General features: G+C 41.9%; 4 protein-coding genes and 2 long non-coding RNA genes across 7 annotated transcripts in view; 5 read left to right on the top strand and 1 right to left on the bottom strand.

The window, feature by feature from the left end:
* LOC137630457 (BCL2/adenovirus E1B 19 kDa protein-interacting protein 3-like) overlaps positions 1 to 602 on the top strand; it is a 6,796-nt gene extending 6,194 nt beyond the window's left edge. For both annotated transcript variants that reach the window (XM_068361936.1, XM_068361937.1), the window contains one exon: positions 1 to 602. This exon is cut by the window's left edge and continues 1,676 nt beyond it. The gene's annotated coding sequence lies outside the window, so the exon portion shown is untranslated.
* A 15,300-nt stretch (positions 603 to 15,902) lies between these two features.
* On the top strand, positions 15,903 to 29,831 carry LOC137630459 (uncharacterized). The gene is made up of 6 exons (XM_068361938.1): positions 15,903 to 16,185; positions 18,311 to 18,472; positions 19,336 to 19,512; positions 21,759 to 21,980; positions 24,016 to 24,171; positions 25,922 to 29,831. Exons 1-6 carry the CDS (start codon positions 16,155 to 16,157, stop codon positions 26,347 to 26,349), a joined length of 1,176 nt encoding a protein of 391 aa, XP_068218039.1. The 5' UTR covers positions 15,903 to 16,154; the 3' UTR covers positions 26,350 to 29,831.
* A 49-nt stretch (positions 29,832 to 29,880) lies between these two features.
* LOC137630460 (uncharacterized) lies at positions 29,881 to 30,539 on the bottom strand. Its single transcript, XR_011041718.1, has 2 exons — positions 30,422 to 30,539; positions 29,881 to 30,071 (listed from the first exon to the last, which is right to left on the bottom strand). It is a non-coding gene; the product is annotated as an uncharacterized lncRNA (long non-coding RNA).
* A 122-nt stretch (positions 30,540 to 30,661) lies between these two features.
* LOC137630461 (uncharacterized) lies at positions 30,662 to 32,824 on the top strand. The gene is made up of 4 exons (XR_011041719.1): positions 30,662 to 31,151; positions 31,337 to 31,408; positions 31,812 to 31,899; positions 32,475 to 32,824. It is a non-coding gene; the product is annotated as an uncharacterized lncRNA (long non-coding RNA).
* A 2,147-nt stretch (positions 32,825 to 34,971) lies between these two features.
* LOC137630462 (large ribosomal subunit protein P2-like) lies at positions 34,972 to 42,161 on the top strand. Its single transcript, XM_068361939.1, has 3 exons — positions 34,972 to 35,114; positions 40,628 to 40,797; positions 41,965 to 42,161. Exons 2-3 carry the CDS (start codon positions 40,629 to 40,631, stop codon positions 42,138 to 42,140), a joined length of 345 nt encoding a protein of 114 aa, XP_068218040.1. The 5' UTR covers positions 34,972 to 35,114; position 40,628; the 3' UTR covers positions 42,141 to 42,161.
* A 17,150-nt stretch (positions 42,162 to 59,311) lies between these two features.
* On the top strand, positions 59,312 to 119,389 carry LOC137630463 (succinate dehydrogenase assembly factor 3, mitochondrial-like). Its single transcript, XM_068361940.1, has 3 exons — positions 59,312 to 59,447; positions 78,818 to 78,941; positions 118,710 to 119,389. Exons 2-3 carry the CDS (start codon positions 78,827 to 78,829, stop codon positions 118,979 to 118,981), a joined length of 387 nt encoding a protein of 128 aa, XP_068218041.1. The 5' UTR covers positions 59,312 to 59,447; positions 78,818 to 78,826; the 3' UTR covers positions 118,982 to 119,389.
* The last annotated feature ends 18,123 nt before the right edge of the window (positions 119,390 to 137,512 follow it).

Consider the following 137,512-nt stretch of genomic DNA (forward strand, 5'->3'; position numbering starts at 1 on the left):
TTAAACTATTATGTTACTGTACAGTACGGCGGGGCAATGTTACGTAGACACACTTTATCTACATTGACAGCGCCTTCAGTCGCAAAAGAAGCGTAAGAAATTTAATATTTACTGAGTGTCAAGTTGTTGTTTACATTGTTAGAGATTAATATGTACAGTAATAGCTAGTATTTTATTTACTCTGATGCAGTTGAGCTTTTTGCTGAAACAGAAAGTCCAACTTGCTCATCTTGATTAGCTCTTTTTCCAAAAAGCGTTTTCTAAAGATTTTCCTGTGATAAGCATACAATAAAAGCTTATAAAATAAAAAAAATTACACAGTATAGCGTTCTTTAACACAATATTCTTATCCCCTTTTTCTGTACTCTCCTTTTGTGTCTGTACAATTGAGTGTTCCACACTATATGGGTTCTTCTCCTCCACTGCTGTATTGTCCACAATTAGTTTTCTTAAGCTTACAATGCAAGAGAAGTCCTTGCATGCAAAATTTCTTCGGCAAATTAATATTCTTCTGGATGACCAGCATTGTTGGGGTATCAGTATCCAGCTTTCTAGTTTTGTATTGCTGTCATAAAAAAGGCCAAATATACAAAGGTAATATACTTTGGGTATCATTATCCTTATTAAAAAAAAAAATGTCAAAATATTTTATATTCTATACCAAAAGTAACAAACAATTCCCCATCCTGATTTTAACCTTATTTAAATACTACAGTATAAGTTTTATAGATTAGATGATTTTGAATTTCAATTCTAGACCACAGGTAAATAAGTATCCCATTAATATTATTATTATTATTATTATTAATTGCTAAGCCACAACCCTAAATAAAGCCAAAAATGGATGAACGCTAACCCATACATCTTTACGTTTGCAAAGAGATGGGACCTCGGAAGGATTTAGTACGTCTTGACTTGTCACGACTACAAAATCTCATGATTCATAACTGCAGTCAACTGTCAAGATCAATCAAGTAGTCAGGAAATTGCCGAGAGAGGTTACGAGATTTGAAGAGGAGCTGTATCTCGGTAACGGCATCATACAGTACTGTATATGATTGACGGAAGACAATGCAGTACCCATTACAAACACATAAACCACATGAGTTTCCGGCTTATTGTGATCAGACCTGAAGAAAGTAAAAATTTGTTATAACTAACCCAACAAAGGGAAGTCTAACAAAAATAAATAGTTTCAAACAAGAATTATTGCAATTATTAATGGATTCACAAGATTGAATATGCAAACTATCTAAACTTATGAAATGGTATGTAAAACTAGTCAAATAAGTCGCCACAAAGTTCAAGTAATTACAAAGATTGATGCATACGACTTAGAGAGTCCAGGAAAATTGTGAAAATTATTTATTACTGTGGAGATACCAAGCGCAAAGGTATCATTTACTTATTCTTAGTTCATTGGGTCATAAAGTTCTTTGAAGACTAATATTTTGTTATAGTTATAATAAATGATATAATAGTTTCTCTGTTAGCTCTTGAAAATGACTGAATTGTTTTCCTGTGACCATTGTGTTAACCAAAGTACCATACATCACTGTACATATATCTCAGGACAATATAGTGTACATGTACTGTATTTGGAAGATCACCCACTCCTGCTGGGTTGCCATATGTCAGTTATTACTACATTGATCATCCTTGAATATTAGATGCAAAAATCAAATCCATGCTTCGCCGTTTTTATGTAATCCTACGACTGTCTCAATGTCAATCCAGTACGATAAAAACAGCTGTGGCACCCTAGCAGTACCAGCTGAACTCGGTTGAGTCCTTTGTTATGCTGGAGGAACGTAGAGTAGAGGTCCCCTTTTTTGTTTTGTTTCATTTGTTGATGTCAGCTACCCCCCAAAATTGGGGGCAGTGCCTTGGTATATGTATGTATGTATGTATAAAATGCCTATAGATAATGAAAGTAATTGATTATGGTATACATAGCATTGAACAGAAAATATGATTATCCTGTTAGTACAGTATGAAGGAAAACATATGCTACTTGTGACAACCTTGTTTTGATTCTCTTGAAGGAGTACAATGTCATACAGGCTCTAGTTTGTAACTTTATCGTAACCAAAGCTCTGTTGGCTTTGTTACTTTTTGATATCAAACAATTATTTGTTTCAATACGTATACAACCGTCGTCCTTTTAAATAGGAATACTTCAGGTTCTGCTGACAAGGCTCGAAGAAAATGCATTTTGTGTGGTGGAGAAGAGGGATTAGGCAGTTCTCTAATTGGGTCGACTACATTTCAAGTCCAAGCCGTGGCCCTGACCAGACAGCCACTTACCATGGCCCGAGCTGACTTTTATTTAGTGTTTTCTGTGCTTTCTCTTTCACTTACGCATTTTGGTATTGTGTTGTATTGTTTCCTTATGTGTGTTTCGTGGAGCAATCCCACGCGATGGGTAAATGCCTTGGCCGTAATGATCATCATTACGCCACCTTCATGATTCGACAAGGTCAATCCTCACTCAACTTACACTCCTTGCAAGGGACAATGGTGTTCCCACTTGTCCACATGCCTGGAGTGTAAGGACTGGCCAAAAGATAAATGTGCGTGCTACAACAAGAGGAGGAAGAAGAAAACAGAATATTTACCCTACAAGACAGCTGTGGGTTCAGTCACCCCAATCCCTTCTTCAGGATCAGGGTCCACTTGTGTGTCCCCCCCATACTCTGTTGGTGATAGTAGGTGTGGTTGCTGTTTCCCATATGTGATGCTTAAGGTGAGGTAACTCAAAGGTCCCTGGCTGCGGTGTGTCCCTTTTTCTTATCCCAGATCTGTCCTCCTTTGGCTTCCAAGGTTCTCCTACACCCAAATCCTTTCTAGATCTCGTCAGGGCTAACTTTTCAAAAAGGGTTACTTTTTCTTAAGAGATGCCCAATGGCATGGTTAGGCGAAGTGCTTGAACAAGTTCTAAAAGAAACGGTTTTTCCTGGGTTATTTACGCTGAGTATGTGCATACCGGGCCATTTCCCTCTCCAGGGAGACAAGGGCATCTTTGAACTTTGTTGCTAGGGTGACACCGAGTGGCTCCAACCACTTCTTCAGTCCCCATGGATATAGCAACCAATAGCAACTTGCTATTGGGAAAGCGAGTAGTACAATACACTATCCCTATCATTCCACACGCTCAACCAAGAAGTCCAACAGAAAGGACGTGTTACCACTTCACTGTCAGTTGCGCACACGAGCTTAATTATTCCTTCACCCTTCTCAATCCCCGAGTAGTAGGAAAGATTGAGTGTTGGGTAGGCATATGAGGCGCAGGGAGGGAGATGTGAGGGAGACCCAACTCCGGCATGAGGACCCAAACTAAAGCACCCCAGCGCAAGCATGAGAGGCACTCTAAGAACCGCCCCAGTCCTTCCTCCAGACATCACTTCAGGAGGGGCCTAAGCACCGATTCATAGGAGACAATGCCATGCGCCAGGAGAGAGAGCAATTACTGTCCTCGGAGAGGGAAGGTAAGAACCTTCCTCTCCTGCAGTTGACGGCAGTGCAGATCACCCTTTTCATCAAGGTTATCCTGTTGGGGGATTTCTTCATCTCGGTAAGGTCAGAGAGGAAAGCCTTGTGGTTTCTTGCCAAGTCCGCGTCCTCTGAGAGGAAAGACCAGTTGCTCACACCAGCACAGGTTCCTCCCCAAGTAGGTGGATCACCTTTCACTTGCCAGTTCATATGCAGAGGATCAAGAATGAAGCACTAATATTTTGTTCAGTGTGAATAGAAGGTACAGGAATCCCCATGGATTTGGGCCCCTCATCCACACACATTGAATGGGAAGTAGAGTCCACTTTCCAGAGCGTCGTAGCAGACATCAAGAACTTCAACAAGTTGAGCACGCCCTCTTGGACCACCGTGAAGCAGCCAGTCACAACCATTGACTAGTCATTTAGAAGGGTTTGTGAGGTCAGGAAGGCGAACACCCTACCCCTCTCTAACAACACTACTGTATCTTGTTACTGTAAGGAGTTAGACGAGATGGTGGCAAGGATAATTTGAAGAACAACTGGTCGTCCTAGCTTCTAGCATCCTTGAGAGTGCACCAAAGAAAATTTTTATTACTGGAGAGATCAATTCCCTCATTCCATCTAGTAGAGGGGCCTGTCGCAATCTTGGCTCCAGATTGGACAGTACAGCATCTTGATCAAGAGTCCACCAATTTCTCGGCAACGGAGACACCGCTATCACCGCGATTCAGGTGATCTCCTGGCTCGACCACTGGTCTGACAGTTTCTTGCTTCGCCATTAGGAAAGACTTAAGGAAGCCTGAGGTACTTGAAACTCATCTTCTCAGGCAGTAAGGCCATCAACTTGCTTATGCACTGTAATCTCTAGTTTTAGAGAACTGGACCCATAGACAGAGACGCCGTAGTTTCAAGTTACACAAACATCTAGGGAGTAGGGAGACCTTAGACCTCAGGAACTTCACTTTCATGTCGACCCTACTCATTTTTCTTTAGGAAGAGATAGACAAGGCGGTAGAAAGGTGGAGGCCTTTCTCAGCCGACAGGAAGCAACAGGCTTGTACCAGGATCATCCTTCAATCGCGACCCAGTCTTCGCAACCACTCCCACGGTGGAGAACAATACGGGCTTCCTGCAGATCATCTGCCTGTAGAGGTGCTTCGTCTAGAGAAGGCTTCACCAGAAAGGTTGACCGCCAGTTCCCCTCATAATGTTTCTACTCTGGGCTGCTCCAAAGAGGGAAAGGTTGTACAGGGGCTCACCAGTGGTAGGAGTGGCAACCACCAACATAAGTCTCCACATGTGAGGGATTGCCTAGTCACCCACCCGGAGAAAGGCTAGGAAGACAGGTCCGACAAGTGGACAGTTCAAGTACTCCGGGACGGGTATCACATTCCGTTCACGAACTCTCCTGATTGAAAAAGATGTATCTGTCTTAACTCATGGGTTGCTCATGGCCCTTGCTCTCCATTATGACATCCAGAGCATGTGGGGAAAAGGAACCTTTCGGGAGGTCTCTTACCAGTCTCCAGGTTTTTACAGTCACCTGTTCCTGATGGAGAGGACACCGAATGATGAGAGACTAGTTATCGATCTGATTCCATTGAACAGGTTTATCCTGCAGGCGCGCTTTAAAATGAAAACAGCGAACATCCTATCAGCAATCAGGAAGGGGGACTCAGTGCTGCCACTGAACTTAAAGGATGCATATTTCAAGATACAAACTCCTGCAGTTCTATGATGAACTGGGAGAAATTGCAGTTGATCTCCACTCAGGAAATGTTGTATCTGGGAATGAGGCTGGATTCAAGGGTGGTAAATAAGTTTCCCTCGGATGACAAACTATCTTGGCTTCGGCAGATATTGGCTCCTTTCCTTGAATACAGTATTTAGCCCTAATAGCCAAGCAGTGGCAGAGGTTTCTGGGGCACTTTGTTGGAGAAACTAGTCCCTCAGGGAAGGTGGCGTTAGAGGTCAGTGCAATGGTGCCTAAAGACCCAATGTTTGGGAATGGGTCCCCCTCAAAGGATGATCATGTTCAACCAAGAGAGCAGGTTGGCCCTCATTAGGTAGTTACAGAAGGAGAATTCCGAGAGAGGAACTTTTCTGAAATGGCACTGCCAGAGGTACTTCTTTTAATGGATGCATCCAAGGAAGGATGGGGCATCCATCCGAAAGGGGACACCGTCCTTGGTAATTAGATCCCAGTGGAGCAAAGGCAGCACATCAGCGAACTGAAGTTATTGGCAGCACTGTAGCTGTAAAGGCATTCATGAAACAGATTCAAGACCGCTCGGTCTGGTTGATTAGCAACTATACCAAGGTTGTAGCTTACACTGACAAAGAAGGGGAAATAGAGTAACCCCTTGTGTGCCTGGGTGATGGAGGCTTACTCATGGACAATATTAGGGAGTTCCTTGCAAGGTTTTGAAGGAAACAACATCTTAAGGTAATGTTGGTTCTGTTAGTCTATACAATATTAAAACGCAGCCAATGCATATGCCTCGTGACGACGCAGATATCAGGAATGCCCCGAGATGGAAAATCGCAATGTTGAAACGTCCTTTGGCATTGGTACACTTGATAATGCAATATACAAATATGCATAAGTACATGCAGTAGTAGGTGTATGAAACGTTCATAGAAAAATAGGATTGTCTTTTACATCATTAGTGCAGACATGAATGATAAATGACATGCTAGCTGATGTAACGATCTCATGTTTAATATAGGTATTTACAGGAGATATTAAATGGAGTAAGTGTTAAGACTGAGGTTCTTTTCGAGGAAACAAAATGTCATAACAGACAAACTTGGGCACTGAGGTCAAGTGGTCGGGTCAGAGTGGTCCCTTTTATCCTTAAGTTTTGAGAACTCTTTTGACTTGACGGAGGTTCCCCGACCATATAACTGTTTCCGACCAGCTTAAACCACAAGCTGCTTGTTTATTGCTCACCAGTTCTGGACCCGATAGCATTCATCAAGGACGCATTCCAGCATCCCTGCAACGTGATTGATGTGTACGTATTTCCCACTTGCCTAATCAGACGAGTACTGAACAAAGTCCTGATCATCCACCACCCTTTGGTTAACCTTAGTGACACCATAATGGCCTCACATTGGAGTGTTACCTGGTTCAAGTCTCCCTTCTCATGGATAATAGTAGCTTTTGAGACCATTCCTACTATGCCAACCCCACGTGAAAAGTTATCTGCTGCTCTCACCCCTATATCCTTATGGGTGCAGACTATCCAGTTCTTCCTAGTAAAGAACAAGTTTTCAATGGGAACCACAAGAGGGATGTCAGACTACCCGAGAAAATCCTTCACAGCAGTTTACCAAGCCAAGTGGGCAGTCTTCTGTGCCTATTGTTCATTATTTCTCCTATCGTTCATTTATTTCCTTATTTCCTTTCCTCACTGGGCTATTTTTCCCTGTTGGATCTTGTGGGCGTATAGCATCTTGCTTTTCCAACTGGGGTGGTAGCTTAGCTAGTAATAATGATAATGATAATAAGAGTGTTGCTCTGGTTTCAGGCTCTGTGTGACAGACTTCCTCGTGTTTCTTTGTAGGCACAAGAGATTATTGGTACTAGCTATCAAGGTCTATTAAGGTGCCCTAGGTCAGGTTTTCTGGCTTGACGGTCTTACCTGGGACCCTGCAGAGACATTTCCATGGTCATGAGGATTTTTGAGCAGTCTTGCTCTTCCACACAGGTGTGAGCATTAGAAAGGGACATCAGGAGGGTCCTATCATTTCTCAGGAGACCCCCTTTCAGGCCCTTAAGGGAAGTATCGGACAGACCTAACCCTCTAGGTAGTTTTCCTACTAGCATTGACCAAGTAGGTAAGTGAACTACACAGAAGTTCCTTCTTGGTCTTGTATTTCGAAAGTTAAAAAGAGTTGACCTTCAAGTTCATCTTGATATTTGTGCCCAAAACACAGAACTCACAGTGAGCGATAAACGATTTGACTTGTTTGCAGTCTCTCCCTCAGTACTATTTCAGTGCCAAAACAAACGACATACTGCAGACCATCCATGCAGAGCCTTTTCATAGCCACAGAGAGGAAAAAATGAAATTTACAGTGGTTTCAGATAGCTCTGAATTCATAACTGTTGGATGGGGATGTTTTGTGGAATGAGTGTTTCTCCTCCTCTTCTTTACTCTTTCTTCCCTTCCTCCTGTTCCTCCAGTATGTGTCCACCATTCAGAGAAGACAAATCTACCAGGTGAATTCCAGGAAGTGGAGTTCGTTCCATACTCGGCCTATTCATCATGGGTGAGGAGTGTAGATTCGACAATGTTAATTATACAGAACTTCAGGATAACGTATTCTGTCTAGTTTCCCCCCGGAGGGGTAGTAGATATGTCTCTTGCTTCCATCCCATGGACTGAAAACAGATCCTAGTTGAATACCTGTAGGCTAAATCTTTGGCCTCCTGTGGTTGCATTGATAGTAGGGTTTCCAACCTCCTAACTGTGAGTCTCCTATCTAAAAGATGAGAGTTTGTATTTGCATAGGAACAAATCCCAGAGTTTGGTACTGTAATTTGTATTTTTCCTAACTATATAAAACCAGAGCCCTTTTTAAGGTTTACTGCCCACCTCATCCTCCGCGGTAGGAATCCCAACTTCGCCCAAGTGCCCTAACTGCAAAAAGGGCCACACTGCCATGGCTAGGGGATGCCCTGAAAGGGTAGCAAGAGTGATTGCTGCCCTCCCCAAGGAGAAGAGAGAAGGGCCTAGAGGAAGACAGCTCCCAAACCTCTGCCAAGAAGGAGGTACTACACTCAAGAGGAGCTCAGAAAAAGCTCCAGAGCTAGATCCTCCTCGAGAGCACCAACCACCACACCTCAGACTCCAAAACCTCTCCCCAGAACAATTTTCATCAAAACCACTGTTCTGATGGAAAGGTTTACTGACCTGGTCACACAGGCTGTGACTGGAAGAATAAGTGCTGATACAATAGCAGCCAGCATTAAAAAGGTCCTCATGTGTTTCCTCTCCAAACCCTAGTCGCCCCCCCCCCCCCTCTCACGCTGTCAAGAAGATCACATCATCCACACCTCCCACTCCATCTCCACAATCACCCACTCCTTCCACATCCGCCACACCAGACACCATCCCCATCATCCCACTCACCCCATCCACCATCACCTCATCCACTCTCACGTCATCCACCCCATCCACTGACGTCAAGATAATTGTCTTCACCGCCAGGGACCCTAGACAGTTTAGTTCAACATACACTTAGGAATAAGAGTCCTGAATTGGAACTCGGCCGGAGTGAGACCAAAAATATCCTCCCTAATTGTGGTATGCAAAACGGAGGAGATAGATGTCATCCTGTTACAAGAGACATTCCTGACAACGGGTAAAAAACTCGGAATTGCAGGTTACAACGCCTACACCACACCACAGATAGGCACAGACAAAGGCTTAGCATACCAACAACAAGATTACACAATGCAATTCCTTGTGGTACCAATGTAGAAACACTAGCAGTAACAATAACACTGCTGAATTAAAAGATAGACATATATAACATATACAGGAAAATAAACAGGGAAGACAGAGGAGAGCTGCAACTGATACAACTATTTGCCCATGCAGAAAGAACACCAACACTTATGTGTGGGGATTTTAATGCACATCATCCCATATTATCATTCCCATCAATGACAATCAGGGTAACACATAGCCTTCGCCCTGGAGGAATTTGAAGGAGTCACCCTACTAAACATAGGACAACCCACACACATACGAGGAGGCAGACTAGATCTGACTTTTGTCACAACAGCAATAAGACACCTAATCAGATGGCGAGTGCACTCAAACCTGATTAGTGACCCCTTTGCCACAGTAACAGAATTGGAGATATAACAGCTACTTCCAATTCCACCACCTCCACCAAGATGGAATCAATACCTAGCAGACTGGATCTGCTTTAAACAAGCCATAGAGGAATGGGCAGTAAGCTACAATCCTCCAGAGGACATAGATCAACTAGAGAAAGATCTAGTTGATGCGTTTCACAATGCAGCTGATAAAGCAATGCCTCTAAAGGCAGCATGAAGAAACCATACATACAAAGACTCCTGGTACTACTGCCCAGAAGTCAGGAGACTAAATAGGGTCACAAAATTCTATAGAGGAAGATCCACAGTGAAAACAGAGAACTACTGGAAACAGTTAAAAATTAAACGCAACAAAGAATCCATGGATGGAATGGTGTACAAACTTGTCACAGTACACAACACTCACAGAGCTATGGAAATGGTTACACAGAGTAGCCGGAAGAAAGAGAACACCAGTTGCAACATACCCACACCCGCAAGAATAGGCAGAAAGAATTCCAACAGCCTTTGCAAACAGAACACTATCAGCTAATCTCTCCCCTGAAACCAGAATGTTGCAAGAGCAACTGGTGCCAGCCAGGTGGGAAGAGATCAACACAGCCTGCCAGCTACAGGATGACACAGACACCCCATACACAGTCGAGGAACTGAGAGCAGTACACAAGACAGGGAAAGACACTGCGCCAGGAGCAGACAGAATCACCTACACAATGATCAAGCACATGGGTCCAGCAGGAGAAACTGCATTCCTGAGGTTGATAAGCAAAACACACCTTGAGCACACAAGGCCTCAAACCTGGAGGCAGCAAGATACACAGCCGATCCCCAAGCCAAAGGATCCAGGAAATCCCAGACCAATAGCATTAATATCCTGTATGGAAAAGACAGGAGAAAAAATGGTCCTAAACAGAATGAAATACAAAATTGGCCCCCTACACAAGCAGCTGTATGCATGTCAGGAGAGAATCGGCCCTTCTGAATGCATTACTGATGTTCTAAGCTGCATCAATCAAAAGAAGGCAACACTAGTTTTCATAGACTTTAAAAAAGACTTTGAACTTGCAATCCTAGTAGCAATGCTGCAATCAGTGGCCAGAAAAGGAGTTAAAGGTAACCTACTAGTATGGACGAAAAATTACGTGCTAAGATGGCAAGCTAGAGTCAAATTCCAAGGAGTGATTTCGAATTTGCATTTCTTGGAAAATGGCACACCACAAGGAGGGATTCTCAGCCCCATCCTTTTCAACATCTTCATGGAAAATATAGCCTCACTCCAACTCCCTGAAGGAGTAGAGATATTTATCTATGCGGATGATGTATGTGTAATTGCTCGAGGACCAGTCAGGATGGTCAGAATGCAAAGAGCACTGAATGCCATCAGTCACAAGTCCAATGAACTGGGACTGAAAATAAACATTGGCAAAACCAAGGCTATGACAATCAAAGCACCAAACCCTCTGCACCCACTCATAATAGGAATGGAACCCCTAGAATGGATGGACAGTTACGCGCACCTGGGAGTCATAATAGACAAGCAACTCTCCTTCAAGAACGAAATCAAGTATCTCAAAGAAAAGGCAGATGCCGGACTGGCAGCCATGAGATACATGACTAAACTCAATGACAGCACAAATGAACATGTTCAAAAGAATTATTATCTAGCCAGTTCCAGAACGCTAGTGGAATATGCCGCTCTAACCCTTACAAACTTTACAGACGCCCTCAAAAGCCTCATTAAAGGTTATCCTAAATAATGCCATAAGGCTCATGCTAGGAGCCCCAATATGGACAAGACTGCAACCTAAGGATGGAGACTGGACTACCATCCCTTGAAGACAGAATTGCACCAAGAAATGCATCCACAATCACAAAGATGTTCCTCTCAGACAGAGACTCTATAACCTAAAAGAGGGTGAGAGAGAAACTATCAAAGCACCCTGAGGTCCGAACCCCAAGCTCCTATGACAAAGACCATAGCGACAACATAAAAGCTTGGGCCTAACTGAAGAAATCATGCAGCTAAACCCAGACTCAGCACAGGGTCCATTGCACATAACACCTTGGAAGAAACAAGTAGCAACTTTCAGCTATACTAAGCTTGTTGTAATAAAACAAGCACTACAATACTCTATTGATAATGTGGAAGGACCAGTAGTCATACATACCGATTCACGATCCTCAATGCAAGCCTAGCAATAGGAAAAGAATAAAGACAACAAGGCCCTCCTAGCTGATATCTAGGCACTTTTGTATCAGCATAATGAAAGAGACAGACAATTCACTCTAAACTGGATCCCCAGTCACGTCGGGATACCAGGGAATGAGAAGGCTGATGAACTACCCAAAAGCACCAGACACATACAAAATGTACGGGTGCACATACAGATTGCACTACAACAAAATAAAAACACAACTCAAAGACAATTTGATCAAGGAGCTACACAATTGGATAGGGAATGGCTCTCCATCCGCTACATGGTACAAATGAGCCACGGAGCTGGAGCCTCTACCCATAGACAGATACACCCCAAGAGAGCAGGCTGTGTACATAAGCAGGCTCAGACTGGGATACAAGCCTAACTGAGAAATCATAGACAACACTCAAAGACGTGTGATCACTGTGATATCTTACCACAACAAGCCCTCCTGCACTACCTACTAGAGTGTAGGGAAACAAGTCAGCTGAGAGGTGATCTACAAATAGACAGCAACTCACCACAGGCCTGGCTTGTTGCAGCCACACTGGAAAAGGCAATTGTTGAAAACATAGAGACATACAATTACTTCCATGACTACCTCCACCAAGGTAATGACCTCAGAATACTCATTTAACCATCTCATCCCCTCACCGCAAGGCCCTATTCACATCATCATCTGTATTTTCTGAACTTGATTTACTACTAAAAACTTTCTGCAGGGACCCTAGGGAGTAAAGGGTTGGACAACCCCACCTGTAACCTTTACTTACTATTCAAAGGCCTTACATCCCACTTCTCTAACTACCACTATCCGTGACATGATGGCCCTCTCTTAGTACCACCATCATCCTTACCCTGTTCACAACTATCTCTAGTACTAAAACCTTTTCTAATTTCCTTTTAAATGATCAACTTATCTTACAATTTGCAGGTTATTTACGGGCCGACCAAGGGAAAGGTCCGTGCCAACAAGATGTGTTGGCTTTAATACACAACCAACCAACCAAACTCATCCTCCCTGCAAACGTTAAGCTGTGACCTTGAGAATGGAGAATCAACCCTAGCGGGAAAAAGGCCTAATCCCCCTATCCTTCATACTCCCTCTTCTCTACAACATATACACTGGATGCACATTCTTCTTCTAGCTTGGTCAGAATAAGGTAAATGACTCCTATTTAAAAGGGCTCAGATTTGTAGTTAGGAAAAATACAAATTACTCAAATTTGGGATTTCTTTAGGGTTGTTAACCCCAAGGATCTGATGACACTTTGGAGTCATCCGTTCATATAACCAAAGTGCTATCAAGAAAATCTATTCAGCTCTCTAATTCAATTTTAAGCTTCTTTTGATCACAAGTCATTGCTCACTGGGCAAAAGTCTCGAGCTTAACAGTGATTGTGTCACAGCTGGGATCACTAGAAGGTTAATAGTATGATGTACATGATGCTTATTTAACACTTAAAGGAAAAATAAAAGTTAACTAAAATGTCTCCATAATTGATAGAAAATTATTACAATATTAAAAAAGAAATTGAATAGCGTCGAGTTGTTTTAGCCGAATGCAAAGAACAATTTAAGACAAATCGGACATGATAAAGATATGAAAGGGGGTGACAAGGTGATAAAGATTGTGTGTGCTTCAGACTTGTCTTGGCCAACGTTGTCCGCCATTCTTCGCAATAAAGATCATACTATTCAATATGCGACTGAAATGGTTTCGTCATAGAAAGCTTCAACTGTTAACGTGAACAGGGGTATAGTTTACTTTGAAAATGAACACTTATTATCCTTTTGGGTAGAACGACAGATGCATGGATAAACTCCTACGATCCAAATATTTATTACTGGCTAAGCTACAACCCTAGTTGGAAAAGCAGGATGCTAAAGGAAAATAGGCCAGTGAGGAAAGAAAATAAGGAAACAGGTTGTAGTATGCCTGGGTGTACCCTCAAGCAAGAGAACTCTAATCTTAGACAGTAGAAGACTATGGTACAGAGGCTATGGCATTACCCAGGACTAGAGAACAATGGTTTGATTTTGGACTGATTTTCCACTAGACAAGCTGTTTACCATTGCTAAAAAGTCGCTTTTACCCATACCAAAAATAAAGTAGCCACTGGACAATTACAGTGCAGTAGGCTACTTAACCCTGAGTGAAGTAGTTTTTCGTTATCCTACTGTTGTCAGGTGTATGAGGAAAGATGAGAATAGACAAGATTATTCTGTGTATGTGTAAGCAAAGGAAAATGAACCGTAATCAGAGGGGGATTCAATGTAAAGTAGCTGGCCACTTTCTGGCCATTAAAGCATCCAATAACTCGCTGTAATATCTCATAGGGTGGCTGGTGCCGTTGCCAACCTACTACCTATAATTTATTAAGTAATTTCACAATTGTGTAAAAGTTAAATAGTTTGACAGCAAGATGGAATCCGGAAAGGTTCAATACAAGACTAAAAATGGTTGCAGATTCCACATTTGATAGTCCCTCAATACAGATAGGAGTTGGGGACAAACGGATTGAAGTACTGGAGATTGATATGTTGCTAACAGAAGACCCCGTTGGCATGTAGTGACATCAGTGCACCTCACGTGATGCACTGTAGGCATCACTAATAGGTCTTTAAGAGTGTTAATTCAGCCTGTGACTGCACCCGCTTTTAAGCCCGTTATCATACCTCTTGCTCCCATTTCCTTGCTGTCCAACCCCATATGAATCCAGATTCATAGTTAAACTGTAAGGTTTCCCCAGCTGCACCTCAGCGCTAAATGGCCTCACAAGCCCCAGCTCTGTGCCTTATGGCCCATACATCCATTCAGCTAAGGCCCTGACAGGCCTACATAAGGGAAAGAGGGTTAAAGGAAGCAAAAATTAAAAGGTGTTATATAGTATACATAGGCCTAGTATGTATTGTGTGCAATAACTTTCATTTGATACCCTGAAGAAGACGCTAAATGAGAGTCAAAGATCCCAATGTTGTTCTGCCTAGATAGTTAAGGTTGTAATATTCTGTATTTATGCATTAATGTAGATCGTTTTATTCCAACCAGAGACCAGATGTATATATATATATATATATATATATATATATATATATATATATATATATATATATATATATATATATACATACATACATATATATATATATATTATATATATATAATATATATATATATATATATATATATATATATATATATATATATAATATATATATATATATATATATATATATATATATATATATATATTTATATATATATAATATATATATTATATATATACACATACATACATACATATATATATATATATATATATATATATATATATATATATATATATATATATATATATATATATATATATATATACTGTATATAGGAAAACTGCAAATATTTTTTCATGCTAATTATTATTACTATGATGAATAAATAAAGTATAATTAAGTTGAATATCGGAAACAAAATACTTTTGAATTGTTAAAATGGAGATTATTCGATCGAGTCAAGTATGCTTTTAGGATTTTGATAAAAAGCAAAATTTATCTAAGATAAATCATGTTGAATGGACAAACAGTTCTCTTAAGAAATATTAATAATCTATACAAAAAAAAAAAAATCATGATAAATTTATCAGGGATGATAATAGTAAAGAAGTACTTCCTCGTATATGTGTTGATGAGAAGATTTATTCATACACTGAGAAGAAAATGTCCTTTCTCAAAATTGGGGCATTATCTGTCTTTAAAAATACTAATTGATGTCATCCCATATTTTCCAATGAAATAATATTTATTATTGTTTAGACACAATAACATCATTAAGATTTAATAAACCCTCAATTCAAGTCCTGTTCCCCACTAGCTTCCCATAGTGTTCTGCCAGATGTACGATGTGTGTGAACAGGGTCATTGGCCACACTGTATACATTTGGACCTCAACTAATGTAATCGGTCATATCATTGCCGCAATAAGAGATGACAATGACTAATTTTCAATATATATATTTGCAGTTGTATTATAACTATCTTACATTTATTTATGGAACAATATTATATTTCACAATTAGCTACTCTGGCTAATGGGATACATTTTGAATGCGTTTGTTTGGCATCGAGACTAAAATTATCTGATTTAAGTTTAAGAACTCAATCTTTGTGTTATATGTTTAAATTAACATTACATATTTGTAAATTCATTTTTAAAATGGTTACAGTCAACATCAAATGCTTATGAACTGCGTAAGAGCATAGTCTTGTCAAGGGCAACTCGGTGTGTACCCTGTTAAGTGCCATTCCGTTTGTGTACCGACAGAACACTGAGAACAGTGCCACTGTGCCCCTCTGTTAACGGATAAAAAACTAACGAGGTTGAGTGAGAACGACAGATACGTGTTATCTACAGATCATCTCACTCTGTTAGGGTGAAAGCACTGCTATCTTATCACTTAAAGTAGAAACTAACTTTTAACGAGAATCTTAAGTTCATCCATATTTAGTGCGTGTCAAGAAAAAGAAGACGTTTGTGAAGTCACCATTGTTGGAGGCTGCTCTTAAGCAGAAAGACGTTGCTAAACCTAGATCTTCGGTATACTGACTGCGATGGCTCTAGATATCAATGTCGTTGTTATAGGTAAGGCCTGATGTACAGTTAAGAATATTAGCATCACATATTACTTGAAGTGAACATCGATTTAAGTGTTTGCTTTGGACATACCCTGGCCCAATGGGGACCAAGGTCATTCTGTTATTGTAACAACAAAGATTTTATTGACTTTAGTTGAAACATTAAGAATCTCAGAGAACAGTATTATGATGTGACGTTTTAGTTTTATCTCACTGAAGAGGGTGAAATTTGCAACGTGATTTTAATACTTTATGTTATACATTTAGTCCTTTTACTTCTACTTGTAAGATTTAAACCGATCATACATATCAATTTAATCCGTGCCTCACTTTTCAAAAAAAGAAAAAAAAAAAAGATCTGGCCAATCATAGATTATAATAATATGCGGAAGCAGCAACGAAATCTTATCTTAATTTTCTTAGATATACTTGAAGTCACATTATCTGCTTTTCTGACTCCGTGACCACAGCCTCAACCAGTCATAGGACGGTAAGCAAGTGGATCCAATACAATTTCATGAAACTATAAAATCAATTAAACTTGGATTCGTGTTCTGTTCAAGTTAAAAAAAAGTGCTGTTAAGAGGCTTTAAAATGAGTGAACATTATGATAATATAAAAATGTCTATCAGGAGAGGTTCTAGTAACTACTCGTTTAAAGCATCTTTTGATGTGAAAGACGGAGAATTATAAAAAAAAAAAATCAGATTTTCTTTCTGGCAAATAATGAGTAAAATGCACATTTAGATTTTCAACACTCACAAAATTGCCTAATTTTTGTTTACGTCACCGAAGCAAAACACAAGACCAGATCAACTGGATTTATACGTTTCTGGAATGTTGGCTATTTGGACCAGCACTGGGGCCTGGAAGATCTTTCAGTGCCTATGCGCAACTTGGAATGATCCCACAGTTGCTGTATGAAGTTAAAAGTCCAAGAAGTTGGACAGGAAGAAGTTATGAAGGAATAATAGATGGCTAAACAGGGACTGCCGCTAATGAACCTCAAGTAATGCTTACAGTGAATAACTTGGGGTACACTGACAGCACTATTTCCCTATGATACTATAGAATTTGCATCCTAAGGATCAGATCTGGAACCGGGAGGTCATTGAGCTGCAATAGGGAAAACCTTTCAATTGCACTACGAAGTAAAGTTAAAGAGGATGGACAGCAAGAAAGAAAGAAAGAAAGAATGTGCGATCGGAAGTAAAATATAAACCTAAAATAAGGGGTCACAAGGGACAATGCAAAGACGCGTTTTACAACGCCTACGGTGCACCGCGCAAGGTACACCAGATTAGTTGTATACTAATGTTTCCTTCACCGTCGCGTCCACAATTACCCTACACCAAAAGGATTTATTAATCCCTTATCTATGTCTGCAAATCAAATAAGACCTTTAATCTAATACACTCGTCACTCTCAAAAAAAAAAAAAAAAAAAAACTTTTTTCCTATGACCTTCGACCTCTCTTCATCCCCATCCAAGTCGTTATCTCTCGAATGTCTCAGATATGAAACTTGTCTCACTGTAATGATTTATATCTGTATTCACTATCTGGGTGGATACAGTGAAGAATTATACATGTATTGATACCATCATTATTTTGCTTCTTTTCATTATCAATTTATCATTATCATCATCACTGAGATTTTTCGAAATTCTGATCATCAGATGTTCCCGGGCAGTTCCATCCTGTTCGTAATACTAGGCATGCAGTTAATTCTAATTGTCAGGCCTTCTCCATCATGAGGCTCAATACTACACAGTATTCTAGAGGTTTTATTCCAGCCATGACCAAAGTTGTGGAATGATCACCCTAATCGGGTAGTTGAATCGGTAGAACTCCAAAAGTTCAAACTTACAGCAAATATCTTTATGTTGAACAGGATGACATAAGTCTTTTTATAGTTTATGTATGCATTATCTGTTTTAGTGTTGTTACTGTTTTTAAAATATTTTATTAATTGTTAATTATTTCTCATATCGTTCATTTATTTCCTTATTTCCTTTCCTCGCTTGGCTATTTTTCCCTGTTGGACTCCTTACGCTATTAGCATCCTGCTTTTCCAACTAGGGTTGTAGCTTAGCAAGTAATAATAATAATAATAATATCCTCTCTCTTCCAGGTGGCTGCGGCTTCCTAGGACAACACATTGTAGCCGAGCTATTGAACGAGAAGGAAAATCCGGCAAAGGGAACCGGAAATGAGCCAGATGTAAACAAACAAATGATATTCAAGGATATCAAAGTCCTAGATGTGAAGTCCTTCAACAAAGACCTCCTGACAGGTAAAGGAAACCTGAAATTCTCAGCAATTACATTTGTGAAATTATCAAAGTATTTGAAAGTTCAAATTTGCAGCGAAATGTCTTTATGTTGAACATGCTGACATGTCTCTTTTTATAGATTATATATGAAAGATCCATTTTGATGCTGTTCTTTAAAATTCTTATTTCAATTGTTCATTACTTCCTGTAGTTTATTTCCTTATTTCCTTTCCTCATTAGGCTATTTTTCCCTGTCAGAGCCCTTGGGTGTATAACATCCTGCTTTTCCAACTAGGGTTGTAGCTTAACTATACGTAATTCAGACCCAGTGTAAAATAATGGGGGCCATTGCATACAGAGTTTAAGCCAAGCTGTAACTTCAGGTGGATTTTAACTGAAGTTAATGGAATCTTCAGGCATTTGAGAGTAACAATGGAAATAGAAAGAAAATATTCCAAGTAACACACCCACGGTTGCTTAGAACCTCAATGGATTTGTCCCAAAGGTTGCTTTCTTTTGCCATTTTGTTTTCAAGTCCAACCAGTTTCCCATTAATTTCCAAATCTCTAAATTATTTAAATTATTGTTATTGAAATTATTCAAGTTATTAAAACAATCTTTTTATCTTGAGGATATCTGCAAAACATTATATAACCAGTACTATAAACTAGAGGAAATAAAAAAATGAATTATCAATACAAATCAGCACTGTGATATCTATAATAGCCATTTTTGTAATGCGATAACAATTTTAGATACCGAAATTCTTCTCAGTGGCTCTTTACAAAATCCTGAACATCACATTCCTCCCAGAAATACCAAATTAACTAAAGAGTAACAACGACAACAATAACAACAACAACCCATTCATTTCTCTACCCAAGGGCAAAGGCAGGATGCGGAGACCGTGACCTACGAAGTCTGTGACGTCATGGATTTCAGTGACCTCAAGGAGCATCTGAAAGGACATTCCGTTGTGATCAACTGTGCCGTCGTTTCTCCGGACTTTCTCAAGGAAGACCTCGGCTGCGGGGAACATATGCACCTTGTCAACGTTGAGGGTAAGATTGCGAAAGTAGTAGCCTACACACACACACACACACACACACACACACACACACACACACACACTTCTTTGTCTACATCTTTTCCCACTTCTATGTGGGGGTCGATGTTTCAGGTTAGCTGTCTCCATCTACCTCTGTCTCACACGTCATCACCGGTTAATCCCTTTGATCGAAGGTCATCCTTGATACAGTCCACCCACCTTCGCTTTGGTCTCCCTCTCCTTTTCGTTCCCTGTACCTCCATTTCCAGCACTCTCTTCCCAATATACTGTTCATGTCTTCTGATGACATGACCATACCACCTCAGTCTACTTTCTTGTATCTTATCTGATAGTTTTTCAACTCCTATGGTACCCCTAATTACCTCATTCCGTATCTTATCTCTTCTTGTCACCCCACACATCCATCTCAACATTCTCATCTCTGCCACATCCATCTTCTTCTTTTCTATCTTCTTTATTGCCCACGTCTCCGCTCCTTACATCATTGCCGGTCTCACAACTGTCCTGTGTACTTTACCTTTCAACTTGACCCCCATTTTCCTGTCGCATAGTACTCCACGCACTTTTTTCCAAGTCTTCCATCTTGCTTGTATTCTGTGGTTTATTTCTGCCCCCAGTTCACCATCCCCTGCAACTGTTGATCCTAAATACCTGAAATTTTCAACTTTTTTCAGTCTCTCCTTGTAAACTAACTTCCCCATTCTCGTCATTTTTCAATCTCAAATACTCTGTCTTTTTCCTGCTGATCTTCAATCATCTATTTTCCATTTCTCTTCTCCACTCTTCCAGTTTCTCTTCTACTACCTCTCACCTCGTGCTACACAGTATAACATCTTCAGCAAAAAGCATACACCAAGGAGACTGATCTCTGATACCTTGTGTTACTACATCCATGACCAGTTCAAATAGGTAAGGGCTCAATGCAGACCCCTGATGTAGTCCCACATTTACTGGGAAACTGTCTGTTAGGCCTATACTGCTCTTAACATTTGCTTCTGTCCTTTCATACATATCTTGGGTGATTCTTACGTATTTCCCAAGGACTACCTTTTCTCTCATACATCTCCACAACTCCTGACGTGGTACCAGATCGTATGCCTTCTCCATGTCAATAAAGACCATATGTAAATGTATATATATATATATATATATATATATATATATATATATATATATATATATATATATATATATATATATATATATATATATATATATATATATATATAGATAGATATATAGATATATATATATATATATATATATATAGATATATATATATATATATATATATATATATATAGATATATATATATATATATATATATATATATATATATATATATATATAGATATATAGATATATATATATATATATATATATATATATATATATATATATATATATATATATCTGTATATATACATATGAATATATATAAACATATATATACATGTGTATATATAAACAGATATATATATATATATATATATATATATATATATATATATAATATAATATATATATATATATATATAATATATATATATATATATATATATATATATATATATATATATATATACATATATATATATATATATATATATATATATATATATATATATATATACATATATATCTGTATATATATATATATATATATATATATATATATATATATATATATATATACATATATATATATATATATATATATATATATATATATATATATATATATATACATGTATATATATATACATACAGTATGTATATGTATATATATACATACAGTATGTATATGTATATATAAACATATGTATATATATATATATACATGTATATATATATATACATACAGTATGTATATGTATATATAAACATATGTATATATATATATATATATATATATATATATATATATATATATATATACATGTATATATATACATACAGTATGTATATGTATATATAAACATATGTATATATATATATATATATATATATATATATATATATATATATATATATATATATATATATATACATACATACACTTATCAGTTCAGCTATTTGAGAAAAAACGTGTTTCCTTCGAGCTTACATTACTATCAAATTTAGACTCAAATGAAGCAACTATAATAAATTTCAGTCCATTCCAACAAGTTAAACCCATATAAACTAACTTTTTCAACATCAGGTTCCCTATTAAACTCTATTGTGTCTTCAACTAGGTACAAGGAACATAATCAAAGCCTGCCAGGAGACCGGAGTCACAGCCCTGGTCCACATCAGCTCCCTCTGCGTCAATATGGGCGGGAAGCGTCTCATTGAACATACAGAAAGTCTCTCCCCAGAGGTCTCTGAGGACGATCTTGTCCTTGGGGATTACGCCCGCGGACGCCTCAAGGCCGAGAGGATGGTCCTTGAAGCGAGTGAGACAGCGTCTGCTAATGGTGAGGAACTTCACTTTTTTTGTCACTGACATGATATACACAGAGATATCAACAGGCGTACACACACATTTATATACGTGAGAGAGAGAGAGAGAGAGAGAGAGAGAGAGAGAGAGAGAGAGAGAGAGAGAGAGAGAGAGAGAGAGAGAGAGAGAGAGAGTGTGTATAAATTAAACCATTTTGTCTTAAGCCCTCGTACTTACTCGACGCTCAGTAAAATTTACATGACGTATAAACTCAAACCTCTGCTTTGTTCACTTGAGTAAATTAAACCATTGTGTCTAACGCTCCGTTATAGAGAGAGAGAGAGAGAGAGAGAGAGAGAGAGAGAGAGAGAGAGAGAGAGAGAGAGAGAGAGAGAGAGAGAGAGAGAGAGAGAGTACAAATTTAAGCAATTGAGCTTGAATATAGAATAGTTGGACACACGAGTTCCTGGCACACCCCGCAACGAAGACGTGTACCATGCCACACCCTTACTTCGCTGGGAATAACCAATCGGATTATGTAGGACAGATAGCAGAGGTGATGGGCGGTGCTAAACATAGGAGCTCTTAGCGCAGTAAGTACTGGGTACACTTCCTCGGAGAGAGGTTTACCAGGAATTTCTTTGCCAAACTGTACAATCTAGGTTGAGATAAATCTGTGATGAAGATATACGAAACGTTAAGTGTTAGGTTCTAGATGGAATTACAACAATATTGTGAAATGAGAATTGCTTGCCATAACGACTGACGTTCAAGTAACTAATTCAACACTGAAGTCAACTGAGGCACAATAAAATTCATTATGATTTCTAATGGATGGGACTAGTGAATTTCAGTTTGTATGGCCATTATTATGATCAGGGATACCGCTCGGGTAAGATATATAGCTAGAATTAAAGTAGAAAGTTGAAAAGTAGGTGTTGGTAAGGGAAGGGATAAAGTGAAAAACTATTGTTCAAAGGTTTTTTTTTATGAATGACAGAGGCAAGGGACAGTGACAATGGCCTAGCTAGCAGCACATTGCCTTAGACCTAGAGACTGACTATACCAAGGTCTATCAGGTCAACCCACGCGCAGGTAAATTGGGGGTTAGCGGGGATTAGAGGGGTAAACATTAAGTGGGGGTAAGTTTCGTGACGTCACAGAGCTCCATTGGCCCGCGAAAGAGTACCATTCAGCATTAGCTTGCTTTGCAAAAGTTCAGTTTTCTTCATTATCCCGTTGAAAATAACATTTCTATTTCAGAAAAAAAATTAATATTATAAGCTATTTAAATGACTACATTTCGTTACAAAATACTTCCTGTGAGAAATTTTTTAAGGAAAATGGTTTAAAAAGTCGCATATCAGAAAAGAACAAATATTATCCAAATCCTTTATGGAAATATTGTTTCACCAAATGTACAATTAAGCAATGTGCATGCATATTTAGATACATTTCTAAACTAATCATTTACTAATGACTCAAAACTAAATCTTAAAAATATCTATTAAAATAAAGTTGTACAAACACACAATAGAAATAAGTGATCATGATTATTACATTTTACAATCTTCTAACTTTAATAGTTATTTTCCTTGCAGAAGTTATTTCTTTTAGTTAATATTAATATTCTAAAAATATTTCGTCAACGAACAAAATAAGTGACTAAAAGTGGCAATCCCATTTTATTAGGAATATATAATGCTATTTTTTACTACTCTGTGATAACTTTTATTTATTTTTTTTTTTTTTAATATTCTTTATCGGATCAGTAAATTCTTTTGATGCCTTCACCAATTCCTTATTTGCTGAGCTAATTATACCTGCCCACGAATCGTCCCCCTTTATTTGTGCAATAGGATCGGGGAGGGCCAGACAATGGCTGCTGATGACTCAGCAGGTAGTGCCAAATGCTCCCCCAAACCCCCCCCCTCCTTAGTTCACAAGGATGGTGAGGTTGCAGGCACTACAAGAAATTAATTATTATTATTATTATTATTATTATTATTATTATTATTATTATTATTATTATTATTATTATTATTATTATTATTATTATTATTATTCAGGTACGAAACTGAAGACTGTCGCTCTAAGGCCACCGGTCCTCTACGGAGAAGGAGACTCCAGCTTTGTCCCACTGATACACAAACTGGCAAAAGCAGCTGGTTCCAAGATGCCTTCTATTGGCAACCCTGCTGCTTTCACTCAAGCAGCCTACGCTGGTAAGTCCCAGAAATCTAGGCTATGAAATTTGCCCGAAGATGATTTTAAAAGCAGTGCTTGATTATATTATTTACCATGCATAAAAGTATTGTAGTACAAATATAGAAAAATTAAATAAATTGCGTGAACAACAATTTCAATTCTTAAAGAATTGATTGCATTTGAAATCGTACGCGTAATCATAATCTATAAATGTAGGTTTGCAAGCACAAAGTTAGGATTATTATTATTATTATTATTATTATTATTATTATTATTATTATTATTATTATTATTATTATTATTACTTGCTAAGCTACAACCCTAGCTGGAAAAGCAGATTGCTATAAGCCTAGGAGCCCCAACAAGGAAAACAGCACAGTGAGGAAAGAAAACAAGTAAAAAGGAAATATTTTAAGAACAGTAACAACATTAAAATAAATATTTCCTATATAAACTGTAAAAACTTTAACAAAACAATAACAAGATAATCCTCTCCTGAAATTAGTTTACAAATAAGCAGGAATAGTGCTGACAGAAGGAGCCATATGGGACTGTCCAGTGTGAAACAACTGTCTGACCTACTAGATCTAGCATATGAGACGGTCCAGTGTGAAACAGTACTGTCTGACCTGCCAGATCTAGCATATGGGACGGTCCAGTGGGAAACAGTACTGTCTGACCTGCCAGATCTAGCATATGGGACGGTCCAGTGGGAAACAGCACTGTCTGACCTGCCAGATCTAGCATATGGGACGGTCCAGTGGGAAACAGCACTGTCTGACCTGCCAGATCTAGCATATGGGACGGTCCAGTGGGAAACAGCACTGTCTGACCTGCCAGATCTAGCATATGGGACGGTCCAGTGGGAAACAGCACTGTCTGACCTGCCAGATCTAGCATATGGGACGGTCCAGTGGGAAACAGCACTGTCTGACCTGCCAGATCTAGCATATGGGACGGTCCAGTGGGAAACAGCACTGTCTGACCTGCCAGATCTAGCATATGGGACGGTCCAGTGGGAAACAGTACTGTGTGACCTTTTAATGTTGGGTACAGAAGAAGCAAGAGTAACCCTGTTGGCTCTGATCATATTGGATGGCACAACATCAAACGTTATCAAGTCAAAACACAAAGGCAAGATAAAGAATCTAAGTTCAAAATGATAATCTAATTTTACCCTCGCATTCTGATAAAATCACGTCTTACTGAGCTGAAAGGATATCATGTTCACCTAATGGAATGCAGAAGCGGTTTGCCAATAAGAAATTAGAATAACAAATTGAAGCAAAGGTACTTGGCAACGTTAAAGAATGGCTGTTTATTGTTTATCCGGGAAGAATATTTATATAATATTCGTTAACTGTTAGTAAAAATCTATCTGGTGTATATATGTCGATTATTTACGCTATGCATATTCCAAAAGTGTTTTTGTTATTTCAGTGCACAAAATTTAGCTTAATAAGACCTCGGGTTATTGATAAATTAGTCCCACCTAAGAATTTTGTAGCGACCTTAGAAAATCTTTGATCCCAACTATTGAATATATTTAAGAATATGTTAAATTATAAATGTTTCCAAACGTTATACCTTCCTTTACCTTAAGAGTCTGATCCTTTATCATTAATATCAGACATCGCAGCTCTGGTTTAGACCTTTTGACAAACAAGAATCGAGACTATTAAAGCTATAATTCCATTACCTGATTTAGGTAACAAGTAAGCTCTTACGATCTCTTATATCAAAACACTCTACCGTTGTCGATTCCAGGTAACGTAGCCACGGCCTGCATCTGCGCCATAAAACACCTGTTAACCGACGAAGGTAGATCAAACTTGCATACCTGCAATGGCCTGCCAGTTTACGTGACGGATGACACGCCCCCAAACAACCTCGTCGACCTGGCCAGTCCCTTCTTGGGTCACACCAACATCGAACCCTCGGCCAAGGACCACTACTGGACGGTCACCCTCTCTCTCTACTGGAATGATTTGATGAACAGTATCAAGGCGAAGATTGGATTAAGTGGAGAGGGAGAGGAGCATGCATTGCCCACCTGGGCGCTGCACCAATTCGCCGGGACAATTACAGTCGTCAGTCGCATGCGGGCCGAATTGTGTCTTGGGTACGCCCCTCCTTACTCGTGGGAACAAGCTCTAAAAAGGTCAAATTTGTATTACAGTCGATGTCTTAATTAGGGACAAAATATTAGTTTTTAATTCTGCATTTCATATGTTAAATCTTCTTAGTTGGTAGAAATGTAGTCGATCAAACGTTAACTTTATGGAAAGTGGTTATTTTTAACATCAAGTTTGATAAGTTAAATAACTGAATTTAAGACATTATGATCGGCTATCAAATACGAACTGTATTCGACGTTACCTTATCTAATTCTTTCTAAGAATCTGTGAGGAGATTGATTTTAAACATTATAGGATTTTTATTAACTATCACATCAGTACTTAAGCCGGTTGTTACTTTAACTAGATCGAAAAAGATTCATGTTAAATGACTGTTTTATAGATTAGAGAAATTCGGACTGGCCTATATATACAGTCCCTGGGGCCTGGGAGTTATTTAACAGGGCTAAGTAACATTATTCTATATTAGAAATTAAATTCAACGATTAAATCTCTCCTATAATCGCTGTTACCTTAACTCGACAAAGTTTTTATTATTAAGATACATTTACAAATACCAATACCCTATATTTGTAATTATGTCAAATAAACTAATATTCACAAGCATGTTGTTACAAAGCTAAATAGTGAACGATAAGTCGTGCAAAAGGAAATTCTAAAATAGCCAAAAATAATGACGTGTAGTAATTATACAATTGTCTGATTGTCACAATTGCAATGAATGGCAGATGGACTAAAATTATATATTCCCGGATCAAATAACTCTGCTAATTGTACTCCAAAGGAGTTTTGTTATTAATGAGGGCCTTATAGTCTTGGGCTGGGACCGGGATGGCTATACAGTACCCTCGCATTTGCACATTGAAGTAAAGTTTAAAAAATACGGAAGCAGGGTGGAAGAACGAATGCAGGAACACAGAAACAGACTAAAAATGGTTTCGATAATTAGAAATAAAGGCCTATTATAAATAAAGCCTTCTGGTTTAATTTATCCAATAAACAATGTTCACATAATAAAATAAAACACCAAAATCTTTTCTTATTAAACCGATTCCGATTCCAAACTTTGTTGCTACGAAAATCCAATAAAATTTCTGACTGTTGGCTATAGACATTTGCTTATCTCCCTTCAGTATTATCCGTAGAGAAGTATGGAGCCTGGACCATAAAGCACGTCGGTGCCCGGGGTAAGAAATTTACTTTAAGGGCTGTTTTTCTGGTCCTATTTAGCAAGGGAACCCTACTCTGTACAGGACATCCACAGCCATTATATCGTGTTCGTTCGAAAGCATTCAACGTTTCACACCTCATATTACTAGTTTACCGTGAAATCGTCACTGTCGAACCACCCACACTAGTATTTTTTCTCGGAGGTTTGTAAACTTTTTTTCCCCTAAAATTTTAGTGCCCAGAGCTTTCAAATATCCGGCTCCAAGATTGTATGAATAAATTCCACTCTACATCCGAGTGACTGATGGTATGAAAAGGCTTCCAGTTAGTAGTTGAAGACTTTCTTGGTTAAGAAATGCTACGATGCCGAGAATTTCACAACTAACGAGGACTACAGTAGATGGTACTCCAAAGTAAGAAAGAATGTATTCTACAAACAAGGCTTGAGAGTTTTCTACGTTAGCTTAGAGGGCTTCTCCGTGAGTGACTGGGCCAGGAAAACAGCTTTTAGATTGTCATTATTCAAGACGAACTTTGTTTCCCAAAACTTCATCCCACATTATTTCCAAGTATGTTACGGATTTTCTGAAGCATGATGATAATAGATATTAAAGTAACTAAAAAGTAAATATGTCATGTTTGCGTTTTGCTTCATAGCTGCCACATCCAAAATGCAATTTATTTTTTTACTTAATCATGGAAAGACCTTAACATTTCCAGAGTAGTAACTAATATTAACTGAATTTATGTCGGATTAGATTACCAATGTGCAAGAGAAAAGCACTGATTAACACTCTGCATAGAATAGCAATGAAGCTACTGACAATATAATTTATTAAGTTTTGATAACCGTAGCAGGGGAACAGTAAGAAACTTCCACACTACCATTTTGATTAGGAGCCACAGCGTAATTAGTCTCGTTAACACAAAAATTCATGAGTTTTAATACCATGATAGAAGAGGAGATATTGGATTTTACAACGCCTCATCTATAATCTGCAGCACATTGTCATCGCCGGAGCACCAGTTCTGAAAGATCCCAGCTAGTCATTCCGGAACCAAGCATAACCAATCTTTGAGCCTTCGATTACAGCTCCACTCTCGATTTCACTTATCAGCCCAGTGCCTGCCCAACCTCGAATGGCCTCCCATGCTCCAGCGCCAGACGATTTAAGAGCATCGTTGATAAAGTTGACTTGACCCATGTGGCCCTAAACCGACTTTACCGTTAGAAAACCTCGTCAAGTCAAAAGGCATAGAATACTCAGTACTTCGTAAAGGGTATTCTATATACCTTGCAGTAGACTACAGGCCAAGTAATGTCTCCATCTCTAAAAGTTATCCAGTTATCTTATAAGTCATTGCTGATAACTTTCCTTTAACAATCTCTCAGATTGAAGTTTCCAGTCTGTACTTCAGTAGTTGACCTCTTCTGGTAAATTTCGCGAGGTTATATACACCAAGTCGAGTGTCAATGCTAAATCAAAATATTTAGACTAAAAAAATTTTCAAGATTTATATCTTTTTATTAAAAGGTGGCAGTTCTATTTACTCACAAGGGTTTCTCGTGATCGAAATCCTACCAAGAAATTTTTTAAAAATCATTATACAAAACTATACTAAGAACTTTCAGACTGCTTAATATCAAAGCTTCCACAGCTGAGGAAAAGCTTAAACAATTTACATTAAATTGGAAAATTGTAAAATTGTCAATAATTTAAACAAGGTACTAAAGATTTCATAAAATTATAGAGTTCAAGACTTCAATTTACATTCCATTAATATTTCGAGTATCATTCAACTGTGGATTCAGGAGGAAGAAAAAGTATGTTTTTATTAAAAGTTTACTTTTTTATGACATACAAAATCCTTTACCCATAATAAATCAAGAATTATTCTCTAGTTATATTTCCAAGACATCTTCAGATTAAAATAGCCTCAAAGCCTTGTTTACTAAAATCTCAAACTATGAAGAAGTTTGATAGGTACAAGAGAGGTAAACTACCAAATACTATGAGCTAACTGAAAATAGACCAAAGCACAAAGTAAAATCAAAGTCTAACCTATATCTGGAATATAATCTACCTATATCTGGAATATAATCTACCCCTACTCATTTCAACTTTCAGGTTTTTTTTTTAATAGGCTAAAACTCATATCAACTTCAATGTTTCGGCATCTTCAGCAAGATTGTTAGCCAATTATTTTATTTAAAAGGACATCCATTCTTATTAGACCTTTAAGCCAAGTTACATTCTATAAAATTTTGTTATAATGCAAAAACTGAGGTATTTAAGTGGACCTACCTACTCACTGAAACTTTCATAGAACCACCTAACCGAAATGTATACTTCGGTAGTCTTCTTTTAAAGTTTTGTATCTAAAATTAATTAAACCTATGTAAATTTAATAAAAAAAAAAAAAAAAAAAAAGCTTTCATTTCAGGCACGTAAAAAAAATTAGAACATTCTTCGTAGCGAGTCCGTTGACAGGTAAGACGCAGTAGTCTCATTCGTCATAGTTATCAAAATCCGATTCCATCCAGAGACTATAGGGGCAATTCTCTGCAAGATCCAAATTCCAGACGAAGGCCCGTTACAAACATAGACCTGCAAGATAGAGATAAAATTTTAAAATCCTTAGGCTCGACCAAACAGCCCTACAGATTTATATAACAAGTGATATAAATAAGTTTTAATATTTTTGGGAAGAAAAAAAAAGGATCCAGGTCAGTAGTACACTCTGACATTTTGTTTCGATTAAACAAGAGGAGAAACGAACTTCTTACGTAGCATACCCTAAAAAAACACACACACAATCAAGCTCACCGTCAGCACCGCCACTATATAAACCGTGCCAGCCTCCAACGACATTTACAATAATGTTTAAGCACTCACATACAATTATAATATTCACTCAACAATTACCACAAAATACATAAAGATTTTGAGCTACCCACCTAACTAGTCCGTAGAACACGTCCATTGTGTGTAACTAATTCGAAGTTCCTAAGTTCTCCACAAAGAAAGCAAATGTTTAATAAGAACTTATTATCAAGGAAGCAGTGTAGTGGGTGCAATGATGTTAAAAACACTAAATAACATTTACCAACAGGTGTCGCAACAGTCGCTGAAGAGTACTGCTAGTATTGAGGTATAAAGAATAGCTTTAACCTATTGGTGGTAGTCATCTTCGGTCTTCCTCACATTTGAAATATACTGTACGTAACAAATTTTGTGATCAATGTAGACAAAGACGAGGTATGTACCAAGTTACTGCCATTGCCATGGTAGCAGGATGGGTGGATAAAAAATAGTTCATTTGGAAAAAAAGGATTAATCGATGAAAACCTTCAATGAATATCCGCGTTGTGAGTCGTTTGGCGATTGGGAATGAACACCTGCTGCTTAAGCTATTTTCAGAAACATGTGGCAGTAAAATCAGGTGTAAGTAGTTAAACGTGACATGTCACACCGGAATATCCGGGTGAGAATTAATGGGCCTTATTCTTTACCTTCGCCCTAAACTCGAATACAGGTGTGCACAAATTTAGAAAGAGCTCGACACGTGTGTGATACCTGCCCTGGTGTATATAGACTTAATCTTTATTTCAAGTTGCTGTATTTGCTGGTTTACATCCACAAAGGAGAGACAGCACCTCAACGGACCTTCGAGTTCAATTGCTATTGGTTAGTACTGTGTTTAGTCAATCTACAGCTGATAAAATTAGCCCATTTTTTTTTTTTTATTCTAGAACAACCTTATCTAAACCAAAGTGCAATCTCAATGACCTGAAATTTATTAAAAAAAAAAAAGTTTAAGATAACATTTTCGGATGTTTAGATTGGAAACACGTTTTTTTCCTTTCCTCCAGAATATGCCGATGCATAAGAATATTTTCGCCGTTCTCGCCATTGGAGTCCTGATGCCAATAATCATTACGAAGGCCAGTATAATTCATATTTTTTATTTTATTTTAGCAGTAGGAAGGGCAAGATCAGAATAAGATCATTTTTCTGACTAGATCTATTCCATTTAGAGCCGGTGGTTACAGCCGAGTATGTGAGCCCTCTCATTTTCGGGAAGCCTTGCATGATGTGTTTAATTGCTAATTTCATGTACAACAATCTAATATAATTCCAACCAATAAGATTTGAATAACCACTAGGTACTTAAATTTACAAATTATTCTATCACAGGCTCAATGGAATTTATAACAGCTATTTCATAGGTCAATTTTGCTCGCTTAGGAATTGAATCTTGGCCTTCTCAAGTGTCTAAATGAAAAGTTAATTGCTTAAAGGAATTTCCATGCTCATTCAATTAATACTTTCTTCACTGTGTTACAGGTTCTTGGAGAGGACGTAAGTGGTGTTGGCAGAGGAAGTGGCAGCATATTTTCAGCAGTGCACTTTCCTTCTATAGACGGAAATTACGGTAAAGATTTTCTCTACGTTTTTTCACTGCCATATTCTTTATCTCATTTCTTTTCTTCGAAACACATCTTTTGCAAATTTGTTTCTGCAACTTATGAGACCATTATCATACGCTATTGTGACACAATGAAAATTATCAAGACTGAATGTGTTGTTAAATTTCACGTGTCTTGAGATTCCATTGACATTGTGGTGTTATCTTTTACGTCGTTAACCTAAAATTTAATCTATTTCTTCTGGATATCTCCCTTGGAATATGCTATTATAAATATTGATAAAGAGTTGATTTATCTCTGTTTGATTGCAAGATTTATAGAACATTCAAATTCTTGAGTAACATTCGGCGGACTTTGGTTAATTGTTAGATATTCCAAAATTCGTAATTCCTTTTTTAAAAAATGTGGCTCCATGATAGCTTGATTATATTAATTTGTGCAGACTGGTGCCACACTACATATACAATAGCAATAGTACCATTATTATTATCTTGATAATTATGCCCCTATTGAATAATGGACAACATCTATATAATTCTACAAGAATTAATAGAATAAACCTTTCCCCTTCTTTTCACAGCCAGTGAAACCTACGGAATAATCAACTTCGCAGAGAAATGTGAGAGAGAAAGAAGGGTTGTTAAAAATGAAGAACGCATTACGATGAATAATCTAATGGAAAAATTACCTCCTCAGGTGAGGACTGTAGGCTAAAAATATACTGCAAACTTCACATCTAAGCCTGTGCAAAAGTTTCTATGTAACTATCATACTTTGGACGTATTACACGGTTGGTATGTGCGTGAGTTTTATAGCATGTTTTTGAGACATCTAGGAGGTATAATAAAGATGCAATAGGGAAAATAACTTTGCTCCTTGATTTATTAAATATTCCTGCATAAATAATTTATGTTTTTGACACCCGAAGTTGAAAAACCCGATATGATTATAGATTTGATCATTAAAAAAAATACAGAAAGTTTTCGAATTGTATTATTTTGTTGGTATACTCATTCATTTTTACAACGGTGAATTACTATATTCAGACGTTAATCAACATTAAAAATATCTATGTTAAGATATGAACAATGCGTTTTACATGCCTTGATGCAACAGGACAGTTTGCTATACAAAATATAATACGACTCAAGCTTGAGATACTGACTTTACAATCTAGTCTCGACTAGTCACCCATGAAATAATCAAGTGCGTTTTCTGTAAATGCATAAAACGCAGGGCTGTCTAATGTAAATTCAAGATTAAGCCAAGCTCCGGATACAAAGAACTGCAAATTAGTAAATATTAGTATTCAATTACCTAATGATTGAAGAAAAGCTATTATATTTTGTCTCTTGATACAACTCATAGCCTAACCTAAAATATTATGTTATGTCATCATATCAAAGAAAGTTTTGTGTTTCTTACTATTCAGGGGAACAGTGAGCCTCTTACGGAAGAAAAAGACTGGTGTTGTTCTAACCTAGAACAAAGGCACCGGGTATCTATTTGTAAGAATTAGCCAAAACAAAACAACAAAATTCTATCTATTGACCTATTACTGTTCAGTTCAGTCCAGTTTAGTTGCTGGGCGGAGGGGATTCGCCTTTACATTGCACATCCTTAGCTTTCTTCTGTATTCTAATTCTTTTATTTTCTCCTCTCTTTTTTTCCACATCTGATATATATTGCCATTTTTTTCTCTATTCCTTCTTTCTTAAACAGAACGTTTCATATTATCTTCTTTTATTCTTCTTCGTATGGCTGCTGTAGTTCTATTATTTTCCTTCTTTCGTTGCTGAGGCTTGGGAGGTAAAGAATGAAATGGGCGATGTCTTCAGTCTCTGCCCCGCATAGCTTATATTCTACCCTTCCTCCTAATTCATATCTTTTCCTATCATTTAATCTTAAACAGTTGCCCCCTAGTTCCATGCATAATGAGTGAATCAGGTTTGTTGCCATAGAACATTTCCTCTCTTACATGATCCTTCTCTTATATGTATATTTCTAAACTACTTTTTTTTTCTTTTATCTCACCCTTCCACTTTTTACTATCTACTTCTCTAATCTTGGCCTTAATTAAGCTCTTCCTTTCCCATTCTCCTAAATGTTCTCTCGTTCACATCCAGATCTTTCATCCATTTCCTAGTCTCTTTCATCCATCTGTTGTTTTAATTGCCTTTCATTTCTTCAATTTCATATAAAGATTATGGTGGTAGCTATATGACAGTTAACATTACATAAAACTAACATGCGAAATTGCCTATTTACACCACTCACTATGGATCAGTAGAATATGTCAGAATATATTTAATTGCAATAAGATCAGTGTAATAAGTTTATCTTTATATATAATCATATGTTGACAAATACAGAAAATGGTCATGTACGGAGAAAAGATTGTTGTGAAACTAATACATTTTTCTTTATCATTTTGTTATCGATCGAGTATTTGGCGAAGAACAATCTGAACATTCACTAAAGTTTCCAGTTAAAGTTTTTATGATTGAATGCACCAGACGGCTGTGCATCCTTTATAGAGAGTAGTAGAGATAGAGCAAGCAGTTGAAACAAGAGGAAATAGAACAGAGATAAAATGCCTCCAATGAGGTAAAAATTCGTGCATGTAGATATTTTTTTAGTTCCAATAATGTAGCTATATATGTGAATCCAAGCGATATTCTATTGGTCAGTGGAAGATATAATTTTCAGGCAATCATACTTTGGAAAACTTATCTTTATTGAAACATGTTTTTAAAAACTATGGTTTTGCAAGATTTCAGTCTCAGTTGGTGATATCCAAGTGACAACCAATGAAACAAAATTAAAAACTTTTGGCGTAAATGATAAAATGGCTCTGTTACGGCTCTTAACTTCTTAGTGTAGAACAGTAGAAAACAAGAAGAGGCGATAGATTCAAGAAGACAGGGTTGCCATTCGTACGATAATTATCGTACATGTACGATTATTTTGGGTCCGGTACGATATACGATACATACCTTAGGTATATACAAATGTGTGTATGTTTGATAAAATAATTTTTGCTAAAATACCTTGAAATAAGTTATATATGTTACTTAATCATGTTGAAAGTGTGTAGATAATTTTTGGTTGAAAAACGACAATTTTAAGGCTCATGTACGATAATCCAGTGGAAATAATCTTCCTTTCTACAAGAAAATAGCTAAACGTCCCTCCACGTGTGAACGTCGAACTATTTCACGTAAATATAATTATGTTGTTAGCCATTTACATCGTTGATATTTTGCATACATGTTAAGCAAATGTATTTTGATGTATCCTAGTTGTAATTAAGCAGAAATGTCTTATACTTTGATTTGTAGAAGTGCAAAAGCGTAGGTAGGCACTGTCCAAGCCTGTGTTGTTAACCTTTTAGTGCAATATGTTGATATTGGAGGATAAAGAATTATCGCATAATTTTTGATCTCGGTTATCAGTTGTAAGCTTCATCCCTTGTAGGCCGAATTACAAATTAGTTTCCTAAGACCAGGGAGCTCAAGGTAACTGAAATGGCTATCGTCCATCTTTTTGTGCGTTTCTAATCGAATCGACGCAATCTTACGAGTAAAACGCAATTGTTTCTCATGTATAGAAATTTCCAATAATGTTATTTGATTCGCTTTAAAATTGTTGTAGCCTCCCGAAACTCAGTTTATACTAAAAGTAGGTTGTTTTACTGTTTTAGTGGTAGAGGTACGACAATGCTCAAGGAAGGCCATGCCCTTTTATAGGTAATGATTACGGTGTTGATGAAAACCATTAAGGACTGTAAAGGGGCATAGAAAGTTAAAGGAACGTTAAGTAGGTCAGCATATCTCCAATATAGGGTTTGCGAGTGCAGTTGAACTTGTACCGCATACCAAGTGCAAGTGCAGCGATTCATGGCGTAGTTGAAAATAGATATTGGAGTGTATGTATGATAGCGGCCACCTGTATGTATGATTACGACTAACTTAGAATACGGCAGTGTAAGGGGGGGCTGCTGGGGGCTAACGCCCCACACTTAGGTAAGTAGGTAAGGACACAGCTTATAGGTTAGGTTAGGGGGGGGAGAGTTTAGGTTAGTTGATGTTCATTTTCAATCGCCACGGGATGAACTGGCCGCTGATAGACAAAGGCTTCTATATATTTTTGCTCATGCCAAAGTTGAAAACATCCAAGAAATATTGACCCACGGGGTTTGCGAACGCAGCTTATATACTGCTTGCTAGAACATTGAAGCAATGGTGTAATATTAAATTTGCAGCACAGCAAACCTCGCCAGAGCTAGAACCTTTAGAATTGTATCTGAGATCGAGACCCAGTAAAATTTGGTATTGTCAACTCAACTTATCACCCACACTGGAAATCACCATGGTCATCGCAGGTGTATTACCAACCCTTTCTGATGTTTATTGACTAGTAATATCGTTTTTTTTTTTTTATATCCTTACTTTCCTTTACGCCATTTATTTCCTTTACATTCCTTCACACTTCAGTCACACCTTAATTTTTACATTGGTACAACAACCCCAAGAAAAATGGGTTTTTGGTGTAATTATAGGTAATATGAATAATTCTTAGGATATTTAGTGGTTAATATGTGATGTATTAATTTCTTGCAAAACTGGAAAACCCTAGAAATATATGGATGGGTACTGGCTCCTTTTACACTTTTCTCAGTTAATGGAGGCTGGGACGTAATAACTTTGGTATCGATCGACTAAAATGTTAAGTGAATATATGATGTACTTTAGTATCAAGCCAAATATATGAACAATATATGTTTAATTATCGCTATCTTGTGTTTTGTCCATTTCTTGGGTTATATTACGTAAACACAATTATCCCCAAAATGATTTTGATCAAATTTCAATAAAACATTGCTAGTACTTTCTATTTAAACCCATAACCATGAATTGCTGGATAATAATAACCAAGTTAATCCAATTTGAAGTTTGTATACTTGATAATTAACACAAATACTAGCCTACGGTGCTGATGTGTGTAGCAAAACAGGTTCTGCTTGGCAGAACATTGTAACAGTGGGAAAATGTTTTATCGCGAGCAAAGCGAACTTATGGCAGAATCAAAACCAATAAAACACTTGCTCAGTTAAGTTAAAGCCTTTGACACAGTGTCTCATGATGTGCTGCTTAAAAAGCTCGAACATTATGGAATACGTGGAAATGCATTACTCTTACTAAAATCCTACTTAACGAGTCGTAAACAATTTGTGACCCTCGATGGCCATCTCTCAGAGGTTATGGATGTCAAAATAGGTGTTCCCCAGGGATCAGTCCTAGGACCGTTATTTTTCCTCGCCTATATCAATGATCTACCTCGATCAGTAGGTAGGTTAAGCTCCATACTCTTTGCCGATGACACTACGCTTCACTTTAGACATAAAAATATCTACTCCCTCTGTGATACACTAACCAATGATTTAACTCATGTAAAAAACTGGCTACTAGCAAATAAGTTAACCTTAAATGAAAGAAAGACATACTTCATAATCTTTTCTCTACGAAGAGTTCCTGATAACATAAGGGTTTCTATAGGAAATCACACTCTGGATCAGAAGTCCAGTGGTAAATTTTTAGGGATAATTCTTGATAATAAACTAACTTTCTGTGAGCATGTAAATATGACAGTTAATAAAATTGCCAAAGTAATGGGTATCATATATAGATTAAAAGAGTATTTCCCCTTATATATTATAAAACAATTGTATCACTCGTTAGTATCTCCTTACCTAAATTACTGCAATACGGCGTGGGGGAGTAGTAGTAGAAATGTCTTGCAACCATTAATTGTAATTCAAAAAAGACTGGTAAGAATCATAAGCTCCAGTGATTACTTAGCTCATACATCGCCACTTTTCCGGTCTCTCTCGATATTGAAGCTGGAAGACAATTATAAGCTCTCCTTAATGAATATGATGTTCCAAACACTTATTTTGAACAAATTTCCAGATTTAAGACGAAAAATAATTCAGGAACAATCAGTTCATCCATATGGAACAAGAAATTCAAACTTAACTCTCCCTTTCATACGTATTAATAGATGCGAGCAATCGTATCTATACCAAGGTATTAAACTTTGGAATACTCTGCCCGCTTATCTAAAGGCACTGCTTAGCGTTCGGTCCTTTAAGAAATCATATACAAATCTCCTGTTATCTGGGTATTAAGTTTTATTAATAAATATTTATACTTGCCTACCTAACCACAACGCAAGTATGTTTCATTGTTTAGAATATTTTTTTATTTGTAAAACTAGTTCTTTTACTGAGTTTTTTGCTTAATATCTACAATTTTTTCAATGTATATACCATTAGCTTTCATATACCATCTTTCCTTATCATATAAATATGCATTTCCATTTGTTTTTAGGCTAAGATTCTCATTTATATGTATCTATTTGTATACATATGATTATGTATATGTATGCGTACATTTTGTATATCTATATCCATATTTACTTTATTTTTTATTTTTACTTAATTGATGATATTATTTTGTTGTATTATTGCCCGAAGAGCTCTGCTCCACATGGGCTTGGACTGAGTCTTTTTTTCTTTTTGTAAATCTTTGAATGTAAATATTTTTTGTCCAATAAACATTATTATTATTATTATTATTAAGTTGAGGTAGTAATACGATGAACTTTTGAACGACTCCTTAAAAAATTGGAGGAATAGTCACGTTTGATATGTTCATAGGTTCTGGCAAACTAAAATTTCAGTGTTTTGACTGTGTTTCATTAACATTACTTGATAGTCAACCCACCATAACTCAAAACCTATGGATTACTCAGAGATCTTTATCGAAAAGTATTGGATGTCATCAACACTACACACAACAAATGCGGGAGTAATCACCCTGGAATTTATAATATTCACCATTTTTTGTATATGAAGGTTGAACTAGATTGCTCGCTGATTTGTATGTAGTCATCTTCCTATCTTGGTGGATAAGAACGGGCATCTCCTGACCATGCTTGATGCTCCATTACCGTTTGAAATTTGGAATTGTGAATTCTGATTAGATAAAAATACCCTCTGGCCATTTCCTGGGTCAAACGGGTTCGGAGTGGGTATTTTCAAATTATGGCACCCACAAATTAGTTTATTGGTCCACCCCCATCCATTATTATTATTATTATTTGCTACAACCCTAGTTGGAAAAGCAAGATGCTATAAGCCCAAAGGCTCCAATAGGGAAAAACAGCCCTGTGAGGAAAGGAAATAAGGAAATAAATAAATGATGAGAACAAATTAACAATAAATCATTCTAAAAACAGTAATAATGTCAAAATAGATATGTCATATATAAACTATTAACGTCAAAAACAGATATGTAGTATATAAACTATAAAAAGACTCGTGTCAGCCTGGTCAACATAAAAACATTTGCTCCAACTTTGAACTTTTGAAGTTCTACTTATTCAACTACCCAATTAGGAAGATCATTCCACAACTTGGTAACGGCTGGAATAAAACTTCTCGAATACTGTGTAGTATTGAGCCTCGTGGTGGAGAAGGCCTGGCTATTAGAATTAACTGCCTGCTTAGTATTACGAACAGGATAGAATTGTCCAGGGAGATCTGAATGTAAAGGATGGTCAGAGTCATGAAAAATCTTACGCAACATGCTAATGAACTAATTGAACGATGGTGCCAAAGATTAATATCTTGATCAGGAGTAAGAAATTTAATAGACCATAAGTTTCTCCAACAAATTAAGATGAGAATTAGCAGCTGAAGACCAGACAGGAGAACAATACTCAAAACAAGGTAGAATGAAAGAATTAAAAAAACACTTCTTCAGAATAGATTGATCACCGAAAATCTTAAAAGACTTAATCAATAAGCCAATTTTTTGTGCAATTGAAGAAAACACAGACCTAATGTGTTTCTTAAAAGTAAATTTGCTGTCGAGAATCACCCCCAAAATTTTAAGTCGTACAAATTTAAAGAAACATTATCAATACTGAAAGCTTTCATGTAATTGCCAGATTCCTCAAATCAGGGTTATGGTTTATAATACTAATAAAGGTCGTAAAAAAATTATCATAATTCCTATCCATCTAGGTCCTCCCTATGTGAAAGGCAAATATGTCATATATGAAAGTTTCAGCTTAACAAGCTATCAAAAATAAGGATATGTGAGCAATTGATTATAAAATATTAAAATTAATGCAAAATGTGGTCAATAGTTGTAGACATAATTGATACAGATGTAGGCTACCTTCTTAGCTGTAGTGAGTTTGGTTAGGGGTTGAGCAATTATGAGCTTAATATTAGGGATAGTTGTGCCCAGAGTAGTGTTATTGGTGCTCCTCACAGTGTACACCGTTGGTATTTCTAAAGGTTTATGCAGCATTCCTTAGGCCCCTAGCTTCATTTGTTTTACATCCTTCTATTTCACCTCCATGCCCACTTCCATTCTTCTTTCTTTCTCTCCAGCCACATGAACTTTTATTGCATAGTGCTCTTTGGTGCTGAATGGCCTGAGGCTTCAGTGCAGGGCTTAATAGTGCTAATTCCTAAATCCAATCCAATCCTGATTGTTTTTGGACATGAACTTTTCATTGTCACATTCATATTGAGGTGACGTACGAGTATGTACATCATTGAACGCTGGTAATGCCAGCCTTATTACTCTAATCATTCTTCCAGCTTCAATGTTGCCTTTGTAATTGGAAATTTACTATATATATTTTGCCTTTCAGAATGCGTCACGTGGCTGCTTACCTTCTTGCCCTTATGAGTGGCAAAGAAGTTACTTCAGCTTCCATCAAAGATATTTTGGGAAGTGTTGGTGTTGAAGCAGATGAGAAACAGTTGGATGTTCTATTGAAGAAGTTTGATGGCAAAAATGTTGAAGAACTAATTTCTCTCGGTAAGTACGGTGTTTAACAGAATTTAGGTTATTTGTAATGCAGTATAATTGTGCACTAACTAAGATTTAGTACATCAAGATTCTTCTCAATATGCAAAAATATCAATTGACCACCTAGTCCGTTTTCTTTATTTTTGTGTCAATCGGCCAATAATTAGGGAATTTGAATACTGCAGTTTCCTATGTTGATCCACTTATTCCTTTCTTGGTTTTTTGTTTTATTGAATGTGGACTGCGAATGTTGAATTTATTTTTTCAATAACTGTCCCCTGTTGTGGTGGATGTGAAATAATTTTATGTCGGTTAGCTTCAGTTTGGCAAATATACTGTTGTTCGCACATATCCAAAGTGCCTTAATGTTCATGGTAAAATTTTTCAAAAGTTTTAGATAGTCTACAGTATTTTTGAATCTACAGTGAGTGCAATTTCATCTAGATTTCCTTTTTCAAAGAAGTTAAACTAGAAATTTTTATTTAATGTTTTACTGTACCTCTTAATAGTTTCAAATTAAGCTGAAGAACTAAAGCTTTTCATGTAAAGTACTGTTTAGATTAATAACATGACATTTCTTGTACAGTACTTGTAAGAGAACTTATAGGAAATAAACATAGACTTCAATTGACAGGAAGCAAACAACCTCGTGCTTGTGATTTGTTGCAAATGCTGAAAGAATAGGGTTTTATTTTCTTTATCTGATTTCTCTTTTATAATGAACTGTCATCTGGGTAGCATAATTGACATCAGCTCAATAAATTATGGTTAATGTTTTAGAAAAGGCAAAGGCTGATCTAAAGCTCGGCTTACCAGGCCAAGATATAAAATTTTGGCATATATCTGACCTATTTTGTATGTCAAAGTTTTCTCTTTGTGTAGTGGTCAAGGGGTTAATATACTATAGCAAAAGATGTCGAAATGGAGTTTAATGTTCATATGGGGAATTTACTAGTTGAAGTAAAGGTACATTATTTTATAGAGTTGGTTCAACTGCTGCTCTCCTTCCCATCAACTTCATTTTATCTTTTTTGTTAGCAGGCCCAGTCCCCATGGTTTTATTTTGCTTTGTTTCATTAGAGCAATTCCTTTTCTCGAGCTAGCCGTATGAGAGTAAAAATATATCTGTTTTCTGGTTCAACTACTTAGGGTGTCAATTGGCTGTTTTCCTTGCAGGTGGGTCTATGTTGTCATCCATGCCTGCTGGAGGTATGGCTTCTGCTAGCTCAGGTGCCCCAGCTGCTGCTGCAGGTGGTGGAGCTGCTCCTGCTGCAGAGGAAAAGAAAGAAGAAAAGAAGGAAGAGCCTGAAGAAGAATCCGATGATGACATGGGCTTCGGTCTTTTCGATTAAGGAATAAATTCTCTTTAGTAATTTGTTGTTTGAGGTATTCCACTGTTCTAAATTTCTTAGTTTTTTTATGTTGAATAACCAAGAGTCTATAAGTCTTGGATATAGGAATGGACTAATTTTGAGTAAGCAAAAATATTTTGTTGCTGAGGTAACCATTTTTTTTAGTGCCTCGTGAATTTTGATGCTAGTTAAAAGATTCAGAAAACCTAACTCACGTCAGACCATGCTTGTCTATAATTAAATTAGTGCCCAGTAAATCTATTAACTTGTGAATGATAGACCAAATTGAAACTTAAACATTGGCCTTTAAATGCTATGTAAAGAATTTCTTTAAGTGTTATATGCCTCCTCCCATTATGGTGAAAAGTATTGTGCAGAAATGGTAAAGGTTAAAAGGTCTCTTGTGAATAGCAGAGGCAAGGAACTGGACAACAGCCTGGAAACTACCATATAAATAAAATTTTTTTTTTATTGTAATTGTTCTGTGGCTACTTAACACATGGTAAGAGTTGAAGAGAGACTTGAGCTATGGTAAACAGCTGTTCTAGGAGAACACTCCAAAATTAAACGATTGTTTTCTAGCCTTGGATAGTGCCATAGCCCATGTACCATAGTCTTCCACTGTCTTAGATTAGAGTTTTCTTACTTGAGGGTACAATCAGGCACACTTTTCTGTTTCCTTATTTCATTCCTCAATGGTCTATTTTCCCAATTGGAACCCTTTTTCTATAAAATACTGCTTTTCCAACTAGGGTTGTAGCTCAGCAAGTAATGATAATGGTATGATCAGTGCCCAAGCCCCCTCACTATAAAGCTAGGACCAGGGAGGGCCAGGCCATGGCTGCTGATGATTCAGTAGGGAGACCTGTGGACTCAAACCCTCAACCATAACTCATGTTCAGTATAAGGTTGCACACGCTACGAGAAAGTATTGAGCTTGAGTGGGTCTCATAAACCCCCATCCAGCAGAATGCCAGGCTACTACAACCGTAAAAACTAATGTAGACTGATAAAATGAATAAAGATGCATTGTGGAAATCCCTGCAAATGCTGTAATTCCTTTGTATGATGGTACTTGGTAGGGGAAAATGCTTTTATGTTAAAAGTGTAATGTTGTTATTGGTTGAAGGACAATGTAAATATGGAAGTGTTGGAGGGGAACTAGGCTGGAGAAGTGACATCAAGTAATAAATTTATGTCCCACTGGTGTGGTAAGTAATTTTCTGTTGATAAAGTTCTGGTAATTTTTTATTTACTTCAACTGACTAGTTTCCACCAATTTAATTGCAGGTGTACAGCTAAAGGCAATTGAAAAGGAAAGATTGACGTATGGCCATATTATTCCTGTGCGAGTATATGACCAATGATTACTTTTATAAGTAGCATACCCTGGGCATTATTGTCCGTGTTTGTGGCAGTGGGTTGGTATATACAGCACATAAAATTTACTTCTAGCAGATGCGTGTCTTGGAACTGATGGCAACCATGCCTTTTCCCTAATATGGAATGCCATATGATGATAAATAGCATTTGTTCCAACACAGGGTACTTACCTAGAACTACCTTCTTAGGAGTTACTGGTAACTCTACCCTAACTGACCAGCTTTTTGTGTAGTTTACCCTATTCCCGTTTTCTAAGGGGCTAACCTCAGGCGGAGTGAAATGCAGCCTGAGGCGACCCGGGGTCGGAGAGCGTGCAAGCTCAGGTCGTCTCCCCAGTAAGTTTCTGGTCGCGACGTGATTATCATCTCGCCGCGCTCTCTCTTGCCCTGTGCGACCCTTTATGTCTACCACGCGCTACCCACGTGTTCATTTCCTTACCCTTTCCTTTGTATCCCTGTATCTCTTGGTGACTTAGTGTTGTGTTATGGAGCAGCCTCGTCGTTGCCCTGGGCCTGTGGCCGGGAAATCTTGTGGGGCTTTTCTTTCTAAGCCCAAAGTGGATCCCCACTCTTTGTGTTCGACGTGTAGGGGCAAAGTGTGTTCCCCTACCTCCACGTGTCCGGAGTGCGAGTCTTTGGTTCTGCACCAAAAAGAAGAAAGCGGCCAAGAAGTCTCCCAAGAAGGCCAACGTGTCTTCTCCTTTGGTTTCCCCAGGTGCCTCGTCAGATCGGGGCTCCCTTCCTGCTTCCCCTACCCAGGGTAGGGGAGGAGGTAAGTCCTTTGCGGGGAAGAGGCCCATTGCCCTTTCCCAAGAGTCTGATATACCTGTGGATGGGAATTCTGGTGTTGTGCAGGCATGTGTGGGGCCTGAGGGAAGTGTGGGAGACGAGGTCCTGGTGCCTACAGGTCCCGTCTCCACTGTAGATCCTATGTGGGAGAAGTCAGGTGTTGGTACTTCCCCAGAGTCGTGGATGTATGTTTCAGGTGCTTCTGCTGGCGGGGGAGACGCCGAGAAAGGTAGCTCGTCTAATTCAGGCCCCTCCGCGTGGGAGGCGCCAAGGACTCCCTTCAGGTCGCCCTTGAGAAGGGAAGAAGACTTCGAGCAATGGTTCGGCCATGAGGTTTACTCGGTCTCCCCCAGCCCCCCCTTCTACGCTCCCGCCCGTGTTTCTTCAACCCCCGACACCAGAGAAGCGACGTGGAGTCCACCCTGTGGTGTTGGACGTTTCAGGCAGTTCGGTGGATTCCTCCTCCTCCTCATCGTCATCCGCGTCATCGGACTCTTCTTCGTCAGAGGACGATAACGGCAGGTCTACGAAGAGGAAGCGGGAGAAGTCCCGGAAGAAGAAGAAGTCCCGCTCCTGTTCCGGAAAAAGAAAGGAGTCGTCCAAGTCCTCCAAGGAGAAGGCGAAAAGAAGTAAGTCGAAGGAGTGGGTGAGCATCACGGTACCCCGGAGCGAGCTGTTTAGGGTTGCCGCGGCCGCTTCCGGGTGGCTCCCTAGAGCCTCGTCGCCTCTGTCTCACCCATCGTCCTCCTCCTTTAGACCAGATTTATGTCAGGGGTGGTCCAACCAAGCCCCCCGTGACGAATCTAATCCAGTGAAGGGCTCCGCTTCTTCTTCCCAACGGAAGGACGCGCTGCGTCGGACGGAAGGCATGCCGTCGACCACGGCCACCTTGGGGGATTTCCTTAAGCACCAAGGGCACTCGTCGGTCCGCCTGAGTCTCTCAGCCACGGAGTCTCCCGCAGGCCAAGGTAATCCCATGACGGATACCCTCGCCCACACAGGGCAACCCGTGCCACGGGCAGACCTGTCCAGGGATGCCCCTCCCACCGGTATGGAGGGTACCTGTGCGGAGGAACTGGTGACGGAGACGCTGGTGGAAGGGGGGAGTGCTCATCTGACGACATCTCTTACCGTAAAATACTGGCCCTGATAAGACGCCACCACCGTCTTGACGAGCCCAAGCTCTCGGCGGAAAAGGCCGTGCTCTCCGGACTGACTAGGTTGGTGGAAGGTCCAGTACAGCAGAAACCTTCCTTAGCTCTCCCTCTAGCTCCTGACGTCAAGCTGGGGATGGAGCACATAGATAGGTACCTGGCAGGTCTAGCTGATGCCCCTAGAAGTCTGAGTTCCTCGAAGTTGATGCCGGGACTGGAAACTCAAAAGAGGTTTTACGTGCCAGAGGGTCGTCGTGGAGGGCCCCGCGCAGTGGAAGCAGCAGTGACCTCTTTGAACCAAGGAGCCGCAGAGGACAGGGTGTCCACGGCCCCCGTTTGCTTTTCCCCGACGGAGACCTCCATGATGGAGGACATGACTCAAGACCTGATATACGTATCCTCCTGGTTATACTGGTGGGCCTGCACCTTGGTAGGGTTTCAAGCATCACACGATCTCTCCCTTCCTGAAAATCAGTCCTTGTTGAAAGATTAATTAGTTCAGGGGGCAAGGCCCTCAAGTTTTTGTCTTCCCAATCTCTCTCGACGGCCACGAACTGGGTTCTGCGAAAGAGAGAGACAGTCCTCAGCAAGATTATAAGGAAGTTGCCGGACAGGGAGGCAAGGAAGTTAAGGAATTCCTCAGTATGGGATGAATCCATCTTTCCCCTCAAGATGGTGGAAGACACCATGGAGAGGGTAAGGAAGATAAAGGACGTAGAACATAGGCCTACCCCCATGAGGTGGCCAGTGCATAGGAGACCATCAGTGGACGTCCCTCACTCCTCCCAGGCACCATCTACACAACCTCGAAGAGACACTCCTTCGGCACCTTGTCTACAAGCCTCGCAGCCCCCCCGTAGGGGTAACACGGCACCTCAGTCGGCCTTTAGACCTTCCTATGGTAACTCAAGGAGAGGTCGGTCCGGCCACTCCTCCAGAACGAGGTAGGAGACGAGGCCCCCTACTCCTGCAGGAGCCTCAAGTAGGGGGATGCCTCAGACACTCTTGGCAAGCATGGCGGGATTTCGGTGCGGATCCCTGGACAGTGGCAGTCCTGAAGGAAGGCTACAGGCTTCCCTTCCTGACGGAACCTCCCCCACTCATCCCAGCTCAGAGGGCCAAGTGGTTGATTCCCAAAGACCCCTTGAAATGGGCGGCGCTGCAGGAACAGGTGTGAGCATTGGAATCAGTGGAGAACCCTGGCCCGGGGTTCTACAGCAGGCTCTTCCTTGAGAAAGCAACAGGAGGGTGGAAGCCAGTCATAGACCTCTCGGCCTTCAACAAGTTTGTCTCAAGATGGACACGCCGAAGACAGTGCTGGCGGCCTTGAGGGAGGGAGATTTCCTAATGTCCCTCGACCTCAAGGATGCTTGCTTTCAAATCCCCGTGCACCCCTCCAGCAGGAAGTTCCTCAGGATAATGTGGGAGTCCCAAGTCCTTCAGTTCAAAACCCTTTGCTTCGGTCTGTTGACAGCTCCTCAGGTGTTCACGAGGGTATTCACGACGGTCTCGGTATGGGCGCACGAGCAGGGCATCCAACTGATCAGATACCTGGACGATTGGTTGCTTCTTTCAGCCTCAAAGAACTAGGGAGAAAGGCGTGAAGTTGCTCGGGCTCTGCAAGGAATTGGGGATCACGATCAATTGGGAGAAATCCCAGTTGAATCCCAACACCAGGATGACCTACTTGGGGATGGTCCTGGACACCCGGTTAGTGAGAGCCTTCCCCTCAGTGGAGAGGTTAGAGAATCTGGAACGAATTCTGCAACCCTTCCTGACGGACCAGCCCAGGAGGGCCAAGGATTGGCAGAAACTGATAGGGCACCTGGTATCGTTGGAGAAGTTAGTACCGCAGGGGAGGCTCAAACTCCGGCCGGTTCAATGGAACCTGAAGGAGGTGTGGACCCAGGGAAGGGAACCCCACACAGTAGTGCCAGTCTTCCCAGAAACAAAGGACGTCCTGCAATGGTGGAACGACAGGTCGAATACAGGGAAAGGAATGCCCTTCGCACCTGACCCTCCGGAGATGCTGTTGTTCGCATCGAAGGAAGGGTGGGGAGCGCACCTGCTGGGAAAATCGACAAAAGGCAAATGGTCCAGCGAGGCGGCGGCTACCATTCTGGTGGCCGTGTTGAGAGCGTGTCGGGAATTCGTTTATCTCCTCCGAGGAAACACCGTGGCGTTGATGTGCGACAACGCCACGGTAGTGGCCTACGTAAAGAAGCAAGGGGGCCTGAAATCAAAAGAGCTATGCGCCCTAGCGACGGAACTGTTGGAATGGGTGGCAAAGGAAGGGATCGAAATGACAGCAAGATTCATCCCAGGAAAGAGAAACGTGCTGGCAGATGGACTCAGCAGGGTGGGTCAAGTGATAGGCTTAGAATGGACCCTACACCCGGAGGTAGCTCGCACAGTCATCCTGAAGTGGGGCTCCCCAGTGATAGACATGTTCGCCACACGTCTGAACGCCCAGCTTCCCGTGTTCTGTTCTCCAGTCCCAGAGCCGTCAGCAGCGTTCGAGGACGCCTTCCAACATCCTTGGGACAACCTCGATGTTTATGCCTTCCATCCCTTCGGGTTGATCGGACAAGTGCTAAACAGAGTGAGGTCGGCGACCAACATGACAATGACATTGGTAGCGCCTTGGTGGCCGGAGAGAGAGTGGTTCGCAGACCTAAAAGAATTAGCTCTCCTTCTTCCTTGGCCGCTCCCAGACAGGCCAGATCTGCTCCGTCAACCTCACTTTCACAGGTGGCACGAAAACCCTCGATCCCTCCGCCTTCACGCGTGGAGGTTATCGAGAAGCTCCTGAAGAAGGATGGTTACTCATCAAGGACCGCGACAAGGATGTCAGGCTACCTAAGGCGTTCCTCGACGGCAATCTACAAAGCGAAATGGTGTGCTTCCAGATATATCAGACCTTTAAGGGCGTCCATTCATGACATAGCAGACTTTCTGGTATACCTTAGGGACGATGTGGGCTCGTCTATTCCTGCCGTTAAAGGAGTGCGTGCAGCATTGGGACAGGTCTTCCTCCTTAAGGGTATTGACTTGGGAGCCTCTCGACATATCTCGATGCTCATCCAAAGTTTTGAGCAGTCATGTCCTCCCCCCGAAAAAGTGAGGGTACCGCAGTGGGACCTCAAAGCCCTGTCTGAGCCGCCCTTCGAACCGCTCAAGGACTCCTTAGACAGGGAACTCACCCTCAAAACAGTCTTCCTCTTAGCCCTGGCCTCAGCGAAGAGAGTTAGTGAGTTGCACGGGCTCTCTTACGAGGTCTCTCACACGAAAGGATGGCGAGAGGCTTCCTTTAAATTCGTTCCTAGTTTTGTGGCCAAAACACAGAACCCAGCTTGTTGGGATCCTCGGTTCGAGGGGTTTTCAGTACCAGCCATCCCTTGGTCAGACAACCCAAAGGACTTACTCTTATGTCCCGTGAGAGCAGTAAGGAAGTACCTGGAGAGGACAGCAAAATTCCGCCCAGAGATCAAGAATTTATTCGTCTCGGCTGGCCGGATAAAGAAACCAGTTTCTAAGAATTCAATCTCCTTCTGGCTTCGCCAAGTGATAGAGAGAGCCTATGAGGCCTCCGGAACCCCGCTCTCAGGTAAACCAAGACCTCATGATATTAGCCTTTGAAAAGAACATGGCTGTGGGCAAAATCCTGAAGGCGGGTACTTGGTCCAGACAATCCACCTTCACGGAACACTACCTCAAGGATTGCTCAAGGAAATCCTTGGACGGTTTCTCCATTGGTCCAGTCATTTCGGCCCTTCAAGAGATCTAAGGTCATGGCCCCAGGGTAATCAGGGGTGTTAAAGCCAAGAGACACTTGTTCCTTCCTTATCTTTACCCCCACCTATTCATCCTTCCCCTGGCCGGTATTCCCTGCGTGGAAGTACTCGGAAGACCTTAGCCACTAGAAGAAACGTCCTCTACAGGAATGCGTCTCGGAACAGGTTTGGACGAAGGTAAGCCATTTTAGACTCTAAGTTAGTTTTTTTTTTTATAGTTTCCCCTATTTCTCGTTCAGTTTTTCGTTTGGTCGGAAGAACCTAGCCTCCTATCTAGGTGCCTCCCTCGCGTGGCTCCAGCCTTCGGCCTCTTGTCCCTGCAGGACTCTCCCTCCTCCTAAAGTTTAAGTCTCCTAAGAAGGTAGTTCTAGGTAAGTACCCTGTGTTGGAACAAATCACGAATTTTTAAGTAATATGTATTTTTCCTAACATACTTACCTAGAACTACCTTCGGGTTATGGCCCACCCAACCTTCCCCGAGGGACCTGCAGGGCCGAGTAGTACCTTTGCCGACGAAACTTACTGAGGAGACGACCTGAACTTGCACGCTCTCCGACCCTGGGTCGCTGCAGGGCGCGTTTCACTCCGCCTGAGGTTAGCCCATTAGAAAACGGGAATAGGGCAAACTACATAAAAAGCTTGTCGGTTAGGGTAGAGTTACCAGTAACTCCTAAGAAGGTAGTTCTAGGTATGTTAGGAAAAATACAAATTACTTCAAAATTTGTGATTTTAGTTGCTCTGTAAGGTGTATAATTGCCTAATGGGTCCAGTGTGTTGCATGAGGGTTGCAGACCAGATTCCTTTTTGTTCCTACACGTATACAAACCTCGTCCTTCAACAGGCGTATGGCATCAGCAAAGCTACTTTCACCCGGGCCCTTTAGTAGTACAGACATTTCTGTGCTAACAAAGCTAACATCATCATCGTCTTGAGCCCAAAATAGGGACTCTACTTCTGAAGACAGATAGCAAAGGACATGTAGGCTCTTGGGCCTTCTAAGAGTTATCCCAGGACCCCTTCAATGGCACAGGACTTTCCCTAGCACCCAGGTCTCGGGATGATAAAGGTCACCTCTAGGGTAAAGGAGGAAGCAAGCCATTAGATTTCTGTAGGTAATCGTCCAGGTCCGCTCTTAGGACCAGAGAGGAAGGGGAAACCTATTGGAAATGTCCCTGCCTAGTGATCACTGGAGGGGGTTTTGAGTCCCACTGAAACATGTAAGTTTCTTTAGTATCTGCAACCTCATCCTTGCAAGCTAAGGCTGTATGGTTTGGGGAGCCTACAGGTCTACCTGGTGAGTCATCAGCAGCCATTGCCTGGTCCTAGCTTGGGTGGAGAGGAGCCTTTGTCACTGATTGTATATATGGTCAGTTTCTAGGGCAATGTTAATGTCCCTTGCCTCTGGCATTCATGAGTAGCCTTTAAACCACCCTTCAAAATTCAATTCCTCTCCCCCTCCCAAAAGAGGAGCTATAGGGAACAATAATCCCTTCAGTTACTGATTCAAGGCCTGTCATGGTAAATGCAGAAAAACCTAGAAACTAAATCGACCTTTCAAGGTGATACGTCCTGTCGCAGAAATTAACAACCTAGTGTAGGCAACCGGAACTCCAGTCAGGGGGGGGGAAAGATGCATTGATCGGCTCTTTGGTGCCCCTCAAAGTTCGAGGCTCTCCCTTGAGTTACCCTGATCTGAACTGGCATTGATATGTAGATCTCCGGGTCAAGTAACTTAATATTCAAGTCCCTTGAATAAGATCGTATCCCTTGGACTTTCCCGTCTAAAGAGTTTTATACCTAGGGGAGGCCATCCTTTCTCTACCTATTGATGCAGCATTAACAATGCCAACACTGGGGACCATGGAAAAATAATTTGAAAGAATACAATTTTCAGTGTCCGAGTCTTCCAACCTGGAAATAATCTGCCATTGCAAACCACCTGATCAGGGACAGTGGATCTGGTAAATCCTGAGAACAACTAAAGGTCATAGACCTAGTTCTGTCATGGGTGAAGGTGGTTGCTTTATTAGCCCATCCGTCAGGCAACCAGTGGACCAAGTGGGTTCTGAAATGGAGGGAATCGGTAGTGGCTAAGTTTACAGGACAAGTCGGCAATGGTAGATGGCGCTATGAAATTCATTGATTTGACGCAGCCCAACCCTCTTACCATTTAGGAAGGCTAGTCAGGACCCTGTTTTTCACTGGGAAATTTACTTGCAAGGACATAGGGACATCTGAATTTACCTCAAAAGCAATAACCTCAACATTTATGAAGTCAGTCTTTGAGAAATCGTTCCTCTTCCTCTCGAAGAGCCTCTGATGTTCAGTGTTTTCATTCCCACTCAGGTCAGAAAAAGAACCACAGTATGCTAGGTCTGTGAGGCCCCTCATGCAACTACTACAAGTAGAGGGATGCCTGTTGAACCAGGGGCAAGGTAAAAGTATCATGGGGCCCCAGAACTGGACTGTAAAGGTCCTTTGGGACGGATACCACCTCCCATTTATTGGATTTCGTCTTCCTCTCACTCTGATTCCAACAGTATTTACACCATACCTCCTGACTTGACCTCATCCTTCAGGGGAAGTGAGGAAAACGCTGAACAAGAGTGCACTTCAGATGGTATAGTATGTTTCTCCTGGCTTTTACAGTCTTCTATTCCTCCCGGATAAGTTAGCTGAGGGCTCCTGTCTTCAACCTCTCCCCTTGATTGAGTACGTGTTGTAGACCCTGTTTAAGATAGAGATGGCGATCAGTGTGGGCCCTGCTTCAGGAGGAAAAAATTATCATTACTACTACTACTAGCTAAGCTACAACTCTAGTTGAAAAACCAGGATGCTATGAGCTCAAGGGCTCTAACTAGGAAAAATAGTCCTGTGTGGAAAGGAAGTAAGTAAACTAAAAGAAATAATGAACAGTTAAAATTAAATATTTTAGACAGTTACATTAAAATTATCTTTCATATATAAACTATAAAAATCATGTCTGCACCTGAAGGAAGCATATTTTCACATGCTAATCCATCGGTTGTCCAAAAAGTTTCTCTGCTTTGTCCTTCGTGCTGAAGGTATTTCAGTTCAAATTTGTTTGCTTTGGATTGTCTACTGGTTCCCTGAGTGGTCATTAGTGTGTGCAAACTTTTTTCAGATTGGGCACTTGCCAATGACATATGTCCCCCAAGATACGTGAACTATTGGCTGACCCTGTCCCTTTGGGAACAGCTTAACTTCTTTTGCCATTATCCGGGGCATTGCTATAATTCAAGAAAAGTTCAGTCACATGCCCAAGCAGAGGACAAAGTATCTGGGAATACTGGTAGATGTGATAGTCTTTCTGTTGGGCAATTGCATCAGTAAACAAAGGAAAGTATAGCAAGTTTTTCTTACTCAGCATCAACAACCGGCTTGAAAGTTGCAACAGTTATATAGAGACCTCTAATCCTTGGAAAAGCTTGTTCTGCATGCTCTTCTTCATCAGCGTTCCCTTTACTGGACCTGAAGCAACACTGGTTGTCAGCCAGTTATATCCAGCAAACTAGGAAGGTTGGGATGACCTGGCATTAGGGCTTAGGGACGAGAGTCTCAAGGGGACTCCCATTGTGGCTAAGTGATGAGTCTTAAGGGACTAAAATTGGGGCTAAGAGATGGGTCTCAATGGGACTCTAATTGTGGCTGAGAGATGAGTCTCAAGGGGACTCCATTGCAGTCCTATGGAAATACTGCTGTTTACAAGCTCATTGAAGGAGGAATGAGTGCACACACTACCTCAGGTTGCACATCAACCTATAGGAGATGAAAGCAGTATTCCCAGCATTGAAGACATTCCAACAGTGTCTGATAGGCCACATATGGTTCTAATGAGTGACAACACATAGTGATGTATGTCAACAAGCAAGAAGGTACAGTTTCACAGCACGTGAGAGTTGGCAAATCAGGCATACAATACCTTTGGCTACTAAACATTGCACTAAAGCTATAAGCAAAATTTATTCCGGACTAAAGGAATGCAATTGCCAATAACGTTGACAGGGGACAGGTAGTAGGTGCGGAATGGTCCCTTCATGGCTCAATAAAAAAACTCAAGTCTGCTCACAGATCCCAGACCTTTCATCAGCACTAAAGTACTGTATGTATTTCAACTTACATGGGACAACTTAGTCTTTTTGATTTATTTGAAGGGTAGTCAACAGGGCATTGACTAACCCAAACCTCAAGAGTATCTACCCTGGTGTCTCCCAATTGGTACAGACTACCCAGACCTAATCATGCTGCTTTTTTAGGTACTGAGAGACGTACTTAAATGGCCCAACCTGCTTTGCCTGCCCTATCTGCAGACATCTTAACACTGACATTTCAGTCACTTTCGGGCTGGAGGTTATCCAACGTCTCTGAGCCAAAGGTTTTTAAGCGAAGGTTCTGACCTAAGTGTAGAAATGAGAGATACAAAATTTTTGTCTTTTCCCCTCCGGTATGATGTAGCAGTCGTCCATTATTCTTGGGATCAGACGTATGCTGTAGGTATAGAAATGTTTCCTCTATCCATCTTATGAGGTGGATGATGGTCAGAAATGTAGACCCATCGCTTAACATTAGCAATAAATGTAGACTATTCTGGAAAGATACTGTATAAGCAGGTCTGTGCAACCTGGGGCCTGTGCAACCCTCGAGACTTCGTAGTGCGGCCCTCCCCTCCAAAAATGAATATTCTACGGTCTGTCTCATGGAGCCCAGCTGAAAAGGTACTAAACTTTAATTACTTAAATTCCTAAAGTGTCATTTTGTCCACACACACGGGTGCTCTAGCGTTCACCAGTCAGAAATAATACTTGTGTTAGCTCGGTTTGGGTTGGATTACAATGATTTAGTTTGCATTACAGCAGATGGGGCTCCTGCAATAGCAGGTAAAAAGAAATGATCTGGTATGATTGTTGAAGGGTAGAATGGAGTATCAAAATATTAATTTGTCTTCACTTTGTTGTCCTGCTCTGTATTATACACCAGGAAGCTTTGTGTGCAAAGACAATATAAACTTTCTACATGTAACCAATGTTCTTGTAAAGCAGTCTTACTCTATTAGGTCAAAAGGTCTGAATTATCACCAGTTTAAAGTTACTGTCAGATCTGAAGCAGAATACTGTTTTGTGAAGTCAGGTGGCTAAGTTGGGCTCAAATGCTGAAAAGACCATATGAAGTTTTGAATGAAATTACTCTTCTTAGACATGAAAGGTAACACTAATGCTGAAATGAATGGTATGAATAGAAGATTGACTTGACATTATTCTAGATATAACAGACCATCTCAGCACCCGGAATGTTATGCTTCAAGGGAAACATCAACTCGTTGTTAATGACGCGACCTCCCTGATCAAAAAGGTTTCAAATTACGGTTGGGGTAATCAGAAATAAAAACACAGCCCACTTCTAAACATTAAACAACCATGTAACAAGTGATGAGCAGTGTCCGAAATATGATGGCAGGTTGTCTGCTCTACATGAATAATTTTCAAAGATTCTATGACCTTAGAAAACACACGTTATCTATTGAATTATTTGCTTTCCAATTTTATGTGAATGTGGAAACTTCCAGAGATATACAAATGGATATAATTGAATTGCAATTTAATAACAAACTAGAAATAAGTATGGTGTTAGCTCCACTTATTAGATATATAAGCAGTATTTATCAAATACAAAATATCTGGTCATGCAAGGAATATGATGGCAATGCTCGGTAGCATGTATCTGAACAGCTCTTAAAAAATGAACATGGTCAAGAATAAATTTCAGTCCTCACTAACTGATTGACTCTTAAAAAGGACATTAGATGTTGCAACATCAGCTATTCAAACTGATATTGGCCAGTTGGTCCAACAAACATAAAGTCTTCCATCCCCTTAGATAATTTTTAATTTTCGTGCATATTACAGCTATGTCTAATTATAATTACACAGAGAAATATCTATATATGATACAGATGGGTAGCTGGTAAAACGAGAGCATTTTGTTTTATGATAGGAATGTTAAGAATCTTGGTTCAACAGATAAATTGCTTGATATAGGTCAAAGGAGGATTATCATTTTGTATTATATGTTACATTCGCATGTGTGAAGCCTTTTGTTACTACAGAATGTTTTTTTTAGTTAAAAAACAAAACTAATTTTGTACTTTATTTTTTTATTAAGGCCTTTATGTGCGGCCCTCCATAACACGAGTCTTGTATAGTGGCCTGTATTTTTTTTAAAAGGTTGCACACCCCTGTTGTATAGGTTCCTCCATGACCTTCCGTCTCATTCCTCCATGACCATCTGTCTCATGACAGAAACGTAGCCCATCACCAGAGAAACTTTTCTCAGGTTGGTAGATGGTGGTTTTGGGGTCTAGTTCAACACTTGCACTCGTACCTTGTCAGGTCTAGGTTTCTTATTATTGCAGGATTTTAAGCAAGCCAGTTTGGTTATAGGAAATTTCCCCCGCCTAAGGGTTTGTACTTGAATAGGAGCAATTTGTGAAGTTTAATTGTATTTATATTTTTCTTAACTATATAAACCGGAGTCTTTTATGTTACACTTCCCGCGTCATCCACCCTGAAATAATTAGTTTAAGGTCAAAAGGCTACTGTACTCAATGTGGGCGCATGATCTGGGGCTACCTTGCCACCCTCCAGTACCTAACAACACATTAAAAATCCTAACTGCAGAGTTCCTACTTTGCTGAAATTTTACTCCAATTAAAGAACTCCGGTTTGTATGATTAAGGAAATTACAAATTACTTACAGAATTTGTGATATTGATATTGCAAAGGGAGAAAATGGACATGGGCTTTCAAAGTTATGGGTGTGGTACAGAAGTGATGATTAGTATGTTTGTGTAGGAATGGAAGGGGGTGATATATTGACAGATTGTGCCTTTGATAGTTGTAAAAGTAGATATAGTGGACAGGTAGTGCATATACTATATGGGAAATTCAGAATGTATGAAAGATTATGCATGTTTTAACTGCGAGTATGATTGAAAGTGAGAGAATTGAATATCTGCTTGATTGTGGTTGGAGTTATCCAGTACTGTATTAAGGAGAGGACTGTGAGATGACTCAAATGCACACATAAATGAGAGCAAGCATATTTCCTGATGTATTAAATATTTTTTGGGGAAAAGTATGATAGGTATTGTACCATATAAATTTAGACAGGATGAACTTTTCTCTAAATGCATTACTTGGTGTTTTGCCTGTTGCTCATTAAGTCCATGATAATAAAAGCAATTCATTTAGGAAGTAAACTATACAAGGAGTAATTGAGTATGAGAGATAAATTGCATGCTGCAAATCGTCTTGTATAATGTCTTTACTGTAGAATAGTACATTATAAACATGTCAACGAATGGGACGGTTTACTAAGTGAATAAAGAACTTTAATTTAGGACAAATAAAGGAATGTGTGGGCTAAAAATGAATATAGAATTCAGGAAAGAGAAAAACAATATTTGAAATACCTTGCTGAATTAGGGTTATTGATAAAGTATTCAAAATACATTGTTTATTATGGTTATTTTTTTTTTTATTATTACATGTTAACAAATGAAGTAGAGAAGCAGTAATGATCAGGGTTAAATGGAATTTATTTCACAGATTGGCAGGAATATTTTCATTAGTATCTGGTTAAGTAAAATGAAGTTAATCTGATCATTATTATTACATAAAGAAAAAAAAACATGAAAGCTATCAACAAAGCATACAATAGACTAAAGAGAAACATGAAAATAAAAAGGTAGGAGAAAAAACTCAGCTAACAAATATTCTTTTAACACTTAAAAAAAATATTTTAATTCTGGTTGTATTGCATTGAGTGTCCAGTATGTTTGGGAGATAGAATATTATGTCGAGTTTTAAATGATGCTTAGCTTCATCCCTATTTTATTCTTCCTTCTATTTTGTGGAGCGTTTTCTAACTTATATAGAGATTACAACTACTGAGTTCCCAAATAGCCTCACAAGCCCCAACTCGAACATAGATAGCTGAAATCTATGTCCAAATTGCAAAAGGATTAGCCTGTATTTTTTAGGAGGCTGTGGTCATTGCTGTCAGTGCCCTTGAGTTTTCTGTTTACTGTGGTATTTACTTGAGTATATCCTTATACCATATTTCTGTTCACACTTCCATTTTGTTGATTTTGCTATCCAGGATTTTTCCTCCACAGTGTGGGTTTTCTCGCAATTGGATGTGGTAAATGAATGTCTTCATAGTTCTCAATGCTGCCCTTTGATAGCATACACTTTTCATAAATTTAAACTACAACAAAGTATGGATCATAAATAAATCAATTGTTAACTGGTAACTTTCTTCATAAGTTGAGGGTATATCTTCAGTTCCACCAAAGTCATTTATTCCTCTTCTAGTAGGAGGAAAATTAGTCTAATATATATATATATATATATATATATATATATATATATATATATATATATATATATATATATATATATATATATATATATATATAATGTGTGAGTGTGTAGTACTGTCTGGCCAGTCAAAGGACCCCAAAACTCAAGCGGTAGTATCTCAGCGGGTGGCTGGTACCTTGGTCAACCTCCTCCAACTATTACTATTATTATTATTATTATTATTATTATTAGCTAAGCTGCGACCATAATTGGTAAAACAAGATGCTATAAGCCCAGTGGTGGCTCCAACAGGAAAAAATAGCCCAGTGAGGAAAGGAAATAAGTAAACAATCTGAGAAATAACGAATAATCAATATAAGATATTTTAAAAATACACTATAAAAGGACATGTCAGCCTGCTTAACATTTGAACATTTGCTTCAAGTTTGAACTTTTGAAGTTCAATCAAATCAACTACCTGATGAGGAAGATCATTCTACAACTTGGTCAAATCTGGAATATAACCTCTAGTATACAGTGTAGTAGCCTATTAAGCGTCATGATGAAGGCCTGGCTATTAAAATTAACTGCGTGCCTAGTATTAAGAACAGGGTGGAACTGTCCATCAAGATCTGAAAGTAAAGAATGATCAGAATTAATTAAGATGAGAATCGGCATCTGGAGATCAGACAGAACAATACTTGAAGCAAGGTAAAATGAAAGAAAAAATTAAAACACCTCAGAATAAATTGATCAGCCTCCTGGCTAGTACAGTGGTAACGTGTTTGCCTAGCATTCTCATAGCAAGAGATCGATCCCCGCCCAGGACCGAGAGTTTAAGCTGTTTACTGGGGAGGCTACTGCTGTGGTAGGGCACCACAGTGGGGGGTTGGGCTTGCCCGGCTGACGTTCTGGTGATCATCTATTCTGATGGAATTGGAACTGAAACCAGACACCTTTAACCTTTAAAAGTCTAAAGAGTTTCCCAATAAGCCTCCCCCCCTTTTTTTTTATCGACCTAATGTGTTTCTCAAAGTAAAATTTTTGTCTCGAAATACTGTACACCTAAAATTTTTAAGACTCGTACAGAGTAACGATGAATATTTACAAGGAATATTTAAAACTTGAAATGTATAGTTCAGCTTTCAATAATAAATCTGATTTCCAATAATTTTTTTAAAGTAATTAGATTCATCTGTAAATTAGTGTGGTATTGAATGTGTTTATATTAACTACTGCACTGTAATTGTTCAGTCCTTTTGGTAAGCTTAGAAGAGAATTTTTAGCTATGGTAAGCAGCTCTTCTAGGAGAAGGACACTCCAAAAGGAAACCATTGTTCTCTAGTCTTGGGTAGTGCCATAGCATCTGTATCATGGTCTTCCACTGTCTTGCTAAATTCGAATTTCTCTTCCTCTTGTTTTGTTAAAGTTTTTATAGTTTAAACAGGAAATATTTATTTTAATGTTGTTACTCTTCTTAAAGTATTTCATTTTTCCTTGTTTCCTTTCCTCATGGGGCTATTTTCCTTTTTGGGCCCGCCGGCTTCTAACATCCTGCTTTTTCAAGTAGGGTTGTAACTCAGCAATTAATAATAATAATAATAATAATAATAATAATAATGGTAATCAACGTAAGTTACGTAACGAACAGTTCCACAGACTTGAAAATACAGATAGACAGCCGAATTGTGTAGACGTTCTGACGACTCCAAGTTTTAACTTGTGTAACAGAAAACGTTAAGAATATTCATCAAAATAGTTACGACACATAAGCAATTTTCTATTATTTAACCAGCAATTTTGTTGCGTGAGTATTACTAAAGAAGAAATATCCAAGAAAACAGGATAGAAAGTTATTAAACGGTTTCTGGTTAGGTTAGCCCTACCCGGTAGGAAGTCTATTATATACAAGTTTATTTATCGTTGCATTATAGGCTATATTGGCCAATTTACTCTTTTGACTAGCTGAACTCGTATTTATTTCATAGGGGTGATCGTAGTTCGTTGGGACATGGTAAGCTAAGAGTACACCCTTCTAAAGGGGTTCCCTGGGGGACATTGCCTCCAGTGAGCAAGTATGTAAGGATATGGTTCCTAGATTAGGTTAGGTGGGGAACTTTTGGTTAGGTTAGGTGAGGAACCTTAGGTTAGGTGGTAATTTTATATATTATTCCATGGTAATGTAACTTAGGGGAAAAACTACTGTTTCTTACAGAAAAAATTACGATCTCTTCAAAAATGACACTCGTTTCCGTCGCAAATGAATAGTTTCAGAAATATATATACATCTATATCCTACGATAGGGGGACCCCGAGTGGGAACTCGGGGTTTTGGGTGGGGAAAACATACTGGGGAACCGATATATAATTGTTTTCCTATAGTAAATAACGTGAATTAAGCGAATTTGATGTTCATTTCAATCGGAAACAAACAGATCAACCAATTCGGATAACTTTAAGATGCACGGTGTCACTTCTCTTACGAACGAACGATAACATTAGCAACGTTACCAATAATACACAGTGTTACCAACGTTGACGCATGGTACACAGAGTTACCAACGGCACGTTGACATTACTAAAGATAGTAATGATAGATATTTCCATATATTAAATAATTTCTCCATATAAGTTTTACTCAATATATAAAATGTACAAAAAGGGCACAGAACCTAACAAACCCACCTAACCTAGCCTAGTAGTATGACAGGTCACAAAATAACATTTGATCTACATCGGACGTTGGCAGCACTGGTTACTGTATTTTTTCATGACACAATCTTTGCGACGGCACCTCCAAAGTTTATTCAGATATACTGTTTTGTATTTTCCTCCAGTTATTATAATTTCAAGAAGGTAATGTATAGAGTAGAAAAGGGTTGTTTTACGTTTATATATCGATTCCCCAGTATGTTTTCCCCACCCAAAACCCCGAGTTCCCACTGGGGGTCCCCCATTATTGGAGGATATAGATGTATATTTATTTCTGAAACTATTAATTTGCGACGGGAACGAGTGTCATTTTCGAAGAGAGCGTAATTTTTTCTATAAGAAACAGTAGTTTTTTTCCTAGGTTACATTACCATGGAATAATATACAATGAAACCGGTTAGGTTATGGTAGGTTACCCTAGGTTGGGGTTAGGTAAGGTTAACTTTAAGGCAGTTTCGGGGGGGGGGGGGGGGGGGGGGGTTGTGACGTATCTCCCGGTGAGTAAGTATATAAGGATATGGCTTCTAGTTAGGTTAGGTGGGGAACCTTAGGTTAGGGTTAGGTTAGGTGGAAAACCTTCGATTAGGTGGTTTTTCTTGTGTCTGTTTGTAAAATGAGCTTTTTCAGTTTGTCCCAACAAACCACAAATGCTTCCATTTTATATTTTCAGAGAGTAATTGAGTAATTTTAACATTTATATTGGCGTCCAAGTACAAGTTATCAAGAAGGCCACTGCCAACCCCAGTTTTGTGGGAACCCATATTTTGGTACGTTACGAGTATAACTTTACTCGTGTGGAATTTTAGAAGTTTTGATGTGTAAAAACAGTTTTGTATGTTGATTTGTACACGTGATAGTCATTGTTGATTAATTACATTTCCCTATCATTGGTTAGGATAGGTATAATGTTAGGGCTCAATGCACTGGTAATGAGTTAGCAAACCTATATAAACATTTATGATTATTCAATTTTATACAAACTTTAAATCCTGCGTTTTCAGGTTTTATTATAGTTACGGACGGTGAAAACTTTTCTACCAAAAGACAACTTTTTCCTTTAGGAAAATGCCCATTTCCTTAGAAAATGACATATATTTTTACCCCAAATACATACCTAATGAAATATATATACAGCACAGTACATGTACATCTATATCTGCCGGTAATGGGGAACCCCAAGGGGGAACCCCGGGTTTTGGTTGGGGAAAACACAGGGAAAACGGTATATAATGTCAAACAAATCTTGGTGCATATGTATGATAGCGGCCACCTGTACGTATGATTACGGCTAACTTAGAATATGGCAGTGAAAGGGGGGTCGCCAGGGGGCGTTAGCCCCCCCCCCCCCCCCCCCCCCCCCCCGGTAGGTAAGCAGGTAAGGACACGGCTTGGAGGTTAGGTTAGGGGGGAAAATGTAGGTTAGCCAATGTCAAATTTTAATCCAAATGGGAGGAACTGGCCGCTGATATACAAAGGCTCCCAAATATTTTCTTCTATGAATTATTTTCTTGGATATATAATAAAACGATGTCTGTTTGGGAACAACTTCCTGGCCACAATTTTTCTCATAGAGCAGTGAAACTTTTAAGGATTAATTGTTATGCTGAGATGTGATTCAGTTTTGAAAGTTTTGGGTCATAGGTCAAGGTAGAGTAAAAGGTCAACTGAATTAACCCTAACCTTAAACCCAAGTTTGCACATGGTTGTCACCAACTTCAAATATGCCTACGGTCTAAATTGATTCTGGGAAACACAGGCTTATTTCAAGTAATAAGCTGCCATGGCGGAGGTCTGCACACTCTGGGTGCTTTTCTAGTTAAAAATGTTGTGCTATTATAGATATATACCCATAATTTGATAACTTACTCGGTCCATCCCAAGCAACTACAAAAGCTTCTATAGCCTACAGTATCTCTTCATATTAACTATTTGAACCTCATATTCTGCTGTTGTCAGCCAATATTAACACATTTTTACAGAGTTATACTTCTTATTTTCAGTTGTGGAGGGGGACCTCTTTCTCTTAAGACTGGCCAGTTCTAATAGACTAAAGTCAAAATAATTGTAAACAAAAATGTAGGAGAATCATATTTGCACATCTTGGAATACTGGTTTGTCCTCAAAGTGTCAGTTCCACTAAGTTCATCACTTCTTTTTTTATTGTTTTAAAAGCTCTTCAAGTATTAGTAACTGAGTGTTATCAAGCAGGGTATGGTCAATTTTTTATTTATGGCTTAAATTCAAGTCCTGGTATGCATGCAGTCACGTATAATATGTACTAATGTTGCATAAAGGCCTTTAAAAGATGCACAGTAATATTATTAGTACTCCGTTTTTCTATTATGTTATTATTTCTGTGTACAGTATTGATACTTATGTTAATTGTCCTGATTTACATTTGGAGGCTATCATTGATTTTCTGACTTAATTCAAGACTAGCATATACATAACTTAAACCTTTGCATAGTTGGACACAAGTTCCTATGCATGTATAAGCCTTTCGTCCATTAGATAGGGAGATGTTTTCTGTACTAGCTGAAATAGCTGTTGAATTCGTTACTGAGGTACACTAGTTAACAACAGGTGGTGTGCAAGGAGGTCCTCCCCACTCATACACCTGTCATAAGATCTTCACTTTAATTTTTGGCCGCAACAACTACGGACATACTATTGTACCTTAACCAAACTTTTTCTTTTTGCTGGCTGTTTGCTCTTGTAATGGATATGAAGTAAGAGATATGAACTTTCTGAGGAAAGGGTGGACGTTGTAATTGGCTCGCCAGACATCTTGTAAGTACCCATAGACGATTGAATCAGCAAGCTCAGAGAGGTTGCATGGCTGATCCTGTCCAAAACGGTTGTCCCAGCTAGGCAATGCCAATGTCTTCTTGGACATCTGTCCTTGTTGGAAAAGCTTGGTCATCTTGAACATCTCCACCAGAGATCCCTTTAGAGGTCTGGAGGATCACTGGGTAGCTAACAGGGACCCCATTCCTTCCTATGCCTGTGTCACGGGCGGTCTGGAGCGATCTTGCCTAGTGGCTCTACGAGAACACCCTCACTAGGGGAGTCCCACTCAACTTCTCACCTCCAGATCTGCATCTGTTCTCAGATGCATTAAAGGATGGGTGGGGACGACCTAGTTGATGAAGCAGATGCACATCTGGGTGGTGCTTAACGCTTTGCAATTGTCAGCAAGATACATTTTTGGCAGGAGGAATATTCTAGCAGACACACACAGTCGTCATGGGCAAGTTGTAGGAGTGGAGTGGTCCCTACATCCTCTCGTAGCGGAAAGGCTGCTTGCCCTGTAATGCTCTTAAGTGATCAACCTGTTTGCTACTTGGCTGAATGGGAAGTTCCCCCTCTTCTGCTTTCCCATCCCAGATCTTTGGGTTGTGTTCGAAGATGGGTTGTCCAACACCCCTGGTCAACCATCTGAACATCTACACCTTTCTCCCGTTTAGTCTGATTCAGCTAGTAATCAACAGTGTTGGCTCTGCCAGGAATCAGTATGACCCTGGTGGATCCCAGATTCTCACATGCTATGTGGTAACCCAGTCTGCTTGCTCTTCTGGTTGAGATCCTTTGAGAACTACCCCACTGGTCTACTCTTCTCTATCAGCCGCACCAGCAGAGGTACCACCATTCACGCGTGAAGACTATCCAACATCTCCGAGCTTAAATATTTTTGTGAGGCACTGCATAGGAGATGTCTGGGTATCTCTGGAGGTCTGCGACAGATGTCTACCAGGGTAAGTGGGCCTTATTCTGCAATTGGTGTCGTAGAATGGGTATTTCTCGTCGGAGGGTCTCTGTTATTATCATCATCATCATTATTATTATTATTATTATTATTATTATTATTATTATTATTATTATTATTATTATTATTATTATTAGCTAAGCTACAACATTAGTTGGAAAAGCAGAATTCTATAAGCCCAAGGGATCCAACAGAGATATATAGCCCAATGAGGAAAGGAAATGAGTAAATGAATAAACTATAAGCAAAGTAATGAACAATTAATATTAAATGATTTTAGAACTTCAAGATTAAAATAGGTCTTTCATTTATAAACTATAAAAACTTGTAAAAATCCCAAGATGAAGAGAATTAAGAAAGAATTGTGTACTCAAGATTACCCTTAAGCAAGAGAACTCTACCCAAGATGGTGGAAGACCATGGTATAGAGGCTGTGACACTACTCAAGACTAGAAAACAATGGTTTGATTTTGGAGTGTTCTTTTAGAAAAGCTGCTTACCAGCTAAAGACTCTTCTATCCTTACCAAGAGGAAAGTAGCCACTTTCTTCTTGCTAGCTTTAGTGTTCGTGAACAGATGGAGAGAGTTGTACGGTCACTTACTTAGTTACCCACTCTAGTAAATGGAAAGAGGTCTCTTAATTTTGTGCCAGTTTGTGGCACCTTATGTTTGAGTCCATTGCCATCCCTTTCCTCTAGGTGGTATAGGGTGGTGATGAAGATAAGATGCTCTTATATCCCATAAGGTCACTGCTGTGCTATCTAAAGAGGACCCATCTTGGGCTTAAGAGTAGGAGAATCTTCGTGAGCACTGGCAGGTCCAAGAAAGAGGTGTCAAGAAACATAATAACTTTCTGGCTTTGCGAGACAATCAGGAGGGCCTATGGCTTGGCTGATTAGAGTGCCAAAGCTCTGGTCATGGTTAGAGTTCATAAAGTCAGTGGTATTGCCCCATCTCTCTTATTCAAGAGGAACTTGTCAGTAGTCTAAATTTTGAAGGTAGGGGTCAGGAAGATACAGACCATTATCACAGCCTTTTACCCAAGAGATTATAACCACAAGTCCCTTGACACTTTTATGCTTTTACCTGTGGTGGCTGCTCAGTCTACTGTATAGCAAGCCCAGCTCATTACAAGAACAGAATTGCATTTTGTCTACGGTTTGGTTTTGACTTGTCGGGATTGAAAGTAAGTACTGTATAACTGGCTTGTCTTATTTAACTCTTCTGCCTCTTTCTTGGGGATCAGCGGTCAAAGCGTTACAAGCTGGGTTGGACTAGATGCCGTCAAGTTGAACTTCATAGCTCCGTTCTTTGAACCAGAGAATTACATCTCCCCATCCCCATGCAAGCTGGGGAATGATGAATCTAGTACCTTACTAACCCATTACTCTTATGCTAAGTATACAAATTTGCCAACATCTCTTGAGGAGAAAAGGGTGGCTTTGATTTTGGTACAGTATTGTACTTCTAGTACACCCCAGGTCCTTTCAGATGTACAGTATCATCCCTATGATAAACAGATAGGGGGTTGGTCTTGGTTTCACTTTGCTCTCCTCTGACCAAGCATGATTTACTTCCAGAGACATTTAAAGAATCTTCCAATTTGATATAAGGGGGACTTCCAACCCACTAAGCAGTGAATATCCCTATTTAAAAGACAAGGGTTTGTATGTTCATGTAAGTACAAATACCAAATTTTAAAAGTAATATGTCATTTTTCCTTGCCTTACAAGCTTGAGTCTTTAATGTAACTTCCCTCCTCAAACCACCTCTCTAAGTACTGGGTTGAAGTGGTAAAACAGTATAGTCAACTGACTGGAAGGCGGGTGGGGCTTTGCCCTGCTCCCTCACTGATCGGATAACTGCTTGTTATCCAATATCAATGACCAATTCCACCTTGCACTGAAGTAATTTGCTAATTAAAGGAATCAAGATTTTATTGCTAGGAAAATACAAATATTTCATTCCATATCCACCCCACTTGTACCGACCATGAACAAAGTGAGAACAAGTGATAACAAAGCTGTTAGCACCAGACCCATAATGTTTCTTTAATTTGGTCGTAACAAAACTTTTTCAATATTAAACTTACCCGATAATCATGTAGCTGTCAACTCCGTTGCCCGACAGAATTCTACGGGAGGGATACGCCAGCTATCACTATACTAGAAGGGGGTGTACTCACAAGCGCCACCTGTGGCCAGGTACTACAGTACTTGTTGTTGACGCCACCTCACTTTTTCCTCTGTCGTGCTTCCGGCAAGACGTTCTTGGATACGCATATGATTTTGGAGTATTGTTCACGGTTTGGTGAAGTATTTCTCTAAAATTTGCAGCTATTCGCTATACTGGAAACTTCTATATTAGCTTAGTTAGCTTTTGGAATTAATTTGATTAATTATGGTGACGAAGAGAGTATGAACTCTCTTTCACCTTTAAATGGCCGACCCTTCCCTTAGACGGTGAGATAGTTTGTATACTTAACTGTCTAACTATTGTTATTCTCCGAAGTAATATTCATATAACTGTTAAGCTAATTATTGCTGTAATAGTTCTTAACTGCTATTGCTGTTAACTACCATAATCATTGTTTACTTCCTGTATATACTATTCTCAGTATTCAGTACTGAACTGTATCTTGTACCGTGAGTTTTGGATAATAAATACTGAAAGGAACCACTGTGTTTGTCAAACCATGACTGGTGGCAGCATGTCAGAATCCACGCCTACCGAACATAACGCTGTTGCAAAGGAGATTATGCTGAGTGTGTCTTTTGGTGATGATGTGTCTCCAATGTCTTGGCAGTCCTTTTCATCGCATTTCTCGTTAGTCAAGCAAGCAAACTTACTACGAGGAGTACCGTCTTGGCGCGACGCAGGGTATAGGGCCCTCATGCTGAGATTACAATTTAGGGGACCAACAGCCAACTATGTTGAGCAACAGTCGTTACAGGACTCTGAGTGGGGTAAGGACGATGTTGCAATTATGGACAGACTTGCGCAGCGGATTCTCACGGCGGATGCAATTGAAGTAAGGATTCTGAGGTTTGAGGAATCTATACAGTTGCAGGGGGAGAGTCTGAGTGATTATATGACTCGTCTGCAACTGTTGGCAGGTCAAGCATTTGCTAAAGAACCAACTGATATTGTACGGAAGCGTGTTGTATGGCGATTTCTCTCGGGGTTGCACGATGCAGATGTTCGATCCCAATTGATTAGAGAGAAGTGGATGGAGTCAGAGGACACTGCCAAGTCGTATGATGAGGTGGTAAAAATTGCATTGGCAGCGTTGTCTACTAAGCAAGCAACTAAAGCTACAGGACCTAGGAATCCCAGTGTCCATGTGAATCAAATTGAGGGTACGTCCAATGTCTGTTTGATGGAGGACACACCGGAAACTATGGAGGTTGCAACTGTACGAGGAAATGCTAATGCTGGATCATGGGGCAGCAAGAAGAGGGAATCCTATACTTCTCGTAAATTTAAGTGTTATTATTGTAAAATGACACATGCGGGTGGATGGAAAGCATGTGCACGAAGGAGAGATGAAAATCCTGCTTGGTACCCTCCCCAGGTTCAAGGAAGAAATTTTCAGTGAGGACTGCTCCACACGGGAGCTTGGAGCAGTCTGTAAAATTTAATTCTACTTCCGCTTTCCAACGCACTGTGGCTTTGGTACAGCCAAGGGTGAAGGGTCAAATGAGATATCGGCATGTGCTCTCCAGCCAAACAGCAACTCGGATATTGAAAAATATTACAAATTACGTTACTGTGGAGATGATGAAAACTAAGTATAATGCTTTGGTGGACACCGGAAGTGATTATTCCTTAGTTTCTGAGGATATCTTGAGTGATGCTCAGAAATCTCTTGTCAGCTCAAGTAATATTACAGCTTGCGGAGCGAGCAGTGAAGAACTTCAAATTGAGGGAGAAATTCTGATGGATGTAAAGTTAGGCAAAACCATAGTGAGACAACATAGGTTCGTTGTGGTATCTAAACTTGTTACTAGAGTGATACTTGGGATGGACTTGTGGATAAAACTTGGCACAGTCACTCTAGATTTGACAAAAGGGAGGTTGCGAGTGGATTCAATAAAATTATCATGCCCTTGAATACTGGGGAAAGGACACAATCACATAAATCATGCTCTGATGGAGTGGTGAAGCTCATTGTCAGAGCTGAGAATGCAGTTGTGATACCTCCTAGGACAGAATTATTTATATGCTGTTCAACTGATGGGATGGTTCCAGATGAGCAGTATCTGTTGTGTCCCCGACGCCCTGAGGGTTCTCCGGTTGCCCCCCCTCATTGCTGCATCCAAGGTTCAATCAAGAAGAAAATGTATGTGAGAGTTGCAAATGTATCGGATAAAAGCGAAACTGTGCAGAGTGGAGAGGAGATCGGGGAACTAGAGCCCAGTGTGGTAGGATACGATGGCAACCATAGCCTTTCAAGTTCAATTGAGGGGAAAAGAGGAAATTTCATCCTTGGAGAGTCTCTTACTTTTGAGCAGAAAGAGGAAATGGACAAGGTACTTCATGAGTTCAAGAATGTTTTCTATAATGGAGGCCCACTGCCGCTGGTACAGATAGGGGTGGAACACACAATCAGAGTTAACCCAGATTCAGCACCAATAGCAAATAGACCGCGGCGGTTGTCACCTGCTTTGGAGGCAGAAGTCAAGAAGGAGCTAAGCAAACTTCAGGATATGGGCGTAATAAAGAAATCATGTAGCCCTTGGGCAGCTCCTATTGTTTGCGCTCGTCGAGCTGATGGAAGCCTTCGGTTGGCTATTGATTATAGGGGAGTAAATAGCGTGTCCCAGCCAGCAACATTGCATCCAATTCCTGTCGTCGAGGATCTTCTTGATAGACTTGGTCAGGCAAAATACTTTTCAGTGCTTGATGCAAAGTCTGGATACCATCAGATGCCTCTTCGGAGGGAGGATTGTGAGGTCTCAGCCTTTGTAGTCCCATGGGGGCAGTTTGAATGGCATGGTAGAACTCCTTTTGGTCTGAAAGGGGCAGGTTATACGTTTCAACGGATGATGGCTACAATACTCAGTGATTGCAACTATACGGATGCATTGTGTTATCTCGACGATATACTGGTCTGGGGTTCAACATGGAAAGAACACATAGCAAGGCTCAGAAATGTGTTGAGCAGGATTCGTGATGCTGGGCTTGCGCTGGCCCCGAATAAGTGTAAATTTGGGGTTCGTGAAGTGGAGTATCTGGGTTCTGTGGTTGGTGATGGCATGCTTCGCATTAGTGAGCAAAGAGTTCATCAACTGAGGGATCTTCCTAGGCCTTTGACTGTCAGGCAGTTGCGTCAGGCCATTGGGGCATTTTCTTATGTGCAAAAATGGATTCCAGGGATGTCACAGACTGCTAAGCCCCTGTATGAGGCTTTGGAAAAAAACCCACACCAGAAATTGCAGTGGTCGGTCGAGATGGTTGAGGCTTTTGAGAGGCTTAAAAACCAGGTAGCAAATGCTGTGGCACTCCATCTTCCTGACTATAGTAAACAGTTTGTTTTGATTACTGATGCAAGTGATGTTGGAGCAGGAGCAATGTTAGCCAACAAGTCACCATCCAAGGAACTGTTACCAATTGCCTTTTACCACCATACATTCTCCAAATCCGAGCAGAGGTATTCAACGACAGAAAAGGAATTACTGGCGGTTATCCTGGCGATAAAGAGATTTCGGATGTACCTCTCCTCTGCACCGTTTGATCTGATAACGGACCATCAGGCATTAAGATGGCTAAACACCCTGGATATTAGAGAAGAGAGAGGGCGTCGAGGGAGATGGATTGAAACAATTCAGCAGTTTGACATAAATCCAATTCATAAAAGTGGTCGCAGTGCTGTGATGTCCATGGCTGATTATCTGTCGAGAGTTGGTGCTGATGGAAATCTGGTATCGCATATTGCAAGTATAACAGTAGGATCTTCTCAGCAGTGGGCCACAGTATTTGTAGATCCCAATGAAATGTTAGAAAAACAGCATTGCGATGAAGGGATCAGGGAAGTAGTGAACTTTATGAAAAATACGAGTTCACCGGGGTGTGTGTCAGAGGAGAATGAGCTTGCCAAATATGGTAACCGTTTGGGTATTACTAAAAATGGAATTCTGTGTTATATAAATTATAAAGGAAGACGCTCACAAGAACATCCCTATGGCGTGAAAGAAGAGTGGTTACCTGTGATACCTAAAGATATGAGACTCTATGCACTTCAAATGATTCATGACAGTCCAATGAGTGGTCACATGGGTCATGATCGAACATGGGAAAGAGCTCGGAAGAGTTTCTGGTGGCCTCGCATGAAGGCAGATGTCCATGCACATGTCAGTAAATGTGAAGCATGTGGGAGTAACAAAAGATCGAAGCATCCAGGGAAGGCCCCTTTTCAGAACCGCGAGCTCCCGGGATACATGAATGAACAGGTGCAAGTTGATTTTATGGGTCCGTTTCCCATTTCATCCTCACATCCATATCGTTATATCCTTCAAATGCAAGACATTTTGACTCGCTATGTTGTTTTGGTACCTCTTGAGGATTGTTCAGCAAAAACAGCAGTGGATACTCTAGTTGAAAGATGGATTTGCATGTTTGGGGTGCCCCGTGTCATAATGTCGGACAGAGGATCACATTTTACGGCTGATATCTTCAAGGCAATGTGTAACATGTTTGGAATTAAGCAGGACTTTGGTTCTCCTTACCATCCAAGAAGTCAGGCCCAGGTAGAACGTCAAAATCAATTATTAGACAACGTTCGTTGCATGTGTCACAATAATATGGATCTTTGGCCTGAAATGATACCCAGGGTACAGTTCTCTCACAATACAGCTGTAAATACTACGACTACATTTACTCCACATGAGCTCGTCTATGGGACTCCGGCTCGACGTCCAGAGGAGATTCTAAAAAAGGAAACTTCCAAAGATGAGGATTATCAACCGGGCTCTTTGGGTAATGCAGCAATCGCAGAAAGATTTGTGAGAGAGAAAGTAGATAAAATTGAGAAAATTATTAAGGTCGCACGGAACAAGACTGCAATGGCACAACAGATTAGGAATAACCAGCGGAAGTCTTACGGCAAAGCTTTCAAAGTTGGAGATTTGGTTCGATTGAAGTTATCGACAGCTGAGAGACGCCGTTGTGGAGGTGGTAAACTTGCACCATATCTTTCAAAGAAATATAGAGTTATAGAAATACTTCGTGGTGGCTGGACGTATAAGTTAACCCCAGCAGAGACAATAACAGACGAAGTAAAGATAAGACATTTTGACGAACTGGAGAAGGCCCCTGTAAGCAATTATTCTTGGGAAACTGCATTGGCTGATCTTTCAGATGAAGAAGTCATCAGAATAGACTCAGGGATTGGAAGTAGTTCAGGAGGAATACGTCGGTCTACTCGGGAGCGCCATCCCCCAAGTCGTTTGCAGGTAGATCCCAGTAAAAGATCCTATGAATCGGAAGAGGAGGAATTCTGGGATGAATGTTCTAACAGCGAGAATGAGTTAGAAGACGATCAGAATTGCTTATGGCAATAATACTCGTCTTGATAAACGCAACCTGTTAAATAGAAATTATTTATTTTATGTTATTTCATTCTTGTATTATTTAGTAAATTTATTTTATTGATATTCCCGATTTATTCGTATATTGTCTCATAAATAAGAAGGGGAGTGAGATAGTTTGTATACTTAACTGTCTAACTATTGTTATTCTCCGAAGTAATATTCATATAACTGTTAAGCTAATTATTGCTGTAATAGTTCTTAACTGCTATTGCTGTTAACTACCATAATCATTGTTTACTTCCTGTATATACTATTCTCAGTATTCAGTACTGAACTGTATCTTGTACCGTGAGTTTTGGATAATAAATACTGAAAGGAACCGCTGTGTTTGTCAAACCATGACTACGGAAGTGTTGGTGTCTAAGAGAGTATAGACTCTCTTTCTTAATTTTGCTTAACAAAAGTTATAGATTTATTTTATATCTCTCCGCCTCTTATAGGCCTCTTCGATTAACTTCCTTTTATTATAAACTTATTAAAATTAATTTTTATATTTGTTTATATTCGACCTTCCTAATAGTAGGCGGTCTTTTCTTGGTACCGAAGTTAATTAACATTGAGCCCGTCATTTCGGTTTTACCTGTTAACATATTATGCTATTTTAATGTCTTTGAAAGAATTTCTTTGATAGTCTCGTACTGTTTTCAAAGTTGAACTAACGTTTTGTTTTGTCTCTGCAGTTGTTGACGTTCAGAACGTTCAACTTGCGCTCTATCGTTACGATAGAGAAAGAATTTTCACGGTTTCACGTTGCAGTAAGAGTAACCGTGTCTAGCGTTTTGTTCATTCTTTCTTAACTTAATGGTTTTAATCCTAATAAAGGAACTTTTCATTTTGGGAAATATTTCAGTTTTTTCCTTTAACAATAATATGTTTTAACGATATATATGATTGGGCTCTTCTCTCAGGTTCTAAGTCAAGAGAGAGAGAGAGAGAGAGAGATAGAGACGGAGGGAGAAAGAGGAGGATAAACGTTTCATTCAAGCGAGTAACGTTGTTATCGTTTTTGCTCTTCTCCCTAGTCTCTTTAGGGGAAGAAGGTAAACGTTTCTAGAGTGATCTAGTGTTTAGTCTCTTTCCAGCCACTGAATTATTTATCTTTCATTAGATTTTTCTGTTACATTGTAATTCTGTTTTCGCAATTACTAACTTTTGAGAAAGGATAGAATTGCGTGTTTCAGGTACAAACCACTTAAAGTTTCGAGTTCAGTGAAATAAGTGCAAACAGAAAATCAAAGTGATAAGTGATTAGCGCAAAGTGTGTCAGTGTTGTGCGTGAGGGTACTTCTGTGCGCGCCAGTCGTCCTCCCAGTCCGGGACCTCTTGCAAGCTCCCAAGCCCAGGGGAGAAGCAATGTCGAAGGGCAAAAGGGTTCAGCAGGCCTTGATCGGCGCACAGAAGTATCCTCGGTGGTTGCGGGCGTGTCTTACCGAGACCGTCACTCCCACCCGCAGACGATTGAGCCCTTATTTTGCTCGTCTGCAGAAGAAATTTAGGGGAGAAAACGCTGGTCTCAGGTCTCAAGACCTCTTAAACGTAAAGTCCAGACCTATGCCAGACGTACGAAGTTAGAGTTCAACAACCCGGATGCAGTCATTGGGTTAGCTCTGACTCTCCTCAGTCATCAGTTGAATGCACTCCGCCTAAGAGGAGTAAGGTTCTGCCGCAACAGATCTCTGCTGTTAAGGCTTTACCTCAGCAGACCTTAGTGTCTGCCGACCCCAAGTTGACTCTACTGCAGTCCATGCAGTCACAACTTTCGGTCTTGATGCGTGAGTGTCGGGCTGAGAAGGTTGCGCCTCCGCCTGCGCTCGCTCCGCCTGCGCTCACTCCGCCTGACCTCAGTACCGCCTGCCAGGCGTACGATGTTGAGCCACGTTATGAGTTTACTGATCCCAGTGGTGTGCAGCTCCCTCCGCCTTCCTTAAGGCAACCTCAGCAATGGGAACAGGAGGCTTATACCTCTCTTCCTCCGCTTCCACTTGCTGTTCCACCAGTGAGGCAACACTCGCTTGAGGTACAACAACCTCTCCCATCCATGAGTCAGTCTCCTCAGCTCTCGCTGCAGCGAGCTCAACCCTCCTCAAGGCAAGCACCTCAACACCTTAGCCTTGCGCCTCAGGAGCCTCAACTTGCGAGACTTTTACTGCGTTCTGCGCAGCCACTACCTTTTCGCTCTCAGCTCACACCGCAGGAACCTCAACTCGTTCCTCAGGAATTTGCTACTGCGCATCCGCCAACCACTCAGCAAGCGCAACCCTTGAGTTCAGCCACTCATGCCAGGAGTCAGCCTCCTCCACCCATGCGCCTACCTTCTGCTACTTCCTTTGATCAGCCTTTGCAGACTGAGCCTCAGGTGTTCCCTCAACAGAGTCTTGAAGAGGAAACCACAACTATTGTTGTTCCAGCTCGTTCTGACTCTGCTGTTCAGCATACCTTACCTCCATTTTCAAACATTATGATAATGGAGGTTATTGGTATTACTGTACTTATAAAAATATATTTGTATTCCTTGCAATATATTTTTAACAATATCGCAAAATATGGCAAAAATATGAATCATGAGTTATGAATGTAAGGTAAATATTATGTTGATATTAAAACCCCATGCAAGCATGCATAAAGCACTCTAGCACTGGTCATGGAATTTCTGAGAAATGTTAAACGCCATGCACACGCTCTGCTTACCTTACAGCATGCTCTACATACAGCATGCTCTGCTTACAGCATGCTCTGCATTCAGCATGCTCTGCATTCAGCATGCTCTGCATACAACATGCTCTACATACAGCATGCTCTGCATACAGCATGCTCTGCATACAACATGCTCTGCATACAGCATGCTCTGCATTCAGCATGCTCTGCATACAACATGCTCTGCATACAGCATGCTCTGCATTCAGCATGCTCTGCATACAACATGCTCTACATACAGCATGCTCTGCATACAGCATACTCTGCATACAACATGCTTTGCATACCTTACCGCATGCTTCTCAGTCACACATCTTTGGTTGTTGCCAACTCACTAGACTGTCAAGCAGTTTCATAACGTTGCCTTCTAGTCTGCTGCTTTTGCACCAGTGAAACCCTCACTGAGAGAACTTAGCTTTTCTAGGATATGGTCCCTGTAGATGAGAAAGTTCTTTTCTCCCTCCTTCTGATATTCCCTTGAGGACTCTGTCATTTGGAGGGAGCCTTTAGCTGCGTAGCCTCCTATGGACTTTTATTTAAGCATAACATGCTTCCAGGGAAGGTAATGGTTCCACTTCAGTCGCTAATCCCGTCTGTTACCACACCTGCTCCCATAGACCTTGAGCTGTGTTGCAAGACATGCAGTCCAAGCTTAGTCCTTGTTAGAGGATTTTTTGTTTACGGAGTCAATGTGTCACGGGGAAGACGTTCAACAACCAGCAGAAGTGACTTGTTGTGACGCAGTGCGGCAACCTCAGCAACCCGATAAGGAGTTGTCTGTACGACCCAGACAGTCTAGACAGATTCGGGTTGTCACTGTACTTCCTCGCTTGCCCATGGTTGACAGTTCACAGACTGTGCAGCAGTACCATGATCTTGTGTCCGGCTCCGCAGACGACTGGCTTTTAAGAGCTCCCACAAGTCGTCGCTGTCTGGAGATTTTCAAATGGACTATGGATCTGACCAAGGAACTGGGCCTCCTGGTCAATTTTGAGGAGTCTCAGCTCGTCCCATCCCAGACCATTGTCTCCTTGGGTATGGATCTTCAGAGTCGAGCTTTTCGGGCTTTTCCGTCGGCCCCAAGGATCTTCCAAGCCCTAGAATGCATCCAGAGCATGCTGAGAAGGAACCGATGCTCAGTCAGGTAGTGGATGAGTCTAACAGGGACACTTTCATCGCTGGCCCTGTTCATCGTGTTAGGGAAACTCCACCTCCCCCCCCTTCAGTATCATCTAGCTGCTCACTGGATAAAGGACATGACGCTAGAGACGGTCTCAGTTCCTGTTTCCGAAGAGAGGAGGTCTTCTCTCGCGTGGTGTAAGAACAGCTTTCTTCTCAAGGAAGTCTACCTTTGGCTGTTCAGAAACACGACCGCCGTCTCCTCTCGGACGCATCAGACACGGGCTGGGGTGCGACTTTGGACGGACAAGAATGCTCGGGAACATGGAATCAGGAGCAAAGGACACTTCACATCAATTGCAAGGAGTTGTTGGCGGTTATTCTGGCCTTGATAAACTTCAAGTCCCTCCAGCTTAACAAAGTGGTGGAGGTGGACTCTGACAACACCACAGCCCTGGCTTACATCTTCAAGCAGGGAGGGACTCTTTCGTGGAAGTTGTTCTAGATCGCAAGGGACCTACTCATCTGGTCTAAAGATCGAAAGCTAACTGGTAACGAGGTTCATTCAGGGCGGTATGAATGTCATGGCAGATCACCTCAGCCGGAAGGGTCAGGTCATCCCCACAGAGTGGACCCTTCTCAAGAATGTTTGCAGCAGACTTTGGGCCCTGTGGGGTCAGCCAACCATAGATCTGTTCGCTACCTCGATAACCTAGAGACTCCTGTTGTATTGTTCTCCGATTCCAGACCCAGCAGCAGTTCACGTGGATGCTTTTCTGCTGGATTGGTTCCATCTCGACCTGTATGCATTCCCGCCGTTCAAGGTTGTCAACAGGGTACTTAGAAGTTCTCCTCTCACAAAGGGACACGGCTGACGTTGGTTGGCTCCGCTCTGGCCCGCGAGAGAATGGTTCTTAGAGGTACTGCAATGGCTGGTCGACATTCCCAGGACTCTTCCTCTAGGAGTGAACCTTCTAAGTCTACCTCACGTAAAGAAGGTACACCCAATCCTCCACGCTCTTCGTCTGACTGCCTTCAGACTTTCGAAAGACTCTCAAGAGCTAGGGGCTTTTCGAAGGAGGCAGCCAGAGCGATTGCCAAAGCAAGGAGAACATCCACTCTCAGAATCTATCAGTCTCAAGGGGAAGTCTTCCGTAGCTGGTACAAGACCAATGCAGTTTCCTCAACCAGTACCACTGTAACCCAGATTGCTGACTTCCTGTTATATCTAAGGAAAGTAAGATCCCTTTCAGCTCCTACGATCAAGGGTTACAGAAGTATGTTGGCAGCGGTTTTCCGCCACAGAGGCTTGGATCTTTCCACCAACAAAGATCTACAGGACCTCCCTAGGTCTTTTGAGACCTCAAAGGAACGTCGGTTGTCCACTCCAGGCTGGAATCTAGACGTGGTCCTAAGGTTCCTTATGTCATCAAGATTTGAACCTCTCCAATCAGCCTCTTTTTAGGACCTCACATTAAAAACTCTTTTCCTCGTGTGCTTGACAACAGCTAAAAGAGTAAGTGAGATCCACGCCTTCAGCAGGATCATTGTTTTCACATCTGAAACGGCTACATGTTCCTTGCAGCTCGGTTTTTGCTAAACGAGCTTCCTTCACGTCCTTGGCCTAAGTCGTTCGAGATCCCAAGCCTGTCCAACTTGGTGGGGAATGAACTGAAGAGAGTACTTTGCCCAGTTAGAGCTCTTAGGTACTATCTAAAAAGGTCTTAACCTTTACAAGGACAATCAGAAGCCTTATAGTGTGCTATCAAGAAACCTTCTTTTCCAAGTTCTAAGAACTCAGTTTCTTACTATTCAGGCTTCTGATTAGAGAAACACATTCTCATCTGAAGGAAGAAGACCTTGCTTTGCTGAAGGTAAGGACACATGAAGTGGGAGCTGTGGATACTTCAGTGGCCTTCAAACAGAGCCATTCTCTGCAGAGTGTTATGGATGCAACCTATTGGAGAAGCAAGTCAGTGTTCGCATCATTCTATCTCAAAGATGTCCAGTCTCTTTACGAGTACTGCTACACCCTGGGACCATTCGTAGCAACGAATGCAGTAGTAGGCGAGGGCTCAGCCACTACATTCCCATAATCCCATAACCTTTTAACCTTTCTCTTGAATACTTTTTATGGGTTGTACGGTCGGCTAAGAAGCCTTCCACATCCTTGTTGATTTGGCGGGTGGTCAATTCTTTCTTGAGAAGCGCCGAGGTTAAAGGTTGTGATGAGGTCCTTTAGTATGGGTTGCAGCCCTGTATACTTTAGCACCTTTGAGTTGATTCAGCCTTCCAAGAGGAACGCTGCGCTCAGTAAGGAAGACGATCTTATTAAAGGCAGAGTAACGGTTCAAGTCGACTTCCTTACCAGGTACTTATTATTTCATTGTTATTGTGGATAACTGATTATATGAAATACGGGATACTTAGCTATCCTTTAGTCTTGTACACTGGTTTTTCACCCACCCCCCTGGGTGTGAATCAGCTACATGATTATCGGGTAAGTTTAATATTGAAAAATGTTATTTTCATTAGTAAAATAAATTTTTGAATATACTTACCCGATAATCATGATTTAATTGACCCACCCTTCCTCCCCATAGAGAACCAGTGGACCGAGGAAAAAGTGAGGTGGCGTCAACAACAAGTACTGTAGTACCTGGCCACAGGTGGCGCTTGTGAGTACACCCCCTTCTAGTATAGTGATAGCTGGCGTATCCCTCCCGTAGAATTCTGTCGGGCAACGGAGTTGACAGCTACATGATTATCGGGTAAGTATATTCAAAAATTTATTTTACTAATGAAAATAACATGTTACAGAGCCAACCCATATAAATGACTTGGGTTTGTATAAATAGGAAAAATACAAATTACTTTTAAAATGTGTAGTATTTCCATAATAGAATTTCTGTCTGCATAATCCAAGTAGTTCATTGTTTGCAAAGTTTTGCTTTGAAACTATATGGTGTTTTATATTTATCAAATGATCACTGTATTTCTACATTTGTGTAATTTACATCTCATTTTCTTAGTTCAGAGCAGCTTCAAATGAAACCTGGTTAAGGGATAGTTATATGGTTTTACAGTACAGTATTTTTAATTGTGCTTGTGATCACCCAATTTCCACTAAAACTTGTTTATTATGAAAAAGTATTTATTTTATGAAAGAAAGTTTTCCATTTTTTTTTTTTTTTAATGGATATACTGTACTGTACTGAATGATTTAAGGGAAACTTGGTTAGCCATGAGGTGTTGTCATTACATTTTGTAAAGTAATTTATGATTATGTTTTAGGTGATTGTCATGGGGGGAGCAAAGGCTGCACAGCAGGCTTTCACACATCCCCAACGAGTTCGACTTTTGTACAAGACTATTCTGAAGTTACATCGCGGAATGCCTCTCGAACTTCAAGCCCTAGGTATACTATATTGGGTGCTACTTTGACTTGTTTTCTAGGTGTTATGAATCTACTTTAGTTTGCGACATATACCTTATATTATTCTATGTGAGTGCCAAAGTATAGTTTGCAATACAGGTATACACTTTATATTAACATTTACAACAAGAAAAGTTATGCTTATCAAGAGCAAAGACCAATTAGATTATTAGACTAATGATTAATTAGATAATTGAAGTAGCTCCAAAATAGCCACCCACCCAGCCAACATGCATAGAGTAGCATGTACCACTTGCCAAGAAGAGGAGCCACATCATAGTAAATGCCAATTGAACTAGGTGATTAATTAGATAATTGGAATACTGTAATGCCAAAATACTACTTACCCACAGGGCTAGAAATTACTGTACTTGCTGCAAAATGGAATGGAATTCATATTTTCTATGCAAGCGCCAAAATACGATGTAGATGTTTTTTCATTCATACAGTAATAAGCCAAATAGTAACTCATATTGTTGATACTGTACACGCTATCTATTATCAATGTTATTTTGTTCCTACATGTGATACAAATCATTAATTTTCAATAGAAGCATAAGAGTCTGTGAAACTGAACTGCTGTTAAACTTTAACAAGGTAAACATTGTCGCTTACCCTACAAAGAGAGCAGCCCTCACTTAGCCTTTGGCCGCTGTCAAGTACACATGTACACAATTGCGTTCCTTGACTTGGCAGTTACAATGATTACTTTATTTCTCTATTTCCATAGTGTTTGTGATCTCTTCCCTAGTAAAGAAGGCCTCAGGTGTGGCTGGTATATGAGTAAACTGAAGGTGGAACAGCATGTAATTTGTGATTTATCATCTCCTGTGAGAAGTATCCTTTGCTGTGGGTGGAATTTAAAAAGTAGTTTAGGGGATTCTTTGGCATCAAAGGGTATGCCCAAGTTGAAGCCGAAGAAACTCACTTGCTCTTTCTTCCCTTCTTTGGGAACGTCCCTTCTTTGGGAACGAAACCAGCTGTTTCCCCTGCGTTTTCTTCCGAGGCTTCTTCTTCTGGGGAAACCTATTGGGGGAAGGGCAACTGCTCTCAACCCTTTGGGAGTGGTTTGGAGAAGGTGGCTGTATGGTCTTCCCTTAGTTTAAAGGTTTAAAGGTCACTCATGAATGGCAGAGACAAGGGACAGTGACATTGCCCTAGCAAGCAGGACAATGCCCTAAATATTGACCATATATTATATGATCAGCGCCCAAGCCCCCTCAACATCCAAGCTAGGACCAGGGAGGGCCAGGCAATAGTTGCTGATAACTCAGCAGATAGAACTATAGGCTCCTCAAACCCCCCAAAACTTAGCTCCCAAGGAGGGTAAGGTTGCAGACGCTAAAGGGACTGATAAGTCAGAGCGGGACTCAAACCCATGTCTGGCAAACACCAGGCAGAGACGTTACCAATCAGTCCAATACACCCATCCCTTTCTCTCAGCCGTCATTGATTCCTCCTTTTCACGCCAGTGATTATATTGAGGCCATACCTCATGAAAACAATAAAAGAGCTCGTTACTTAGGTTCAACACGCTTCGCTTCACTAACTTTAGGAAGGTCAAAGGAATCAAGGATCTCATTCGTGACTAGGACACAGGTCTTATACCAGTCACGGAATCCCTCTCCTTCTCCTCATAGAGGTGACCCAGAGCTCATAATGTTTTAGGGCACAATCCATCCATAACATTTAGAAGCAGCTCCTTTGTGACACAGACCTTGCCGTTGGTAGAGTGAAAGCATGTTTTATCTTCACTTCACCTTACCTGCAAGATGTCACCCACAGAAGACCCAATATGGTTTCTTACACAAGTGGTGTAAGAATACCTTGGGCTCCTTGTTGGGCAAGTACAGTAGCAGAAGGTTGAGGGCATTGGTTACCCGGGGTAAGGCTGGGATAAATGAAAGTATGTCTGGCTCTTTTACTTTCATGATCGTCCTCTATTTTGGGGAACAGCGCCATGGGTCCCTTTGCAAGCTGGCTTCAAACTCTGCAGGTAATAACCACTTCCCTTGTACAGTATAACTAAGTATAGTTTATTGTTGTATACTTGTACACGTCCCAACTAGGAACATTCTTACCTAGACCTTCATATGATATCTATCACAAATACTTGGGTTGCTCAGCCTGCTATCATGCTCACTTGTATTGATAAGCGAGGTGGCAAGGTTTCCCGCGATTACTGTTTAATACTGTACAAGGTAAACCTGGTCAATGACTAAAGCCAGTAGTCAAACTTACAACCCTCCTAAGAGTGAGTCATCCTCATAGATAAGGAAAGGTTTGTATGGGAACAAATGACAAATTCGGAGTTAATTTGTATTTTTATCTAATTAATGCAAACCTGTATTTATTTATATAAACTGGCCTGCCATCACCTGTCCCTCAGTAAGTCCTGCCTGCAATAAAAAAGTGATGTAGCTCACAGCTGTGAGAGTACTATACAGAATAGGTGGCTGGATACCCCTCTCACCCCCTACCTACCCACTCAAGTGATAAGGCAGGTTTGCCACCTCGCACTTTAAATCTAATGGCAACATTCTAGCTCCGCCAAAAGTAATATCCACATAGATAACTACAGGTTTGTATTATTTAAGGAAAAATACAAATTATCTCCGAATTTGTTGTAATAAAGTATCTCCCTCATCCTTTTAGATAAGAGTGAGGATAGGTGTAATATATGCAAACCCATTTTTCATAAATGACCAGACCTTAGGTCATTGTATCTTTAGGGATATAGGTACTTTCATACCTGCCTACCAGTTCCCTAAAAGGGACTTAGCCTAGCACATGCAACATCTTCATGCTCGGGTATTATTGAGGTTGACATGAGTCCTCACTTTTTCTCTTCCAAAGGACAGAAAGCGCATTGACATATCCTGGGTTGGTAAACCAGCCCCTTCAACAATATGGACTTTAGTCCTCTTAGGGTAAGGTTCGTATTAAAGTTTCATGGTTTGTATTCATGTAAGAAAAAAATCATGTTTTAAAAGTACTATAATTTGTATTTCTCACAACTACATAAACCTGAATCCATTAAGTTATGCTTCCCTCCTCAACCGCCCCACAAATCCTAGGTTAAGGTCAATGTGATGGTTTCTCTCACTGGCAGGTGGGCTGGGGTTACCCTCTACCAATCAGTACTTGTTCAAAGTTTGAAATTACATTCTAACTTTGCTGGAGTCATGCTTCTTTTAAAGGACTCAGGTCTGTATAATTAGGAAAATACAAATTACTTTTAAAATTTGTAATTTTTTTTATTAATTTCCGATGTTGGGAGTTATTTTACAATAATTGCCATTACAAAACCTTTAAAAATTAGTGTATATATGTATTCATAAATGTGTAGTACACATCGACTGGTTTTCACTTACAGTAGTACCTCGGTTTACGAGTATAATTTGCTTGCTCACAAACTAAAATACACGTAAACTGAAAGAAATTTTACCTAAAGAAATAAAGGAAATTCAACCCATGCATTCCACACTTCCATCAGTGCACATACAGTACTGTATAGACTAATTTTTAAAGATTTGTAATGCTAATTATTGAACAATTTATAACCCCTAACACCAGAAATGAATACAAATTAATAATTCACAATAAGGAGTCAAAATATATGTACTGTTTGTTCCTTTACTAACAAACCTTACGTGATTTATAGGGATATCTTACAGTGAAGCTGGAAGGTTAGCCAATAGACTTTTAATGCGAGGTGGCAACCCTACCCGAGCGCTATAGCGGGGAGGGTAGGGGGTGGCTGGGGGTTACCTAGCCGCATGTATCTATTCACTCATCTCTGAATTACGTCACTTTTTTTCTTTTGGCTGGTAGATAACGGAAGTCTCCATTCCCTCCTCCTCAAGGCTTTGCCATATACTGTATAGACTGTCGCTTTATGCACAAAACTTCTTTTTCAGGGGTGACTGTTTCTCTCTTTGACGCTCCCATACGTACCTGGCCTGATTGTGAAGGGTGCTCCTGTGTCACCTTCATGTTGTCGGCTGAGACCGATCCTCATTCACTGTGGCCGACCTGCAGGGGCAGTTGCTGTGAGTAGGGTTCACCCTATGCTGAGTGTAGAGAATGGCCTGCCTACCAGTGGGAGAATTTTAGTCGTTGTAGGAAGAAGAAGTCCAAGAGAGCTCTCTCGCTATAAGGTCTTCCTCAAGGGCAAAAAGACCTCGGGCTTCTTCTTTTCACAGACCTAGGTCTCTTTCTGAAGCTCTTCTTCGCTTGTCTTTCTCCAATGGACAATCGAGTAGGAGCGCACACCAGTTAACTCCATGGCAACCTCAGGGTACCTGAGAGGTTGTTGCTTCCCCTAGAGGAACATCTTCAGCTCCGGCCGGTGGGGAGCCATTTTAACTTTCAGATGTGTTGCAGGCATGGCTGTCCTTGGGAGTTGCTGCCCCCTCTTCTAAGGAAGCTCTCCTTCAGCACGGAGAGCAGAAAGACCCTTTGCCAGTCGTTTCAACAGCTAATGCCCTAGATGTCTGCCAGGTCCCTCTCTTGCCCTCTCATGGCCCCTCCACACGTTTCCAAGGTGAGCGTTCCTGTTTGCCCATCCGATGGCCTCCTGTTATCGACAAGTCTCCTCGCCATCCTCAGGCTACATTGTCACCTAGCATCCTGCAGACTCTTATCTCTCTCCAAAGGCATTGTTCCAGCCCGTGTGTACAACGCTCGCCTGCTGGGGATACTGATTGTTGACACATGGCCAGCTCTCCACCCGCTCTCCGATCAGCAGAACGAGACGAGTCATCTTCTTGTCCCTCCAGACGGTCCCCTTCATGACATCGTTCACGACGCTCCCGTGATTGCCATAGATCAAGAGATTGCAGGTCATCACGATCTCGACACTTCCTCAAGAGGGCATTCTCATTCACGAGCTAGAAGCTCATACTCACAAGCTAGAAGCTCATACTCACGAGCTAGAAGCTCATACTCACGAGCTAGAAGCTCATACTCACGAGCTAGAAGCTTAAGATCACGATCTGAATGTTCATGGTCACAAGGTAGATGCTTACAATTACGAGCAGGATGCTCAGGATCGCGAACAAGACGTTCACGATCACGATTGAAATGATCCTCTTCATGAGGACAACGTAGGTGTTCGCCCTCACGATTGACGTGACGCTTTCCAACCCCGCGATCTCCTGCTGCTCCTTCCCGACGATCTACGCTCGAACAACGATCTCCCGAACGGAAATCTCCAGATAGACGTCCTCTTTATCATGTAGCCCCTGCTCTCTTTACAGTTTGGAGTACCCTATTATTATTATTATTACTACTAGCCAAGCTACAACCCTAGTTTGAAAAGCAAGATGCTATAAGCCTATGGGCTCCAATAGGGAAAAATAGCTTGGTTAGGAAAGGAAATAAGGAAATAAATAAATGATGAGAACAAATTAACAATACATACATATACCAAAGGCACTTCCCCCAATTTTGGGGGGTAGCCGACATCAACAAGAAACAAAACAAAAAAGGGGACCTCTACTCTCTAAAAACAGTAACAACGTCAAAACAGATATGTCATATATAAACTATAAAAAGACTCATGTCAGCCTGGTCAAAATAAAAACATTTGTAACTTTGAACAATTGAAGTTCTACTGATTCAACTACCCTATTAGGAAGACCATTCCACAACTTTGTCACAGCTGGAATAAAACTTCTAGAATACTGTGTAGTATTGAGCCTCGTGATGGAGAAGGCCTGAATATTAGAATTAACTGCCTGCCTAGTATTACGAACAGGATAGAATTGTCTAGGGAGATCTAAATGTAAAGGATGGTCAGAGTTATGAAAAATTTTATGCAATATGCATAATGAACTATTTGAAGGACGGTGCCCAAGATTAATATCTAGATCAGAAATAAGAAATTTAATAGACTGTAAGTTTCTGTCCAACAAATTAAGATGAGAATCATCAGCTGAAGACCAGACAGGAGAACAATACTCAAAACAAGGCAGAATGAAAGATTGTTCCAACACAGAGACTTACCTCGAAACACTTTCTTAGGAGTTACCTGGAACCTCCTCTGAAACGACCAGAGTTTTGTGTAGTTTACCCTACTCCCATTTTCTATAATGATAGGCCTAGCGGAGGAATACGTGCCCTGAGGGCAATACCAAGGCAGGCCACATGTTTCCCATGTCGTAGGCTTCAGTAAGATCTCTGGTCGCGTCGCGTTATCACACGACGCTCCTCTGATCTCAGTGTGACCCTTTGTGTCTCGTGGCCACGTGGTTACTGCATGGTCCGTTGTGCTCTGCCCGCGCGCTTGGTGCTTTATCTGTGTGCTTTTGCTTTCATTCCTTGTGCTTTCATTGTGTTTATTGTTCTCATTCTTTTGTTGTGCTTGTGTCTAGCGGTTTTTGTGATTGTGTGCGATGGAGCATGCTCGCCGTTGTCCTGGGCCTAGAGCCGGGAAAATGTGTGGGGCTTTTTTGTCTAAGCCTGATGTTGATTCGCACACGCTTTGTTCCTCGTGCAGAGGTAAAATGTGTTCTTCTTCGGACACGTGTCCGGAATGTGCTGACTGGAGTGAGGTCCAATGGGTCAAGTTTGGGACCAAAAAGAAGAAGTCTACGAAGCGGTCTCCCAGGAAAACCAATATGTCTTCTCCTGCGTCTTCTGCGGGTGAGGGATCATGTAGAGTTCCTTTGTCTTCCCCTACCCAGAGTAGGGGACGAGGTAAGTCAGTGAAAGGGAAGAAGTTGGTGCCTCTTCTCCAGGAGAATGTTGTTGCAGGGGTTTCAGGTTCTTTTACGGCGAACCAGGGGCCTGTAAGTATGTGTAGTGGGGGTTCACGAGACGTTGCTCTCGTGCAAGGGAGCGCGTCTCGCTGGAGGACCCCATGTGGAATAAAAATGTGCCATTTTCTTCCCAAGACTCTTGGGTGGATGTGTCCGGCGCTTTGGCAGCGGAGGGTGCCCTGGATAGAGAAGATTCCCCGCAGGAAGATCCCCTGGAATGGAGTTTGCCGAGGACTCCGGGCAAGTCTCCGTTGAGGATGGAAGAAGGCTTGAGCGAGTCCTTCCCTTTCTTGGATCGTCCGTCGACGCTTCCGGCGCCTTCGTCAGCAGTCCCGGAAAAATTCTTACAGCCATCGACGTCTGGAACCCAACAGGTGTCAAGGAAGACTCCATCTATTGTGAGGTCTCGGTTCCTTGGTGGGTCAGACTCGTCGGTAGAGGAGTCTTCAGTCTCGTCTGAGGAAGAACGCCGCAGGAGGCGTAGAAGGAAGAGGGAACGGTCCATGAGGAGGAGATCCCTTTCTATGTCTCCCTCTGTATCGGGAGGTAGGAGAAGAAGATCCCGTTCTCCGCAGAAGAAGAGCAGGAGAGCTGGTTCTCCTCAAGGAAGATGGGTCTTCGTACCCGAGGACAAGCTGAGAGACCTTACTACAGTCTCAAGCTCAGTGGTCAAACTGTTAGGAGACAGTCCTCCTATAAGGGCCTCCAGTAGCCTCATGATGGCGTCAGCCGCTGACCGTAAGGCCTCGTCTAGCAGGCATAAGTCCCGACCTAAAGACACTCAACCCGCCCAGCTGAGGGAGTCGTCTCCTAGGACGGGCAGCCTTGACGGGTCTGCCCATCAAGATGATAGAGGAATACGGGCCCCTCCGTCGAACAATTTCACGGAGGAGCCTGTCCCTTCATCAAAGCCTATAAAGGTGACAGAGGCGCCCGTCTCTAATGAGAAGAAGAGCCGAGGGTCCCGTCTGAGCGGAGGTGCCCGTGAAGATCCTTCTCCCCATCGTAGGACGGAGGACGTGGAGGAAGAGGCAGCGCTTTCTACGGAGGACTCCGCTTATAGGAGGGTGATCTCCTTGATAAGGAGTCACAGTAATTTAGTGGAATCTCTACCGCAGGAGGATGATGACTGGACCTCTGGCTTAAACAGGATATTGGGTGCGCCCATCCAAAAGAAGCCCTCTTTAGCTCTTCCGGAGGCGAGAGATGTCAGGCTAGGGCGAGCTCATATAGGCAAGGTGATAGCCCGCAATGGCGACTCTTCTAAAGGGCATAGTGCGGCTAAGCTCTTACAGGGGATGAAGTCCCAGAGTAAGTATTATGCCTTGGAGGGTCGATCTCATGGCGCAAGTAAGATGGAGGACGTCCTGGAGATCTTATGTCAAGGTTCCACGGAAGAGAGGGTCTCTACAGCTCCCATTTACTTCTCCCAGACCGAGGCCGTGATGATGGAGGAGATGTCGAAGGACGTGGTTAACGTTGCATCATGGCTGGACTGGTGGGCCACTACCTTGGTGGGTTTGCAGGTTCCGACAGACTCGATGGAACCTGCCAAACGAGAGGCCCTGAATGAGTTGGTCGGATCTGGTGACCGTGCCCTTAAATTCCTCACGTTTCAGGCATTGGCTCTTTCAGCGAACTGGGTGCTGAGGAGAAGGGATTCGCTGTTGAAGAATCTCCCGAGGAAAATCTCTGACAGGGAAGCAAGGGCTCTTCGGAACATCTCGGTTTGGGATGAACAACTGTTCCCGGTAAAGAAAGCTGAAGAAGTAGCGGAGAAGATGTCCAAGAAGAGGAAAGTCATCGTGCCCAAGTCGCAATCTGCGAGACATCCCGTCTTTAGGAGACCTGTAGCGGAGGCACCTTCTACTTCTCGTTCGTCTCCGTCTCAAGTAAGAAGAGACCCTTCTTCAGATCAATGGGCTCAGTCTACGAATCCCTCCCAAAGGGGAGCTACTTCAGCTCCTTCCACCTACAGGAGTTCATACTCGTCCTCCAGGAGAGGCCGATCAGGACGTTCCTCTCGTAGGAGGTAATGTGAGAGGCCCCCCTCCACTGCCCAAGCCTCAGGTAAGGGGATGCCTCAGACTATTTTGGCAAGCATGGAAGCTCCACGGAGCAGATCCATGGACAGAATCTGTGTTGAAAGAGGGTTACAGGATTCCTTTTCTGGAGGAGCCTCCTCCTTTGATCCCAGCAAGCCAGGCGGAATGGTTAACTCCCAAAGACCCGTTGAAGAGAGCTGCCTTGGACGAAGAAGTCTCCACAATGATGCAGAAGGGAGCTATGGAGACGGTAAAGCTTCCGGGTCCGGGGTTCTACAGTCGTCTTTTCTTGGTGGAGAAAGCAACAGGAGGTTGGAGACCAGTGATAGACCTGTCAGCCCTCAACAAATTTATACGAAAGACGAGTTTCAAGATGGACACCCCAAGAACAGTCATGGCGTCCTTGAGGGAAGGGGATTTTATGATTTCCATAGACCTCAAGGATGCCTATTTCCAGATTTCACATCATCCAGCAAGCAGGAAGTTTCTCCGGGTAAAATGGGGTGCCCAGATTATGCAATTCAAGGCCCTGTGCTTCGGACTTTCTACAGCTCCTCAAGTATTCACAAGAATCTTTACGACGATCTCCGTTTGGGCTCACGAACGGGGTATTCGTCTAATTCGGTACCTGGATGACTGGTTACTCCTTTCATCCTCAAAGGAAGTCTTGAATCAACAAGGTGCAGCCCTTCTTCAACTATGCAAAAATCTGGGCATTACCGTCAATCTGGAGAAATCTCATCTAATTCCAACCAACAAAACAACGTACTTAGGGATAGTTCTAGATTCTTTGCAGGTCAAGGCATTTCCATCAGTAGACAGGCTGAACAACCTGGACCAAGTACTCCGTCCCTTCCTAGAAGGCCAGCCCAGAAGAGCGAAGGATTGGCAGAGGCTAATAGGACATCTGGTGTCCTCAGAAAATGTTGGTTCCACACGGAAGGCAGAACCTCAGGAGCATACAATGGAACTTAAAAGATCAGTGGGATCAGAGAAGTTCCCCAGACAGGATTGTTCAAGTTCTTCCAGAAACCAAACAAGCTCTAGTGGTGGCAGAACCGTGCAAACGCTCTAAAAGGGATGCGTCCTCCGGGCCTCCAGAACTTCTACTCTTCACGGACGCATCAGAGGAAGGTTGGGTTGCTCATCTTCGGGGGAAAACAGCGAGAGGCAAATGGACAGAAGAAGAAAAGTATCTTCACATCAATATCCTGGAGATGAGAGCGGTTCAGGAAGCCTGCCTACACTTCACTCAAGTTCTGAAAGGAAATTCAGTGGCTCTGATGTCAGACAACGCAACAGTAGTGGCGTACATAAAGAAGGAAGGAGGGTTGAAGTCGAAGGAGTTGTGCGATCTCGCCCTGCAAGTCCTGAAGTGGGCGGAAAACAAAGAGGTCAGACTGTTGGCGAGATTCATTCTGGGGAAGAAAAATGTTCTAGCGGATGGCCTCAGCAGAGTAGGCCAGGTAGTAGGGACAGAATGGTCCCTTCCTCCAGAGGTAGCAAGTTACATCATTCAGATGTGGGGCTCTCCGGTAATGGATCTCTTCGAGACACGATTGAACGCGCAACTCCCCGTATTCTGTTCTCCTGTCCCAGGCCCAAAGGCAGTCTTGGAGGACGCCTTTCAACACAAGTGGGACAATCTCGACGTGTACGCTTTTCCTCCCTTCGCCCTGATAAGACAGGTCCTCAACAGAGTAAGGACAGCCAACAACCTAAAGATGACTTTGGTACAGTAGTGCCTTGGTGGCCGGAGAGAGAGTGGTTCGCAGACCTAAAAGGCCTCGCCATTCTCCCTCCGTGGCCTCTTCCAGACAGACCGGACCTCCTGAGGCAGCCACACTTCCAGAGGTTTCACGAAAATCCTCAATCCCTTCGTCTTCACGCCTGGAGGTTATCCAGTGTCTGCTGAAAGACAAGGGTATTCGTCAAAGACAGCTGTGAGAATGTCTCGTTACTTGAGAAAGTCTTCCACAGCAGACTATCAAGCAAAATGGACAACTTTTGTTAAATGGTGTGCTTCAAAGATGATAGAGCCCTTAGAAGCATCAGTACCCGATATCGCAGATTTTCTCGTTCACCTCAGGGATGTGCTGGGCATGTCGATTCCAGCAGTTAAGGGGGTTCGAGCTGCCCTAGGACAAGTCTTTCTTTTGAAGGGAATAGATTTGGGTTCTTCCAGACATACAGTATTTCCATGCTTATCAAGAGTTTTGAGCAATCATGTCCTCCCTCTTCCCCTAGGGTTCCAAATTGGGATCTGGCTAGAGTTCTAGACATGCTTAGTAAGCCACCCTTTGAACATTTAAAAGATATTGTGGACAGAAATCTTACGCTTAAAGCTGTCTTCTTATAAGCATTGGCTTCAGCTAAGAGAGTGGGTGAGCTTCATGGGTTGTCGTATGAAGTAGAACACTCAAGGGGATGAAAGGATATCTCCTTTAAGTTTGTTCCATCGTTCATTGCCAAGACCCAGAATCCATCCGTTTGGGATCCTAGGTTTGAGGGTTTTTCTATCCCAGCAATTCCAAACTCAGGAAATCAAGAAGACTTAAAGTTGTGCCCTGTCAGGGTTATTAAGAAATATCTTAAGAGGACGGCGAATCTCCGTCCTGGAATTAAGAATCTTTTTGTATCCACGGGTAAGACTAAAAAGAAAATTTCAAAGAACACTATTTCTTTTTGGCTCAGGCAAGTTATAATTTAAGTTTATTCTAGTGCTGGACTTAAAGTTCCAGGAAAGCCAAGAGCTCATGATGTTAGAGGTTTAAGCACCTCTCTAGCCTTTGAAAAGAACATGTCTGTTGCTCAGGTACTTAGAGCGGGAACTTGGTCTAATCAGTCGACATTCACCGCTCACTACCTCAAGGATTGTACGAGGAAATCATTGGATGGTTTTTCGATCGGGCAAGTCATCTCAGCGCTCCAACCGATTTAACGGCTCAAGCCCCCGGGTTCAATCGCGGATTTCAAACTCTCTAGACACAAGCATTCTTATCTATTATTTCTCCTTTTCTTTTTCTCGTATTGTCCATCGTCTGTGGAGGTCTTAGCCAGTAGACCGGCACTTCAAGTTATGTTCAAAATTCATCAAGCACATCAAGGAATTTTGTAGCGTGAGTACTATATGCACAATTAATGAGCTCTTTGTGTAGTTTATCCTACTTTCCATGTGTTGGGGTCCTTGTCAGGGAGGCACTCCCAACTCCTAAAGTGTAAGTCTCCTAAGAAAGTGTTTGGAGGTAAGTCTCTGTGTTGGAACAAATCACAAATTATTAGTAATTTATATTTTTCCTAATATACTTAGCGAGAAACACTTTCGAGTTATGACCCCCCATCCTTCCCCCATGTGCCTCACTGATCTTTAGCATTGTTACTTACATAGAACTTACTGAAGCCCACGACCTGGGAAACATGTGGCCTGCCTTGGTATTGCCCTCAGGGCACGTATTCCTCCGCTAGGCCTATCATTATAGAAAATGGGAGTAGGGTAAACTATACAAAACTATGGTCGTTTCAGAGGAGGTTCCAGGTAACTCCTAAGAAAGTGTTTCGAGGTAATTATATTAGGAAAAATATAAATTACTTATAATTTGTGATATTAAAGCTCTTCTTTAGAATAGATTGATCACCGAAATTCTTAAAAGACTTTCTAAATAAGCCAATTTTTTGTGCAATTGAAGAAGACACAGACCTAATGTGTTTCTCAAAAGTACATTTGCTGTCGAGAATCACACCTAAAATTCTATGTGTCATACAATTTTAAAGAAACATTATCAGTACTGAGATCTGTATGTTGAGGAGCCACCGTCCTTGACCTACTTACAATCATTCTTTGAGTTTTGTTAGGATTCAACTTCATACCCCATAATTTGCACCATGCACTAATTTTAGCTAGATCTCTATTAAGGGATTCACCAACCCCAGGTCTACATTCAGGGGATGGAATTGATACAAAGAGAGTAGCATCATCTGCATATGCAACAAGCTTGTTTTCTAGGCCAAACCACATGTCATGTGTATATAGTATGAAAAGTAATGAGCCAAGAACAGTACCCTGTGGAACACCAGTTATCACATTCCTATACTCACTATGGTGCCCATCAACAACAACTCTGAGATCTATTACTTAAAAAATCAGTAATAATGCTGAGAAACAACCCACCCGCTCCCAACTGTTTGAGTTTGAAAACAATGGCCTCGTGATTAACACGGGCAAAGGCAGCACTAAAATCAAGGCCAATCATACGAACTTCCTGACCAAATTCAAGGAATTTCTGTACAGCATTGGCAATTGTAAGAAGGGCATCACATGCTCCAAGGCCTTTACGAAAACCAAATTGCAAACTAGGGAATTGCTAGGCGTTCCCCTACGTGACACTCACCGCGTCTCTTGCCGACACGACGTGTTGCCCCCATGCTGAAGTTTCCTCCACTGCCTCGGACGAGCGATTCTAGCACTACAAAGGCAACCGAGGCTCCCTCTTCCTTGCTTGCCGTCAATTTCTTGAGAAATGGTGAATCACCAATGTTCACGTGTGAATTGTCCGATTTCACAAATATTTCATGCTACATCTAGCAGTAGACCCATTCCCTTCACAGAAGTGTTTAAAGAACCCCAGAACAAGTTTGCGAGCATTTCAATCTCTTCCGACTGTCCAAGGAAGACCTGATACCTGAAAGATTGTCTCCTAGAGCTGACCAGGCTCCGAACCACCATCCTACTAAGAGACATGCTCCTTCCCAAGGTCTCCCAAGAGACATCCCATACCTGACGTGAGTCTGTGAACTTCCGTCCTGGTATGTCACCTCAGTGGCTAACTTGCGGAATTCTCTCATTGGCTCACTTTCCAACCCTTCCCAAACAGCCATGGATTAGGACCACTCCTAAGATCTCGCTAGAGAGGTCATTATCTCTTTCGTCCTCCTCCGCAAGCCATTCTGACTCCAGGAGGAAACCTGCCTTGCCTGTTCAGCCTGAAAAACCTCCGGTTCACCTGTCTACCCCACCTAGACCTAGAGGTGCGGACAGGAGTGATCTCGAGTCAGCATCAAACATTGGTCAACCTCCTTTTACCACGATATGCTTGGGAGTTAGGATGACAACGAGACAGAAAAGGAGGATGCCGCGTGGTACTCCACCTCGGGTGCATCAACTCCAATCTTGAGGGAGTAGAGATATAAGCTCAACCTGAGATATCTCCCTTCATCCCTTCAGGCCTCAACCTCTGGAAATCACTCCTCCGGAACTTTGCCCCGTCTCTAAACCACCCTGAGGCAAGCAATCTCCTAACTCTGTCTCATGTTCCAGGGGAACCACAAACTCCTCCCAAACCGTCCATTCTGGAAGAGCATTTTCCTCCTCGTAGAGAGTCTAAAGACTCAAAGATGGCTCATAACAACACGAAATGGAGGGAGACTCGCAGGCCTGAGACAGATCGGAGATCCCTTGTAGCGGGATCTTTCCAAGAACCTAATAATGTTGACGACTTTAACCTACCCCAGTATGGGTGAGAGCTTGGAGGTAGATGAGTTTCTAGACTCTGATGGTGACTACCTCCCCAGAGCAGCGAGTCCAAAGTTTCACCCTAAAGCCGAGCGTAAGGAGTCAGAACATTCCTTCCGGCAAATCCTTGCTTGTATGAGATCCTCTAACAAGCTGTCAGTCTCTGGTACCTCTACTCAGGAAGGCAAGGACATGGTCCTGGACCAACTGTTTGGTACCCAGAGACCCCCCTAAGACCAGTGCAGCCTTGCCCTGGTCCAAGGGACTGACAGCGGCCAGAAGGAAAGCTCTCTCTCAGGTAGCAGGCGCACCCAGTTTGCAGAGGGCAGGCTCCTCATCCAGGGTGCCCCCACTTCCTTTCATCTTACGGCGGAAGTATTACGAGATCGAGAACGAGCCCCTCCCAGCCCTGACCCTAGATCCCTCCATAGAATCCCTTACTAGGGGTCTCTCTGTGCAGAGACTTTTGACTCTTGAGAGCTTCCCTTTCAGCAACTGAGCTCCTCAACATAGAGAAAGGTGCAAAGTACGCCATGCAGGCTACTTTGTGGCTTGACCTATGGCTCGGGGTGTCAGGCTACAATGTAAGATCTGAGGGTTTATCCAAGGAGTCTACAAGGCACTCTGGAGCCTTTCCTCTTGTCAGGTAGCCAGACCTGGGAATACCTTTCCCACCAGGTGGTCAACCTGTGGGCAAATGTTATTCTCAAGAGAAGGGATAGTGTGATTGGGAGATTGCACGGGCAGGTGCCGAAAGTGGAAGTGACGTGCCTGAGGAACTCGACCCTCGAAGGATCACTCTCTTTGACCCAGAGGAAGTAGAGAGGGCAGCTAATAGGTGGTGAAAATCCTCCATGGATTCTCTCCTCCATAGGGCCATGATGTCTCATCCCTATGGCAGGGTTTCTCAACCTCCCAGAGATCAGCCTCATTCATCAAATCCTTCTACATTTAGGTCATGTGGACCTACCAACAAGGTTTCTAAGTGACCCTTTCTGGCTAAAGACCAGAAGGGTCCCAAACCTTTCATAGGAAAGTGAGGTGGTAGAGGTGGCGGCCGAGGTGGTTGCTCCAACTGCGAAGGGCAATCCTCTCACAAATCCACTGGTGGGGGTATGCCTGTGACACACCTGTCAGAGGTAGCAGATCCATGGGGCAGATCCCTGGATGATCGCAGTGATTGGCGTAGGGTATTGTGTCCCTTTCACACAATCTCTCCCTCCACTGACTCGGGATCCAATTCCATTGAGCTCCTATATGAAGGGATCCATAAAGGGGCTTGCCCTCCAAGCCGAAGTCCTTACCATGCCATGCTGCAGAAGAGCGCTCTCCAAGAGGTTCTCGACGAGTCCCCAGGCTTCTACAGTCGACTCTTTCTTGTGAAAAGGGCACCTGGAGGTTGGAAACCAGTCATCGATCTCTTTCCACTGAACAAGTTTGTTCTACAAACTCCGTTCGGAATGTAAACGGCTAACAGTCATTCAAGCAGTAAGACCCTTTGATTTCATATGCATACTGGATCTCCAAGATATATACTTCCAGGTCCCAATCCATCCATCTTCAAGGAAGTATCTCAGATTTACACACGAGAACAGATGTTACCACCTCAAAGCCCTATGTTTTGATCTTTCAACACCTTCTCAGGTCTTCACGAGGGTGGCCGCCCTAGTATCATCCTGGGCTCACATGAACAGCATTAGTCTCTTAAGATACCTCGGCGATTGGCTGATTCTAGTAGACTCGGAGATGACCTTTCCTTATCATCGAGACATGCTTCTCGAGAGTTTTGTCGTGATGAGGGGATCATGGTAAATCTTAAGAAGTCATCACTGCTCCCTGCTCAGAGATTAGTTTATCTTGGTATGACTATAGACACCAAACTCAAAAAAGTCTTTCCATCAGACGACAGAGTACACAGGCTGAGGGAAGTGGCAAAGCCCTTCCACAGATAAGGAAGTTCTTCCACCCCGGCAGTGGTTGTGCCTCTTAGGCCACTTAACATCCCTGATTCGTCTTGTTCCCAACGGCCTCAGGTCACGATCCCTTCAATGGCAGCTAAAGTCCGTATTGAACTAGCACTCCGGCTCTCCTGACACCTTAGTCAATATGGTACAAGATCAAGTGATGGGTCTTCAGTGGTAGGTCGCAGAGGAGAACTTCCTCAAAGAGCTAGACCTTGTCCCTCCTCCAGACATGATGCTCTACACAGATGCATCAAAAAAAAAGGATTGGGGGCCTTTGGTCCGACTCCGAAAGGTACCAGAGCATAAATCTCCTAGAGATGAGAGCAGCCTTCCTGGCTCTTCAGCATTTCCAACTGTTGCTGGCAGGTCACTCCTAAGTGTTGATGTGCGACAACACTACGGTGGTGGCTTACATAAACAAACAAGCTGTTACCTTTTTGTAGCCCCTATGCCCTCTAACAGTAGAGATGCTAAGATGGACAGAAGAACATTCGGTGACCCTACCACCTCGCTGCATTCCCTGCAAGAGGAATGTGCTCACAGACAACTTGAGCAGAGTGACTCGGATAATGTGCTCCGAATGGTCTTTGAATCTTCTGATAGCCAACAAAGTCCTGACTTTATGGGGTTCCTCACTGGTGACCTGTTTACGATGTCCCTGAACTTCAGACTCTAGTGCAGTATGTGTGGTTTCTTGACTATAAACCTGTTTGCGACGTCTGTGAACTTCAGGCTCCCGCTATACTGTTCTCTAGTCCCAGCTCCTCAAACTCTATGGCACGATGCATTCCAGCAATGGTGGGACAACTTCGACGTGTACGCTTTCCCGCCATTGTGTTGGATGAGAAGGGTGCGCAACAAGACCAGAGCATCAAACAACCTACTGATGACACTCATAACCCTGCTATGGCATCATGCAGAATGGTTTCCAGACCTGCAACTCTTGATAGATCTTCCGAGACAACTACTTCCATGACAAAATTGACTCGGACAACCACAAGTGAACATCTTCCGCAAGACCCTCCCGTCTCTACGGCTTCGCGCCTGGAGACTATCTAGCATCTTCTCTCTCAGAGAGCCTTTTCACGACAAGTTGCGAGAAGGATGGCTGGACACTTGCAAAGATCTTCAGCCTCGGTTTACCAGACAAAGTGGGCAGTCTTCTGTGGGTAGTGTCATGGAAAGTGTATCTCTCCCTTTGATGCTACTATTCCAGTAATAGTGGAATTTGTTGTATACCTTCGGGAGGAAAAACTCCTCTCGGTCTCAGCAATGGAAGGCTATCGCTCAGCCATAAGCCTAGCCTTTAGACCATGGGTCACCAACCTGAGGCTCTTTCAAGATACTTTTGTGGCTCTAAACACTGAACTAACCTTTGTATCCATTTAAAACAAAGAGATTCTGTAACACTATTAAGACAATATTTCTTTAGATTTTATTAAATTTCAAAGGCATAAATTTTACTTATTTTTTTTTATTATAAATACAGTATATATACTTTAAAAAACTTAAAGCATTAAATGATTTCCCATTTGAATAATCTTAACCTGAAATTGTAAGGAAAGGGAAACTTTGCTATATGTCTTTAATAAGATGTGCTGTCAATTGAAAGAAAACATGCAGGGTTTGTCAGAGATCTTGAGGTAAAGGGATTCTTTTATCACTTCCTATCACTGAAGAAATACAAAGAATCTGTAGATTGTGAGTTTGATATTGATGTCATAAGAAACTACATTCTTGAAAATGTCAGTAGGTTTTAACGGATGTTCTTAAGAATTCAGATAGGGCAAAAACAACCCTGGCCTTTCAGATCAAACTATTTTTGGCAGATATCTCTGTACTAAGTTTGTCAGCTTTTACTGATGTTTCAGTTTGAAATTGCTGGTTTGCAGAAAAAAGTTAAAGGGCATCAAAATTTAAAGTTTAACTATATAATCTAGAGTCTTTAGAAACTCAATAAACAACATTGGATAGTCAATACAAATAAGGAAAACTACTAAATTTAAAGAAGCAAAGATAAGATTGTTATTGTTTTGGAGTTCACTACAAAGTTTGCATTTGGGGTTCTATACAATTTTAGATCTACAGTACTTACTTGTGAGAACAAATATTTTCAAGCATGAATCTAATAAAAGGAAAATTAGGAAGTACATTACACAACGAGACCTTGAGATCTTGCTTAAAGTTGATAACTACATCTTACTCTTCATATTGACCAGCTCTCTATGGAAACATAGGAATAAATCTCTCATTAATTGAATTTATGTATATAAGTATTTTAGGAAATTATATTTGAATTTTCAATAAGGAATTTCCTCTGTTTTTAGAAAGTGATATATTTTCCTTGTGTGTTATGTTGCTTTCCTCTTGTAATACTGTGACTGCTACAAAAATCACAAATTATGTTAATAATCTGGTCTTATTTTTTGTATTCTCATATATATGAAAGAATACAATACAGTGATACCTCGGTAGTCGAACGACTCTATACTCGAACAATTCGGAGTTCGACCAAAATTTTCGAGAAATTTTTGCTGCGGTGCTCGACCAAAAATTCGGTACTCGACCAGCCGAACACGTGACGACCGCATGGGCTTTGTGATGATCGCGCCATCTCGGCCACTCTCGCTTGTTCGGGAAGCATCAGTTCTCTCGAGAGCGTCACTCAGACAACGCGCGATCAGCATTCGTTGTGATTTAGTGATTTTCAGTGCTTTTAATTGCTTTTTTAGCTTTCATAATGAGTCCCAAGAAAGTAATGAGTGTTAAGGGGAAGGAGAAGAGGAAAACAGTGCGAACAACGATCGAGTTGAAGAAGGAAATTATAGCGAAATATGAGAATGGTGTACGAGTGTCCGATTTAGCGGTAGAATACGGAATGGCGAAGTCGACCATTTCTACGTTTTTAAAGCATAAAGAAATGATTAAGAAGGCGAATGTTGCAACGGGAGTTACGGCGGTAACTAAGCAAAGGCCACAAGTGATTGAGGAGATGGAAAAGTTGCTTTTAATATTTATTAAAGAAAAACAGTTGGCCGGGGAAAGTGTTAGTGAAGCGTTCATTTGTGAAAAAGCGTTGCATATCTATGAAGAATTAGTGAAGAAAAGTCCGAGTACCAGTGAAAGTGATTCATTTACATTTAAAGCGAGCAGGGGTTGGTTTGAAAAGTTTCGTAATAGAACAGGTATTCATCGTGTTACTAGGCATGGGGAGGCAGCTAGTTCGGATCAAATTGCAGCCGATAAATACGTGGGGGAATTCGATCGGTACATAAATGAACAAAATTTGATCGCACAACAAGTCTTTAATTGTGATGAGACTGGGTTATTTTGGAAGAAAATGCCAGCCAATACGTACATTACCAAGGACGAGACGAAGATGCCAGGTCACAAGCCAATGAAAGATAGGCTAACATTGTTGCTGTGTGCAAATGCAAGTGGCGATTGCAAGATCAAACCCTTGTTAGTGTACCACTCGGACAACCCCCGGGTGTTCAAACGAAATAATATTTGTAAAAGTGCACTACCAGTTATGTGGCGCTCGAACACTAAATCTTGGGTCACAAGACAATTCTTTACTGAGTGGATAAACGAAGTGTTTGCCCCCCAGGTTAAGGCTTACCTCATTGAAAAGAGCTTGCCAATGAAATGTCTTCTGGTTATGGACAATGCTCCTGCACATCCTCCAGGTCTCGAGGATGACTTGAAAGAAGAATACAGCTTTATCAAAATCAAATTCTTGCCCCCCAATACTACTCCCATACTCCAGCCCATGGACCAACAGGTCATTTCAAACTTCAAAAAACTCTATACCAAGGCCCTTTTCAGAAAGTGTTTTGAAGTGACCAGTGACACGAAGTTGACCCTAAAGGAATTCTGGAAGGAACACTTCAGCATCCTCAACTCTGTTAACATGATTGACCAAGCTTGGCGAGGTGTGACCTATAGGACATTGAACTCTGCCTGGCGTAAGCTGTGGCCATCATGTGTCACAGAGAGGGAGTTTGAAGGTTTCCAACCAGAGGCGGGTCCAAGCACTGCTACCCCTGTAATTTCTGATGACACTGATGTCGTTGAGGAAATTGTTGTCATGGGCAGGAGTTTGGGGCTTGAGGTCGACAAGGATGATATTGATGAGCTTGTAGAAAGCCATTCTACCGAGTTGACTGTGGAGGAATTGTTGCACCTGCAACAACAACAGCAGCAGGATCTGATTGTGGAGCAGGAATCTTCAGAAGAGGATGAGGTAAGGGAGGATGTTCCAAGTTCTCTCATCAATGAAATTTGTTCCAAGTGGGCAGATGTGCAGGCTTTTGCTGAAAAATACCACCCAGAAATTGCAGTAGCAAACCGGGCAGTGCATATGTTTAATGATAGTGTCATGTATCATTTTCGAAGAATACTGCAGAGGAGGAAGAAACAATTAACAATAGACCAGTTTTTCACAAAAGAAAAGAAAGCTGCTACATCAAAGCCTGTTTCTCCTCCAAAGAAGAGACAAAGAAGAGAAGAAACCCCTGAAATAGATCTGCCCACCCTTTCATTGGAGAGAGAAACAACTCCTGAAGGAGAACTACCCCGCCACATCATGGAAGGGGACTCTCCTTCCAAGCAGTAACCTCCCCCTTCCATCCTCTCCACATCCATCCCTGTATGCCATCGAACCGCTGCTCAAAGGTATGTTCACTACAGTACAGAAAATGGTTTAAAATTGTTTTATTTTAGTACAGTAAATGGTTTAAAATTGTTTTATAGGATTTTCTGACCAATTTCATACACATTTAGATAATTATTGTTGTTTAGGTACACGTTTTATTAATATTTTGGGCCTGTTCGAGTGCTTGGGAACGGAATAGAATATATACCATTATTTCTTATGGGGAAAAAAAATTCGGTACTCGAACAAATCGGAGGTCGAACACGGATCTCGAACGGATTATGGTCGAGTACCGAGGTATCACTGTACATAGCAAATAATTTTGTTATAGTAACAGTTGTTGTTTGTGGATGATACTGTACTGGTTGCAGACGAGGAACAGAAGCTTGGCCGATTAGTGACAGAATTTGGAAGGGTGTGTGAGAGAAGGAAGTTGAGAGTTAATGTGGGTAAGAGTAAGGTTATGAGATGTACGGGAAGGGAAGGTGGTGCGAAGTTGAATGTCATGTTGAATGGAGAGTTACTTGAGGAGGTGGATCAGTTTAAGTACTTGGGGTCTGTTGTTGCAGCAAATGGTGGAGTGGAAGCACATGTACATCAGAGAGTGAATGAAGGATGCAAAGTGTTTGGGGACAGTTAAGGGAGTAGTAAAAAATAGAGGGTTGGGCATGAATGTAAAGAGAGTTCTGTATGAGAAAGTGATTGTACCAACTGTGTTGTATGGATCAGAGTTGTGGGGAATGAAAGTGACGGAGAGACGGAAATTGAATGTGTTTGAGATGAAGTGTCTAAGGAGTATGGCTGGTGTATCTCGAGTAGATAGGGTTAGGAATGAAGCAGTGAGGGTGAGAACGGGGCTAAGAAATGAGTTAGCAGCTAGAGTGGATATGAATGTGTTGAGGTGGTTTGGCTATGTTGAGAGAATGGAAAATGGCTGTCTGCTAAAGAAGGTGATGAATGCAAGAGTTGAAGTACAAGAGGAAGGCCAAGGTTTGGGTTGATGGATGGAGTGAAGAAAGCTCTGGGTAATAGGAGGATAGATGTGAGATAGGCAAGAGAGCGTGCTAGAAATAGGAATGAATGGCGAGCGATTGTGACGCAGTTCCGGTAGGCCCCGCTGCTTCCTCCGGTGCCTTGGATGACCGTGGAGGTAGCAGCAGTAGGGGATTCAGCATTATGAAGCTTCATCTGTGGTGGATAATGGGGGAGGGTGGGCTGTGGCACCCTAGCAGTACCAGCCGAACTCGGTCGAGTCCCTTGTTAGGCTGGGAGGAGCGTAGAGAGGAGAGGTCCCCTTTTTTGTTTCATTTGTTTGATGTCGGCTACCCCCCCAAAATTGGGGGAAGTGCCTTGGTATATGTATGTATGTAAGATGATTATATAATTTTCTAATCTTAATAATATACTTCCCCCTTCAATTATAAAGGTATGATCTTATACCTTCCAAGAATGCAATGCAGCCATGTTTCTTTTATATTTTGTGATCACTACAATTCTTTCATACCACTAATGCTAAATGAAATAAAAAAATTTTCATATTTCTTACGAGTGCTGCCATTTAATTGAAATTATAATGACCAAAAGAATATATCTATTATGCTTTTTGATAGATTATGAGTTATCTGGCATCTTGACATCTAAGGTCATTGACACCGATTATGCTTTGTGAACATAAGTATAATGAATAATATCACTAGGACTATTTTATTAAGTAGGCTTACTGAACTATATTCTGTTGTGTGTGATGTACAGCAGATGTTGATTTTAGATCTCCAGAGACTGTTTTTGGTCATTGCAGCTTTAGCACTGCTAAATTTTTATGATTCTTCAAGTAAATGGCTTGTCTAGCTAAAAAGGTTGGTGACCCCTGCTTTAGACTGAAAGGAATAGACCTTTCCTCTTCATTGGAGCTTTATCTCCTCATACGGAATTATGAGATCACTTGCCCCAGTCGGAGATAAGACCTCCTCCTTGGAATGTGGTTCGCGTCTTAAGGTTCTTGAAGGGCCCTCTCTACGAACTATTACACTATGCAATAGGCCGTAATCTCACTTTGAAGACGGCGTTCGTGCTGTCTTTAAGCTTTACAAAGAGAGTTAGCGAACTTCATGGTCTCTCATACGACATCGCCCATTCAAGGGGATGGTCTGAGGTAACACTCGGCTGTGTCCCTGAGTTTATTGCAAAGACTCAAAATCCCAGAGTACTGGACCCTAGTTTCAGGCCCTTTCAAATTAAGTGTCTTCATTCTGTAACCAATGACCCAGATCAACTGTTACTATGCCCAGTTAGGAGTTTGAGTTATTACCTTAAACGCACAGGTAGAATTAAGAGGGTCACCAAGAACACCATATCATCCTGGTTTCGTAAAGTCATGGACTCTGCTCTGAATCCTGACCCTCCTCCAGCTCGACACTCTAGAACTCAATGTCAGGGGCATCAATACGTCCCTGGCCTTTAAACGCAACTTTTCTGAGTTGCAAGTGTCATAAGGGGGCGTGTAGATAGAAGCGTCAGACAACCTTTACCACCCACTATCTGCAAGACGTGACCTACAGGACACTCAATACATTTTATGTACTGTAGGTCCTGTGGTGACTGCACAACAAGAGGTTTGAAATTACCTTGGGGCTCCTTGTTGGACAAGTAGCAGATGGTTGAGGACATTGGTTACCAGGGTAAGTCTGGGATGAATGAATAAGAATGACTGACTCTTTTCTTTTCTTCATCTTCCCCTCTCTTGGGGAACAGTGCCATGGGTCCCTCTGCTAGCTGACTTCATCCTCTGCATGTAATAACCATTTCCCTTGTGCAACCTAGTATAGTTTTTTATTCTAAATGGTAAGCATTGGGAAATGTGCATACAGTGAACCCTCGTTTATCGCGGTAGATAGGTTCCAGACCCGACCGCGGTAGGTGAAAATCCGCGAAGTAGTGACACCATATTTACCTATTTATTTAACATGTATATTCAGACTTTTAAAACCTTCCCTTGTACGTAGTACTGTTAACAAACTACCCTTTAATGTACAGAACACTTAATGCATGTACTACAGTACCCTAAACTAAAACAGGCAAAAATATTAAAGGCGATTTTATATCATGCGTTTCCTAAACACGCCAAAAAGCACGATAAAAAATGGCAACCAATGTTTTGTTTACGTTTATCTCTGATCATAATGAAGAAACAAACGCATTTACACATCTGTGTATAGGTTAGTTTTTGCATTGATTATATTGATTATTCAGTACAGTATGTTGATTTTGTTATTACAGTACCAGTGTTTTACTTAATTTTTCTTAGGACTTCCAAATGAAATGTTTTTCTTTATGACGCCGCCTGAAACGACGGCGTCATAAAGTACGCTCAGTAAACAAACGAAGGCATTTAACGCGCATGATGAAAGTGATAAATAATGATATTACAGTACAGTAAAAGCTTTTATAAAATATGTTATTACAAATATTATTTACCGTATCTATATAAAATCATACATACGTAGCAAAGCAGGAAAACAATTTACGAGAGAGAGAGAGAGAGAGAGAGAGAGAGAGAGAGAGAGAGAGAGAGAGAGAGAGTTGTTTTACATACGTAAATGTAAATTTTAAACAAAAAAAATAGCCCCATTTCATATAAAATAGATTACAAATATTTTACTTTATCATATTACAGTATTCTGTATAATACTGTAAAGTTCAGTACAGTATGTTGTTGTTATAGTCGTGGCGATGAAATTCTCACGAAACAAAAACACGCCATTTGATTACAACAGCTGATTCATTCTCTCTCTCTCTCTCTCTCTCTCTCTCTCTCTCTCTCTCTCTCTCTCTCTCTCTCTCTCTCTCTCTCTCTCTCTCTCTCACAAATGATATCTTTGTTGCTCCTCAAAGTTTCATTTATATTGAAAATCAATCATGATTCAATTTTCCTTACTTTCTCCAATCTCGCACCATCGGTCCCATCGCGGTATTTCCGAAATTTCCGGAAAATCTGCGATATATGTTTACTGTATCCCTGGGTTATGAAAAAAATCCGCGAAGTGGTGAATCCGCGATGGTCGAACCGCGAAGTAGCGAGGGCTCACTGTGTATGTAATTAATATTCCTATTTTAAACTCGGAATATGCTTACCTATTGTCTATTTGTTTAGCGGTGCATATGTGCACCGACTCACAGGGGTGTCCTTTTAGCTCAGAAAGGTTCCTGATACCTGATGGGTCGGAAGTATTTTTGTCCGAACACCTTCATTGTTCTCAAATAATTACCAAGTAATGTGAATCAAAACTTATTTATTAACCTATATTTCTCCATCAGATATCTGTTTTGTCAATAAACAATGTGAAAGAATGAATATATTATAAAGTATCGTCATGGTAAGTCTAAATTTAATAACACAATTCGCCGAAGTAAATGACAGCAGCTTATTTTCGGATGCACGCTTTGTAATTTTTCACATATTTTAACACAAATTGGGATAAATTACACTCAGCATAAGTTAAATTAAGCAAGGATCTTTAACCCAAGACAGTGGAAGACCATGGTACCGAGGCTATGGCACTACCCAAGATTACAGAACAATGGTTTCATTTTGTAGTGTCCTCCTAGAAGAGCTGCTAGAGTCTCTTCTACCCTTACAAAGAGGAAAGTGGCCACTGAACATTTTAAATATTTAACTTAGCCGGTGAATATATAATAGCTGCAACTCTGCGGCTCGACAGAGACATACATAAAAAACTCGCGAGCGATCGCTATGCAGGTTGCGGGTGTGCCCACCAGCACCAACTGTCGGCCAGATACCACTCTCGGATGTAAACAAAACCTTCAAATTTCTTCTCTGTCGACGTGTCGACAAGACGTACTTTTACTCGCTGTAGAACCTGGAGTTTTTCCCATCATATTTGGTGAAGTACTTTAATTTGGTTTGAGCTTTCGCAGTACAGGTGTTTTTCTTCAAATAAATCCTTGAACTCTTTTTTGAATCGGATTACTGTAATTGTTGATGACTTAGATCGTTTTTTGGAATTTTCCCTTGACTAATTCAAAATGGCTGACCCTTCTCAAGTTCCCAAGTTTCGAAAGTGTAATGCTAGGGACTGTAATAGGCGTCTTCCAAAGGCTTCTCTCGACCCTCACACTGTTTGTTCCAATTGTCGGGGTCAACCTGTCAATTGGGAGATCGGTGTGAGGAATGCGTGGGCCTTTCGGAATTCGATTTTATCGAATTTGATAAATATACACGCAGACTAGAGAGAGATAGGGTAAGGAGAAGTTCTTCTAGGTCTGTAGATTTTTCCTCTCCACATGCCCCTGAACCTAATCCTTCCCCTGTAGTGGTTGTTCCTAACCCCCCTCCTAGCACTCAGGAACCGTCTATGCAAGACATGATGCGTGCTATTCATGCCTTGGGGGAGAGAGTTGAGGCTTTAGCAAGTGACCGGAATCAACTCATGGCGGACGTGAAGGAACTCAAGTGCCAAAGTGCCACGGCGGAAAGTGTCAAAGTGCCTAGTGTTACGCAAAGTGTTGTGAACAGTGTTGCGACCGAGGGTTCGTCTGTTCGTGCCTTTCGTCCACCTAGTCCGGGACCTCTTGCAAGCTCCCAAGCCCAGGGGAGAAGCAATGTCGTACGACTTATGGGTTCGAGAGGCCTTGATCAGCGAACAGACGTTCCCTCTTTGGTATCAGGCGTATCTCGTCAAGATCGCCCCTACCATAAGACGAGAGAGCCCATTTTTACCTCGTCGTCCGAAGGTGTTTCACGTAAGAAACCTTGGACCAAGGTCTCTAGACCTTTAAAACGTAAGTCGGTCCCTTCAGGACAAGTCCAACGTCCCGGATGTAGCCACTGGGACAGTTCGGACCCGTTGCCGTCATCTGATGACTGCTCGCCGCCTAAGAGAGGCAAAGTTGTGCCGTCTCATTCGCTAACCCCGTCTGTTACCGCACCTGCTTCCGTAGACCCTAAATGGGTGTTACTGCAAGACATGCAGTCTAAGCTTGCGTCCTTGATGGAGGACTACAACGCTGAGAAGGTTTCCGTTGAACCTACTGGCCATCAGCCATCCAAGCGTTCTGTTGTGCGTCCTGTTGACGTGGATGTAGCTTTCTCGCGTCAACCAGTTGGGGTGGTACCTCCACCGATGCGACCCAGTGTGGATTTCCAGCCGCACGTTGACGTTAGGCAACGCACTGATGCGATTGGTGACGTTCAGGACGTTCACCAACCATCAGAGTTGACTTGTTTTGACGCGGTGCGTCAACCTCCGCAACCCGGTATGGTGTTGACTGCACAACCCAGACGGTCTAAACAGTCTCGGGTGGACGCTGTGCGTCCTCGCGCACCTGTTGTTGTTGACAGTTCCCAGACTGTTCAGCAGTTCCAGGACGCTGCGTCCTGCTCCGTCACGTATGCACCAGTGCGACCGGACTCTGCGAGTCAAACGTTGCCTACACCTTTGCCGTTTTCTCATCAGTTATCGGATGAGGAACTGTCAGATGAGGACGTTGCTGAACCACAGCCTGAGGATCAGCCTTCAGAATTAGATGAGCCTAAAGCAGTTCAACCATCCTTGGACTTTAGAAAAGTCATGGTTGTTTTTAAAGAGTTGTTCCCTGATCACTTTATTTCTGTGGCTCCTCGTTCGCCGCCGTCCGAGTTTGTCTTAGGCGTTCCTGCTACCATGCCTGCCTTTACGAAACTCGTTCTCTCTCGCTCATCCAAGAGAGCTTTACGGCTGTTAGGCGATTGGTTAGAGACCAAGAGGAGTTTAGGGAAGACGGCTTTTGCCTTCCCCCCATCTAAACTCTCGTCTAGATCGAGCGTCTGGTATGCCACGGGAGAAGTTCTCGGCTTGGGAGTTCCTGCCTCTGCCCAGGGCGACTTCTCAAGTTTTGTAGACTCTCCCCGCCGCCTTGCCATGAGCCGCTCGAAGATTAGTTGGTCACCCTCGGACCTGGACCACCTTCTTAAAGGCATATTTAGGGTGTTTGAAGTCTTTAACTTCCTGGACTGGTGTTTGGGAGCCCTGAGTAGGAAAATCTCATCTGCCGATAGGGATGTTTCCTTACTCATTATGTCCTGCATGGACAAGGCCGTCCGCGATGGGTCCAACGAACTTGCCGCTTCATTCACGTCCGGAGTCCTTAAGAAACGAGAGTCTCTGTGCTCTTTTCTCTCAGCAGGAGTGACGCCATGCCAAAGATCTGAGCTACTCTTTGCGCCCTTGTCTAAGTGCTTGTTTCCTGAAGTCTTGGTTAAGGAAATTGCCTTGTCTTTAGTGCAGAAGGACACCCACGATTTAGTTGCGTCCTCGGCTCGCAAAGCTCCCCCTTTGCCTGCCTTGTCTGCTAGACCTAGGATAGACACTCCAGCGTCCAGGTTTATCCCGCCCTTTCGTGGCAGAGCCTCCAGCAGGGGAGGTGCTCTTGCCGAAGGGAAGAGAGGAAAGAGGAAAGGTTCCAAGTCCTCTAAGGGCAGAGTCTGACTGCCCGCAACTTCAGACAGCAGTAGGTGCCAGACTCAAGAACTTCTGGCAAGCCTGGGAGAAGAGAGGCGCAGATCAACAATCTGTGAGGTTGCTCAGAGAGGGGTACAAAATCCCTTTTGTACGCAGACCTCCTCTAGCGACGTCCCCCATCGATCTCTCTCCCAGGTACCGAGAGGAAGAAAAGAGACAAGCCCTGAAACTGGAAGTGTCTCTTTTGCTAGAGAAGGGAGCGGTGGTCAAAGTCTCGGACCTTCAATCACCGGGGTTTTACAACCGTCTCTTCCTAGTATCAAAGAAGACAGGAGGTTGGAGACCGGTGCTAGACGTCAGTGCTCTGAATGTCTTGTCACAAAGACGAAGTTTACCATGGAGACCACAAAGTCAGTCCTAGCAGCGGTCAGAAAGGGAGACTGGATGGTCTCTCTAGACCTAAGGGACGCTTACTTCCACATCCCCATTCACTCAGACTCCCAACCTTTTCTGAGATTCGTCTTCGACGATGTGGTGTACCAGTTTCGGGCCCTGTGCTTTGGCCTAAGCACAGCTCCTCTCGTGTTTACGAGGCTTATTAGGAATGTGGCAAAATTCCTCCATTTATCGGACATCCGAGCCTCCCTTTATTTGGACGACTGGCTTCTCAGAGCCTCTTCCAGTCATCGCTGTCTGAAGGATCTCAATTGGACTCTAGATCTGACCAAGGAATTGGGACTCCTAGTCAACTTGGAAAAGTCACAGCTGGTTCCATCCCAAACTATTCTGTATTTAGGGATGGAGATTCACAGTCAAGTTTTTTCGGGCTTTTCCGTCGGCCCCCAGAATAGATCAAGCCCTGCTCGTCATCCAGAAGATGTTGAAGAAAGAACGCTGCTCAGTCAGGCTTTGGATGAGTCTGGTAGGAACGCTGTCATCCCTGGAGCAATTTGTCTCGCTAGGAAGGCTACACCTCCGACCTCTACAATTCCATCTGGCTTTTCACTGGAAAAAGGACAAGACGCTAGAGGCGGTCTCGATCCCGATTTCCGAAAAGATAAAGACTTGTCTGACTTGGTGGAAAGACAATATCAGCCTACGAGAGGGTCTTCCCCTGGCAGTTCAGAAACCCAACCACGTTCTTTCTCGGACGCATCGGACTTGGGCTGGGGCGCGACGCTGAACGGTCGGGAATGCTCAGGTCTGTGGAACTCGAGTCAGAGGAGCATGCATATCAACAGCAAGGAGCTTTTGGCGGTTCATCTGGCCTTGATAAGCTTCGAGAATCTCCTTCGAGGCAAGGTTGTGGAGGTCAACTCGGACAACACCACGGCCTTGGCGTACATTTCCAAACAGGGAGGTACCCACTCATTGACTCTGTACGAGATCGCAAGGGACTTGCTCATATGGTCAAAAGATCGAGGCATCTCCCTAGTAACGAGGTTCATCCAAGGCGACTTGAACGTCCTAGCGGATTGTCTCAGTCGGAAAGGTCAAGTAATTCCAACCGAATGGACCCTCCACAAGGATGTGTGCAAGATACTTTGGGCGGCTTGGGGTCAACCCACCATAGATCTCTTTGCAACCTCGCTGACCAAGAGGCTTCCAATCTATTGCTCTCCAGTCCCAGACCCAGCAGCAATACATATAGATGCCTTCCTCCTAGATTGGTCACACCTAGATCTTTACGCATTCCCACCATTCAAGATTGTCAACAAGGTACTGCAGAAATTCGCCTCTCACGAAGGGACAAGGTTGACGTTAGTTGCTTCCCTCTGGCCCGCGAGAGAATGGTTCACCGAGGTACTTCGATGGCTGGTAGACGTTCCCAGAAGTCTTCCTCTAAGAGTAGACCTTTTACGTCAGCCACACGTAAAGAAGGTACACCAAAGCCTCCACGCTCTTCGTCTGACTGCCTTCAGACTATCGAAAGACTCTCGAGAGCTAGAGGCTTTTCGAAGGAGGCAGCCAGTGCGATTGCTAGAGCGAGGAGAGCGTCTACCATTAGAGTTTACCAATCGAAGTGGGAAGTCTTCCGAGACTGGTGCAAGTCAGTTTCCGTATCCTCGTCCAGTACCTCTGTAGCCCAAATAGCTGATTTTCTCTTATACCTGAGAAAAGTTCGCTCCCTTTCAGCTCCTACGATCAAGGGCTACAGAAGCATGTTGGCCTCGGTCTTCCGGCATAGAGGCTTAGATCTTTCCAACAATAAAGATCTGCAAGACCTCCTTAAGTCTTTTGAGACCTCTAAGGAACGTCGTTTGGCTACACCTGGGTGGAATTTAGACGTGGTCCTAAGATTCCTCATGTCAGACAGGTTTGAGCCTTTACATTCAGCCTCCCTGAAAGATCTCACTCTTAAGACTCTTTTCCTGGTATGCTTGGCCTCGGCTAAAAGAGTCAGTGAGATTCATGCCTTCAGCAAGAACATCGGGTTTTCGTCAGAAAAAGCTACTTGTTCTCTGCAGCTTGGTTTCCTAGCCAAGAATGAGCTACCTTCTCTTCCTTGGCCTAAATCTTTCGATATTCCTAGCTTATCGGAGATCGTAGGCAATGAACTAGAAAGAGTATTATGCCCTGTTAGAGCTCTTAAGTTCTACTTCACTCGTACTAAACCTTTACGAGGCCAATCTGAAGCGTTATGGTGTTCGGTTAAGAAACCATCCTTGCCTATGTCAAAGAATGCTTTGTCATATTTTATCAGATTGTTAATACGAGAAGCTCATTCACACTTGAGTGAGGAAGACCGATCTTTGCTTAAGGTTAAGACGCACGAGGTTAGAGCTGTAGCAACTTCCGTGGCCTTTAAGCAAAATAGATCTCTGCAAAGTATCATGGACGCAACCTATTGGAGAAGCAAGTCAGTGTTCGCGTCATTTTACTTGAAAGATGTCCAGACTCTTTACGAGAACTGCTACACACTGGGACCATTCGTAGCAGCGAGTGCAGTAGTGGGTGAGGGCTCAACCACTACAATTCCCTAATTCCATATCCTTTTAATCTGTCTCTTGAAATGTTTTTAATGTTGTTTTTATGGGTTGTTCGGAAGGCTTAGAAGCCTTTCGCATCCTGGTTGATTTGGCGGGTGGTCAAAGTCATTTCTTGAGAGCGCCCAGATTAGGGGTTTGATGAGGTCCTGTTGTATGGGTTGCAGCCCTTGATACTTCAGCTCCTGGGAGTCTGTCAGCATCCTAAGAGGATCGCTGGGCTCCGTAAGGAAGACAGACTTACAAGGCAGAGTAATCGTCTAAGTCGACTTCCTTACCAGGTACCTATTTATTTTGGTTTTGTTATATTGATAACTGTCAAAATGAAAAAACTCTTAGCTTATACGATGTAAACATATTTAACTCTGGTCTCTACCCACCTCCTTGGGTGTGAATCAGCTATTATATATTCACCGGCTAAGTTAAATATTTAAAAATGATATTTTAATTATAAAATAAATTTTTGAATATACTTACCCGGTGAATATATAAATTAAACGACCCTCCCTTCCTCCCCAATAGAGACGCAGTGGGATGAGAAGAAATTGAAGGTTTTGTTTACATCCGAGAGTGGTATCTGGCCGACAGTTGGCGCTGGTGGGCACACCCGCAACCTGCATAGCGTTCGCTCGCGAGTTTTTTATGTGTGTCTGTCGAGCCGCAGAGTTGCAGCTATTATATATTCACCGGGTAAGTATATTCAAAAATTTATTTTATAATTAAAATATCATATTACAGTGCAGTAAGAAGAATTGTTTGGAATATCAGTGTTGTCAGGTATATTAGGCAGAGGAGAATATGTAAATAATAGGCCAGACTATTCGGTGTGTGTGTGTGAAGGCAAAAGGAAAATAAACAGTAACCAGAGTGAAGGATCCAGTGTACTACTGTCTGGCCAGTCAAAACATCCCATAACTCTATAGCGGTAGTATCTTAACGGGTGGCTGGTGCCCAGGCCAACCTACTACTTTACCCAGCCATAGCTTTTATGAATCTTGTTGGTAGAGTCCTAGTTGCCTCCCATTTCAGAGGTACCCATGTTTGATTATGCTTTGAGACAAGGTAGCGTCCACTCCCACTCACAACACGAATTTGGATGTTGTAGGGCAGAGGATGGCACCTGAACTTCATAAAACTAAAGTCCTTCTTAGGCCTAAATACTATCTAAAATTGAAGCAAAAAGTAGACTTACTTAGCTGGTTATCTAAAATTTTACCTTGACTTTATCAGAATATTAAAAATCGATATATGTTTATGTAAGTGATTGAGTAAATAGTGAAGGGGAAATTAATTTTGGTGACACAATGAGCCATACATATTTGAAAATTAGAAACCTTGTTCCCATATTTAGAAGTTCAGAAAGGGAGGCATTTATGTACCGTGAATCTGAGAATCCATTCAATATACAGTATGTGCAGTGCTGATTACCTAGAGGTAGTTTTCAATATTAATCTTACCCGATGATCATGTAGCTGTCAACTCTGTTGCCCGACAGAAATCTACGGTCGGGATACGCCAGCGATCGCTATACAGGTGGGGGTGTACACAACAGCGCCATCTGTGAGTAGGTACTCAAGTACTTCTTGTCAACAAGAACTCAATTTTTCCTCTGTCGTGCCTCCGGCAAGACCTACTAATACGCCGTCCCTAACTGGATTTGTTTTCACAACTTTTTGGTGAAGTACACTATTCCAGTTTTGAGCTTTCGCTATCCAGGGGTTTTATCTTCATTTCAAAACTTGAACTCGTTTTGGATAGATTTTATTTTGGTGACGAAGAGAGTATGGACTCTCTTTCACTTTTAAATGGCCGACCCTTCCCTTAGACGGAAGTGTTGGTGTCGAAGAGAGTATAGACTCTCTTTCACTTTTTATGACCCACCCTTCCCTTAGACGGAAGTGTGTTTAGGTTTTTGGTAATTTTGCTTAACAAAGTTATAGATTTATTTTATATCTCTCCGCCATTTATAGGCCTCTTCGATTAACTTTCCATTTATTATAAACTTATAAAAATTAATTTTTATGTTTGTTTATATGCGACCTTTCCTAATAGTAGGCGGTCCTTACTTGGAACCGAAGTTAATTAACATTGAGCCCGTCATATCGTTTTTCCTGTTAAGAATTTATGCTACAGTATTTTAATTTTAATGTTTTTGAAAGAATTTCTTTGATAGTCTCGTACTGTTTTCAAAGTTGAACTAACGTTTTGTTTAGTCTCCGCAGTTGTTGACGTTCAGAACGTTCAACTTGCGCTCTATCGTTACGATAGAGAGAGAGTATTTCACGGTTTCACGTTGCAGTAAGAGTAAACCGATTCTAGCGTTTCGTTCATTCTTTCTTAGCTTAAATGGTTTTAATTCTAATAAAGGAACTTTTTATTTGGGAAACCTTTCAGTTTTTTTCCTTTAACAAATAATATGTTTTAACGATATATATAATTGGGCTCTTCTCTCAGGTTCTAAGTCAAGAGAGAGAGAGAGAGAGATAGAGACGGAGGGAGAGAGAGGAGGATAAACGTTTCGTTCAAGCGGGTAACGTTGTTCTCGTTTTTTACTCTTCTCCCTAGTCGCTATAGGGGAAGAAGGTAAAACGTTTCTAGAGTTTTATTCTTGTTCCCAGGCTTTATGCGGTGAGAGATTTTAAACGTAGTTTATTTGATCTAGTGTTTAGTCTCTTTTCCAGCCACTGAATTCTTTATCTTTCATTATGTTTTTCTGTTACATTGTAATACTGTTTTCGCAATTACTACCTTTTAATGAAGGATAGGATTGCGTGTTTCAGGTACAAACCACTTAAAGTTTCGAGTTCAGTGAAATAAGTGCAAACAGAAAATCAAAAGTGATAAAGTGATATGCGCAAAGTGTTACAGTGTTGCGTTCGAGGGTTCGTCTGTTCGTGCCAGTTGTTCACCTAGTCCGATACCTCTTACAAGCTCCCAAGCCCAGGGGAGAAGTAATGTCGAAGGACTTATGGGTTCCACAGGCCTTGATCGACGAACAGACGTTTCCCTCCTTGGTTTCGGGTGTATCTACACACGTTGCCGACGTGATCACCCCACCCACACAAAGACGAGAGAGCCCATTTATTCCTCGTCTGCGGAAGAGGTTTCTCGCAGAAACCATGGACCAAATCTTGCAGCTTTTAAGTGCAAGTCGGTCCCTTCCGCGCAAGTCCAACGGCCTAGGTGTAGCCACTGGGTCAGTTCGGACTCGCTGCAGTACGACAACTGCACACCTCCCAAGAGAGGCAAGGTGGTACCGCAACAGGCAGTAACTCCGTCTGTTGCCGCACCAGCTGTTTTAGACCCTCAGTCACAACGGACAGTAGCTCCGTTTGTTGTTGTCTTTCATAGACCCTAGTGGTCCATGCTCCAGACTATACAGTCTCAGCTTGCTCCTTCATGCAGGAGTATCGTGCTGGAAGGTTGACAATGCGCCTGTTAACCTACAACCCGCCGAGGTTGTGCGCTCAGCAGATACTGCGGCTGCCTGCTCCCACCCTCCACCTGTGAGAGCTCCACCACCGATGCGCAGTCCGCCCTGCCAGACGCATGTTCTTGCTGCACCATCTGCTAACATGCGTGAGCTACCGCATCAGCAGTGGGAAGGTTCTGTAGAGCTGCCGGGTTCCAGCACTATGCGGCATTCTCCGCAGCCCATGCAGCATGCTCTGCATACCTTACAGCATGCTCCGCATACCATGCAGCATGAGCCGCATACCTTACAGCATGCTCCGCATACCATACCGCATGCTCCTCAACCCACCGCAGCCCCTCCCACGCACCAGCACTCTGCTTTTGTTGTTGCCAGCTCCCACACTCCGACTGCGGAGAAGGTTGACGATGCACCCGTGGGCCTACACCTCCCACGGTTGTGCGCCCGGCATGGCTTCCTGCTCTCACACTCTTGTTGTGAGAGCTCCTCCACCCATGCACAGTCAACCCTGCCAGATGTATGATGACTCCCACACACAGAACACTCCGTTGCCGTGCGTGAGCTACCACAAGCTGCCGTGTTTTGACACGGTGTGTCAGCCTCCGCAACACACTGTGGTTACCGCCACTCGCCAGCAGCAAACTAGTCAGTCAGGAGTTGAGGCTTCCCCACACAACTTTGGTTGTTGCCAACTCACAGACTGTCATACAGTTACATGACGTTGCCTTCTGGTCTGCTACTTATACACCAGTGCTGTATGTCCTCACGCTCCTGTTGTGGTTGACAGTTCAGTTTTTGACAGTTCACAGACTGTCAAGCAGTTTCATAACATTGCCTTCTGGTCTGCTGCTTTTGCACCAGTGAAACCCTCACTGAGAGAACCTAGCTTTTCTCGGATATGGTTCCTGTAGATGAGAAAGTGCTGTTCTCCCTCCTTCTGATATTCCCTTGAGGACTCTGTCATTTGGAGAGGAGCCTTAAGCTGCTTAGCCTCCTATGGACCTTTATTTAAGCATAACATGCTTCCAGGGAGGGTAAATGGTTCCGCTTCAGTCGCTAACCCCGTCTGTTGCCACACCTGCTCCCATAGACCTTGGGCTTTGTTGCAAGACATGCAGTCCAAGCTTAGTCCTTGATAGAGGATTTTTTACGGAGAAGACCCTTCTTGCCAACGACCTTCCTACCGGTTGGTTGTACGCCCTGTTGACGCTGAGGTATCCTACTCACGTCCGCCAGTTGAGATGGTTCCTCCACCGGTGCGACCCAGTGTGGGTTGCCAGTCGCACGTTGATGTTATGCTACTCTCGGAGGTGGTTGTGGACGTTCAGTGTGTCACTGGGAAGACGTTCAACAACCAGCAGAGGTGACTTGTTGTGACGCAGTGCGGCAACCTCAGCAACCCGATAAGGGGTTGTCTGTACTACCCAGACAGTCTAAACAGTTTCGGGTTGTCGCTGTACTTCCTCGCTTCCCCATGGTTGACAGTTCACAGACTGTGCAGCAGTACCATGATCTTGTGTCCGGCTCCGTCACGCATCCACCAGTGCGACCGGATTCAGCGAGTCAGACGTTGCCCACTCCGTTGCCGTTTCCTCATCAGTTTCGGATGAGGAACCCTCTGATGAGGACATGGCTGAACAAGAAGATCAATCCCCAGCCCTGCTATCCATCCAGAAGATGCTGAAGAAGGAATACGGCCCTGTCAGGCTGTGGATGAGTCTGGTTAGGACACTGTCATCCGTGGTGCATTTGGTGTCACTTGGAAGACTACACCTCCGTCCTCTTCGGTTTCATCTAGCTCTTCACTGGAAAAGGACAAGACGCTAGAAGCGGTCTCGATCCCGGTTTCCGGAAGATAAGTCTGGTCTAACCTGAGGAAAGGACTTTATCAACCTTTTATAGGGTCTTCCCCTGACTGTTCAGACTCCCAACCACGTTCTCTTCTCAGACGCATCGGACGTAGGCTGGGGTGCGACCTTAGGCGGTAGGGAATGCTCGGGATTATGGAACTCGCGTCAAAGGACAATGCATTTTAACTGCAAGAAGCTTCTGGCAGTAAGTCTGACCTGGAAAAGCTTCAGGTCTCTCCTTCAAGACAAAGTAATGGAGGTCAACACGGACAACTCCCTGCTTTGATGTTCATCTCCAAGCAAGGAGGGACCTACTCTCTGACATGGTGCGAGTTCGCTAGTGTCCTCCTCCTGTTCAACAGGTCTAGACTTTTCACTAGTAACAAATTTCTTCCAAGGCAACTTGAATGTCTTAGCAGTTTGTCTCAGTAGGAAGGGACAATAATTCCAACATATTGGACCCTCCACAGAGATGTATGCAAGAGACTTTGGGTCACCTGGGGCCATCCAACCATAGATCTCTTCGCAACCTCGATGTCCAAGAGGCTCTCAACAGACCCAGCAGTGGTTCTTTTAGATGCCTTTCTACTAGATTAGTCTCATCTAGATCTATATGCATTCCCTCCATTCTAGTTTGTCAACAAGGTACTGCAGAAGTTCGCCTCTCACGTTGGGACAAAGTTGACACTAGTTGCTTCCCTCTGGCCTGCGGGAGAATAACTTACCGAGGTACTTCGATGGCTAGTAGACGTTCCCAGAACTCTTCCCCTAAGGGTGGACCTGCTACGTCTGCCACGCGTAAGAAGGTACTCCAAGGCCTCCACGCTCTTCGTCTCACTGCCTTCAGAGTATCGAAAGACTCTCGAGAACTAGAGGTTTTTCGAAAGAGGCAACCAGAGCGATTGTTAGAGCAAGGAGAACATCCACCCTTAGAGTCTACCAATCGAAGTGGGGAATCTTCCTAAACTGGTGCAAGTCAGTATCCGTATCCTCGACCAGTACCTCTGTAACTCAAATAGCTGACTTCCTCTTATATCTGAGAAAAGAGCGATCTCTTTCAGCTCCCACTTTCAAGGGTTACAGAAGCATGTTGGCATCAGTCTTCCGTCACAGAGGCTTAGATCTTTTTAACAATAAAGATCTACAGGACCTCCTTAAGTCTTTTGAGACCACGAAGGAGCGTCGTTTGGTTACACCTGGTTGGAATTTAGACGTGGTTCTAAGATTCCTTATGTTAGACAGGTTCGAACCACTTCAGTCAGCCTCCCTGAAAGATCTCACCTTTAAGACTCTTTTCCTGATATGCTTTACCAGCTAAAAGAGTCAGTGAGATTCATGCCTTCAGCAAGAACATCGGATTTTCATCCGAAACGGCTACATGTTCTACATCTTGGTTTTCTAGCCAAACACGAGCTGCCTTCTCGGCCTTGACCAATATCGTTCGTTATTCCAAACTTATCGATATGGTTGGAAATGAACTAGAAAGAGTATTATGTCCTGTAGAGCTCTTAAGTTCTATTTTAAAAACCTTTATGAGTCCCGTCTGAAGCTTTATGGTGTTCAGTTAAGAATTCATCTTTGCCTATGTCAGAGAATTCTTTATCCTATTATTTTCAGACTGTTAATACGAGAAGCTCATTCCCTTCTTAATGAGGAAGATCAAGCTTGGCTGAAGGTAAGGACACACGAAGTTAGAGCTATCACAACTTCCGTGACCTTTTAATAAAATAGATCTCTGCAAAATATTTTCGACGCAACCTTTTGGAAAAGCTAATCAGTGTTCGCGTCTTTTATCTTAAGAATGTCCAGTCTCTTTACGAGAACTGCTACACTCTGGGACCATTCGTAGCAACGAGTGCAGTAGTGGTGGGGGCTCCACCACTACAATTCCCTAATTCCAGAACCTTTTTAATCTTTCTCTTGAAATATTTCTGGGTTGTCCGGAAGGCTAAGAAGCCTTCCGCATCCTGGTTGATTTGGCGGGTGGTCAAATTCTTTCTTGAGAAGCGCCTAGATTAGAGGTTGTGATGAGGTCCTTTAGTATGGGTTGCAGCCCTTAATACTTCAGCACCTAGGAGTCGCTCAGCATCCTAAGAGGATCGCTAGGCTCAGTAAGGAAGACGTACTTAAAAAGGCAGAGTAATGGTTCAAGTCGACTTCCTTACCAGGTACTTATTTATTTTATGTTTGTTATTTTGAATAACGGCTAAAATAAGATACGGGATACTTAGCTTCTTTGTTAACATGTATGCTGGTCTCCACCCACCACCCTGGGTGTGAATCAGCTACATGATCATCGGGTAAGATTAATATTGAAAAATGTTATTTTCATTAGTAAAATAAATTTTTGAATATACTTACCCGATGATCATGAATTTAAGGACCCGCCCTTCCTCCCCATAGAGAACCAGTGGACCGAGGAGAAAATTGAGTTCTTGTTGACAAGAAGTACTTGAGTACCTACTCACAGATGGCGCTGTTGTGTACACCCCCACCTGTATAGCGATCGCTGGCGTATCCCGACCGTAGATTTCTGTCGGGCAACAGAGTTGACAGCTACATGATCATCGGGTAAGTATATTCAAAAATTTATTTTACTAATGAAAATAACATTTTTCTTGAAATTAGTAATGTGGGCAAATTTTAATTACAAGGTAGTGGAATTGTTTTAAAACCAATGTTCATACAGAAATATGGAGGCAAATTAGGAAACCGGGCTGCTTTCCCTGTTGTCGCCGTAAGCTTGTACAGTAGCATCATACTTTTCCAACTAGTGTTGTAGCTTGGTCAGTAATGATAATAATGATGATAATAATGCAATGTGTTTTCTGAACCTCAGTGTAACCGCTTCTCTTAAACTTGAGAATACAGGATTATCATTAATATTGTTCAGAAAATTATTTTAAGCATTTTACTGTAAAGAAATGGAAAGACCTCTGGACTGACGTTCACCGAGTAGTATGCTTAGCTTCTTTGTGGATAGGCATTAATGCCTCAGTTTAAGTTGTATGTTGAAATGGAGCTTTTAATTTTGTGTCAGGCCCATTTGTTATGTAAGTTTTATAACTGTTTTCTTGATTTCAGGGGATCAGTATGCCCGAGATGAATTCAAAAGGCACAAGGATGCAAATGCGGAACATACTAAGACCTTCATGATGGAATGGACTAACTATGCTATCACGCTAGCCAAACAGCTCGGTTTACGTGGTGCGCACACTGCTCGTTCTCTGGGTAAACCAATAGAAGAGCCAGATTTAGATAAGTTTAATGATGAGCAGATATATCAGTTGTATGAGTTACATGAAGCTGCAAAAGTGAAGAAAGCAGAAGATAGTGAAGAAAAAGCAGAAAAATGAATTGCTAGTAAGATTTCTTGTTGAGATTTTATTTCATACTGTAATACTGTAACTATTCATTTTTTATTTTTAGAACTGCATTGTTTTTTATTCGGTGTAAAATTGAATATTTACACTAGTGGAATGTTGAAACATGATGAAATACGGATTCTGCATTACAGCTGGTCCTTGACTTACATGGGATTTAATTACACAGATATGAAAATTATGTCAAGAATTTTTTCATATTGTATTTACGAAAGGAATCCTTAAACCAGTACAGTACAACACTGGTTTGTTTAGTATTTGCATTGTTTTAGATAATGATGTATAGATGATTTATTAAATACAGGAGGATTTGGATATGTATGCAGATATACTTTATTATATTTTGTTTATAGAATTTGAAATTACAGGAATACTGTACAAGGGACCTTTTGGAACAAATCCTACGGGCAAGTTGAGGGTCAACTGTATAATAGTTGAAAGATTAAATGTTCATAGTAAAGTACATAATTAGTACATTCAATTACCGGTAACTAAAATAAGGTGCAATAGTGTGTAGAATTAGCAGCTTTTGGTCAAAATTGGAGAAACATTCAGTTTTAAAATGTGTAACAGAAGAGATGCCTATGAAATATTCAATAACTTATTTTTTTTATTTGATTTTTTTTATTTGAGAATATATTCGAGGTGTATATTTTGAGAGATACTTCAATCATCTCATCCATCAATATGTAAGCTAATGGTGGTATATTGCTGCAAGTTGGTTAGAAAGAAAATATAGATGATGGCGAAGTAAAACAGCTAGAAGTTTGGCTGCAGTACTCTGTATTAACTGTAATTTGATATTGCCCACAGTGCTTAGTATGTATGCAGGTATCCCAGTCAGGATGGTATGAAATATTTTGTTAAGATATTGGCCTAGAACCTTTGGTGACAATTTACAGCAGGAGAGAAAGGAGATGCAGACACATACTTCCTTGTCAAGAAATAACACTCGCACTTAGGCTTACTTCAGCTAGAGTTTAAGATTGTTATGAGCTAAATGGCATTGGACTAGGGTAAGTTTTATTAAAAACTACTATTTATTTTCACCTTGAGATTATTTTAAATTAGTCATATCAAACTGTGTTTTATTCCTCTTTTATGTTGCCAACTAACTTCTTTTGAATGGGATTTGTGGTAGAGTAGTCATTCACTCTTTTTTTCATCTTAAGTAGTTAGTCTCTACTGTAAAATGATTCCTTACACATCTATACTTTTCTGTAATTTGGCCATGTTATGCAAGAATTTATAAGATGAGCGTCTTCAATACTCTATATTTTAGACAGTTAAAACACTGATAGGCCACAGGAAGAATGAAGTTATACCTCAAAAACTTGAAGTAGTACTCAGAAAATTGATAAACATAGCACCATTAGTAAAAAAGCTTCCCTATCTCAGGATAGATTTGGAACTATTCCATTTTTACTCTTTGCATTTAAGCTTATACAATATAACATTCTATTGCTCTATAACTGGAATACAAACCATCATTATCTATAGGGGTATTACTTTCGGCGAAGCTGAAAGGACGAGCCATTAGAATTTTAGCGAGGGTAAACTACCCATCCCGCTAGTTAAAGGGAGGTTAGCTATCGACACCCCTTGCTCACACACCTGGGATTGAGTTTCACTTTGCTTTTGGCTCGGATGGAGAACGGTTGTTACTGCTCTTCCTCCTCTCCATTTTGGACGGCCATTAATCTGGTTTTGCCTTTTCTTTTTTAGTGTGTGTGTGCGTGTGCTGAGTTTCTTCCACAGCCATACGTACTTGCACTGGGTCGGAGAGCCTCATCTGTGGCAAGTCATGTCCACTATGGAAACAGATCTCCACAGCCTTTGCACCGTCTGCAGAGGACAACGCTGTGACGAAAACAACAAGTGTGATGAGTGCCAGAAGTGGTCTGCCTTCCTGTGGGAAAAGTTTGGGTGCAGGCAGAAAAAGAAATTTAAGCAGGACTCTTCTCCTTTGAAGGCTGCTTCCAAGGAGAAGAAACCCAAGGCTTCTTCCTCTACCTCCCGACCTTCCTCCTAAGCTCCTACTTGGATGGCTTCCTCCAGAGGCGCGACGAGTAGTAGTGTGGGCCATTTAACACCTGGTCAACCTCGGTCTTTGAGAGACGGTGCTGCCTCCCCTAGTGAGGCGGCCCTGGCTCTCCCCCTGAGCGAGGCCTCATCTCATTCTCCTTTATTGCAAATTTAACCTTCGTTGGGTTTACCCGGTTCTCCTTCCAAGGAGGCATTGCTTAGGTTCCTGCAGCCCAGGTGTGTCAGCGTCAGACCTCGACCCTTTGACCTTAATCAACGTGGTAGTGTTGGAGGACTCTTCTGCTGCCCCGCCAGCGGTTCCTGTGGCTGTGTCTTTTGCATCATCATCTGCCGCCGCCGAGGTCTGCACTCCTTCCTTTGATGAACATCCTTCGGGGGAGGAGCACAGTCCGAGGCACATCTCTCCTGCGAGTGTTCCCCTTTCCAGTGAAGGGCCACTCATAGAGACTCCTCTTCGGAAGACTGCTGACGGTCAGCTTGCTGATCCTACATTCGTCGTTCAATGTTGTGTTGGTGGCAGAAGACCTCGCCGTGTCCGTCCTCCCTCCGCATTCTGGGTGCTTCTGGTTCCTTGGCAAAGAGATGCCTCTTCACTTCATCACCTCCAAAGTATTCCTCTTCAGAGGAACCTGCCCAGCCTGACACTTTTGGTTCTCAACCTTCGCCTTTATCACTGGCCTCTCCTCAACGAACTTCGGTTCGTTCGACGCCTGCAAGGGATCGTTCACGATCTCTTCCTGAGGATGTGTCTTCTCATGAGGGTCACATTTCTCCACTGGAGTGCCCAGCAGCAGTTTATCGGCAGCGTTCTCCATCTCGTCAGGTATCTGCTCGACGTTCACCTGCTCACCAGGTTCACTATCTATCTACAACACGAGAATCGCCCACTGTTCCGTCAGCTAGTAAATCGCCTGCACGTTCAACCTCTCGTAAATTGCCTGCTATGTGTGAACCGCTTGCAGCTTGACAACCACCTGCTCTTCCATGTTCTCCAAAATCACTTGCTACGTATGAACCGCTTGCAGCTCTACATTTCCTGCTGTTCCAGGTGTTCGGAAATCGCCTGATCATCAGCACCGAGAACAATGATCTACCCGACAGCATTCTCCACAGCGTTCACAGACGTCGAGTAAGGCTTTACCCTCTCGTGAATCGCACACTCACCACTCAACAAGCCGGAATGTTTCCGGACCATCCAAAGGCAAACGCCCATCGGTGAGTGAATCACCTCAACGCGAGTCATCGTCCCACTGTCATCCTTCCCGTCCAGCGTTGCGTAATTGCCTCTTCGTGAGTCGTCAACCCACTGCCCATCCTCTCATCCATTAATAGCGATTGACCCCGCGATTTTGTGGCATTGCTTGTCAACGCTTGGACAACTTCCTACTTGACAGCCATCGCTTTATCACCAGGCTTCACATCAGCGATCGGAGATTCCTCTGCGTTCCCCAATGTATCAACAGCCGTTACTTATCCAACATACGATTGCGAAGGTGAGTGTTCATCCTTATCCAAGCGAGGATTGCCAGCTACAGCCACCGAAAGCAGTGGTTGTAGCTACAAAGAAAGGCGATATTGTTACAGACCATTCACCGTCGCCCCATTCCCCTCTTTTCAGATGCATCACTGCGGAAAGAGGAAGAAGGCAAATTTCAGGGGGTATAGAATCCCAAAACTTCTAGCACTTGGGCAGGAACCATCGTCATCGGTGCCGAAGACTTCGTCGTCAGGGATGAAGACTCGTAAGGACTCTTCGACCTCAATTCCTTCAAGGGAATTATCGGATAGTGCTTCTATGAGCAAGCAGCCAGGGTTCAGCGCCTTGGTTAGGGCTGTGACCCATGCCTTCGTCCCTTTGCTCCTTGCGCCACCTGCGTAATCTGGAATTTCTCTGGGACGTCCTCAGTTTCGACCGACCCAAGACGACAGACCACGACTGCTTCTCCCCCTGAAGTGGAAGAGAGGAACTCCTGACGAACATCCATCATCGAGAGTTAAGCTGAGTCCGGTCAGGGCTCCACAATCAGAGGTTTCTCCGGTAAACCCAGCATCCCCTCTACCTACCAATGTTTCAGCCACTGAACCGAGAGGCTCTCAGAGGAAAGAGTCAGTTTCGGACTCTCCCCTTCCGTCACCGGGCGGAAAAACTCCACAAAGAGAACTCCATGTCTCCCGTAGATCCTCTAGAGGGTCTCGGTTCTCTTCCGGCTAAGAAGGTCGTTACATCGAGACCTTCGGTCTTGGAAACCCTGTTTCCCCCGAAATTGGAATTGTAGGATTCCAAGACAGCGCCAAAGTCCTCTTCAAGGACTCAGAGACCCACATAGGGGGTTCAGGAGCTGAGTCAGCCTGCCTGTAGATGACTGCGACCCACCCCTTGGTGAGACCTGGGAGGTGGATGATGATCTTGCTGCCAGCCTAGCTTCAGACGAAGACCAGAGGGAGTTAGATCATGCCTTTTGGCAGGTTCTGACCATTATGAGGGTCCTTGACAGGTTACCAGTCCCAGAGACAGCTCCTCAAGAAGACAAAGAGACAGTCCTAGACTGTGTGTTAGGCATCTAGAAGCCTCCAAATTCCAGTGCAGCCTTGCCCTTGTCACGGAGGTTGAAGGGTGCTGTACGTAAGATCACCTCACACTTTTTGATTACTCTGCATCTTACCGCTCAAATTCTTCCACCAAATTCCTCGCACCTTCGGGTGTCCACCAGAGGAGGTATTATGAGATTCTGGACGAACCTTGCTCGACTGTATCTCTCCATCACTCCCTTGAAGAACTGACCAAGGGAGTCTATAGAAAGGCTCTCTTCGCAACAGGTCACGTTCTTGGTATCGGAGGTCATGAACCAAGAGAATGTTGCGAAGTACGCCATGCAGGCGACTTCGTGGCTTCCTCTGGATGGGATCATTGGAAATCCTGGTACAGACCGAATATTTCTCTAAGGAAAATCCCAGGAAGGTTATGGAGACATTCCTTCTCTCCGGCACCCGCACCTTTGAGTTTCTGGCCCACCAGGTAGTAAACCTGTTGGGCAATACCATCTTGAAGCGAAGGGATGCGGTCCTTGACGGGTCCCCAGACTTCTTCAGTCGACTCTTTTCTTGTGAAAAAGGCATCTGGAGGCTGGAGACTAGTCATTGACCTCTCGGCGCTGAACAAGCTTGTTGAACAGACTTCGTTCAGCATGGAGACAGCAGACACGGTCAGCTAGCAATGAGGCCACAGGACTTCATGTGTGCACTGGATCTAAAGGAGGCATACTTCCAGATCCCAGTCCATCCGTCTTCAAGGAAGTATCTAAGATTCAACATTGACAACAAAATATACCAGGTCAAGGTGCTGTGCTTCAGCCTTTCCACAGCACCTTAGGTCTTCACTAGAGTGTTTGCCCTAGTCTCATCCTGGGCTCACAGGCTCGGCATCCATTTCCGTTGTTACCTGGACAACCAGCTGATCCTTGCAGACTTGGTTGCAACCCTTCTTCAGCACTAAGACAAACTTGAGTCTTTGCCAAGATCTGGGGATGCTTCCCACTGAAAGATTGGTATAACTGGGCATGATATTAGACACCATCTAATTCACAACAGCTGCCTCAGGATTCGATCTCTTCAGTGGTACCTGAAGTCCAGTTGGAATCAGGCCTTCGATTCCCTGGACACTGACCCCCATGAAACCAGAGGAAAGGACGGACCTCAGGGGGTGGCTGGCAGACAAGAATCTGCTGAAGGGAGTCTTATCTTCTCGTTCCTTCCTCCCGATTTGATGCTGTTTTCAGACACATCAAAAGAAGGGTGGTGGCCCACGTGCTGGGCCATATGACCTCAGACCTTTGGTTAGAGTCCGAAAGGTACCTTCACATAAATCTCCTAGAGATGAAGGCCATATATCTTGCCCTTCAAGAGTTCCACCAGTTCCTGGCAGGTCACTCTGTGGTGGTGATGAGCGACAACACCACGGTAGTAGCTTACATAAAAAAGTAAGGAGGTACTTTTTTGCAGCCTCTATCCCATCTAGCAGTAGAGATACCGAGATGGGCGGAAGTCCACTCGGTCTTACTATCAGCTCGCTTCATTCCCTGCACGAGGAATGTGTTTGCCGACAATCTGAGCAGAGCATTGCAGATAGTGGGTTCTAAAGGGTCTTTGGATCATTTAGTACCCAACAAAGTCCTGAATTTGTGGGGTTCTCCGGCTGTGGATGTGTTTGTAACAGCCCTGAACTTCAGGCGGCCGTTGTACTGCTCCCCAGTCCCAGGCCCCAAGGCTCTGTGGCAAGATGCATACCAACAACAGTGGGACAACAGCTGAGAAGAGTACTCAACAAGACCAGAACATCGGTCAATCTTTCGATGACCCTCATAGCTTCTTCACTCAACGGGTTAAATACTGCAATTGTTCAGTGGCTACTTTCCTCTTGGTAAGGGTAGAAGAGACTTTTTTGCTATGGTAAGCAGCTCTTCTAAGAGGGCACTCCAAAATCAAACTATTGTTCTCTGGTCTTGGATAGTGCCATAGCCTCTGTACCATGGTCTTTCACTGTCAGGGGGATAGAGTTCTTTTGCTTGAGGCTACACTCAGGCGCACTATTCTATCTTATTTCTCTTCCTCTTGCTTTTTAAAGTTTTTATAGTTAATATATGAACGATTTATTTTAAGAAAAGTAACAATATTAGAATATTGTTATTGCTCTTAAAATATTTTATTGTAGCTGTTAATTACTTCTCTTGTGGTTAAAATATTTCCTTTCCTCACTAGGCCATTTTCCTTGTTTTTAAACTGGTGGATGGATGGAAGGGAAACCCATCTATGAACATTTACCTTAAAGGTGGCACTTTCAAGACTCTGGACAACCTCTCGATAGTGTGACAGCACAATAAATAACCCAACTGTCAGCTCTCACAGAACACATGCCAGTTCTAGCCTCGGGCCTAATTATTCTCTACATTATTTATTAGGAGAAACTCTAAGGCAGATACTATAATGATCTTGATTGGACTTGAAGCCTGCTATGGGTTTTTCACCCTAATGCAAGCAAGTGTGGCTAATTTCTTTAGTATTTGATTATACAGTAGTATACTGAAAATGGCTTTTTGTTATGTAACACTTGATGTTTCATACCTCCTCACCCCTGGTGAAGATTCCCTTTTTAGATTTGAACAAGCAGCCTTGCCTCTTTATGAGCTGGCTACTCTGTTCTCTGGCATTTCTCTTTGATCTCTTACTATTACTTATAGTAATTGTATCAGAGAAGGGTATAACTCTCACTTCACAGAGACTTCACTCCTGACAAGAATCGGAAGTTTGGCCTTGCCTCTTTACGAGCCAGCTATACTGTTCTCTAACGATTTACGTTGATCTCTTGCTATTACTTGAAGTAATTAGATTTTCCAGAGGGGATGGGTATACCTCATAACTTCACGGAGACTTCCTCCCCCCTGAAGAAGACTCCCCATATAAATAAATGACTTAGAAGTTTGTATCTTCATAGAAATAAACAACAAGTTTAATATAATTTGAATTTTCTTAGCTCTACAAACCTGAGTCATTTACCAAAGGTCCCGCCTCAGAGGCCTCGCAAGTCTTTGACCAGGTAAGTTTTGAGTCAGTGTACGCTTGCTACTTAAACATGGGCTGTGTTTACCCTGCTAGGAGCATGATATAATCAACCAAATTTTTTATTGGCTGGTCATAGAAAACAGGGTTAGTAGTTACCCCATATAAATGACAAAGTTTGTTATCTAGGAAAAATACAAATTATATAGAATTTGTAGTATTTCTATACTCCTAGATATTCATGTAGATGCCCACCCTTTTTACCACTGACTTGTGGTATCAAGAGGATAGGGAATAGTCTCTACTTTGAGACAAAGAACAGAGTTTCTGGTACATCACAGCTTTGCTTCTTGCCAATAACTGGCAGAGTGATTTATATATACTAGGACCATGTATTTTGGAAGATGAAAAAAATTAAAAACTTTTAAATGTTATGCTTAGTGTTGATAAACTGAGCTTCCAGAGAAGCATTACAAACATCAGATGTATAAATAAATAAGTTTTATTAAAATTTGGTTATTTCCAAAAGCCTCTGAATGGTACATGCATCTTTAGGTTGTTTTTCAAAATTAAGGTCTTAAAACTAAAATTGGAAAGAAGTTTTACTTCTCATTAAAGGGTTTTATATTGGTTATTTATTTCCAAAGGTATTTCTTAAATTTGAAAAATGATTATCTTATAATTTGTTTCATTATATGTCAGTTAATGATAATTGCCCAAACTATGTTGTTGTATATCTACTGTATGTGGTTGTAACATTGTAAGCAGTGAAACAGATCAAAAGAATGTGTGTATTTTATTCACTTCAGTGGTCGTACTAGTACTGTACATTATAAAGAAAGTGATCAACATACTATAGTATAGTACTGGTGTTTGAAAATACAATTTTTAAATATTTAACTTAGCCGGTGAATATATATAGCTGCAACTCTGTTGCTCGACAGACAAAAAAAACAGTAAAAACTCGCCAGCGATCGCTATGCAGGTTGCGGGTGTGCCCACCAGCGCCAACTGTCGGCCAGATACCATACTCGATGTAAACAAAGACTCAATTTCTTCTCTGTCGACGTGTCGACAAGACGTACTTTACTCGCTGTTGAAACCTGGAGTTTTTCCCATCATATTTGGTGAAGTACTTTAATTTGGTTATGAGCTTTCGCAGTACAGGGTTTTTCTTCAAATAAATCCTTGAACTCTTTTTTGTATCGGATTCATTGTTGATGACTTAGATCGTTTTTTGGAATTTTCCCTTGACCAATTCAAAATGGCTGACCTTTCACAAGTTCCCAAGTTTAGAAAATGCAATGCTAGGGACTGTCATAGGCGTCTTCCAAAGGCTTCTCTCGACCCTCACACTGTTTGTTCCAATTGTCGGGGTAAAACCTGTCAATTGGAAGATCGGTGTGAGGAATGCGTGGGCCTTTCAGAATTCGATTTTATCGAATTTGAGAAGTATACACGCAGACTAGAGAGAGATAGGATAAGGAGAAGTTCTTCTAGGTCGGTAGATTTTTCCTCTCCTCATGCCCCTCAACCTAATCCTTCCCCTGTAGTGGTTGTTCCTAACCCCCCTCCTAGCACTCAGGAACCGTCTATGCAAGACATGATGCGTGCTATTCATGCCTTGGGGGAGAGAGTTGAGGCTTTAGCAAGTGACCGGAATCAACTCATGGCGGACGTGAAGGAACTCAAGTGCCAAAGTGCCACGGCGGAAAGTGTCAAAGTGCCTAGTGTTACGAAAAGTGTTGTGAACAGTGTTGCGACCGAGGGTTCGTCTGTTCGTGCCTGTCGTCTTCCTAGTCCGGGACCTCTTGCAAGCTCCCAAGCCCAGGGGAGAAGCAATGTCGTACGACTCATGGGTTCGAGAGGCCTTGATCAGCGAACAGACGTTCCCTCTATGGTATCAGGCGTATCTCCCCAAGATCGCCCCTACCAACGTAAGACGAGAGAGCCCGTTTTTACCTCGTCGTCCGAAGGTGTTTCTCGTAAGAAACTTTGGACCAAGGTCTCACGACCTTTGTAGCCACTGGGTCAGTTCGGACTCGTTGCCGTCATCTGATGACTGCTCGCCGCCTAAGAGAGGCAAAGTGGTACCGCCTCAGTCGCTCACCCCGTCTGTTGCCGCACCTGCTGCCGTAGACCCTAAATGGGTGTTACTGCAGGACATGCAGTCCAAGCTTGCGTCCTTGATGGAGGACTTCAATGCGGAGAAGGTTGCTGCTAAACCTTCTGGCCAACAACCATCCAAGCGGTCTGTTGTGCGTCCTGTTGACGCTGAGGTAACTTTCTCGCGTCTACCGGTTGAGGTTGTACCCCCACCGATGCGACCCAGTGTGGCTTGCCAGCCGCACGTTGACGTTAGGCGACGCACGGAGGTGGTTGTTGACGTTCAGGACGTTCAACAACCATCAGAGGTGACTTGTTTTGACGCGGTGCGTCAACCTCCGCAACCCGGTATGGTGTTGACTGCACAACCCAGACGGTCTAAACAGTCTCGGGTGGGCGCTGTGCGTCCTCGCGCACCAATGGTTGTTGACAGTTCACAGACTGTGCAGCAGTTCCATGACGTTGCGTCCGGATCCGTCACGCATGCACCAGTGCGACCGGACTCAGCGAGCCAAACGTTGCCCACTCCGTTGCCGTTTCCTCATCAGTTTTCGGATGAGGAACTATCAGATGAGGACTTTGCTGAACCACAAGAGGATCAACCTTCAGAACTTGACGAACCTAAGGCAACTCAACCATCATTGGACTTTAGAAAAGTCATGGCTGTATTTAAGGAGTTGTTCCCTGACCACTTTGTTTCTGTGGCTCCTCGTTCGCCGCCGTCAGAGTTTGTGTTAGGCGTGCCTGCTACCACACCTGCCTTTACTAGACTCGTTCTCTCTCGCTCATCCAAGAGAGCTTTGCGGCTGTTGGGAGATTGGTTAGAGACTAAGAAGAGTTTAGGAAAGACAGCATTTGCCTTTCCCCCATCTAAACTCTCGTCTAGATCGAGCGTCTGGTATGCCACGGGAGAAGTTCTCGGCTTGGGAGTTCCTGCCTCTGCCCAGGGCGACTTCTCAAGTCTTGTAGACTCTCCCCGCCGCCTTGCCATGAGACGCTCGAAGATTTGTTGGTCACCATCGAACCTGGACCACCTTCTTAAATGTATTTTTACGGCTTTCGAAGTCTTTAACTTCCTAGACTGGTGCCTAGGAGCCCTGAGCAGGAAAATCTCTTCTGCAGATAAGGATGTTTCCTTGCTCATTCTGTCCTGCATGGACAAGGCCGTCCGTGATGGGTCCAACGAGCTAGCCGCCTCATTCACGTCCGGAGTCCTGAAGAAGCGAGAGTCTCTATGTTCTTTCCTGTCTGCTGGAGTGACGCCATGCCAAAGATCCGAGCTACTCTTTGCTCCCCTTTCCAAGTGCCTGTTTCCTGAAGTCTTGGTAAAGGAAATTGCCTTATCTTTAGTTCAGAAGGACACCCACGATCTAGTTGCGTCCTCGGCTCGCAAAGCTCCCCCTTTGCCTACATTGTCTGCTAGACCGAGGTTAGACACTCCAGCGTCTCGCTTTATTCCGCCCTTTCGTGGCAGAGCCTCCAGCAGAGGAGGTGCTGGTGCCGAAGGGAAGCGAGGGAAGAGGAAAGGATCCAATTCCTCTAAGGGCAGAGTCTGACTGCCCGCAACTTCAGACAGCAGTAGGAGCCAGACTCAAGAACTTCTGGCAAGCCTGGGAGAAGAGAGGCGCAGATCAACAATCTGTGAAGTTACTCAGAGAGGGGTACAAGATCCCTTTTGTACGCAAACCCCCTCTAGCGACGTCCCCCATCGATCTCTCTCCCAGGTACAGAGAGGTAGAAAAGAGACAAGCCCTGAAACTGGAAGTATCTCTTTTGCTAGAGAAGGGAGCGGTGGTCAAAGTCTCGGACCTTCAATCACCGGGGTTTTACAACCGTCTCTTCCTAGTATCAAAGAAGACAGGAGGGTGGAGACCGGTGCTAGACGTCAGTGCTCTGAATGTCTTGTCACAAAGACGAAGTTTTCCATGGAGACCACAAAGTCAGTCTTAGCAGCGGTCAGAAAGGAAGACTGGATGGTCTCGCTAGACCTAAGGGACGCCTACTTCCACATCCCCATTCACTCAGACTCCCAACCTTTTCTGAGATTCGTCTTCGAAGATGTGGTTTACCAGTTTCGGGCCCTGTGCTTTGGCCGAAGCACAGCTCCTCTCGTATTTACGAGGCTGATGAGGAATGTGGCCAAATTCCTCCACTTATCGGACATCCGAGCCTCCCTTTATTTGGACGACTGGCTTCTCAGAGCCTCTTCCAGTCGTCGCTGTCTGAAGGATCTCAAGTGGACTCTAGATCTGACCAAGGAATTGGGACTCCTAGTCAATTTGGAAAAGTCGCAGCTGGTCCCATCCCAAACTATTCTGTATTTAGGGATGGAGATTCACAGTCAAGCTTTTCGGGCTTTTCCGTCGGCCCCCAGAATAGATCAAGCTCTGTTTTCCATCCAGAAGATGCTGAAGAAAGAACGCTGCTCAGTCAGGCTGTGGATGAGTCTGGTAGGGACGCTGTCATCCCTGGAGCAATTTGTATCACTAGGAAGACTACACCTCCGTCCTCTTCAATTCCATCTGGCTTTCCACTGGAAAAAGGACAAGACGCTAGAGGCGGTCTCGATCCCGATTTCCGGAAAGATAAAGTCTTGTCTGACTTGGTGGAAGGACAATATCAACCTAAGAGAGGGTCTTCCCCTGGCTGTTTAGATACCCAACCACGTTCTCTTCTCGGACGCATCGGACTTGGGCTGGGGCGCGACGCTGGACGGTCGGGAATGCTCAGGTCTGTGGAACTCGAGTCAGAGGAGCATGCATATCAACAGCAAGGAGCTGTTGGCAGTTCATCTGGCCTTGAAAAGCTTCGAGTATCTCCTTCGAGGCAAAGTGGTGGAAGTAAACTCGGACAACACCACGGCCTTGGCGTACATCTCCAAACAAGGAGGTACCCACTCACTGACGTTGTACGAGATCGCAAGGGACCTGCTCATCTGGTCAAAAGGTCGAGACATCTCCCTAGTAACGAGGTTCATCCAGGGCGACTTGAACGTCATAGCAGATTGTCTCAGTCGGAAAGGGCAAGTAATTCCAACCGAATGGACCCTCCACAAGGATGTGTGCAAGAGACTTTGGGCCACTTGGGGTCAACCAACCATAGATCTCTTTGCAACCTCGCTGACCAAGAGGCTTCCAATCTATTGCTCTCCAGTCCCGGACCCAGCAGCAATACATATAGATGCCTTCCTCCTAGATTGGTCACATCTGGATCTCTACGCATTCCCACCGTTCAAGATTGTCAACAAGGTACTGCAGAAGTTCACCTCTCACGAAGGGACAAGGTTGACGTTAGTTGCTCCCCTCTGGCCCGCGAGAGAATGGTTCACCGAGGTACTTCGATGGTTAGTAGACGTTCCCAGAAGTCTGCCTCTAAGAGTAGACCTTCTACGTCAGCCACACGTAAAGAAGGTACACCAAAGCCTCCACGCTCTTCGTCTGACTGCCTTCAGACTATCGAAAGACTCTCGAGAGCTAGAGGCTTTTCGAAGGAGGCAGCCAGTGCGATTGCTAGAGCAAGGAGAGCGTCTACCATTAGAGTCTACCAATCGAAGTGGGAAGTCTTCCGAGACTGGTGCAAGTCAGTTTCTGTATCCTCGACCAGTACCTCTGTAGCCCAAATAGCTGATTTTCTCTTATACCTGAGAAAAGGACGATCCCTTTCAGCTCCCACTATCAAGGGCTACAGAAGCATGTTGGCATCGGTCTTCTGGCATAGAGGCTTAGATCTTTCCAACAATAAAGATCTGCAAGACCTCCTTAAGTCTTTTGAGACCACTAAGGAGCGTCGTTTGGCTACTCCTGGGTGGAATTTAGACGTGGTACTAAGATTCCTCATGTCAGACAGGTTTGAGCCTTTACAGTCAGCCTCCCTGAAAGATCTCACCTTAAAGACTCTTTTCCTGGTATGCTTAGCCTCGGCTAAAAGAGTCAGTGAGATTCATGCCTTCAGCAAGAACATCGGATTTTCGTCGGAAAAAGCTACTTGTTCTCTGCAACTTGGTTTTCTAGCCAAAAATGAGCTACCTTCTCGGCCTTGGCCTAAATCTTTCGATATTCCCAGCTTATCGGAGATCGTAGGCAATGAACTAGAAAGAGTCTTATGCCCTGTTAGAGCTCTTAAGTTCTATTTAGATCGTACTAAACCTTTACGAGGCCAATCTGAAGCTTTATGGTGTTCAGTTAAGAAACCATCCTTGCCTATGTCAAAGAATGCTTTGTCATACTTTATCAGATTGTTAATACGAGAAGCTCATTCACATCTGAGTGAGGAAGACCGAGCTTTGCTTAAGGTTAAGACGCACGAAGTTAGAGCTGTAGCAACTTCCGTGGCCTTTAAGCAAAATAGATCTCTGCAAAGTATAATGGACGCAACCTATTGGAGAAGCAAGTCAGTGTTCGCGTCATTTTACTTGAAAGATGTCCAGTCTCTTTACGAGAACTGCTACACCCTGGGACCATTCGTAGCAGCGAGTGCAGTAGTGGGTGAGGGCTCAACCACTACAATTCCCTAATTCCATATCCTTTTAATCTGTCTCTTGAAAGGTTTTTAATGTTGTTTTTTATGGGTTGTCCGGAAGGCTTAGAAGCCTTTCGCATCCTGGTTGATTTGGCGGGTGGTCAAAGTCATTTCTTGAGAGCGCCCAGATTAGGGGTTTGATGAGGTCCTGTTGTATGGGTTGCAGCCCTTGATACTTCAGCTCCTAGGGGTCTGTCAGCATCCTAAGAGGATCGCGAGGCTCCGTAAGGAAGACGTACTTACAAGGCAGAGTAATCGTCTAAGTCGACTTCCTTACCGGGTACCTATTTATTTTGTTTTTGTTATATTGATAACTTCCAAAATGAAATAAAAACTCTTAGTTTATACGATGTAAACATATTTAACTGGTCTCTACCCACCACCCTGGGTGTGAATCAGCTATATATATTCACCGGCTAAGTTAAATATTTAAAAATGATATTTTAATTATAAAATAAATTTTTGAATATACTTACCCGGTGAATATATAAATTAAATGACCCTCCCTTCCTCCCCAATAGAGACGCAGTGGGATGAGAAGAAATTGAGTCTTTGTTTACATCGAGTATGGTATCTGGCCGACAGTTGGCGCTGGTGGGCACACCCGCAACCTGTATAGCGATCGCTGGCGAGTTTTTACTGTTTTTTTGTCTGTCGAGCAACAGAGTTGCAGCTATATATATTCACCGGGTAAGTATATTCAAAAATTTATTTTATAATTAAAATATCATGTTTCAATAAAAGTATAAGTTAAATCCAAATGGTTCCCCTATACAAGTACAGTTAACTCCCCGTTGACACAAGTTCTGTTAACCTGATTTTAAAGTTACACGAGTTCAAATTTATTGAGATGTATTCTGTTAACACGAAATGTGATGTTACGAGAGTTGAATTTCCCGCCTAAGAGGGAGAGCAAGAGAGAGAGAGGTTAATAAGAAAAAAATAATCTAATTTTTCTTGCAAATGTAGATGTTTACAATTTAGCATGTTTACAGTACATCGTGGCTCTTTATTTGTGAATGGGGTTTGCTCTATGATAGTATAAAATAGAAAGATTTTGTAGGGTTGAATAGGAAATTGTTATAAAAGTTATATTGCAATAATATAAAATAAACTTAATTGTTACATATACCAATATTCATATTCAATATCTTTGTTCACACCGCATAGGCCTATATAGAAGGCTGTGAATCATCAGTGTCAACAGCTGATTCGTCTTTTGTTGTTTGATACGCATTTTAATAAGAAATTGGTCGAGAGTTCGTTGAACAGTGTTCTTTTTTCAAGGATTACATGATAGGGAGCAAAATTATATCAACAATACTCTCTTAACTATATGTGAATATAATCATGATACCGTCGGAACCTTGAAAACAGCTGACAACAAAACCAAAATACAAATAATCTGTAATTGCTGTTGTTGAAATACATCTTGAATTGTTAATAGAAAAGTAAAAAAATTATTAAACGAAGTTCAGATAGCATAGAAAACCAGGATTATTTTAGACATCTTTCAGTTCATATACGTTATGTTGTCAGCTAAACCTACAGATCAGCTGACTAAATCGAATGACGTCTTATTCCCTGCTTACAATCGAACATAGATTTAAGCAAATTAAAAGTTTATATTGCGTGTAGTATTTATCTGATATTTTCTTAAGAAACAAAGAGTTATGTTAAATCTGTTCTATGTTTGTATAGTAAGGTACAGTACCTCTGTGAGAGAGAGAGAGAGAGAGAGAGAGAGAGAGAGAGAGAGAGAGAGAGAGAGAGAGAGAGAGAGAGAGAGAGAGAGAAAATGTATTCACATAACTAATGATAATAGCTTTAAGCGAAATGAATGAAAACCATATAAAATTAAATGTAAATAAATAAGCATGACATCAAAAGAAAAAAAATACGTTATGATCTGTTATTTATTGAAATGAAAGAAAAATAAATCACTAATGTGTTTGATAAGCGTAGTAGCAATGTGCGTCCAAAAATACAAGAAAGTACAGTACTGTTCATTGTTTTTTTTTAACTTTGATAAATACATACATCACATACATATACCAAGGCATTTCCCCCAATTTTGGGGGGTAGCCGACATCAATAAAGAAACAAAAACAAAAAGGGGACCTCTACTCTCTACGTTCCTCCCAGCCTAACAAGGGACTCAACCAAGTTCAGCTGGTACTGCTAGGGTGTCACAGCCCACCCTCCTACATTATCCACCACAGATGAAGCTTCATAATGCTGTATCCCCTACTGCTGCTACCTCCGCGGTCATCTAAGGCATCGGAGGCAGCAACAGGGCCTACCGGAACTGCGTCACAATCGCTCGCCATTCATTCCTATTTCTAGCACTCTCTCTTGCCTCGCTCACATCTATCCTCCTATTACCCAGAGCTTCCTTCACTCCATCCATCCACCCAAACCTTGGCCTTCCTCTCGTACTTCTCCCATCAACTCTTGCATTCATCACCTTCTTTAGCAGACAGCCATTTTCCATTCTCTCAACATGGCCAAACCACCTCAACACATTCATATCCACTCTAGCTGCTAACTCATTTCTTACACCCGTTCTCACCCTCACCACTTCGTTCCTAACCCTATCTACTCGAGATACACCAGCCATACTCCTTAGACACTTCATCTCAAACACATTCAATTTCTGTCTCTCCATCACTTTCATTCCCCACAACTCCGTTCCATACATCACAGTTGGTACAATCACTTTCTCATATAGAACTCTCTTTACATTCATGCCCAACCCTCTATTTTTTACTACTCCCTTAACTGCCCCCAACACTTTGCAGCCTTCATTCACTCTCTGACGTACATCTGCTTCCACTCCACCATTTGCTGCAACAACAGACCCCAAGTACTTAAACTGATCCACCTCCTCAAGTAACTCTCCATTCAACATGACATTCAACCTTGCACCACCTTCCCTTTAATATATACTTCTGATATAAAATTAATTGTAAATAAATAGTAATTAGACTAAAAGGAAAAATATGTTACGATCTTTTATTTAATTACCGAAATGAAAGAAAAATAAATCAATGTGTTTGATACGCATACGGAGTAGCATTGTGCGTTCGGATATACCAGAAAGTACTGCTCATTGTGTTTTAAACTTGAACATGTACTTCTGGATATAGAATTAATTGTAAATAAACCGTTATTATCGTAAAAGGAAAATTGTTATAATCTTTTATTTAATTACGGAAATTAATGAAAAATAAATCGCTTGAATATGTACGTATTGATATAAAATTAATTGTAAATAAATAATCATTAGATAAAAGGAAAAATGTTACGTTCTGTTATCTATTTACCGAAATGAAAGAAAAATAAATTGCTAATCTGTTTGATATGCATACGTAGTAGCATTGTGCGTTTGTACATACCACACAGTACAGTTCATTGGGATTTTTAACTTAAATACAATATATACTTATTGATATAATATTGATTTTGCATAAATAAATCATTAGACTAAAAAGAAAAATATGTTACGATCTGTTGTTTATTTACTGAAATGAAAGAAAAATAAATCTCTAATGTGTTTGATATGCGTACGTCATAGCAATGTGCGTTCGTATATACAATAGTTTTGTTTATTGTGTTTTTTAACTCAAAAATGTATTTAATATAAAATTCATTGTAAATAAATAATCATGAGATTAAAAGAAAAAAAATAGAGAGAGAGAGAGAGAGAGAGAGAGAGAGAGAGAGAGAGAGAGAGAGAGAGAGAGAGAGAGAGAGAGAGAGAGATGCGTAATAGTGTAAATGTACATGGGTAATAACTTATTCTACTATAAAATGAATATAAGTAGAGTAAGAAAATCCCAAAATAGACAGACTTTCCCAATGTCCAAGAACGTAACACCCCCTATTACCAGTATTTTTTATGGAGAAATTATGTTCCGTTAACACGATTTCTGTTAACACGACCTCTACAGGAACGTAACTCTTGTGTTAACAGGGAGTTAACTGTAACAATTTTAGCAATCTAGAAAATTCCAAATCTATCTTAGATCCCTAAGTTTTAATTTGGTTTACAGGTGTTAATATTTAATTTTTTAGCTATAATATTGAAATATTGGTTTAAAAATTAGCTTACTGGTTGTATTTGACTTTTATTCTATCATCTTGGTGTACAATTCCTTTTCAGGAATGATGTATGTTGATGTTGATATTTTTCTTCTTATGAAAATTAGTCATGTAGAATTCCTGTAGTAAAAGAGAAAAGTTATTTAAAGACAGTGTTTCATGCTACTCTTGCTTGTT

This window comes from Palaemon carinicauda, chromosome 38, assembly GCF_036898095.1.
Source record: "Palaemon carinicauda isolate YSFRI2023 chromosome 38, ASM3689809v2, whole genome shotgun sequence".
NCBI lineage: Eukaryota > Metazoa > Arthropoda > Malacostraca > Decapoda > Palaemonidae > Palaemon > Palaemon carinicauda.

Excerpts from the sequence above, each read along its gene's own strand:
- LOC137630459 (XM_068361938.1), top strand. The coding sequence starts at position 16,155 with ATGGCTCTAGATATCAATGTCGTTGTTATAG. Across the intron at positions 16,186-18,310 it reads TATCAATGTCGTTGTTATAG|GTGGCTGCGGCTTCCTAGGA; the intron begins GTAAGGCCTGAT and ends TCTCTCTTCCAG. Across the intron at positions 18,473-19,335 it reads CAACAAAGACCTCCTGACAG|GGCAAAGGCAGGATGCGGAG; the intron begins GTAAAGGAAACC and ends TCTCTACCCAAG.
- LOC137630462 (XM_068361939.1), top strand. The coding sequence starts at position 40,629 with ATGCGTCACGTGGCTGCTTACCTTCTTGCCCTTATGAGTGGCAAAGAA. Across the intron at positions 40,798-41,964 it reads TGAAGAACTAATTTCTCTCG|GTGGGTCTATGTTGTCATCC; the intron begins GTAAGTACGGTG and ends TTTTCCTTGCAG.
- LOC137630463 (XM_068361940.1), top strand. The coding sequence starts at position 78,827 with ATGGGGGGAGCAAAGGCTGCACAGCAGGCTTTCACACATCCCCAACGA. Across the intron at positions 78,942-118,709 it reads TCTCGAACTTCAAGCCCTAG|GGGATCAGTATGCCCGAGAT; the intron begins GTATACTATATT and ends TCTTGATTTCAG.